This window comes from Sparus aurata, chromosome 1 (genome assembly GCF_900880675.1).
Source record: "Sparus aurata chromosome 1, fSpaAur1.1, whole genome shotgun sequence".
Taxonomy (NCBI): domain Eukaryota; kingdom Metazoa; phylum Chordata; class Actinopteri; order Spariformes; family Sparidae; genus Sparus; species Sparus aurata.
The window spans coordinates 28,124,429-28,235,983 of record NC_044187.1 but is presented as its reverse complement, the minus strand read 5'-3'; the positions used below and the strand labels follow the sequence as shown (position 1 = coordinate 28,235,983).

The following is a 111,555-nucleotide window of genomic DNA, read 5'->3' as shown; positions in this document are numbered from 1 at the left end:
TGTGAGTGTGTGTGTATCAGTGTGTGTGCTGGCTTTGCAAACAGATGGATCATATTAAAGCAGTGCAAATGAGAGCAGCATGCAGGTTTGGAGGAGCAGCATCCAAAGACTTCTGCCGCTCCCTCAGACCTTCACTAAAAAACCTCTGCAGTCTGTAAAGATATTTTGGATTGTTCATCTGGGATTTTCTCTTTAAAAAAAAAAACAAAAACAAAAACCCACTCTTTCTGTGTCACTCCTGTAATTCAATAGTCGACCTGCCTCTTGGGAAAAGAGAAAAGGGCCTTGACAGAACAAATAGTCACACGTGTGCTCCAAACGCCTGTTTGGTTCTCGGGCGGTTTTCCCGTGAGAAAACAGTCGGAACAGCAAGCATGTTACTGACTCGTCACATTCCCCCACACAGCCAGAGCTATGTAACGCATTTCGAGAAATACCGAAACACAGACTCCCCTACGCACACACGCACGCGCGCGCGCACACACACACACACACACACACACACACACAATGCTATAGTAGGCCTCTGTGTTTGGATGGCCAGTTAAAGCATCAAAACTCATTCAGACAGATTTTTATATGAAGATTTTATAATATTAATAAAATATCATTCATTTCCCTTTTTGTGTTGGCTCCTGACCTCACTGTGCTACAAGCCAAAGGAAACCTTCGTTTAACTGCAAAACACTCAAAGTGAACTGAGTGAATAGAGTCTGGAAACCCTTTCTGACAAGGCACCCTCCATACAGGGATGTAGCCATGACATGTTTTTGTGGGCTAACCAGGAAGTTAGCATTGCCCTGGTTCCCTGACAAAGCCTATGGGATTTTTAAATTAGATTTTGGAATATCGCCAAAAATGAGCTCTATGGCAAACACAAGGTTATGATACTAACATGTTTTGTTTAGCAAAGTTAATCTTCACAGATGAACACGATATATCGCTAGAGGTAAAAAGCTAACGTTATGCTACAAACAGACTACATTGCAGTCGCATGACTTAAATGCTACCACCATTAAGCGTCTTACGACTCAATTACTAGACAGGATTTTTTCTTTCAACTCATCAACCTACAGGTTTAAAAGTTAGAGTTAGAATAGCTTTGAACTAAAGTCCACCTGTTAAGACGGACTGGTGAGTAGACCAGTCTCCATGTTTGGGATGACGACGTGTCATGTCCCTGACCTTTGTAGTGTCATTTAGCCACCTGTTAGCAACCGCTGTTTTTAAGATACATGAGCGGTTTATAATTAAATTAACGTCAATACGTCAATAACTGACGTGGAACAAAACGTGTAAACATCTCATGCCTAACTGTAACTGTAACCACAGGCCTTCTCTCAGGCATTTAATCGAAAACCCATTCAAAAACCCCCACTGACTTTGAGACGAGGGAATGGGATGTGCAACAATACTACCCGATTTCCATGTTTTGAACTCATTACTGCATCAATCTATAAACGGGTTATAAGTCGTAACTTGACATCAATCAGTGTTTGTTAATGCTTTATAGATCAGTTCAGCCAGTAATGAGTACAACACTTATGGGAAAAATCCTTTTGATTTATTTGACCATATTTTTCCACTTTACTCCTGTAAAAGCTGCAGAGGATGCTGACCAAAAACATCATTCATTAAAGGTGCAATATGTAAGAATTGCTCCTGCACTAGCAGTGTAAACACCAACACTTCCCCGGTGCGCCATGCTCTTAGTCCAAGGTGCAATATGTAAGAACTGTTCACCTTGAATTAATACTCCAAACAAATAGGGGCTGCACTGTAACTGCTAACTGCTGCTAACTGTATTCCCTTAATCCATCCATCAGTTAGCCATGCAGCTAGCCAGACTACCAGGGTGTTTAAACCACTAGCACAGGAGCTTTTTTAGGCCGATTTTTTAAAGAACAAAAACACAAACATTCTTATGTGTTGCACCTTTAAGCTTAGGCGCATTGACATATCCCTCTATCAAGTGACCTGACAGGCAAGGTGATTTTCTACACTTCCCTTCTAATGCACAAAACATGTTCCCCAAGTTCCTGGATTTGAAAACGATGCAGATTGAAGCCCAGAGATCTGGAGTCTGACCTGAGTCTAATCTTGTCACCACAGCCGAGGAAGTCTGAGCCGCTGATGTGCCGTTTGACCTCATGTGCTCCTTCACCATGTGAAGTATTTACAGAGCAGCAGAGCCTCTGACCCGCTCCCCTTCTCCCCCCCGCCGTCACCTGGCTCTTCTCAAGAGGCCTGACAGGAGGAACGCTCCGTCTGTCCACACACTGCTTCCTCACGGAGCCATACACACACACATTCCTCTATCTCTGATTTCAGTCTTCATGACCTTTATTTCCTCACAACTCGCGCACAGCACACTCCTCTCTCTTTTTAAAAACCTTTATTTACCCACGGGGGCCAGCGGAGCAGCTCCCAACTGGATTTGTTTGGGAGGTTAAGAGCCTTGCTCAAGGGCAGCTTGGCAGCCGTCGCTAAAGGAGGAGGAAACATCACTCAGCAGCACCAACAACTTCATGCTGAAGAATGCAGAACAAAAGCAGTGAAAATGAAAATGAATGAAATGCTTATTCAGGCAGACCAGCTTACTGCACAGACCTACAGCAGACACATACCTTTATTTCCTGTTTAGGCAGAGGAAGTAATGCAGTTGCAGTTTTGGGACTGTCTCTTGAGAGGGAAACACAGCAGCATCTATCCTACAAGTCATATGAACTGTGTGCTAGTATCTGCCTGTTTACATGGAGGATAAAAAGTGCACCATTTCTGCATTGAAATGAAGGAGAACTACTGGAACTTTGTTGCATACTTTGTCATGTAATTGCATTATAACATTTTTTTCCCCCCAACAAAGTTAAAACCCAGAGAAATCCATCATGTTATTCAAGGTAACAGTTTGTTTCATTTGGTTGCCCGTCGCTCCAGCTTCTAATATCCTCCCTAACCTCATGGAGAGAGTTGGAGCGTAAGGAGTGGAACTGAGCACATGTGAATAAAATGTCAACACATTAGGTTTTGTTAGTCTGTGAACATTTCTGCGTCGGAGTCTAGATGATAGATTTTCATTGACAACACACCACACAGCAGCCTCCCACATCACGCTCAGGGTGGGGAACTTTGGGTATTGCTGCTGTGTTACGGGTTGCAATTGTATAAACGTAGGTAGTCTGACAAATTATTGTCATTATGGAGTTTCCCAATTGACCAGCATTTAAATACATGACGGAGAGTGAAAAATCTGGAGGCACACTCAGCGGTATGTCGTGAGAAAAACAACATATTTCATAAGTCCTTAGCCAATGTTAGCATTCAACAACTTCCCTGCTAACATTACCATTTGATTACTTCTTTCTGTCTTTCAGTTCTGGTTTAGACAAAAATGTCTCCAAGATGTGTGTTGAAACTTATGAATTAATTTACAACTTTCCTGATCGTATCAAATTATAAGATGGAACGTGGTCGAATGCTAATGTTAGCTGTTGTCTTTACGGTTGCTGATCAATCAGGAAACAGTTAAATGATAACAATTTGTCAGATTGCCGATGTTTATCTGACTTCTGGCATCCCAGAACACAGCAGTACGGCATTTAAAGCTTCCCAGCACTGAGTGATGATTGTGGTGTCAGAGGAAAATAGCCCCAATGGGCGAATGGTCTCTGGTGGTTGTTGATGGCAATAAGTCCCATGATCCCACACTACTTCAAACACGTCATCAAACGACATTTTTCCATTTCCGTTTGTTTTTACTCAGAGATTCCTAGAGGCAGAAATGACATACTGTGCTTCGAATATTTACAATATCTTCAATTTAAATAATCTGAAAAGTAGTTTAACTACATCAAGTCATGTGAATTTCATGAAGCTAATTAGCTTTAACAGGAGCATCACCATGTGAGAGAGATGTTGAAACACAGGAATGTGGTAAAGTTTCAGGTGAATGAAAAAGCCTTCAGTGTGTGACCTCTGTCAGCTCTCTTCACCCAAACACACCCAACTTTTATCTCTTCTTCTTATCAGCTGCACTGCCAGAGAGCACACGGCTGTGTCAGTGCATATGTGTGTGTGTGTGTATTTTGGTTGCACGTTTATTTGACCAGTGAGGGCAAGCAGGCTCCGGGGTCAGGGTCATTCATTGTGTGTGTGTGTGTGTGTGTGTGTTATCAGGTCTGATGTCTGCAGAGAGACGGAGTGTAAACACTGAGTAAAGCTCTGTTTACGCTCTTTCTGACTCTCTTTCATAGATTCTCCATTAGAGCTCGCTCTGATCATCTACCAAGTGCTTCATCACGAGGGCAGAGTGGGTAAAGCAGACAGGATGTATGTAGACAGAGTGCGGTCTTAACTTAAACAAATCACTTTAGTTTGTTACATTCTTAAATATATGGTCTCCGTTCGGTGGACATTCATCCAAAGCACCTTATAGCTCCGTGACTGTGTATATGAGAGTGACCACAAATAACTGTCAGGCCTGCTGCTCACTCAAATATTTAGCAGCAGTCATGGTGAGCGCAGGTGATGAATGTGTTCAGCGTGTGTCCCATAAAAAGTTATGAGGGATTAAAAAAAAGCCTCAAAAATGTACTTAGGCACAGCAGTGATTTGATCTCCATGTAAATGTATATATATGCTAACATGCTGACAGTGAAATGTGAACTGTTTTTAAGCAAATTCAATGTTTATCATGTTCCCCATCTCAGTTTATCAAGTTAGCCTGCTAACGTTTGATGATTAGCTGTAAACATTAAGCACAACTGAGGGAAATGTAAATGGGAATGTAATTAGTGTAGCATGAATTGATTCATAAATGAAGGTATTTTTAACACTCACCAACTTTTGGCCTGATAGTGGAGCTTGAGGAAAATTCTGTGAATCACCAACGTTATCATAATTTATCCACTGTGATGTCGAGGTACTCCACAGAATAATGGTTGATCTGAAGGTGGAGGATCGCCGATTTCATCAGGATACATCCTCCGGGGACCATGAATGTGCTTAATTTCATGGCAATGCTTCCGATGGTTGTTGAGATCTGTCAGTTGGGACAGACTAACTGGCGATAGCCAGCCTAGTTGCATGAAAAATAAACCCAGTCACCCCAAACTTAACGGGTAACGCCACAAATTTTACACACCACGTACTGTTATATGAGTGAAATGCTCGACCAATGGAGTGCTTTTCAAAACCTGCTGCCTAAATTACCCACAATGCATTTAGTCTCTGAATGACTTCACTGGAAGCAATTTATCAGATTACATGCAGCTTCCTCTGGAGCCACAAAATACTTTATACAACTTTTTTCTTTCTTTTTTTACATATTACATATGCATTTCACACTTTGTGTAAAATTAGTGGAATTACCCTTTAAGTTATAGTTTGATACATACAATTGTCCAAAGAATTAAAATCTTGCAAAGCAGAACCAAATGATCAAAATTATTAATTATTATTAATCAAAAAAAATACCTGCAATTATTGTAATCATTTGAGTTACTTTTTAAGCAAAAATACCAGACAGTGAATTAAATAACTGTAGCTTTTAGACTGAAAACAAGCTATCTGAATACACCACCTTGCGTTTTAGGAAATGTAATGTATCCTTCATATCGACAAAAACAATGACTCAATTAACCAAGAAACTACTCATCAGATCAATCAACAATTATCAGTGGTTGCAGCCCTTCTTCAAACAATGACATGTCTAAGGAAAACACCGTCTGGTTTCAGTGTTTGTGTATAGAATTACAGAAGGGGAAGAGGGTCTAGATGGAGACTAAGTGCTAAGTGGATGTGATATTTTTCTCAGCCCCTACACAGCACTGTACCGTGGGTGGCAGAGGCCTGGGGGTTTTCACCTCAAACCCCAGGCTGAGTCAGGCCCAAACAGTCTTACAATTTATCAAAAACAATGAATTCAAGCCAAACTTCTAATATGGTGCAGTGACTTTGTGCCCTCACACCACTATTCAAATGTACGTTCAGTCTATGATAACAAACATAGGTAGTGAAAATAAAACTTTGGCAGAGTTTAAGACCCCTCTCCAGTTTTTTTTACTGCCACTGCTGTTTCCTTACAAACTGCTGCGGCCAGATTTACAGTAAGGCGGACCACGTCGCCGACCCAGGAAACACCGCGGGAGATTTTGTGGGGAAAGGTCTGTTTACCTTTGGGCAGAAAAACTCCACAGTCTGTGAGGTAAAATAAACTTTTTGTGTGTGTTTATGTATCAGAACTGTTCCCTCTTAAAGAGGTTATTGTTCTTTAGATTTCATAAGAGACCCAGGGAAAGAGAAACAAATACGCAGTATCCATGGTTGTACATTTGTAGCAGATGTGTGTGTGGATTTGATTTTGCACAGTTGCATCAGAGGAGACTGTTAAGAAATCAGTGAACTACCCAGGCTATAAAACATCTCACCCTTAGTAAGCTGAACCTTATGCGATGACACGCTGATCATTTCCTTTAAAGTTCCAGTATAAAGGTAAGCATATACCAGTCTCAGTCCACACAAGATAATAGAAAACACAATAACATTTTATTCCTCCAATGGTTAACACTGGCAATCATCACATCCCCTGGGACGTTAAGAGTGAAATAAAATGTAATTTATGTAATTTATTTACCAAATCATCCCATCTTGTCTTCTTTCTTGTCAAATCTTTCAACTCAGGTTGTGGCAACCTCTATCAGCTTAAACATCCTTGTTCAAGCTTGTAAAAGGAAAAGTTGTCAAAATATTGTCTTTCTTGCCTATTATTTGATAGGAATATCAACACCACTTTAATATCCGCCGGTTGAATATGAAGCTATATCCAGGAGTCTTTGCACAAAGACAAGAAACAAATGGAAACAACAAACCTGGCTCGAATGAAAGGTATCAAAGTCTGACTATAAGCACCTCCAAAGCCCAGTTTAATCTACATACAAACTGAAGTGTAAAAATGAATACTGCACCCATATAGTCATTTTTAATATTAGTACACTAATATTAATATTGACTTACAAGCACTGTGTGGTTTGGGGCCAAAATACATCTCTGATGTCCATGATCAGAACCAAACATTGCAGAGGAGCCTTTAGTTTCTGAAACAAACTCCCAGAACATGTGAGGTCTGCTCCAGCCCTGTGGTCTTTTAAACGCATATTAAGTGTTCTGAAGTAATGAAGACAAAAGACGTAGCATAATGATGACAAGAAGTAGCACTGAATCATGGGAGTTGTCATTGTCGAGCCAACCTCTGCTGAGGAAAATCTATCTGACATCACTCTGGCAGAGATCAGGTTCATAGACAAGGTAAAGTTTTACTTACATTATGTTACGTTAGTTCACTGACTTCCTTCCTCACTCTCTGAGGTATCGTGTGGCGTTTACCTAAAAGCTACTGTATTATGACAAGTGACTGAGATGAAATGGGTCATTTCCTTGAATAACATCACAGATTTCTCTGGGTTTGAACATCGCTGGAAACATATGGGATAATATAAGTACACAACTCAATGGAATATATAACAAAGACTGAGTTGTTTTTCAACATTTTAATGTTGAAATGTTATAAGTATGAATTGAGGCATCAATCATTCCTGTTAACCTCTCATTTTCCAGAGGGCATTTAAAACTATTACATTTCTATATGTTTGCTCTGCTTACATCTTTTAAATCTACTGTATTTCTACAGTTTTATTTAAATCATTGTATATATTTATCTAATCTTTTAAAAATTGTCTTATTTCTTATCTTTTTCTAGTCATGTATTTTTATGCTATTACGTCAAACACTTTGAATTGCCTTTGGGCATAAAATTTGCTATTCATATAAATTTGCTTTGCCTAAACAAACGTGTTATGAAGTGTTTTAGTGATCATTTTGTAACCTTTGGAAAGAACCATGATAGATGTTTCCTTTTGTTTCCGGTCAATGTGCTAAGCGATGCATATCCTGTCTGCTTCATATTTAATGGCCAGATATGAGATGGTGGTTTCAGTTTTCTCCCAGTGCTGTGGATCAGGTGTGAGGCAGAGAACTCAGTGCTGGGATGTGTCGTTCCGTCAACTCTGCCAAGTCAAACTTGCAGAACATTTCCACATTCTTTCCCATGAATGAAAAACATCTTTTCACACTTACAATAAATAATAAGCATCTCTTTCCTTTGTCTTGGTAGTCTCCATTCCAGTGTTCAGTTCACGTTTCCTGTTATCACCCGCCTGCCAATCCCTCAGTCCTCTGCCTTCCTCTCAGCTGCCTGGCAACTCTGCAGGGGTCCTCCTGTCTTCTCCGTCCCCCTGAGCAGTCAGTTGAAGTGGAAGTAATCTATTCCTTCCTTTAGCTGCAAAGAGTTGAGGTTCTCCTCGAGGACGCCTCCTGTCATGTCCTACACATTGAACAACAATACAAGTGAAGCAAGAGGAACAGAAAGCGTGGTGGAAGGTCAACACCGAAACACAAGAAAAACTTAAACTCTTGTATTTGCTTTGTGTTTTAGAGGTGCTATTTGTAAGAGAAGTTGATTTTTGAGTCTCATTCCCAGAGCTTTGGGATCGTAGGACGGGCCGGCCGCCAACCCAAAGCGGCGAGAATAAGGCTCAAATATCAACCTTTCTTACAAATGGCACCTTTAAATGAAGGAATTAAAGTCCTTCATGTCTTCAGTATTCTGTACTGTTTGTTTTACCTACTGAACTACAGTCAAAGGTTATATACAGTACACTCGGTTTAACAAAGTTCACATAAATTTGTTGATTGCATTTATCTGACATCTAGGAATAAAAAACGTGTGATTGAGTCCAGGGGTTTGGTGTGTGTGTGTGTGTTTGTGTGTGTGTGATATAGAACGAGAGAGAGGGAGAGTGATTGAGTCCAGGTCTCCTCGTCCTCTGACTATAATTACTTCTCCCAATTCCCATAATTGAGCAATTAGTAGCCCCCATAGGTGGGGTCACTCTGGATTTGATGTCTGAATCTGGCTAGGTGGTAAATAGGCAATTAGTGATTTGGCTGCCAGAACAGCCGTGTGTGTATGTGTGCGCACACACATGTGGTACTTTAAAGAAATAAAAACTGAACGAATAGAGTGAATCGTAAGAAAAGACTTGCAATACTTATCAGTGTTGCAAGTCTTTTGGAGCACAAAATGTTCAAAACTCGACAGTGGCAAAAACATCAGATGTTTGTACAAGCATCATGTGATCAAAGATCAGGCTGCTGTCTCTACCCATTTCCTGACTGCCTTCTGTGTGTGTGTGTGTGTGTGTGTGTGTGTGTGTGTGTGTGTGTGTGTGTGTGTGTTTGTGTGTATGTGTGTGTGTTATGTCCTGTGCCGGGCACACGCCCTTGATCATTATGTCGTTAACTTAGATTACAGACCTGAGGGACAGGCGGCCAGAAACAGCAAACATACAACACACAAACACGCTTTCTGCTCACCAGTTTAACACAGATAATGAAAGGGGCGGAGGCGTCTTTGTAGTGCAGCACTGGGATTTTTGGCTTCGGTCTTTGCTGGAGGGATATCAGGAGAGAGAGAGAGAGAGAGACCCAAAGCACATATCAATGTTGGTCACAGCTTCATCGAAATCAGAATCACTGGAATAAAGAATAAAGTTGTGACCTTTTCATTTCAATGTCTTCTTATGAAGCTTAACAAGCTCCTCCTTGCTTGAGGACCTTGTTTACACTGAATCACAATCACCCCGTTGTTCTTAGTATCCGCGGTGGTTGACCTTACCTTGGATTCCTCATACGTGTAGAAGCCTTTCTGGATCTTGTTCTCATCGACATCGCAGAAGGCCTTCACCTGATAATTGAATCAGAACGGTGGTGAAAGACAAAGGGAGACATTTTCCACCACTTCTACCCACTGAAAGGCAATAAAACAGTAAGAAATTGAAACAATTTGGCTGGTGTTGAATCTGAATGCATAGCTGGCAGTAATGTACCTTCTCCTGATTGTTCGGGCTGAGGCAGCGGTACAGCTTCCGGCCCTGCTTCCCAGCGTTCCATATGGTGAAGCTCTCCCATTGGCTAAGAACCCTCTCCTGCAGGAAGTCCACTCGCAGCTTCCAAATGGTTTCTCTGGAGACGGGGGAGATGACCCATACAAACGCAGGAAGTGTACATGCTTTAAATGAGAGATGCTGTCAAAACTGATGGATTCATTGAGTGTGAAAAAGACTCTGAACTGAGGGAGAGGAGTGGACAGATATACTTTATGCAGTGATGGAATATAACTAAGTACATTTACTCAAGTACTTGACATACTTGTATTTTACCGTTTTCATACTACAGCTGTTTTTGCGGCAAAATGGGGACTTTAACAATATGAGGCAGGTTGTTATAATGTGTATATTCCACCATCACCTCCTTCTGACACCCCCTGGGGACTGAACTGACTATGGGCGACTTCACTAACCACGACTGAATGATATTTAAATGGAAACGATCGCTCAAACACTTGTGTTTAGATCATTTGGCTAAATTGTCGATGTGTTCACAGCCTGTCTGATCGTCTGACTGCTCGTGTTTTTTCGCCCGCCAGACTGTTTCAGAGAAGCCGCCAAGTCCCTGGATCTCAGTGATTACTTTGTTGAGCGCGACGCTGACAACAACTGAAAACAATTCAAGATACAACCTCAGAATTACGACCTGAACTGTATTGAACTCACATAACCCTCTCTCCTCTTTATACACATTTTCCAAAATAATTCATAAATTGATAAAAACAACAGACAGTTTTTACAAGTGGATGGAAAAATGGCGCCTGTTTTAAATTTGCTTATTTTCCTGTTGCATGCACCTTGACTGATATGCACAGCTGCGCGCGCACACACACACACACACACACACACACACACACAGACACACACCTCTACACTCAGATATGTCTTCACACTTTATTCAGATTCTTAACCCCTTCCTCCTCTCTCTCTCTTACACACACACACACACACACACACACACACACACAGGCATGCACTGATATTGAGTAACTAGATGGACACATGCACGGGAGGTGCTGCGCTCTCATCTCCTGATGTGAGTCTAACATTGGGCCTCACTTGACAAACAAACCCAAACCCACCACCATGGAGGAGCGCGGGTGGTCTCCAGAGTGATCCTCTGTACATTCTCCATACAGGCTTTGATTCTTCTAAGACACGGCAAAACCATGGCAGAGACTTACTATAAACTCTGTCTGTATACACATACTGAAGCCTTCATCCTCCTAATACCCTGCAGATCAAGAGGCAAGCACACTTTCACGCACTCTGGTGTAGATTCGCATATGCACGCTCACATTTCTAAACACAGCCCGTCTGTGTTAAGAAGCCTCTCATCTCAGTTACTCATTGGCACCATCTTAACTTCTTTTAAACACACTTCTCACCTCACCAACATGGCCTCTACTATTACGTGTACGCGCGTGTGATACAGAGAGAAGATGATGGTTTCATTTGACTACAGAGAGGAAGTAGGTAGGCTGTGGCCGGTGACAAGAAGTAGGGGAGAGTGGAAAGCAGGCTTGAAATAGGCATCCAAAAATAGACGATAGATGAAGACGGAGAGGAGGATGATTCGGTGACGGAGTGCGTCAATGCGGGCAGATATACGAGCAGCGGACAGATGCAGCGGAGGGAGGAAGGAAGGAAGGAAGGAAAGACGGTAAAGGAAAGGAGAGAGGGATAACAGGAAAAGGTGAGATGAAAGGGAGGGAGCTGCGGGGGAGGAGGGAAAACAAGACAGACCCTCTCCTTTTGGTGCGTTTCACCTTCTGAGGCACACCTGCAGACTCTGCATGACCTTTGCTGAAGCGCAGGCAGCAGCAGGAGTGACAGGTCCTTCACTGACCCACCCATCCACACACACACGCAACAAGATCAGATTCCCTACCAACAGTGTGTGAGAGATACTAAACATTCCAAGGGGAGAAGAAAACAGGTTGAAATTCCTGATTAATATGCTGGGAAAGTGTCAGGAATTCCAAAAACATTCTAAAACTCTGAAGATTACGAAACATACGTCCATGTGTGTCTGTGTGTGTATATATTAGTGTGTGAGAGTATCAGGCCCTGAGAAAATCTGGGATGCCAGCAGGCAGCTGTGAGTAGGTGGAGGATCAACACTGTGTCCAAGTATGTGTGTGTGTGTGTGTGTTTGTGAGTGGGACTGACTCTTTCACAGAGTGTGTGGCACCCTTCTCATGGTAACGGTACACCAGCAGGCACTGGTCGACTCTGGCCACGCCCCCTCCTTGGCGAAAACTCTGGTAGAAGAAGAGCAAGTCCTCCGGCACTCCCTGGAGAGGTAGAAGTAAAGTGTGACAGGATCAATATCAGTATTGCAGTTATATATTAGAGCCTGATTGATGCATCACATGGCTGTTATTATTGGCCGATACCGGCCTACCACAGATACATTGTATCGGCAAATATTTTGTTTTCAGAGAAAACAAAGCAAAAATTCTTTGCCTTTTTATTAATGATTCAATTTCCAGTAAGGTTTACTGTTTCTGTGCACTGATGTAATTTTAGACAATAGAGTTTATTGTACACTTGTAAAATATCCGGACTCCTCCTGAAATCAGTTTTGGCATCCTGATTATCGAATTGCCATTTTCCTTCATTCACTCTGCCCGACATTGTTCAGTCGAGCTCAGACTTTTGTCAAAAACAGCGCATTCATTCCAGTTGGAACAAAGGAAAGTTTATACCTGTTGCTCTTTGACCTGAGGAGCCTGTATCTCTGACCAGATGCGAGAAGAACAAATTCCTCCAAGACTGGATGGTCAGAGTAAGCCAAGATCAACCTTGCACTCCTCAGAATTTGTCTTTCTCAAATATCTGACATAGAAAGCTGCTGTGTCCTAATCATCATGCCGGCAGTTTTTATATGATATTGGACAGCAGATCCAATAATGTCATAGGAGTGCAATACATAACCAGTTGAGTACTCATCAACTCATCAGACTCACTCTTGTTTTCTGTCTCTATTTTTCACGAATGTCACCATACAGCTGGCTATAAAGTAAGATTCATACGTTCTTACTGAGCTCTGGTTGGTCAGTTGTTTCTCTGATTGAGGGAACAGCTGTCAAAGAACACAACAGCAGGCCTATTTGACTTACCGAACAAATCTAAGTTGTGGCTGATGAATCAGAGGTTTGGAGCGAGGCAAACATTTTAAAATAAAGTGAGCAAAGACAGAAAATGGAGCTTAACTGAGGGTGGATTGACACTTGGACTGTGTTAAATTAGGGTAAGCAAGAAAGAGATAAACAAGAAAGAAACACTAATGCGGAGTGAGAAGTCTTTGGGAGCAGTTATGGGTGTGAACTCTAACCTTGCCTCCCTCGTCAAACAGTCCGACCTTCAGAGACCAGCTCCTCGAGCAGAACCATGTTGGCATGACAACTGTGGGACCATGAGACGTGTATACCTGAGACGCAAGAACAGTTCAGGCTATGTTTATAACATTTGGACATACACACTCACATACTAACTATCATACACTTCTGTATACAGTGTTCATACAGGTCCCTGTAATGGGACCAATGTAATATATTTTGCTGTCAAACCCTTAAAGATCAAAGACCTTCATGAACTAAGGACACAAAATGTCTATTTTTAACTGTCTTGCTCTATTTTAAACATAGTGGAACCAAATAGATAGGAGATCTCACTTGAAAATCCAAAAATGAAAGGAAAGGCCAACATTAAGTGTAAAGTCAAAAGATATTCCCTCATTTGGTGCATTGACGAGGACAGGTTAAACAAGATTAATGAGAGGAAACTACTACAACACAATGAGTACACCTTAATAGTATTAGATGCTGAGAGTATAAATAAAGTTTTATCATTTTCATATAAAAATCGCTTCATGTTAAATGCAAACAAACAACCAAACAAACATGTCTGCACGCGGGCTTTCACAATCAAATCCTGAAAGAGTGACTGATGTATTTAATTACATTCGGCTTCTACACACACCCGGTGCAGGAAACAACATTTTATTTCAGCTTTATAAATAAAAGAACTTCGAGTCGTGGTTAGGAATCTCTCTGGGATTTGGCGGACAGCTCAGGGATTTTTCCCCAGTTGGCTTTCAGGAACAGACAGTTGAATGGAGAGGGACTCATAAGATAACTTTGAATTCTCCAAACAAAACAGGTTAGAGTGCAGCCACATGAGCTCTCTTACAGAAGTGTGCGCTTCCTGGAGTGTGCAGGGGAAGGATACAAAATTCCACCCTTTGGCACGTGATCGTTGACTAATGAGTTTGTTTTGGCCTCTATTTCTCTTTCTAACCACAACCTCTTTAATACATCAGGACCACTTTACGGCCTCTAAAATTCTTCTCCTTATACCCCCACCTCATGCCTACGCATCCCTCCAGACCCCCACCCCTTCTTGTTCCTTATTTTCATCTGTGCGTGAGCGAGTGTTTGCTTTGTACAGCAGCAGCGTTTCTTTTTGAATCGGGGGGTCATTCCAGGTGGATGTTTCTTCGTCCCAGTGTTTCAAATGCTGAGCTTATATATCTGTGTGTACATGTGCATGTGTGTATGATTGTTCTTGGTGGAAGTGGAACACTACTGCCTAACTAAAATGCATCACAGATGAAGAAAATTGTGAAAAACATCTGGATTCAGCCAGACGAACAGCTGGACAGAATCGAGTGAATGAGTGTGTGTGTGTGTGTGTGTGTGTGTGTTTGTGTGTCCACCTACGTACCACTCCTCTCCCTTCTGTTGTAATATTGCAACATTTTGCAGATGTATGCTGTGGCCAAAAGCATGAATAAGGGGAATAAGAATGAGTTCTGGGAAACCAAGGGGACAGAAAGGGGGAGACAGTCAGCGTGGATGGGAGAAGTAAGTGGGGTTGGGCAGGTTTAGGATAACCATATCTAATGTACTACAGATGAACGCTCAGGTTCCAGCTCTGGATCAGGTTAAACGAGCACCACCCTGCGTAAATCTCTGGTTTAACTCCCTTAGATTCAGTTTCTTTTACCCAGAAACTGAAAGTAAGGGCCCATGAAGTGAAGCAGGAGAAGGGGAAGGGAAAGGAGCTGCTTCTAAGCCCGCAGAATCAATGTATGATCTCATTCTCATGCTCCATGAAACTTAATATCATATAAATATCCTGGAATGTCTGCTAAGGAGTTATGCAGACGGTGTGTGCGTGTGTGCGTGTGTGTGTGTGAGTGTGTTTCAGAGAGAGCGGGTCCAGGTTGTCTTGTATCCTTGGTGACAGTGTGTTTTGTTCAGTTGATTTCCATCTCTACATAAATGGAAATGCTGCCAGTGGTTTACTTTTTACATCACTCGCTGCCTTATCATTCGGTGATTAACTGGACTATCTTGTGTGGTCAAAGTTTTAAGTTGTAAAAGTTGAAAGATTTTCACTCAAAAACACCTCGAGGGGCAGTGTCTAAGCTATGGCTATAATTTGAAGGTCACTCCAAACAAATAGGGGGCAGAATTATCTTCTAACTATAAAGCAAAGAGTCGCTGTCCGTCTGCCCGCTGTATGTTATGTCCTTCACACATAGCAGGGTGTTGCTGAGGACCCGAGGAAGCCTGGTGTCGAATTTGGTGCAATTTGGACACATGACATATTCAATATAAAAAACAGCGAGTACCACTCTGTGCAGCGGCGGTGGTGTGGCTTCAGCTCACTGGCTTCATGACTCTGCTCACACGCGATCCCCCTCTCGTGATCTCATGGGGAAGCAGATGTAAACAAAATAGAGATCACTGTGGTGCAACAACTTGCGGAAGTTACAAAAAAGTTGACAAAAGCAAAAGGTTACTTGAGTCTGGAAGCGTTAGGTGGCAAAGTCAACAGGGGTTGTCTATTCTTCCACGAGAACTGGAGGTGAGATTGGAAGTTTCTGTGAAAAGCAAGATGCTAGCTAGCGTTAGCTAAAGTGCTAAACTGTTCATTGCTAGGCAGAACTGTCAGCTGCCCAGGGATGCCTCTCTTATTTGTTGCCGTGGTCTTGCTCGGAAACTAGGGTTGTGATCATGCAGATTTTAAACCATAATATCAAAAACGTTTGCTATTATTGGGGCGGCCTGATGAGGCTTTGAGCAGTTCAGTTAAGGAGTTGAACTGGGCCCTGACCTTGGATCAGAGGAAGATAGTGGTGTTTACATCGCGCGCAATTGAGCCCAGTTCAACCAGGATCAGCAGCTTCCAAGTGAATGCGGCTGGACGCCGAACTGAGACAAAACAGAACAGACCGATCCCAGTTTGAAGACAGGTGATTTAGTACAGCTCCGACAAGGACCCTGACTCCAAGAATGAATAAAACGGCAGGCAGGGACGAAAAAGGAGTTAAGCAGGAGAAGTGTGAGAGGAAGTAAGGTCTTCACATCTGACTCAGTGACCTGGGGATTATTTTGACAGAACCAGAGGTGATTGTTGAAACAAAGAAAGGACAGACAGATTGGGTGAATTGCGTTTTGTTTCTGTCAAGTTGGAATGAAATGCAGTTAATCTTTGGGTGGAATTTGAATTCAGATGGTGTTCAGTTTTCAGTTTTCTGATTGTAAGGAAAACAGAAAATGGTTAATTTACTGACATTTGAAGGTTTGTTTATTTATATGAATAAAAAGCTAAAAGAGCTTGTGAAACATAGGAAACTATCACCTCCTATACATCTCCCAGCTGAAACAACAGGGAGCTGTCAGATAAAAAAAATGGTTTTACAAAACAGGGGTGCTAGCTGGTTAGCAGTATTGTGTTGCAGTAGACATCTCTGCAACACAATACACAGACGTCTCTTCACACTCTGCTGATAATGTCAGTTAATCTTCTGAATATCTTAAATTAAAGTTATGTTTATATTTTACATATCGTCTGATGTTGTCATAAAGTATTTCCTATCCATATATTTTTTTTCTGATATAAACTGTCTAAACATCAACATCAGTTTCGCTAATCGCAGTGTGATGTGAGTTTATTTACAGACATCACTGTGCCAGAGAAGCAACATTTGAAATGGTCTGATCAGGTGATATTAGAGGTGAGACATGTCAGATGACACATGGATCCTGACCATTCAGAACTTGCCATCTTCATTTATTTCACCATCTGCGAAAGCAGGAAGCTCCGACTCCAGCTGCTCTGGCACAACAGCAGCCATTTTTCAGTTCTGGGCCGTAAAACAAGTTGAGGCTGAGCCTTTTTGCTTCCTGATTTGTTTACAGTAACTATACTGTTGTCTTTCACACAGTAGTATACTACAATAAGAACTATATCAGCTGAAACAAAAACACGATAAAATGAAGTTTCCACTGCCAACAGTTTCCACTATGGACTACCCTCAGCAGACAGCTGGCAGTGTGACAGTCTGTTTCCTGTGGTGGGACTGAGATGGACGGAGAGATGCTGCGTCCTCCGTCCAGCCCGCTGCCACATTTCCGTGGAAACTGCAGACGGCAGGTACGTATCCTGTTTCTGTCTGACCTGGTTGCTGCCTGGCACATGACCTCTTCCATCCACACAAACACATACACAGACATAGCATGTGTGCCCACACACACACACACACACACACACACACACTGTGCCAGGCGAGGGTATTTACCTGTGTGATGAGCTGATCCTGACTGATTGTGTTGATCCAGCGAGTGTAACGCTCAGTTGACCCCTCTGGAAGCCTCTGCACTTTACAGCCAATCAGCTATCATGAAAACACACATACATGTACAGTGTATATGAGTATGGCATGTTTTTTCTGTCAGAAACCTCTAGAAACATTTCCAGAAAGTCTGGAAAATTGTGTTATGTTACTAGAATGTTTCTTTGTCATGGGTTAGTGTAAAGCTGTAAATCACTTCTGTTTTTGACAGTATGACCATAAAGGTACAGCTAAACAGTCTAACAATCAAAAAAAACCATCAATGTTTAAAGGTCCGGTACACAACATTCAGCCTCACTAGATGTCGAGAAACAACTGTTTGCTATGAAAAGATGTAGTAGAGTAAAGATGTCCTGAGCTGACCGTGACGTCACACTCCCTCTTTGTGTTTCCTGTTTTTCATTTTAGAAAGCCGGTCCAGCTCCTTCCAGAAGCGTTGGACTGCTCAGTTTATAGTTACAGTGAACAGGGTTGGGTACAAACACCAGAATCAAGACTGCAATTGCATGAAAATAGGTCTACCTACCCTTCGACACTTCAAAAGTAGCCCATTTCCGCAGGAAAACAGCAGACTTCCGCGAGAAGCAAATAATACATCCTCTCGCTTGCCTAATGTACTTACATTGTCACTTGACGTGGTCAACAAAAGGGTAACTATATTCCGTTATCTCATGTGTTGAGGGGATGTTATTACATACAGCGGCCACTATAGTTTCTCCTATACGCTTGGTGAAACAAGATGTATTTAGCTGGTTGCAACTTGCAACCTCGCCACTAAATGCCGCTAAGTCATCCCCACTGGAATAATAATAAAATAATAAATAATAATAATAAATAATAAAACTGTTGATGGAGGGAAAACTAATTACAACAAATTCATCAGTTAACTGTTTAAATCATTTTTCAACCAAAGACCTGTTCGTTCCAGCTTTTCAAATGTAAATATTTGCAGCATTACTTTGCCATTTATGATAGCAATGTGAATATCTTTAGGTTTTGGGCAGTTTTTCACTAAACATGACGTTTTAAAATGTCACAGTTGGCTCTGAAAACTAGTGATGCAAAGTTCCTGACATTTTACAGGTCAAACAATTCATTGATGAAAACAATGGTTAGTTAGATCAACATTATGTAGAAATTGGCATTTTGTGTGATTTGGCGCCCCCCACTGTTACACCACTCTCCCATATACAAATCCCAGGTCTATCGATTTGTCAGATGTACTGTTGGTGCTAACTGCAAACAAAACTCACTGTTACACTGTGATCCTGCTCTCTCACTATAGTTACATAGTGCAGAAACAAGTGATAGAGACATCGTTCATCCTGTTACAAGACACTGTACCATCAACATGTTGTATACAGCGATAGTATAACAATAAAGAGGGCCTTACATGAAGAAGAGAGAGGTAACACAGAAGTGAAAAATAAAACAGGACCACATATTTATCCAGCACCCTAAAATATTACAGTCATAACAGAGGGAGTCAGGTTGTTTGTGCAGGGCAGCAAGCCTGCTGTCTCCATGCTGTCTCCCTCACTTCCCTCACACACATGACCTTTAACCTCTGACCTGGCAGACCACAGAAAGCATCAACACCGGATACTCACACTGTTACGCATGCCAACTGCATAGAAGCGCACACACACACACACACACGCTCACTGCACAACCTTTTTGATTTTCAGGGAGGGATCGGTCAGAGAGAGAAAGGAAAGTGGAGGGAGGGATGCAAGGAGTAAAGAAAGGGAGGAGGGGTGGAGGGTGAGTGAAACAGAGAGGGAAGGAAGTGAGTAAGCAAATACTTGAGGGAGAACTTACAGAGTTTGGGTGGAGGAGACATGCCTCATACTGCAGACGAACTCTTTCAGGCAACATAACATCATCCTGGAGAACCAAAGATTATCAATTTACACACAGACGACATGTTCATTATAGTAAATATAGTTATATATATAGTTACCATTACATAACATGTGAGCTGTCAGCATCTACAGTATCTATACCACAAGTTAGCTAAACATCTATTTCAGAGTGATAGGTAGTTTGCAAGCAAGCCAGATAGCTAGCAAGACAGTTTATTAATCTCGACAGGGAAACTGCAGTTTTACAGCAGCTTCTTCACATAAGATACAATTAAAATGCTGACATAAAATAACTTGTGTAAAATGGAGACACAAAAATATTAATAAAGAAAGAAACATCTCAATTGTAACACCCGTACACTTAAACTTACATAAGCAACACATTTGTTTCCTGGCCTTTGTGTGAAGACAGAAGGCAGATGTTTATAAAGGACTATTTAAATGAAGAGACAAAGATAAGTTTCAGTTGAAGGTTTCAGAGGAAAAGGCGCTCGAGGATATGAAAAGTGTTGATCAGCAGGACAGAAATAAATGTAAGAGAACAAAAAGAAGAAGTGGACTGTTTTCTGAGAAAGCAATCTTATTTTCATTGTGGGGCGACCGTGGCTCTGGTTGTAGAGCGGGGCTGCCTATGTTTGCAGGGTCGGCCGTGCAATCCCTGCCCGGCCAATTTGAGGTGGTGGTCGGAGGGGCCGTAGGCCGTCAGTCTGACACAGGGCAGCTGTGGCTACTATCGTAGTTTACCACCACCAATATGACTGTGTGTGAATGCATGGAACCTGGAACCCTGTGTCTTGAAAAGCGCCATACAAATCCAATCCATATATTGAGTTTTCATTTAATTCTGGCAACAGTCTATTAGCAGAATAATAGAAAAAAACATGTACTGTATGACTCAGAAACAAAATAAATATGAATGTGAGATCACAAATTAAGATGTTGTGGCCTTCGATTAGCATTTTTAACAACTCAGCCTTCAGACAAGTGACCTCAAAGCACCAATGGCAGACATTCACATGAACATGCACACAAAAGACTCACTCACACACACACACACACACACACACACACACACACACACGTATATCAAGTACGACTCTCCGGTCATTAATCATGTGTTCTGACAGGTCTGACAAACAGTCCGTGAGCTGCTTATGTGTCTACATACAGCCTGTATATCTGAACAAACCAACATGATCTAATTAGTTTTGACTCACTACTGTATGTTTTATGGAAAACATCTGGGTGAAATGAAACATGTTCTCTGACACACACACACACACACTTACCGCATCCTGAAAGCACAAGTATTGTCCGCAGCTCTGAGATATTGCCTTATTCTTGGCATATCCCACTGAAAGAAAAAACAACAGTGTATATTTATGTTAGTGTGTGTGGGTGTGTGTGTGCATTTCCAGTATGATATTCAATCATTGCACATGTGGCAACATCAAAAATAACCTAATCACAGTCACACACATGAGGCTGGGGGCCCATCCCAGCGATCATCATGCTGTTTCATTTCTGTCAAACGTTACTGATCCCTATATACAGTCCTAGGATATTCTGGGAAAATGTCACAAGAGTCTGAGCATATTGATCTAACTCTATGACAAGCTGAAGAATCTGAGATATGATTGAAAGCTCCAGAAAGGCTAGTAACTGAGCTTTGACTTACATGTGTTGTGCAATTTAACTGATTGTAGGGCCATCACTCCTTAAAAACTGTCTGATCAATTCCTTTCATTTGTCTATTCTTTAAGTCAACATATCTGGCTTCATATAATGAACTTCTGTTCATAGTTTGAACAGATTATCCAATCAGGACCTGGATTGATTGCCTATCAGCAACCTAATAGTCTACTGACCTCCTCGGGGCTGTGCAGAGTCGTGACCAGAGATCACTACAGAGATGCCCCTCGCCTCCAGCCTCTCCCTCCATCCCTCCACCACTTTCCTGGAGTCATCCTTAAGGACACAAACATACACAGAATTTGAACGTCAACTGAAGTCTCATATTCTGAGAAAAAATTAACCTCTCGGATCACTGAAATGGCAACAAACCGACTCACAGTGCTTGCGTCGTCAAAGACAGACAGCTCCATGGTTCCAGTGAAGTCCTGGTATAACACGGCCTGCAGACATTCGTCCAGCCAGCAGGATGCATTGTACATTGGCATGACAATACTCTGATCTCAGAAAACACAGAGAGGGATTTTTACAGTTGGTGCACACAGCGAAAAAAAAACAAATAAATCCTAGCACAGCATGAAAATAAATAAGAGGAGTTACATTGAAAAATAGAGGAAACTGCTGCTTGTGACACTTCTTAAGATTAATTCTGATTGATTTCTTAATTTAACAGTGTACCAGTGTTAATAAGAAGACCTTAGTTCTTATATTATCTCAGTACATCACTGTTGGCTGTGTACGGGAGAGTGTCAGTCTGTCACCCACCACATCCACTGCCCTCTCCTCCTCCTGCCGCCCCCCCGGCGGTGTTTCCGCTTCATTGTCGTCGTTGCGGAGCCGCTTCGGTGGGTTCATGTCTGAGCCACCCCCGGTCCCTCTGCCCGGAGAGTCCGCTACTTGTCTGGGCAATGAAACAGCCGCAAGCCGACGTCTGAACTCAGTTTAGCAGACTGAATGTGGGATTCAACATAGCTGAAAACAATGAAGTTGAGCCGAGTGGCGTTCAGAAGTAGTCGGAGACGAGCAGTAACTCACGCGCGGTAACATTACACGTGAGAAAAAATATCAGTTACAAGTATTTTTTTGAACTGTTCTGTTACTTTAATGGATCCAAGTCAACAAAAACACATTTTGAAAGGTCTTCTGTGCATTTAAGTGACGGTAAAGGCGACAAATTAAACAAAACGTGTAGTCAACACTCGCTGCTAGTGGAACTGCTTCACAACTTCCGCAAACACTGACTTCCTGACGCTCATTGGCTCGTGCAAAACACGGACAGACACCAGATTCGCTAAAGCTGACTGTCAATCATCTAGAATAGTGACGTCTCAGATATCTTGTGAAAAAGCTGTCTGGCTTCGTGTGTGTGTGTCTGTGTATCGCGGAAAAGGCTGTTTTAAAGGCTGTTACATTTTTTATTTACTTTTCTCTCAAAGAAATACTTATATAATGCAAAATAATAAAACTGAACATTTCAAAATGAAAATATACAATGTGACGGAATTGGCATACATTCATACTCATCGAATAAGCATTTAAAATATTAAATACGCATCATTTAAATATTGCTTGAAATATTTATTCTATATGCCTGGAATTTCATGAATTTATGTTTTGTTTATTCAGAAGGACAACTACAGCGTGATTTAACTTTCTTTTTTTGTTTCATTTTCAAATACATTTCCGATCATTTTTGTTGATCAAGACAAATGCTAACTGAAAAATGTTCCCTTCATATCTCCGTACCTGTTTTGTTAGAAACAGTTGCTGCTCTCTATTCTCTTTAATAGGGAACCACATGTTTTTTTTTTTTTATGTTAACATTGGCAGCGTGGGAGGTTTGTCTTGGTGAGGAGACAGAAAAATAGGATGGGCTGAAATATTGTTTTTGACCGTTTTCATTTTCTCTAGTGTCAGTGTGTGTGTGTGTGTGTGTGTGTGTGTGGTTCATTGCAGTCTGTTTAATTGTATGTTTTGTACTAGTCTGCCACATCCGGTTGTCGTATCAGTATGTGTGAGTTAAAATGGCACAGCACTGAACTTAAAGCAGCGATACTCCAACAGTTCAATTCATGAACTGAGTCAGGGAATCAAACAGCATCACTCCTGGATTATGAAATATCCAAACTCTGGAGTACAGAAATCACTTTAATCCTCCTTTTAATCCTTTAATTGTTCTCTTTGGTTGCTGTGATAAAACAATTCATGAGCACTTAAAAAGACAAAAGCTGCTTAGCTTCTTGCCCACTTCCTCTCTACTGTAGCTAAAGTCCCCATGATATTTTTAATGAAGACCTCAGTTTCACTTCACAGAAACACAATCCCGCTAAATCAGGGCACCACTCACACAGGATGTTGTTCAGAGATTGTGCTGCAGTATAATTGCTCCCACATTGCAGCAGCATCTCCACCAGACTTTGCTTAATTTATCACTTTGAACGCGTCTTTAAATTGGACTGATGCCTCACTGCAGGCCAGGAACAACAGCTCCAAAGGGGGGGGGGGGGCATACCAAGGCCAGGATCAGGGATTATTCTCTCATGCTTGAGTGCATGATAAATAGGATCAAGAGGGAACGTGCCCTGGCTGTACAGACGCAACACCTTGCACACACGCCTGCTTGACAGGATAGTTCGTAAAAAAGACGATGTGTGCTCTCATGAAAACAGCTAACAAAGATACATTTTGTTAAATGTTTGGAATCACTGTGAGAGTCTGCAGACGTCTTCCATTGAGCCCTGCAGGAGTGTTGCACTGGGCCTGTGAGGCAAAGCAGATATTAATTTCTGACTCATAGAGATTAATAGTTTCAGACAGCCATGCATGATTAACTAAGAGTCGAGCATATTACTCAGGTGTTTCACTCCCAGAGGTTTAGGTGGAGGTTATGAGTCCCTCTGAGTCTGTTCAGACTGTGGCTGTGAAGTTTCTTCAGGCCGTTGCACTGCAGGTCCACAGGGTCTCTCATACACTTTTGCAATAAAACAAAATACTCTGCACTCGCTCTCACAACCGGTCTCACAATCTATCACCGCCGCCTGTTTGCCTGCCTCCCTCCACCAAATCAACACCACATGGCGATGTCGCATTTCAAACGTGCACACGAGTTGAGTTACGGTATCTGGAGGTCGAGACTGCAGCTGTTTCGATCTGTGATCTGACTGCATTTGTTTTTGTTGGGCAGAAGTTGCAGACTTTAAAGGGATGGGAAGTGTACGAGTGTGGTGGGCGATGTGGCCATGATTGGATTTCCTTCTTTCATGTTGTTCTGCTTCGGGATTTGTGCCTAGTTGACCTTTAGAACCTGGCAATTTATCGGTTATCCAATATTGTCTGCTGATATTGTCCCATCGCAGATATATTGATATCGGTCGATATGAAACTGTGCTTGTGATGATTTATAAATTAAGTGTAAATTAAATGAGTTTTAACCTGAAGAATATCGGTCAGGCTCTAGTTGTAATGTATCTTGTGCAACGACATGTGCACAGTCACACACACACAAGCCCACACGGATATTCGACACACACCATGTTGACAGCGGCCATTGTCAGTCGTTCTTTCATTTTAAAACTTTGTCAAGAGCAAGAAATTTCCACAACTGGCCGTACTGCCAAGTAGATTTCCCCTTGACTTAAGTGGACAACAATGTAACTGGAAAAATTGAAAAAGCCCAATTTCCATGATCCCAGTGACCAAAACATTAGTTTTATGTACTGATTGTCTTAAGAGCAGGGTAAGTTAAAGGTGCAATATGTAGTTTTGGGGCAGAACATTGATTCAGAGGAGAGTTTTTTTTATTCCTAAACAAACTAAATAGACAGACTCTCTTTGTTTTCATGACTGAATAAACAGAATAAACAAACTGACCTTAAAGGACAACACAGTTTCATACTGTTTTACTTTATATTTGGAGGACCCTGCCAGCTTTCTAGCTTCAAACAGTGTTCCTAATTCTCTCTCTCTCTTTGATGTGTACATGCTAAAAATGCTAGATCTGAAAGTCAGTGGTAGAAGCATTCAGATCCTTTACAGGTCGAAGTTCTGCATTTAAAATCCAGGACGGGTGTGTAAAATTTTAATCTATGAAGTGAAGTGAAGTGAAATGTACAATATTTGCCTGAGATGTATTTGAGTAGAAGTATAAAAGTGGATACACTCAAGTAATGTACCACTCATTTACACTTAGGTACCGCACCTGAGTAAATGTACTTTCTTCAGTGAGAGAAAAGAAGATGTTTACAGCAGAGATCATCAGTTTCCTTTCTTCAGAGAGTGTAGGGCGTTCCCATCATCAGTGAAATCAGCTGCTGCTGTGTTTGGCTGGATTTAAAAAAGCACACACACACACACACACACACACACACACACACACACACAGCTGGATGTGGTGTTACCATGTAACACCTCATCACCACTGTGGTACAGCTGTTGTTTTTCGGTGCTAAGTCTTGGAACATGAAGTGTGCTGGCTGCTGTCTGAGTCGCTCACTGACATGTAGTTGTGTACATTTTGAATCACAGTTGCGAAATAATCACCTCTGACTGAATAGCTCGAAAGCAAAACTGCAGGGTGCAGACTGTGTTGATACTACCATCTAGTGTTGAATGAGCGGAACAGCTCGTATCATCTCCACGCCTCACTTAGCAACAACCTACAGTGCACACACTCTGGTCTTGGTCCCTGTCATGTTAGTGTATGTGTGAGTGGTGGACAAGCAGAACGTTTAATAGCTGTTTAAATGAATGCAACTGTTCTTGGTAGAGTGTGGTCGAAGAAAGAAACGTGCCCTCGGCTGAATCTGCAGCTCCCATCTACTTTACAACAATCTTAGACTTATTACAGAGATGACTGGCGACAACTTTACTCTTTGGTTCAGGCTCATGACTCTCATGATTTTGGTAGAGCAGGCAGCTATTTTCTAAAGAACACACTATACACTACCTGCTCAGCAACAGACATCAGGCAAATGTGGTTAGCGACTAGCTTGTGAAAATGCAACAGTGCAGTATTGAGCAGCTAAACAGCAAGATATTTCATTTGGTAGTTGGTAGAGACCAAAAATGGAGGTAAAAGAGAGCGAATAGTGTCCTTACATTCACATGCTGGGCACAAGTACAACTCAAATTAAAGGACAATGTGGTTCCAATCCTGCTGGATGTGAAACTGTTGGCTAGTAAGCTTAACATCAACATAAATGTGACGATATATCAGCAATGTTAGCAACACAAAACAAACAGAAAAATGTTAGTGTCGGTAGCTGGATAGAATATATCCTGTGACTGACACATATAGGTCACAGCAGAGCTCTTTTCACACGCTGGGATGCTGCGTAGTGCCCTGTAGGACACCCCCAGCTGAAGGGGCGTCAGTGAGGATAAATAACTTTTAAGTCATTTATTTTAAAAAGTTACCAACGCTAATGCTTATGTATGTATTTCATTGTTAAATAAACTCAGTGGTTGTACTGCAGTACCCCCCCTCCCCCCCACGGGAACAGTTCACTGCAGGCTGAAGCTTACTGTCATATTACGAATTAAAAGGCTCTGCAGCGGGTGATTAAAACCGCCCAGAACACAATTGGCACCCATCTACAGGGCATCAGTGATGCTGGTGAAGTGAAGTGCACAGAGCCAAAAGGACTCAGCCCAGCCACAGTCTGTTCACTAAATGTTAATGCACTAATCCTAAATCCCTTTTAGTTCCCTTCATACATATCGTCATCATTACTGACTTATCTGTGACTGATGTTAACTTCTGTCCTATTTTGTTGGGCGGTGGCCAATGTGTCCGACACCTGTGGCAATAATAGGATAACTGTGAATGTTAAAATGTAGCATAGCATTACCATGAGTCATCCTGACCCATGAATAGGAATAAGAGCTGATAAGATGTTATTGATACCAATGTCATTATTGATTCTGCCCATGGGTCAGATTCTCTCCCCTATTGATTCCGGATCACCCTTGGTCAACCTGGCTATAGACTGATAATTGTTAAGCCTCATGTTATAATGCTCATGTTTTAACATATTATATTCACCGTTGGTACCGCAGAGGGAGTTGTTCATAGGCTGTTAAATGCGTGTGTGTCATTACTGGATTTTAAGTCCCTGTTGCATAAAAGCAATTTGTAGACACACGAGTTTGTTGTCATTGTTTCCAAAAAACATGAACAGGATCATTTTGGAACTGGTTTTCAATGAATCATTGACTCAAGACTCAGTTCTCGATGCCCATCCCTCGTTATAAATGTGTAAGAAAAGAATGAAAGAAATTAGTGTTTCACTCATCAATCAAACAATTGAACACTTGAGAAATTATAATGCAAACACCATTCATTTATTGGTATAATATTCTATAATACTTTATAGGTATCATTCTGTTAAATACATATGTACTAAGCCTGTGTGTGTATCTATAGGCAGGCATTTCACATTCAGGTCCAGGTTCAGTGCAGCGATGACCAAAGTCTCGTCTCGTCAGGTCCTTTTGATCCTGACACAGAAGTGAACGAGGAGCCGAGGAGACGAGCCTGACACAGCGGTCAATCATCTGTAATGGTTCCGCCTTCTCATTCCGCCTTCATCTCTTCATCTCTCACTTTTACGCTCAAGTCATTGGTCTTGTCGTTTTTTATTCTCTGTGGACTAAATGCCTTTCCATTCGTTCCTTGGGTTGAATCTCATTGGAGGAGGGACAGAGCGGTCTCCCTGAGGTCCTCCTCAAATGGCGCCAATATCAACCAGCCGGGAATGGATTGTGGGTCAGCTGTAGAGACAGGCACGCGGGTCCGATAGGGTACAATCAGTGATCAGTTTAGGTCCAGGGTGAGACAGTTAGGTCTAGCGTAGGCTGGTTTAGTCCAGTTTTGAATCCACCTGGATCCTCTTGGGGTTACTTGCCTTTAAGGACAAACTAACTTAGGACCAGATGCTTTGGAGCTTGCAGGGTAACAAGGCAATGCAAAATAGATATAATTGTGTTGATGTAAGAAGGGATACCTGAGCCAAGTCAAGTTCTTGAACTGTCTTGAATCTCACAGTAACACACTCCTGGGGCCTTTCTCCAGTGATTCAGTTGTGCCAATAAAGCTCAAGATACTATTCGACTCAGCAGAGAAAGTGGATTTATTTGATGAACTTATCTCAGGTGCTCGGTTAGAATAGCATAGTTTGGAGTCTCAGGGGAGTGGGATGCATTCATGCTTTCGTCGGTGAAGCAGCAGCGGTAAGGGTCCTTGTGAATCTCTGTGGACGATCAGAGCATGTGGCTTCATTCCAATCTTCTAAGGAACAGTTCTGTCTCTGTGGTAGTCGACGATGGGGGGAAAAAAGGCATCGAGGGGACTGTCGATTTACACCCTGTTAGTTTGGTGGCGTGTGCATGTTTGTGTCTGTGCACCCTAAAGTGCGCCTGAGTGGGTGTGTGTGTGTGTGTGAGTGAGAGAGTTAGCTTTTCTTCAAGAGTTCAGGTTATATAGCAGCTGATGTGTCTCTAGACAGACACATACATCCAGTCAAAGGTTGATCCGCTTCGAGTGTGCACAATGACATCAGACCAGGATCTGCAGTCCAGTTCAGGCTCATTTGACATTAGTCTCCTTGTAGTCAGCATAGATGGATCCAAAAGGAGTCCGTTCTCCCTCTGCGGGCCAGAGTGTGACAGATGCAGGCGTCTCAGAGGAAGGGGTTGTGGCTGTGTGTCTGTGTCTGCGACTGAGTGCGGTGCGCCGGTCGGGGAGAAAGGGGGAGCAGCGGCTGCGGGAGGTTGGAGGGAAGGTCCAGGAGTCCGGCAGGGGGTTGTGTAAGAGAGGAGGGGAGGACGGGTGGCTGGTGGTGCAGAGGGAGGGGCAGCGACGGGCTGTAGGAGAGCATGTGCGGGGGCAGCGGGGATGTGGAGGACGGTCGCATTTGGTTGAGGGTGAGGCGAGGTTGGTCGCAGTGGAAGGGGTTGGTGGGAGACGGAGCACTCAGACCTGAGAAGACAGAAATGGCGGGAAACCTTTTTTTAATGACACCACAAAAATGTTCCTCTCTTATTCCTCCAATTTTTTGTGAAAATCCTTAACCAATATCCCAGTCAAGCCTAACGAAAATTCAAAGCTGTATTGGTTTAGGACTCTTCTGACAGGTCGTAAGGTGGATTTGTCAGAACCTGTCTGAAGCTCTGTAAGTGCTGTCAGAGTTTGAAAACATTGAATATTTATTTGTTTTTGTCGCCCACATTTATTAATGCAAAAATAAGACCGCAGATGATCTGTAACTGCCGTTATTAGCTGGAAAACACAATGGGTGCACATGAAATAGTAAAATGAGAAAACAGTATCATTGGAAATGAAATGAACATTCAACACTTGTTTTTTGGAGGAAATATCCAGACGCCGGGCAAATAAATTTAATGATATGATCTCAGTATGCCCCTGCCTAAAAGCATCAGGGGCAAAAGCTCATTGTAGTTCTTTATTTCTTTATTACACTAACTTGGTGTATATAAAATAGTCAAAAACAAGTGCTCTGGTGGAAAAAAAATGGCTTATAAGGAAAGTTCAAATGATATACCACATAAACTGGCATAATTTTCAGGTTTATGGATTTAAAAACTGTAATTAACTATATATTGCTGGATTTGAAATCTGAGTGGCTATATGATGCACCAGTCATCTGGAGACTGGCGTGTAAGTGGCTCAGGAGAGAGGAGGATGCAATGAGACACTTGCTGACTTTTAAACAGGTTATTAACAACAGGATGTGAGTTCTTGAATGGCTGTTTGTTACCTGAGAGGAAGGGGTTGTTGTGCATCTTGCTAGGCGGGTTGGAGGGTATCAGAGCGTCTAAATTCACCAGCGAGGCTCCTGTAGGTCCCAGAAAGGCCTCAGGGGTTCGACACATACGTGTTGGCGGGGCGCTGAGTGGGGGTGCTAGCCGGGACAGGTCAAACATCTCTGGGCTTGATGACTCCCGTCCGTTTACCTGGGGTTTCACTGGAGGGTCACTGCCGAACGGATCAGGATTGGAATCTGCTTCAGCAAACGGGTCAGAGTTCACTTTAAACCCGAACAGCTCCGCATCTGCATTGGAGCACAAAGACAAAGGATTATTAAAATAGTTATTGGAGCATATAATGCAATATAATGATGTCTGAGTGACAAATCAAAGAACAAGCCAACATATTGTGCACAATGTCGCAGTGAGCTCAACAACAGCTTCTGAACTCCTCTGGAGGGATGACCACCATCCTTATTCTTAAGGATATTTGGTGTTTTGACGGTGGTGGTGGAGAGCCCTAACTAACATGTTGCTCCAAAATATCACTTATCTTAATTAGGTCGAAATAAGGTGCCATTGAAGGCTACAGCCTATGATTCACATGGTTTTTCAGTGACCCGAAAAAGGACTTCACATTATAATGTGGTCACTTGCCACAGATGTAAAAACAACCTAACTATGTCTAATATGCAGAGAGGTGCTGCGTTTGTAATTGTTTTTTGTACATTTTATCTATAGACATGCAATCTGGAACACAGTTCTACGACATACGACAGTCCGCAACTTCTGTCTGTCCCGTACCACCCTACCTGTGGGACTAGCTGGTTGAGGGGAGGACACCTGCGGAACCTCTTGTTTGGGCTTCTCCTCTTCCGTTGCAGCGAACGGATCTACTCCATCACCACCTGCACGTTGACCACAGTAAAATCTTGAATTTTGGGACATAGTAATCCTCAACATATAAAATGAGACCTGTGTTTTTGAGGGGTACCTCCGTCTGTTGGGCTGTCCCACGCTTGATCGACAGGACTGGAGGAGACAGGCGCTCCCTCCCAGGGGTCTGTGCTTGAGTCAGGGCACGGAGCCCAAGGATTGGCTGCTTCAGAGGATGAGGGAGGGCCTGCCCCCGCCCCCGCCCAAGGGCTACCAATCACAGGAGTGCTGGAGTGGACCGCTGTGAGGAGTGACACGATTCAGTGTGTAGCATTAAAAACATACAGAGAAGACACAATGACAGTAAGTGGAACATCTTGTGGCCTTTGTGTGCTTGTGATGAACCACTCACCTACAGAGTCCCAGGGGTCAGAGGTGGTGTTACAGGTGGGTTCGGCAGAGTTCCAAGGGTCACTAGGCGGAGGTGGGGCCTCAGATGAGGCGCCAAATATGTCCACCAGGTCCAGCATGGCTGACTACAGAGGAGGCAGAAAACATTTCTGTAAATATGTACCAAATATTCTCGGGTTGGCAACCAACACACGTGAAAGACTGTGTCTGGACCCACTGTTCGGTTTGTCTGTTCTGGGCTACTGTAGAAGCATTGTGGTGTCACATGTTGAACTTCACTGAATCTCCCTCTGTAGATATATAAGACTCATTCTAAGATAACACAAGTTTCAGGTGATTATAAACCAATGGAAACAGAATTAAGAATAATATATTCCATTTCTGCCAGTACATCCTCCTAGAGCCTTCACAATGGACCTTTAATGAGAAGACCTTTGAGGAGGAGAGTATGAGGTCTTCTACAGTCACTGTGACCATGATGCTGGTGCTGAAATGTTCTTCCAGTGAACCCCATGTTCAACCAGATTTCATCATTTTCATTTTTTCAGATACACTGACGGATAGTGTTTCTTTACGGTTTAGAAATTCTGAAAAAAGAAAAGACAACATCATAGTTTATTTGAAGCTGATGTTGGTCTTAATTCACCGACCAGGAAATGGTTAGTTCGTAATACAAAATACAAACTGTGTTATTTCCCCTGAGCCTGTACAAGGACAAGTGTTTACAGTGTGTTTCGCTGCCACTTAACTGAATACACACATTTATAGTGTCAGTCTGAGTTATATAATCATTCACTGGTCTGTTATTGTGGAGTCAGAGTGACATATCAGAGAGCCAGGGTGTTGCAAACTGTACGCAATGAGACTACCTGACATAATGCAGTGAGAAGCGCTTGAAGTATTTCAGAGACAGTTTGTCGGGCTGCGGCTGAACTCCACTGTTTACTCCGCAGCAGTTGGCAGAGCAGACAGCAGAGCAGTCTGATGACAACGTTTTGTATACTGCTCAGCTGCACATATGGGATCACTGTAACAACACTCTGAGGGACGCTCACTCTGTGTACATACAGCAGAGACAGAGTATCTGTCATATCTCCCACAAATTGTTAACATATGTGAGGGTATCGTAAAACCCTTTCAGACTGGCTGTGCAGTATGATGGCATGTTAAGTGTGTATTTGAAAGTATGATACCATAAAAAAACTATTACTATTATTCTATTAATATTATTATCATTTTTTTTTTTTTTCCTTTTTTCAAATTACATTGTAAAAAGTGTCGGCAATGACATCAGTGAGAAGCTCACCTTGACCTTTTTTTCCCCCCTGGTCTTTATTCCCACGCTTTTTTTCTGGGGAGCATCTGAAAGCTCCACGATTTCCACGGTAAACAACGTAATATAATCAATTACATGCCGTGAGGACCTTTAGACAAGACAGCTGGTGACTCTGATAGGCTCTTTGACAGACCAGTGATTAAAGGAGCTACAAGATATCAGAGGAAGCTTTCGGGGAAATGTCATGCTGAGCTCAAGGTTAGATGAGACAAAGTCATTGTCATTCAGCAGGCATCTCTTTGTCCTCTCCCGGCTCTCTAGTGTTTCTCGCTCAAACCTCCCTCATTATGCTGATCTATGTCTTTTCTGTCTCGTTTCCCTCCCTAGCCCAAAGTCCGCACTATAAACTCCACTTCATTCTCCAAATGTCTGCCAGCATCCACCTACAAATGCACCCGCCCACCTCTCCGTGCAAACACACACCCGTGTAGCACGCATACACCCACACAAGTACTGTACAGCACACTCACACACGCACACACACACACACACACACACATTTTTAAACTCACCTCCTGTGTCCCTGACTGGCTCTCTCTCCTGCTCTCATCCAGGGCTTTCTGCAACAGAGACTCGTCTCCTTGACGACAGCACTGCTCCTGCAGGGGCGGCATTGTGACATCATCAACATTATCGCCGCGGCATCAAGCGTAGATGCACGCACACGCACACGCACACACACACACACACACACACACACACACACCATCGTTAGTGAAACAGTCGTTGGTTTTGGCCCAGTAAGACGAAGGCACTGGTGGCTTTATTGGGCTGTTGAAATATTTAGTTGACAGAGAGCAGAGCAGAGAGAAAGAATGTTTCAAATGCACATGTTTAAACATTCAGGCAAAATCTGAAGAGCCTGAGAGCCACTGGGAGACACGGCTGAGGTCCTGGGTGGGAGCAAGCTGGCTACAGAAGGAAAAAGGTTGGATGGCCACAGAGATGCACATCAGTTGAGATGTAATTAACAACAGAGGAATAATAAACATGGATACTGAATGTTCAGGAGCGAGGCGTGTTTCTGTGTGTATGTACCTGCTCATGCTCCTTTTGGCTAAGGCTTTAGGCAATCTGTGGCTGTGTATGTCTCCATCCATCTCTATGGTAACAGGGGAAGGAACAGCTAGCTAGATGAATGTGGGCGAATGTTCAGATTTTTGTGTAACAGAATTGGATTCAGCAAGACGTATGAGACATGAGACATATGGTTAGAGTACAAAGAAGGAGTGTGTGTGTGTGTGTGTGTGTGTCGTTTCACCTTCTGACTCTCCTCCCTGCTCATGGCTAAGGCCAGCTGGAGCTGCAGCTCCTCCTCGCCGCTGGTCTGCGGTCGGGCCTGCTCGAGATCTGAGGCGGCGCGAGGGGACGAGGACGAGGCTGCAGATGGGAACAAGTGATGGAGTTTCAGAGAAGATGCAACAATGGCGCACGTGGAGGAATGGTCGGACTGACGTGAGGGTGCATGAGACACAGGAAGTGTGGGGCCGATTTGAATAATTTCAGGCGGACACTGCAGTATTGATAATCTATGTGCTGGATTGTCCAAAGTGCTGGGCTACTGCACAAATTGCATTTCACTTAGGGATCAGCCTGAGTACAAGTGTGTATTTTTAACACCAGATCCAATTATTCACACATTGCCAATACATAAAATAAGCTGTGCTTCGTACAAGATTAAACCACATACAGTCCATGGTTTTATAAAAACAATGACAGCGTGAAAGGAGCCGCTCATAATGATGAACCTACAGAGAATTATCACCTGATTCTGCAGTTTCCTTCCGCTTTATGAAGCTTAACATTGAGTTCCAGCTCATTGTTTTGCTGCCCAGTCTGCAACTTAATTGTTTTGGCTCGCTGTCACTCGTAGGTATCATTTACACTCGGGACATGTCCCCACCACTTTTTAAAAATTGCTAATTTTGTCTCCATCACTTTTTAAAAAGCCAGTGGGTAAAATGAGCCAGCCCGGTTTCAAGGTAACCATCAACAAAAGGAGTCATGTTACCACAAATGGACAGACTGGTAAGTAAACCAGATTAAAAAAAAAACGTATTTTCATGCCAAGTTATCAATCCTGTATCTTAAAATTGTAATGTGTTAATATAAGACTTTGTAAGCTACAAAACAAGGCCATAAACTTAGCATTGCATTAGTTAACTTAGTATTATTGTTCATTACATAATAGATGTCAGCATCTAGCCACCGTAGCTTAAGGTCTGGAAAATGATGGCACATAATCAGAGGGTAAACGGACATGCAGCTGGGAATCAAACCAGTAACCTCCTGAGCTACAGATGCCTGTAATGGTGACTTACAGTACACCGCTTCTTCCAAAAGTAAATGAATGTCTCCCCTCTTTTCTCCTTGACATTGTTCACTTTAGTTTTCTTAGACTTAAATTAACTTAAATAAGTGTAGCTAACTACTGTTCTTTTCTAAGGTCATGATTGGTTGAACTTGACTCTTGAATTCTTGGGCCCTCCTTGTTTCTCTAACGTTAAAAAAGTGTGCATGACGATTATTATGATGAGTGATGATGAGTATGTTCGTGATTCATGAGGAAAACTAAGGAGAAACCTCACTAAACCGATGAAATAATGGATACTACAGTTACAGGCCACAGGGGCTCACCTTTCTTTTTTCCATTTCTCTTCTCTGAACTAATCCGCTTACCTGAACAGCCAATCAGAATGAACTGACGCTCACTGACTGCACTGACAATGCCCGCCAAATGACTGTCGGCCTGGTGAGCAGGGGCTTTGAAAGAAAATGTTGTCATTGAAGTTCTTATATTCCCTCCACTTTTCAACACAAAGTAACGTTCTACGTTCACCGCAGCTCTTCAATGGAGGTTGGGCGGCTGGCCACTTGTACAACCAACCAGTTAGTCCTAATCCCTGAAGCCTTTTCTTTCCTCAAACTGAAAAACACTCTTTAGAGCAATTCGAAGCCAATATCTGTGCTTATTGTTGCCCCTTACGTGAGGGGAAAATCACCATCATGACTGCAATTCTCACCAAGCTTTAGAAACAAGTAGTTGTGAGTGTCTCTCTGGCCTCCGGGGGCACTAAAGGGCCCATTATGGCTTCTTTGCGTCGTTGTGGTACGGCACCACATCTGAGGCGAAGAAGATGCCGCCCTTGGAAACTTACGTGGACAAGCAACACAAAGGTGAGATTTAAGCTTGTTTAGAAGTGTTTTCAAACAGTGTTTTTTATTTTTGCGGTTTTGTGGTTTTCAAATATCTCCCACGCAGCAGATGGGAAAGACTGAGGCTATTAAAAAACCCTGCTCAGCACCAAATAGCTCAACAGGGTTTTTTTTTAAACAGCCCCTTACATTGTATTCACGCCACAGCACCTATGTTGTTCGGATTATCTGCCCGCTGAAGTGGCTGCCAGTTTGTTACACTACTTAGGGTTGCTAACACTAGCTAATGTTAGCGTTGATAACACTAGTGAGCTCACATTAACGTTGCTAACTCTGCCTATATGACAATGCTAACACAAGTTAATGTTAATCTTGCTAACGCTAACATCAGGGCAGTACAGTATGCTGGGCTCATAATGACGAAATCTGACATTTTTGTGTTTCTTTTTCAACAAACTGGAAACTACCAAGACTCTAGATGTTGACAAAACACTGATACCACGTGATACCAACAGCATTAGACTGTTGGCTCGCAAACCTTGTTAGAGGCTGGAAATGATTTGTCCACATAAAAACACGACATTTAAAAGTAATGAAATGTGCAGAAAGCTTGTTTGTGCTGCAATCTATTGATCACAAAAATCTCTAAATACCCACAATACTCACAGTTGAAGGAGGATGGAGAGCCTCTGGAGCGGCTGAACTCCTCCCCGTACAGCACAGCCATGCTGGGCTGGCTCGTTCTCCTGCCTGGGTGGTAAGATGGTGGTATACCTCCATACACACCCCCGCCGCCTCCACTGCCTCCCCCAGCCATTCGCTCTTTGGTCTTGAGGGCTTGACTCCTCTCTTGGCGGAGCCGCTCCTCGTCCCGGAGGAGACACACCAGTTGGCGTGCTTTTTCTCTCACATTGGCCCCCTGGTCCCTGCCGTCACGGTCGACGTATTGGAAGTCACGTAGCGTCTGAACCACACATGGACAAGAGACATTTCCATGACCTTTCAGAGATGGACATGAGCCGAGCCTCAGAAAAGTAATGACATTACGGTTTGATCAGAATTCACCTAAATGATCATTTACTCTCAACTTTATTACCTCATTCCAAGGTTCTAGTAAAAATGGAAGTAGGTCATGCAATAAACAGGTAACAAGATTATTTTCTCAACTGGTTTATTTTTTTTTCAATGTTTGAATGTATTTTTACTGTTATTAATACTGAATGCAGTGTAACCTTCACTGATTGTACTGTTTTTTCCTTATGTTTTTTCCAAGGTAACAACTGGCAATGGTCAAATGAACAATAAACAGTAAACCAGCTCTGCGCCTGAGCTGATCAGACCGCTGAGGTCCTCCTCTTGTTGTGATCCAGTACCTGAATAGTGAACGCGTTCTCTCGGCACTGCTGGGCCACTCTTTCTGATCCTGTCTTCAGCAGGTAATCCAACAGAGTCAGGGCCTGCAGGCAAATGCAGATTACCACACTGAATTGTACTCGCTCATAGATTCACAATATATTTAACAAAATAATGCCCTATCTCACAATTGTAAGTGAGAACTAGTTCCTGGATCCACACCAGATGTTAATGGGCGTCTATTCTGGGCTGAGATCCATCCTCCATACAAGTTTCACCAAAATCCCTTCGGTAGCTTTTGTGTAATCCTGCTGACAAAACCAACCAGCCAACAAACAAACAAATATGATTTAAAACATAACCTACTTCACGGAGGTTTACAGTCAACCTCATGGTGACACAAAAAGAAAAATAAGATTATCAGCACGGCCATTAACCTTGAATATCTGCTCTAAATTTCACGAGCAGTTCGTTTGAGAGAAGACATTTCCCTCTGAACCGCAAATGTCAACCTGGTGTTGGAACTGGGGGAAAATTCAGGAGAGCATGGCTGAAAACTGAAAGCAGCTGAATTTTTCAGAGGCGGACAGAGGTGTGAAGGTGAAGTGTGTTTGCGGAGGGAAAGAAGAGTAGATTTTTAAGGGGAAAAGGTGAGGGGAGGGAAGTGGTAGTGAGGAGCAAGCGGTCAGAAGGAGGCTTAATAAATCCAAACCAGAGGAAGAGAAACACATATACACAGGATTCATGTCTTATTAAACTCATTACATCCGACAGATGACAGTGTCTTTTATTAGGTTACCTTGTAGACATGTCTCCAGTTCTTGCCGCTGTCGTTGAGGCGTTTCCACACCATGCCCATGACCTCGGCAAACGCCACCACATTGAAGGTCAAGTCAGCGATCTCTGACATGAGCGACGACGACGGGCCCCATGGATCGTTGGAGGTGGCCTCGCGGACCTACACATCACCAGAGGAGGGGCAAAGAGGCCTATTCGTTGACATAAGTGTGTTCATTTCCTCCACGTATAGATGTTTTTCACCCAGTACCAATCTAAACATCAATGTTAGCCCAAACTCTTCCCAACACATAAAAGCCCCTACACATCAGCAACACTTTATGGAGAGTGAAGATCATTTAAAATACCTTGATCTCCGCTTCCGAATAGTTGTGCACAATATTCTTCACCTGCCGGCGTAGGGCTGAGGTTGTCATGGTGACAGGTGATAGAGGATGTGGAGGGAAAGACAGTGACAAACAAACACTCGATAGATGAAGAGAGGTGGTGAAAGGGGGATTGTGGACTGGAGGAGGAGGAGGAGGAGGAGAGGAGCAGTAGCTATGGCGATGAAGGCTCCTCTTCTCTGTCAGGAGTTACAGGACGCCCCTGTACGTGAGAGATGGAGATGATATATTAAACATTTTCTCATGGTTTTAAGGTAGTCTGTCACTCCCCAGTCAAACCAACCCCATACGGATTCAGTGAATAATGTTGACAACAACTTCAGCTACATTGTACTCTCTTCATTTACATTTTGGTAAACTAGCCCCATTGAAACTACGCCGAATTATCTGTTAGCGGGTGCTGTTCGCGTTGTATCCCTGGATTTGTAGAAAAGTATCACAGGATAACTTTGACGTGGAAGAAAACTTAAAAGCATGAAGATTCTCAGGAAAGTTCTGGAGTCACAAGGAGGCTCCTTTTTCGACGATTTCTAGCTCACAATACCAACTAACGTGCCGATGTTGCCGCAAGAGTTACGTTTACCACGCTCCCCGTCTTAGTTTAACATGCTAATGTTTGCCAATTGGCACTAAACAGAAACTACAGATGTCATCGGTTTTGCAGATATATGCATGTGAACCAGTGTGCCGAACAGGTTGAAATTTTGACCTGATGACGGAGCTAGATGAACAGTTAAGGGATCAGCAACGTTAATGCGAACCACCCTGAGAGAGAGGGCCACATCGCCATCCAAACTGTAGGGCTACATCGCTTGCATGGTTAGAAACAACAAGTCGAGTTAAAAGCTGCCCTCGTTGATTTATTGCTTGGCTATTTACGTCAATATGAAAACACCTAGCAGTATAAACAATGACTGATGATAGTGACTGGATGAGTGGCTCATAATTGCGGCCCACTCAGGAAGTAGGACATACACAAGCTCTGGCACTCAGGTGTCTGATGAAGCTTCTCTGTAGCTTATTCTATTCAGGCCAACAGACACACACACACACACACACGCACAACCCATTTTTCTCTTCCAAATCTATATTTCACAGAGGACACAGGGGAATTGATCATTAAAGATTCCTGTGATACTTCTTCCCTCTGCGTGCGACTCAGCCAGCACTGGAGCAGAGCTGAACTAGGGTGACCTCACTAAACTAAACCTCCTCTCGTCAGTGATCGTCTCACTATGAACTGTCGCATCGTTGTCAATTGGGGAAGTGACATTTTGAAGGATCAGGTAAGCTTCTGGGTGTCCCAACGCATCATCTGCAAATAACAAAATCACCGGTGAACTATATAGCATTTATTTAATTAGTGATTACTGTGCAAATACAAATGTTCATTTGCTTTAGAGTCTTTTTTTTATTCGAGACTAAACCACTGTCTATTAGTGGTGAGTCTAGCAAGAGATTGTATATCGTAGATACCTTAGATTTGGGATATTGTTATAGTCTAATATGACATAAGTGTTAAAAAGTAAAGTGATGTCATTTTACTCTCACAATAGTGAGAATGTGAATTAAATTCCATTTTGAAGTAATAGTTCTGCATGATTTAATAATGTGATGTTTTTTTTTTTTTTATCCATTTCATGCCACACTGAGATTATGAGAAAAAGGTTTGAGTTCAGCGTTCCATCCTTTGGCTGTGGATATAAGAACATTATTACCAGACGGCTCGCTGTAATCACTACTTACATTAATGATTCCGTGTAATAATTACTGACTTGTTCTTCCTTCCTTTTATGTTTGATTTATTTTTCATGCCACTGTCCACTGCTGCCCAAAAGCAGCTCACAAAGACTGCCACAGTGAAACAAGTCACAGGACGCCTCATCCTGCCGAAAAGCAAACATCAGCAGAAGCAGAGGACCTGAGATGCACACAGCAGGGACCCAGACAGAAAACTCTGAGAGGAGGACGAGCCTAACAGAATGTGTGCATGTGAGCAACAGAGACAGTGAAGGGCAGGAAGAAGAAAGCTCAGCAACTTCAACCGGTATCACCTTTCTGCATAATCATCTTCAGCTTTGTGTTTGGACACACACACTCTCACACAAGCACGTGCACGCACACACACACACACACACACACACACACACACACACACACACACACACACACACACAGGTTATTAAAGGCTGGCGTTGTTAACTGAATGAGGTGTTTGAGACTATTGGTCTTCACTCCTCTTCATCCCTTTATCTGACCCTGACACCACAACAGATAATTCACTTTGTGGGAGTAATGTGATCTTTTTCTGTACTCTATAAAAAATCTGAGAGGACACAGGGAACGAGTCATCAGCTGAAAGAGTGTGCGAGTATGTTGCTGTTCAAACTATAAACACATCCACCATTGTGACAGAGGATGTTTCCCCTTTCTGCATAATTGTGAGCTGAGCTGTGAGCTGTGTGCTGCTTCCATTCCCCCAACTGTGTATACTGTCCATATATTATTTAGTTTTTTATTTCATTACATTCTAAGTTGAAATATTTTATATATGTTGTGTTGTGTGTGTTTAGCCTGGAGGGGCGACAGGTTTTGTGCAGCCCTGTGTTGTAAAATGACACGCAATTAGCCTTAATTATGTAATACTATAGAAGCATTAGACCAGCGTGTAGGATTTAATGGCCGCTATAAATGCAAAGGAGCCAGTGTTTGGTTTGTCTTTTCTGGGTTACTGTAGAAACATGGTGCAACATGGTGGACCCTTTGCAAGGGGACCTGCGCTGACTGAAAACATCAATTTGTGGAAGATTGACAGAATTTGAAGGTAGCTCCAAAAACATAGGGGGCAGCATATAACCTGAGTAATGAACAAGTGGTGCTCTTTGCTAGCTGTCCTTGGCTGTAGTCGGCTAATCAGCTCTTTGCTCATTGTCAGCTGTGGAGCCAGTGGTGACAGAGCTTGTCTGGATTGGGACCTTGGTTCACAGGGGAGTCACCATGGGCAACAGCACCCAGCTCAACTGGATTTGGGGATAAAGTACAGAGGTGATTTACAGCATTTCCAGCCAAGGCCACGATGAGGACGACATGACACAGCAGGCAGGAACAGGAGAGGCGTGCAGCATGGGCGAAGCAGCAGAGAGTTGGACATCGGCAGCGGGTAAAAACTTGAATATTTTCACATTTTACCTAGTGCTCAGTTAACAAGGCAATTGAGAAACTTGAATTCAGCATGTGTACAGTTGTCTTTTTCTGTTTAGTAAAGAAAATAGAAGTAAGAGTATTTCTTCCCCTCTTGATATTTTGTTATTTTGTTTATTTTGTTCATTTACTACGCTAACAGCTGGCAGAAACTCGCCTCTTGCCAGTCCAAAGTAGCGCTACAGTATGAGACAGGATGGATGGGGGCTACCTGGTTAGCATGCAAACTTCTGTAGACTATTCTGCAACACAGCACAAAGACTTCTTTCAAACAGCGTCCCCACTGTTGTTTCTCAACACTCTGTTGATTATGTTTGTTCATTTATTAAAAATATGTTATCGTAAAATTCTGGCCATTACTTACATACTACATGACCTTTAGCGACCCTGTCAGTTGAGGTGTAAGCAGCACTGAAATGTTGGAGTTGGTTTAGGTGGAGCTCATTTTAGCTACTACAGCTTTTAATGTGTACATTCGAGGAAGACTCATGCAGCACACACACACTCTCTCTCTCTTTCTCTCTCTCTCACACACACACACACACACACACACACACACAGTGATGTTGTCACCCAGGGACAAACTGTGGAGCTGCTGTGTGAATAATCCAACAACTCCATGCACACAGTGACAGCCCCCCTGTTGGTTTTACTGGGATATGGGTACACGCTGTGATTCACGGCCACAAGCTCTACATTCAAATGACTCATCTGAGTGTAACAACATGAATTCTCTCGGGGCCACAGTCCCTCGGTCACCTGGTGCAACCATCAGATCAGGTCGTGACGCTCAGCCCTGGAGGTACATCCGCTCTCCACATGAAACACGACATCTCCATCACACCGGCTCATCCGTCCACGTTAGTGACCGGGTGCTTGTAGAGTTCGTGCGCTCGTGAGTTCCCGTATGATGCGTCAAAATGCCCAAACACGGACATCTTACGTCACCCCGTCGTCCACGTTTATGCATGCGCATGCGTGCTGGGGCAGCAGGTGTACCGTGTTTTTCAGGTGGCTATGGAGAGGGGGTGGGGGGCGCCCATGGTGGGTATGCATAATGCATTTCTAATTCCCCTTCCCTCCACTACACACACACACACACACACACACACTCTTGCGGCGGATTCCCTGTGCGGGTTGCCATGTGTAGCACAGAATCCAGCGCGAGGCCAACTACCACTGGAGTGACATGTAGTTCGGCGGCGCAGCTCCGCGCACTGCAGACCGCGTGTTCCCGTTACAATTGTGTTATCATGTTGTTACTGTCATCTACGCGACATGCAGCAACCTACCTTGCCCATCGCTCATCTCCCGCCGTGTCCACAGAGCATCCTCGCCTCTCTGCCACCACCTCTCCAAGTCCCCGATAATGCTGTGTGCCCTCCGCTGGGATCGGGTAAGCAGGGCAACCACAGCGATCCCCCGCCCTGCACCTAGATCCGCTAACCGTGAGAGAAGAGGAGCCGAGCGGCGCGCGTTTTGAGGGGGAACCGCTGAATGGGAATGTCAGCGGCTGAATCCCGGCCTACCCTGGGTGACGCGAGCCGCTCGGGCAGGCAGTCAGCGGCGAAATCCGCATAGGACAAGGATAAGCCACACACAGTACACGGCAGCTCGCTCACTCCCTCTCTCACTCAGGCAGCGGCAGCAGCAGCAGCCCTCATCCACACACGCACACGGCACCGGCAGTATGGCAGGTCACGCACAGACACCGCACCGCAGCGCACCGCACCGCACAGCGCACGGCAGGCACAACGGGGAGCGTAAAAGGAGAGGCGGGCACGGGGGCGAGTCTTTGCAGAGTCAGCGGTACCGGTAACCCCAGTGGTGGAATGTTACTAAGTACATGTACTCGAGTACAAAGGACACATTCGAGGCACTTCATACTTCTACTCCACTACGAGTCATTTAGTTTCACAGTTATTTTTCACAAAGTAACGTGTAAAAGAAGGTCTCCAAATGTTGTGAGTTTGAATTTCTTCTTCCCAACTACAAAGTGTCCCTTTAAGCTAAATGAACTCTTTAAAAAAAAAAACCTTCCTGTATTGACTGGAAAATACACTGTCACAACACTACAAAAACTGCTACTCTGACATCGTGAATAGTTGACTTTTTAGAGATACAGTACGTGTTTCTCAACGGACAGCGAAGCTACAGGAGGGATTTTGATAGAATATTATGTTGTTCTCAACCTGGGGGTCAGGACCCTCAGCGGGGTCAGGAGTTAACCTTTGAAATGAGCTCAACCTCAAATAACTCCAGCAGTCAAATGAAACACACATCCAAAAACATCAGATATAATAGTGAAACAGTATCAATGAGCATTTTACGGCACAATGAGTACGGTGTGCTGATGTATGGTTTGGATACGCAGGACTTTAACTTGTAGTGGAGTATTCCACAGTCTTATTAGTACTTCGACTTCAAAAGCTGAATAATTTTTCTGCACTGATGAGTGTGAAAGAGTTAAATAACACTGATGAACAAACGTTACTCCAGATCCATTGTGCCAGAGCAACAAAGAGTTTTATTGAACAATATTAGTAAAAACAGAGATATCTATGTGACACATTTTAGTACATTTTGTGTATATATATATAAATATATATATATATATATAAATTGTTCAGCTCCTGTGCCTGCCTCCTAAAAGTGTGTGTCCTGTTCATCTCCCTCATTAGGCTCATCAAGCAGGTCACACATGTTGTCCACCAGGTCCTCCATCAGAGCATAAACCTGCCAGATAGATAGAAATATATGTGCATTAATATAATATATATATATATATATATATATATATGTATTCAAGGGATGTAGGACTCTGGGAGAATCTAAACGAGTACTCAGGGGACACAAGAGAGATATTATAAAAATCAAAGAAAGGTAAAAATTAGTAACACTGGCTGAGACGATCTGACTTGTAATCACTAGTATAATACTACTAGTTTAATCACTAATATAGATCAAAGCTGAAAAGAAACTGGTTCCTACAGTTGCAGGAGGATAGCGTCTAAATGGCCACTTCTTTTTAACATCCACCTCCTCCTGTAATGCAAGTCACAAACCTAACCTGAGATGATCTTGATGACATCTTAACAACAACACACTGTCGAAAACTCCTCCAGACATTTGAATCCGCTAAGTAGGTTATGTTTTCACCCCTGTCTGTGTTGGTTTGTGAACAGGATTTCACAAAAACTACTGAACGGATTTCCACAAAACTTGTATGGACAATGGATCATGGCCCAGAATGGACCCAATAAATGTTTTGTGCGCATCCGGGTTAAAGGGAAATATCCAGGACAAGTGCAATATGTAAGAATTTTAGTTTAAAGTATTCAAAAATTATTCATCAACAGAATGTAAAGAAATAAAAGTTCAGAGAAAGTTTCAGTTTCTGACAAATGTGCAGTCTTTTCACAGGTTGAGTGGTGCTCGAAATTGGTGTCCTGAAAAATTGGAGGGAAAAAAAAAATACTGCATGAAAAGACAAATAAAAAGACTTGCCTTTCTGTGCAGGAGCCTTGTGTAAACGACCATCAGCTCCGGCTCAACGTTTGGGTCATCAGGAGTTTGTGGACACACAGCGAGAGTGTCGGTCAGCAAGGCCGATTCCTGCACTTGCTTCTTCGTAGTGTGTTTCCCCGCTTCATCCCTTCTTTTGCCCTTCTTTCTGCCATCCTGGACAGATAGAAGACGGACAGAGTTAGAAAGAGAGAAAGATGTTGGTGTGAACTGCAGATGAATGGCGGTGGAGTATTCGCTGTGGAGTTGACACTGGGTTGGCTGATAAGTGGATGCGTGCGTCATATGTAATTGAAATGACCTCCCACATGCTTCAGGCCGTTTGTTATGTACTGTGCTGCTTGACTTAACATATAGCTGTGTGTGTGTGTGTGTGTGTGTGTGTGTGTGCGTGTGTAAGTGTTTGTCTGAGCGCGTGCACCACAGATGGCTTGGACAAGTCCGAGTGCTATTAATTCACACCCTAGGCGCACAATTGGAGAGCAGGTGCACGTTTTCACGCAGTGCTCAGTTACCATGGTACCCTGTGAGTAATAAGGCTGTACCTACCATGACTCAACAATCACACAGAGGAGAAAATCACTCAGCAAAATATGGACAAAACTGCATCTCCAGCCTATTTCTAAATTTAATATCAAATCCCTTTTTTTCTGCCTTTGATGGCTGACAATAGAACCATCAGAAGTGAGATCTTACACGTCCAAGAAAGACCAAAAGGGGTTGTTTCTGCTACCAGGATGCAACATCTTGTGTCTATTTGAATGTCACAGTCAGCCTCCTCATTAATATTCTCAGTCTTTGTGCTGACTATGAAAAGTTGCTGAAATTCAGATTTGTGAATAGGACGATGCAAAGTGGCTGTCTGTAATGAGGATAGGTGCAGGAAAACAATCATCCGCATTGAAATGAACGGCTGCTGTAAGTGACATTTTTTTACACATTATCTCACCCGCCCAGTCACACTGCAAAGACATGATTGGCCACACTAGAATACTACTAGGGTTTCTCTGGGGGAAAAAGCACCGCAACACACATACACACACACACAAACACACACACACACACACACACCACTGAACACACACTTGCTCCCAGGAATTTCTTGCAAAACAACATGAAATCAGAGACTATTGTGCCCACAGAGAATGTCCCAACCACAACATCGCGGATCAAACTTTTGCGGCCTGCGGGTGGACCGTGTACTAAGCCGAAAGAGCGCAGGACTACACCTGCTGGACGAGGACAGGTGGACTCTGTGTTTGTAACATCGATGCTTGGTGCTCACACACAGTCACAGCTTGTGGACAGTGTTTCCCAGATGTCAATCTTTTAATATGAAGATGCCGACCACATTATCATCACCATCATGTTGCTGCTGCTGACATACACCCTGTCACAGATTCAAAAGATGCACTGCATGTTGACGTATATTTGTACATACATAACTGTATGTATTAGTTCTGTAACTTGAGTAGCATGAGGGAGTTTAAAAATTTTCCTTTCATTCTGCAACCTTGTGTTGTATCATGACCAATAAATTACCATTTACCCTGTATCCTGAATGTGCATCAATTAGTCTAGAACACTAAAAATACTGGTTTCACAGTTGCATTTTGTGGCAAAAAGTGCCCCTCCATTACTTTGTTTCAGAAAACTGGCCTATATGACATAACATTGTAGGTGTGTGCATTAATGAGAACCAGGCAGTAGGTGGCTTGTTTGAAGTGGTGATTCTTGACACCCAGCTGAAGTGATGTGTTGTGTCTTACAATACATGATATTTCATTCATGCTCATAATCTAAATACTTTAGCATCGGCTTCCACTGAGTGGCAAAATATTTGTCCCATCTCTGTATTGTATGATTGGGCTACAGGAACACATTTACATTCCCTTTACCTCCAGTGATTTTTCACTTGTCGCTGACTTGGACTCTCCTTTGTTGACATCTTTAAATCTCGACCTCGACCCCCTCCGTTCCTCTTTAGCAGCTGCTCCCCCCCTTTTCTCACTCTTCTTATCGTCATCGTCTTTGCTGTCGGCCATATCTGTGATGTAATAACACAGAAGTGAGCAGCATGAATCCGAAAATCCTCCCATGTCTTAAAAGAAAGTCTGAGCCTCACCAGCATCAGAGATTTGGAATTCCTCCTCCTCATCGATCCATGTGTCTTTTTCTGGAAGGCCCAGCAGGTTTCTGAGCCACATTGCCTGAGTAACCATCATGTCTAGCAGTTTCCTCCACAGCTGCTGCCTGCAGGGGGCACCACACACCACCATAACCTGTAGGTTTACTACACTGTGTGTGCAACTGAGGAGCTTGGGTGTGTGTATAAAGCAGTCAAGATGTTACAACGGAGATGCTACATGACTTATGTGTGTTGGTGCCTCACCCCACAGCGGCTGTTGTTAGATGATGTGTCGATTCAGTAGGATCACAAAGCTGCAGAAGCAGAGAGTTGAGCTGGGCAAGGCCCTTTTCCTGAGCTGACTCTGGTTCGGGCAGGGACAACACAACCTTACGTAGAGAGGAACAGAAGAATGGACAAATATGTTACATCTCTGATGCCTCATCATGAAATAAAAATGTACATATGGGTACACAGTGCATTCAATGACTATGACCTGCTTAACGGATAAATCAGCTTTATTTACTGCTACACATACTGTCTATTGAAACATTTACATATCATCTGTACCTGTTGCAGTGTATTAACAGAGAGGTCCCAGATGTGTCCTGGCTTCACCTCCCGCCACAACCTCTTCAGGTCCTCCACTGGCTGATCACGGTACTGCAACTAAAATAATTTATGAAGCAGTAACAAAAGCATGAACATGTGACCACATGACTCCAATAAACTGAACTCGCTGTCACGCTCCAGAATGATAATTGCCATTGTTAGTTATGCTCCTCTTGCAACTATAATGCATGTCATTATTTTTTATTCTCCCCACAAGGGAAGAGAAGAAATATGTGTGCCGCCTTTTGTGGTGTAATATGACCAACAGCTAAGAGAGCTGTAATCGTCCTAATATTTGATGAGGACAGACGTGATTTTGAAAAGAAGGGTCACCCAATATTCCAATTACAGGTGAGATGGGCTATAATAAGAGATAATATTTTACCTTTGATGTTGGCTTACACTTTCCAATGTTGTTTCCAATCATTCCCTCCATGTCTACTGCTTTCTGCCATATTTACCTACCCCCGGTAAATATTTTCCCCTCTTAACGTTCAACAGAGGTACTGCCCAATGTCGGTCCTTGCATCTTCTCATGTATTAATAAACTGGTATTTTTTCTTGTCGTAGTAAACATGTGTGTGTTCAACCCAAGGTTTTACCAACCTCTTAGCCTGCTCACTCGCAGCATCTACCACCCTATAACTAAAATATCTGTTGGTCAAAGTATAAGAAGAGATTTGGTCTGGATTTAAACCTCTACACAGTGCTGGGACAACCTTAATAAAGGTGACAAATGATTTACTTCCTTCTTGCAGATAATTGTGAAAGCTCCATAATTATATGGAGAATTATATATTGATCCAGCTACAGTAGACTTGAACTCACATTGCATACCACAGTTAATATTAAGGTCAATAACTCTAGCTGATGTCAACATCACTAATGCAAGCTATCTAACTACTGTTAGACAGGACAGTATGCTGGGCCCATCCTGTAAAAATTTGCTAAACAGAGAATTTTTTTTTCTTCTTGTCTAATGTAGCTGGCAAGACTTATTCACTAGCTCTATATTCACTAGATCAAACTAATCAGCCTCCCACTTAAAACCAAGTTCATATTGTACTGCCATGGCAACATAAACTCTTTATGTTTCCCTCCATACAGTGCAGAGCCACTAGTGGCTGATTTAAGAAATGAGCAGTTATGATCTATTATAGTTTAATGAGCTGTCATGAATTACGATGCCAGTAATATGACTGTGGCAAACAAAATGAACGGAAAAGAACAGAACAGAAATCCTTAACAGCAGGTTGCGAAGGGGCAGCCATAATGGGCATTAAACAATGAGAGATGTCTGACACATCGGCGACACATGAAACCAGGCCACCCAGATGCGCGATTAGCAAAGTGTCTCAAATTACACGTGAAACAAAAATGACAAATTGTGTGGTGTCATGCTCTGTAGACAACACTGGTCATATTTATATTTTATACAAACTCCAAGGAGGGTCTGCACAAAATAAGACCACGATGTCACTGATCACTGAAAGAGGGGTTGAATTACCTTGGGGTTTTTGCTTAAAAACTCTTGCTCTTCAGTGATGTAGAGTTCTGCAGGAGAACTGGGTCTCTCTGGGCTGTGGACCCCCTGTAGCATCTCATACACAATCGACCGACACTGTTTCACTGCCACTATCTTTTCCAGTTTCGTCTGCACACACAAGAAACACAGACAAAAACACAAATGGGTGTTTGTTTGTGCAAAAACCGTAAACAGCAGACACACAGTTTAGTTGTACAGCACCTCCAGGAAGAGTCTCTGGTCTGCAGTTTTGTCCTGGTACAGCGACACTCCCCTTAATGTGACCTGTATGGAGGCTGCTTGCAGCAACACAGGGTGGGTATTGAGCTGCCACAGTTCAGTTTTGATGCCCGGCGTCTCTGATTTAAATATGAACACCATCCGCTTGGTATCACCTGGAAGGATCACATCTTGGATGGGGGGGGGGAGCAAAATGAAAAACAGAGAGGCTGGTTGAGTACCGGTTGAAAGACGCAGGGTGACGGGCTGACACAGGGACAAACAACGCCTGACGTAAGAGTGGTGCCAGCAGGTGTCAGATTGTGTGTGTTTGTTACCAGAGGAGGAGTTGAAATGGAAGCACAGAGTCTTTCTTTGTGACCGCAGGTTAGGAAAGTGGCATGGCAGGAGAAGCTGCTGCCAGCTGTAGTAGATAGCTGTGCTGCCCTCATTGTGGAGCTCCAGGTGGGTTGTGGCAATTTCTCCAGTCAGGGTCTCAAAGATTACTGTGGCACTGATTCCCACTTCTCCCTGATCCACGGGCGTAAGAGAAAGAGAGTTTCTTGTTTTGATGAAAATTATGTTTTCATACTCTGATTCGAAAACATAATTATACAAACATTTTATATACATTACTGTGTATACTGTTTTTACATGTTGTGGGGTGAGAATGATCTTTCAATATGTAGAATCCCCAGTTACTACTTGTTTTTCATCAGAGCATGACAGGCATGACAGGCATGACAGGCATGACGCTTTGGGCAGGAAAATGACACTTTGGGTGTTTCTTCTTTGACTGGGGCCCACCAGTAAGTTTCACTTTTAACCCACCAAAGGAAAAAAAGGCTTCAATCAATTCCAGTCATTTCTTCTTTAATCCTGAGTGATGTTAAGATGCACTCAACAAATCCACCTCGGCGCTTCTGGATACTCGGAATACCCTGGACAAGCTGAATGAAGCCATTGTAATTGTTTTCTTATACTATAAAACGAGACTATGAAACCTCACCCAACTTTCCAATGAAGTAGGGGTGAGTAGATAATGACTGATTTTTGTATTTTTTTGGATGTGCTGTTCCTTTAATATCAAGCAGTGAAACAAGTACTGAAGGAACAAATGCTGCGGAAAAGCAGATTATACTGAATTTATTAAGACAACAGGTAAACATGGAGAAAGTGTTGTCTTTGACTGAACTGGGAATAGGAAAATTAAGTAAGTAATCTGAGAATGTGCCGCACAGACGTCAGGGTTTGAGATGTTTAAAGGACGTTCTGTACCTGGTTAGTGGTAGAGTTTCCAGTCCAGGGAGCAAGCAGACCACAGAACCTCAAGGCAGGAAAGGGTAGAGCATCTGACCAAACATCATCATACTGTGCAAGTGGATCACTGAGGACAACAGGGAGATAGAGGTGCCACAAGTTAGACAATACGAATATGTATGTTATTATTATCAGTGTCCCAATTCAGCTGCTGCAATTAATGCTTATTTTCGTCATCGATTAACTGTTGAGTCAATAATTGGTTTAAAAAAAGGATGAAAAAATGCTAATCCCAGTTTTCCAGATTGTCTGAATTGCTCCTTTTGTCCAACAGTTCCAAACCCAATCACATATTGACATAAATGTGTGTATAAAAAGCAGCATTATTGGCCCAGTTTTCACTTATCACAATTAGAAAAATGTAATTCTTGTTAGAAAGTATGGCAAACATATTTTTTTCCTCACAGGTTCTCCTTCTTCGTCTCCTTGTACTCCCTCTCCTCTTCTTCCTTCTCCAGTGAGGGACTACGACACAGTGTGACAAAAGTACATGGCTTGCCGGAGCCAATCGCCTCCAGTGCATTGATAGCCTGTAATCAAAGTGACACAGACAGGTCAGCTGATTCCTGTAGTTGAACAGCAATAGCCACAGTCATTTTTAGTCCAACTTCCATAGATATGTATGTATGTCCTGGTCTCTCATATCCAGGCAGTACAGCCGGAGAGAAAATTAGGAAATATTCAGCATTTTTCGGATTATTGGAATCAGAGTTTATTCAGATTGCTGCTAAAATAAATACACTATAAAATGTGCTAATTGACTCAGATGCAGACTGAAATATGTTAAGTAAATAATAACTAAAGTTATCAAGTAAATGCAGAGGAGTTAAAGTGCAACATGTTCCTCCAAAATACTTAGAAACAAGTATAAAGTTGCAGAAAAATGGAAATACTCAAGTACATGAACCTCAAAATTGTACTTAAGTATAGTACTTGAGTCAATGTACTCAGTAAAACTCAATCAGACAGTTAGATGAAGGGTATTGCTCCAAAAGGTCACCAGGACAAAGTCAAGCTGCAGGTGTAAAACAACAATTACATATCGCACCTTAAAACAATAATTTTAAATGTAAATGACAGGGTTTAAGGTCATAAAACCAGTGATCTGTTGATCTTTACAAATTCAAATCCGATAGTCTAACAGTATCATAGCCATCAGTGTTGAAAAAAAATAATTAAAAAAATCGGATCGACTCTTAGATTTGGAGAATCACGACACCGCTAATTTCTCCTGTATTTCAAACTTCTCCACAGTTTTGAGAAGCACTCGTGACTTGATTTCCTTTCTCTCCTCCCTTCCACTGGGCTTTTTGTCTCACTTTTTGTCTGCAACAAAGCAACAGACAAGTCGGCTGCTGACAGGACAATCCGTCTCTGTCTGTGTGTTAGTCAGAAGGCACTTCAGAACTCACATCACCTCAGCATCACGAGCCCCCAGCATGACAGAACACATGGCTACCAATTCCTCTTATGTCAAATATGTGTGTGTTCGGGGGGGTGTGTGTGTAAAGAGAAAGAGAAATAGTGAGAGGAAGTCATTTGAATAAGCCTTCCCATCATCAGCACCTGTTCCTTGGAGTGTTAATAAGATTTATTGGGAACTGGCTGTGCAAAGAAGCGCAGATTTGTGTTTACGCCAGTAAACACAATGATGGAGTCATTGTGATGCAGACAGAGCAGTAAGGCACGTTTGGTCCGTTCTCTTGGGCTCTGTAGTCCACAGACCTTAGCAGTGCTACTCTATGAGTGGTCACGCTCCAGATTTCATAACTGTACCGTTGCTGTGTTAGGATAAATTTAAACACAGTGTTTATACCATGGTGCTTCATTTACTATCTCATTACGCATGTGCGTGTTTTACAGGTAATCAAATTACATCATCACATATTCGCCACAGTATTGTGACCAGCCTTCTGTGTGTGTTTTCGCCCTGATGCCTGAAAGTGTGTATACGCGTGGGCGTGCTTGTACATTTGCTTGTCTGCCTTGCCCGTGTGATGCAGTTTGTTCCATGTACAGAAAACCAAGAACAGTGTGGCCGATGATGGGTGTTCACAAGCTGTTGTGAAGAAACTGATCATGAGCAGCTCCAGCATCTAGAGACAGAGTGTCCTGAGGGTGTGACCAGCTTCAGCGTGATGTGTGGTTGGACAATTGGTCCGATGACTCAGCTGTTGTGTCGATGTGCAATCTAGATCTGAAATTACGAACATGCATTTACAAGTATGTATAAACTGTATACTAAGTGATGGTTTGGCGGTGGTATTATTGACCTTGCAAATTATCAGATCTGATATGAGGCATTTTTCTGATAATCAGAATCTTTTTTCTATCCAATTGCAGATGAAAAAATATTTTATGTAGTCAGTGTTTCCCCTAGATTATTTTGTAGCAGCTTTCCTCTGAGTCGGTAAGCTAGCAACACAAGAGGGGTTCGGGGGGCGTGCCGAAAAATGTTGAAGAATAACCCTTTAAAATGGTGACAACTGGTGAGATTTTTGAAAAAAAACAAAACAACATGACAGATTGAGACTTACAAAATGAGTCTCATTCTTACAAATGACATAACAATCAACAGATTCAAGGCATCTGCTGAGACCAGATCATTGTACAAATGTGCCTTGAACTGGGCAGAAACAAAGTAAATAATTTTGTTAATTTTCGGCTTAATCTTCTTTCATATTTATCATAAGCCTTAAAAAAACAAAAAATGAAGTGGCACAATGCTGAAACTTATTTGTTGAATCTAAATGATCTTAAATACCACTGCTAAAAATCCAGAGCAAAATGCATATAGGGGGAAACTGATGTAGTGGAGTAAAACATTTGCCTCAAAATGTAGTAGAGACAACTATAATTTTGCGTACCCAGTTGTTAATTTTATTGATTTAAATGGCTGAACTTTTACACTAAAATGATTACATACTGCACCTTTAAAAGAAATGAAAAAAACGTATAAATCTGAATAATTTTAATTTGGATTGTGGCATAATAACTTTCAGGTGAGATGAGAGGTTTTCAAACTGTGAGGTAAGAGATGCAGGGAGCTGCATAACACTGCTCTGAAAACAAGGAGAGCTGCAGCTGCAGCAGTGGCTTTGACGCACAACCCATGGGGGCAGTTAAGGTAGTTGAAAACCTCTCACCAACCAATTACATAAAAGTCTCACAAAGATGGCATGGGAGTTGTAAAATCCAATCTGAACACAGATTGATGTTTCTAAGTTTTTTTTAAGGAACTGCTAATAGCTGATTTGGCACACTTTTGATAGTGTCAATTTGTCAAAATATGATCATATAATAATAATACTACTAATACTACTACTACTACTACTACTACTAATAATAATAATAAATTTAATACAACCTAAAAAGGTGGGGTGAAGATGGCTCTCTTTGATAATTCCCCATGCCTTTTGAAAATGTCATCAAGCTACAACTTTCTATCACAACAACCTGTTTTGTACTGGAGAGTAAATAATACATTGCATGTATTAATTATCACTGATTATGCTGAGAAATCCTGGTGGTAATACCTCAAAACATACTGTTGAGTTTAATACAGGGGCCGATTAATAAGGTATAATAGGACCAGTTGTATGAACTTGAAGTGCTACTGAGCCAAAGCAGCATTCACAGTTAAAGTATCAATGCTTGTGTTACCTTTTTGCTGTCTACGTCCTGAAGGACCTCTCCAAGCTCCTGGCACTGGTACTGCATGTGCTCACTCTGGTCCAAAGTCCGAGAGTCCAGGCGCAGAGTCTCAGCACAAATTCCTCCTGCAGGATGAAACATTTCCGACACTGTGAACACAGTAGCTCTCAGTGTCTTTTCTTGTTTGGATGCAAACATTCACATCCAGTTCAGGTTGCATTACCTTCTCCTGATTTTAACAATCCTCTTGGTAGATATTTTGGGATCGCCCTTATCGTGTGAAGTTGCTGGATTTTAAAGATCATGTTATCAGGTGGTCTCTTAATCCATCTTTACAGGCTTGTGACCAAACCACAACGGTCACATATGGTCAATATTTATTCAGTGCTATTTTATATCATCTAGATGTGAGGCCCCCCATAACCATTTAAGTGGTTATGTGGGCACGTGATAAAGTGATGAGATAAGATGTGCTGTGTGCTGATGTGTTCTGCCTGCTGTGAAGCAATCTCATCTGCCAAAAATGAGAAAATGCAATTTATTGATTCATTTTCTCTGCCTGTTAATACAATTTTCAAAATGGAACCACATCATGACCTGAAATCAATATTTGCATTTCTGGTTCAGTGGATTGTTGCTTCGTTAATTTTTCTTTAACAATTGTTTGAACAACATGTTAGTTTCAAGCCTCTCTGACCATCAAGGCGATCTGCAATCCTTAAATCTTTTAAGACTTATAAAAAAAAAAAAGTCACACGACCACTTACCAGTTCTGATTTGCAACTGCCAATGTTTCTTTCCCTTCTTAAAGCAATGTCACCTCATGCTAAACCCACGTGAATACTTTAATTCCAACCAGAAGGAAAGCATCAGATAAACTATTACATGGTTACTAGGCAGTAATATTTTCCTAATGAATGGATTATGACAGTGGTTAGATGAGGCAATATTTCATTCAGGCTGAGCTATTATTCGGTATAATAGGGTCCATGTAAAAACAGCAACAGTTGTTCAGACCAATCTGCATCCTATGAGGAACTTCTGGCATCTATGGTCATGGTCTAGGCGTGATGAGTTGGCCAGTGAGAGAAGCAACTGCTCTCTTCAAGAGGTTAGCAGAGAGGTGAGTGCTTTCCCACTGTTGATCTGACTGGTTGAAATTAGACTGATAACTTGTGATAGACAGATGGTTCATCCAATCACCTGCCAAGGATTTTTACAAGGACGGTTTCCCAGATGGTGTAACAAACCATCTGGCACGTCAGGTTACTTGATGCCAAGCGTGATTATTAAAAATGTGTCATCAGAGGGAGAAGTGGACTGCTTAACTGTCACTTCACACAGTGTTTTTCTTTTTTTTTTTGGACACCGCTAGTTTTCAAAAGGCACGCGTTCAAGAACAAGGCGGAAGAACAAAGATGCAACACGGTGTACTGTAGGCGTCCGCGTGTACCTGATTCCTGGTGTATGCTGCTTGGATCTGCCATGTGTGTGACAGGTTCCCATCTGCTCTTCTCTGTCTGCGGCAGAGTGGCTGTGATGGCTCCCATATCATCTCCAGAACACTGGGGGAGATTCCCAAAGTCACTGCTCACAGGGTGACCCTAAGACAGAAAAGAAAAGGCACGAGTGACTGAAAACGCTTCAGAGAAAATGAGAACAGAGCTTTAGAGCTTTTAGCGATTGGAGAACAGTAGCAAGTATGAGAAATGAGTCCGACAGATGACTAAAGACAAAGTGGACCAGAGAAAGCAAATGTTTGTTACACATATCCAGAGTGGATGAGTGGCATTACTTGGATTAGAAATTCCCTCTGCTCCTGAGTTTCTCTGAAACGGTTGGCATGGTTCATCAGTAAGTTTTCGACTGGCCTGTCGAGCAAGCCTTCAACGATGACAATGAAAAGAGCAGCAGAAAGAACAGAGACAGTGGTAAGACATTAATGCACACTGAGTGAATTAAATATGTATCTAACATGAGCAAAAAGCGTGCTCTTTAAAGCAACATTATGCAACTTTTATACCTTCAGCTTCAAAATCATTTTTATGGCACAGCGTTGCAACAGCCACTCCGCCCCCCCATCAGGCATTACATACGTGTTTACTTCAACGTACATGTTTTCACCACATTACATTGTTATGATTTAATGAGTTGTGTTTGTAGTTAGCACCTACATAACGTCTCACAAGTGGTTATAAACCTGATTTGTATTTACGACAGTGGTGTAGCACTCAGAAACTGTGGGGCGCGCCAAATCGCGTAAAATTTAAAAGGCCAATTTCTACATAATTTTGCTTTAATTGCCTGAAATGAGACACCTATTTTGAGATTATGCATGCATGAGGTTTGTAAATAAACACCTGATTCAGGTACAAGTATGTTTTCTGTTATATAATGCTCGTGGTTCGGATCAGTTCACTAGTTCAGCTAATGTTAATACAAATTCAGGTAAGAGAGTTTATTGTGGCTGCTCTCATGTTTCCTGCTGTTGTGTTCAGGTTAAGGCTGTTATAACGATACTAAATTGATCTCTCTCTGGTGCAGATCGCTGTGCTCTCTAATCATCTCACCAGATAAGAGGCCCTGCTGACGTCTGCGCTGCATCATATGTGTGTCCCAACGCTGCAGGGCATTACTCTGGATGTTTCTGTGGCCAGAGGTGAGCCCACGCTCATTTTCCACAGCCTCAGAGGGAGGCCACCCTGGGGTCTCTGATGGTAGATCTCTCTGGGACTTTGGTATTCGCGTTAACAACTGGACAGTGGAAGGGAGGATGTAAGGAACCAGAGGTGATTAATTCATTTATTATTTGAATTAATCTTCAAGTGCAGTTGTTAGTGGGGCTGCCAAGATTCACTGATTAGTTGTTTGAAATAAAATGATATCTGTAACTATCTAGTTTCAATCAATTTTCAAGCAATAATGTCTAATATTAAGTAGTTGCAGCTTGTGTAACTTGAGAATTTGCTGCCTTTCTCTGTCATTTATGACAGACTAGACTTTGTGTTTTGGGCTGTTGGATGGACAGAAGAAGAAATATGGGCACAGATAAATTGTGATCTCTTATAATTTCAGAGATTAATCAATTAATTGTTGACAACGATTGGCCAAATCGTCAATAATGAAAACAATCATCAATTGCAATGCTATTTGTTAGTTTTGCAGAGCCTCAACTGCCATTGTTTGATTTTTTTTTTAATTTAAATACTATATTTTCAAAATGAATTGTCTTTTTAAATGTTCACCCATTACAGTGTATGTGTTCTGAAAGCACCTCTGTCATCTCCTTGGCCTCCAGATAGCATCGGAAATCCTCTAAACTACCCAGGATGCAATGTGGAAGAATCATGCCTTGGTCATCAAACCGAAGCCATTCTGACCCTGAAAAGAGAAGAGCGTGGAAGAAACAATACAAGAAACAGAAGTACAAGCAATTTTAGCCTTATAGGAACATTTCACCCAAACATGAAACTTCAGTCATTATCTACTCACCCCCATGCTGATGCAAACGTCTGCCATTTTGCTGTCCACTAAACATTTTGTGGAGCTGCAAACACTGTTTTGCGGTGAAGCTCCAGAAATGTTTTGTGGACTACAAAACTTCACCCGAATTCCATCGGCATGAGGGTGAGAAGATAAAGACTGAATTAACATTTTTGGGTGAATTAATTTCTATAAGAATGCATATTATGACTGAGATTACTTTTCTTATCTCATATGCGACTGTACAGTATGTTATTATCCATGAGGACGAAGGAAAACAATTAACCTGTGCAGTCTGGAGGTAGAGAGTCATGGTCCAGGTTCAATGGATGAGTTGGTTGTGCCTTATGCGTACGAGCCATGAGCGCTGGTCTTTGACGGCTCTTGGGTGGCCTTGGTATATGAAGCTGCGGTCATAATCATATACTAAGTTACATATACTACTGCTTTAAAAGAGAGTACCTTGATGTCACACACACAAGATTTATAATGCATTTAGGCAGCAAAATAATCGTCTTATAAATAAATTAGTGCATGTGAGTGAAGTAGGTTTACTTTCTTAAGGTCGGGGGCTTGAACAGCCAGAGCCTGGGAATCCTCGCCTTTAAGAGTGGAATTCTTGGACTGGTCATCACCCAGAATGTACACCTCCTCTGATGGTTCTGATTTCTTGTCTTTTGGAGGAAAGAATATGACAACAGAGTGTGTGTGTGACTAACAGGTTATGACAAACTGGGTGCTAGAATACTGAAAAGTATTGTCTCTCTCTCTCTGTATCTCGAAAAACAAACTATTATGATTCATGTTGTTCATTAGTAATGTCCTGATTTTAACCTGCCGAAAGTGAAAAGAGGTTCAACTTTCATTGTGCACAAGCACACACACACACACACACACACTGAGCCAAAGTGAAAACCCTGGAACACTGACATGGTTATGCAATTCTGTTAATTTCTCTTTTTCACGCCAGGCCTGATTATGGTTTCCATGGCCACAGCAACAACCATCATGAGTCCTTGGCTTTTTGTAAGTGTTTCACTTTGTTTCCTGCATGTTTTCAATTGCAGACTCATTTCAGTTTGTTAGATGAGTGCTTTGCTTCACTGGAGGCAAGAGATGCCCTTGGCCTTTGAGGAAAGAAATTGCTACAGCGTTTTAATACATCTTTGCAAACAGTCTATGCCCATGATACTGACGTATTTTCTGATTTAAAGTTTGGTTATCCTTCCTCTGGTTCCAGGCATCCACAGAAGCAGGGATGTGTTGCCTCCTGAGCTGACTATATGAAAACAGTTGTGGAAGACATCTTAGTAGGCGAGCTGCATTTACAAAGATACTGCTCTTAAATACTGTATTGAGCTACATTTTAACATGTATTAGATAAGTTGATGAAGGTTCTCAGTCATGCAGTTGTCTCTCTGTCTGCTCTGGATATTTTAGAGGTTTTGACAAGGTCCAGTTTGTTTCATTAAATAACTTTACCAGTAACTTTACCTGCATAATCTCATCACAGATTATAATCAATAAATATACTTCGATGTACCGGTATGTATGATTAAGATGTTCTAGTAGCTAGAAGTAGTAGCCTAGTTAAAAGTGAATATATCGCTTTATATATTAATCTCCCATGCATGACAAATGGCCTACGTGGATATTTAGGCCTATTTTGATGATAAAGCCGTTGGGATTTTACTTGACTGCATTATTGATAACGGAATACCACTTTAAAGAGGAGGAGCAGGTTGGTTAATGGCAGTGAGGCTAACACTTAATGCAACGTTAGCCTCCAAACAGAAAGACAGACAGAGTTGAAGTACAGAGACTCGTGGTTGTAGCTGACCTGGCTGACCTGCAAGTCCTAACTCCTTCCTTGGTGATTCACCGCGGCTCATTTCGTCTAAAAGTCGTTAAAAACAGTAGTTAGCAGCTAAAGTTGTGTAGCCTAGCGAAAGTTATCAGTGCTAAACGAGCAAGCTAACTGCTAGTGTAGTGTAGTGTACCGTAACCATGGCAACGGACGCTCCACAACGGCGGAGCAAAGGATGCCCTCTCTCTTTTATTCCCTCTCTCTCTCTCTCTCTCTCTCTCTCTCTCTCTCTCTCTCTCTCTCTCTCTCTCTGTCATGCCAACGTGCATGCATGAAAACACGTAAACACCAAAATACTGTATCATCAGTTAACTGCATGTTAAAAAATGAAAAGAGAAACAGCATGTATGAAATCGTGACTTTCCAAATGCATTGATGGAAAAACAAATAGTTTATCTTAATAAAGAGCTTTTCACTCTCATCGACCGTGCTTTCTCCGGGTAACTGCAGTCTAAATGTTGCAATCTTAATCTTCAAATGTGATTTTTTAAAAATATCTATTCATAATTATCTCCGTGTACAACCACATTCTCATGTTCTACATCAGCCAAACAGCAAACTAGAACAAGTCTTCCAAACTGACATAATTTTCATAACAACAACAACAACAACAACATTATTATTATTACTATTATTATTATTATTATTATTATTATTATTATTATTGTTGTTGTTGTTGTTGTTATTGTCATTGTTATGATTATTGGTTTTTTGTTGTTGTTGTTGTTGTTGTTGTTGTTGTTGTTGTTGTTTTTATTATTATTGTTGTCGTTATTATCTTCAATAACATTATCGCCAGACACACATCATGGGTAAATAGACAGAAATCTGGTCTTTGCTCTGTGGAGCCGACATTAAGTTTCCTGAAAACACGGCGCACTCCTAAAGAACACAGTCCCTTCTGTCAATCAGCATGACGCGGGTCAGGAGAGCCTATTGAGACAGCTGACATCAGCTAAAGACCAGCTCGAGCGGGCCTATAAAACGTCGGATCATAGACTCTGCTCACTTTGTTGTGGGTAACCACGGGCCAAAGCAACGATGGAAGTGGGCAGCATCTCCACCGGCGCACAGATTACCTCCATCCCTGCTCCGCACCGGCTCAGCTGCTCCTCCATAGACGGTCCACAATGTCACGGTAACATGGACGGGCAGTGCGCAGGGTCCTCCAAAGTCTTAATGGCCTACAAAAACGCGTCGCAGCACCTGAGTTCTTCGGGACTCAAAGCGGGCTTGGGGTTTCTTAAAGTGGCCACGTCTCAGTGGAAACAGGAGAAGAAGACGCGCGCAGAGGCAGCCGTGAGACAGCTGTCCACTGTCAACAGCAGCCATCCCTGCAAAAGATCCCCACTGGATCAGCTGGCAGCTCTGGTTCTCCGCGGTCAAACCCGGCAGCGCCACATCGGCCAAGAGCACCGACAGGACCCCCTTCACTCCACCAAGCCGCAGAACTGTAAGCGCATCGTGGTTCTTGGTGCGCCACGGGTTGGCAAGACCTCCATCCTGAGAAGATACCTCCGGGACGGATTTGTGGAGGAGTACAGTCCCACCTCAGAGGATTTTCTCAGAAAACTGTTTCGTATCCGCGGAGAGACTTACCAAATTGACATCCTGGACGCGTCCAGGGAAAGAGACTTCCCAGCCAAGCGGCGGCTGTCTATCCTCACCGGTGAGTACTGGCTCAGTCGTCTCTGTCCTGCAGGCTGTTTTCTTTATCTGTTCCTAACAGAAGAATCAGTGCAGGTGGTAGATGCATGCGTAAAAGGTGCCTGGATATGTCGAGAAAAACAAACTCTTGGAGTAAAATAATCAGGACATGCTTTTAATTGATTTCTTTTCCATGATAATTTCTTTTGCAGGAGACATTTTTCTGCTGGTCTTCAGTCTGGATGACCGCAGCTCTTTCGAAGAGGTCTGCGCCCTGCGAGCGGAGATTCTGGCTGCCAAATCCAAGCTCACCAAATCCTCTGTGCCAGAGCTGTGCGCACAGCCGCCGGTTCCCCTGGTGGTCTGCGCCAACAAAGTGGACCTCCTGGAGTCTGAGAGAGGAATATCAAAGGCAGAGGTGCTCCGCGTCCTCGGAGACGACTGTGCCTATTTTGAAACATCTGCGAAGGACAGCACGAATCTCGAGAAAGTCTTCGAGACTTTGGCAAAGCGAGGCGGGCTTCCGGCCGAAACCGGCCCGTCTCAGCACCGCAAGGTCTCTCTCCGCTCGTACCAGGAACTCCGCTCGGGCCGTGTGCCGGGCAGGGGGAGTCAGGCCCCGGGGCGCGATGATCCCTGCGGCGCCCTGCACCCGCTGGCTCGCCGGCCCAGTTTTCGCACGGATCTCCGACAAGTCATTGAGCCACATAGGGCAAGAAAGGCCGGCAGAGCGCTGGAGAAATGTCAGATTCAGTGAGAGACTAAAAGAGTTTGAGTGTTGTGGAGCGAATAAAACAAAAAGCATCGATACTCATTGAAATGTATAATGCATTATCGCTGTCAAGTTACATGGACTTGAGTGTATGTTTTCAAAATAAAATATATTTTAATATCACGACGGCTTGCTTCTTAATATCTATCTATCTATCTATCTATCTATCTTTGTGTGTGTGTGTGTGCGTGTGTGCGTGCGTGCGTTTGTTATCCAATCACTCAACTGTGAAGGAGAAAGTGGGAGTATGTTGAGTCAGGAACCTTGAGCATTTGATTACTGTATGACTCTTGCATAATCTGTATTCAGAAATCTATTAGGTGGCAACTCTCTCTCTCACCCACTCTTTTTTTTCCTTTTCCTGTGTGTGTGTGTGTGTGTGTGTGTGTGTGTGTGTGTGTGTGTGTGTGTGTGTGTCTGTGTGTGTGTGTGAGTGAGTGTGTGTTATGCATGGGTTCGTGATTGCCAGAGGTCCACAGCCTGAATCCCACACATCCTGAGCAACCGCATCAAAGTCCAGGTTTCCAGTTGGCATATACCTTCCCGTCCCACACTTCTCTATAAATGACTCCTCATCCTGTGCGCCCCTCATGCACGTCAACCGGGAGTCCACGCAAGTTATGCAGCTTTCACCTCCACGCTCGGTGCTGTGTGAAGGGGCCTCTCTGTAACAGGCCGATGAGATGTAAGGCGGGCGTGTTGGTCTGCTTACATCTCCAAGTGTAGCAGGCGGGTAGCGCCAAGACATGACATGTCAGGCTGAATGTCCTGTCACCAGACTGCATGAAATATAATGTGGGAAAGAAGCAGTTGGACCGCAGTGACTGCTTTGACACAGTTTGAGACACCTCACACACATCCATGGGTCATTGGAAGCATATAAAGAGTGTAGGGCTACTCTGATGGATGGTTTCTGTGAAAGAGTAGCTGTCATTCCATGTATTCTTGTGCCTTTATTAGTGGGAGGCTTACATTTTGCAATGCAATCCAGAGAAAGTTCCCCGATCACACATTTGAAGATAACAAAAAGTAAACTAATATAGCACATTTGCCAACATCTTAGAATAGAAAACAACTTAAAATTCAACACGTAGGACCAAAAACTCAAATGAAATATCCAGATTATTGTGATACAATGATTCTATTCTATACGTTAGGTTGATAATTACGCTAAATTGTCTGTAGGTGTGAATATGAGTGTGAGTGGTTGTGTGTCCCTATGTCTCAGCTCTGTGATGAACTGGTTGTCAGCTGGGATTGGCTCCAGGCCCCCGTGACCCCGAAAAGAACAAGCAGTTTCGGATAATGGATGGGCGGATCGTTACACCCCCTGTCCCTGCTACCTAGTTTACTCTCTCTGTTCGAGGCTTTTTGTGGTGACAGTGTCCGACCCACCTTAACTCAGCTGCCTGATCTGCACATGTAGTCTGTCAGTCAGCCTCGGTGCAAGGTAGCGGTGAAAAGGAGTGTCATTAATTTGGAGCATTCTCTCAATAGACTGAGGTTGGTTTTAATAGCTAATGGAGCACAGATGGTATGCATTTTCAACATGGTAAAAGTGAGTGTCTGAATGTGTGTGTGTGTGTGTGTGTTTGTGTGACTGTCAGTGTGCCAATTTGTAACAAGCTAAATAACAGGACACTGCCTCTCGTGCACTGATGAATGGACTAATAACACCCATCCCACGCTGTCACCCAAAAGTAGTCATAAAAGTGCTGCCTCTCACCCCTCGTCTTTACGTCTGTAATGTGATAATCACAGCATTGTCACTGACCGGCCCCCATGTGTATTCTTTTTTCTCAGAAAAGCAAACGTGAGAGTGGTTTCTTTAATGTGGGAGCCCTAATTGGGTGCCATTGTAAAAGGTGTGCGGTCAGGCTGTGTGAGTCACGGTGCCTGAGAGCCTCAGAACTCAAATCTATTTTTGAGTATAAAGTGCCCCTCCTGACAGTGCATGCAGGGAAGCTCATATCGATTTAAACGTATTGTTGCTTGGATTCATAATATGCATAGCCTGATGGCCTGGGATCATGACACAGGCTAAGCAGTATACAAAGGTAGCGAGGTCAGGTTTACCATTCCAGTGCAGTGCTGCAAACTGAGCCACATCACTGGAGGGCGTTTAGCAGGTTACACACAGCTTCCTCTACAGCCACTAAATGTTTTTTTTTTTCGCATATGCAGTAGTACACACACCTGCTGTATGGAGAGTATCCTTAATAGAGCTGCATACACACCACTTAAAGCTCTGTTAATACCCTGACTGGACACTCGCTAATTGTTTGTCCGTAAAGCTCATGTTGTGTTTTGGCTACTCAAATGTAACACCATCGAAGGACTGACTGTGCCAGAGACATATTTTGCAGATGCTGAATGGCTGTGTGTTCATGTTTTCTCTCTCTGTAAGTGTGTCAGTCTGAAGTCGACCTTGCTGCTGTCGTGTGCTGGGAAGTTCACATTGCAGGAAACTGCGGCCATTTTCTGTCCTGTGTGGCCCCGAAGACTTCTGCTGCACGTGTAGTCGTACTTGTCATCCAGCTCTTTGTTACAGCGGTCACTGCGCACACAAGGACACAAACACACACACACACACACACACACACACACACACACACACACACACACACACACACACTAACGCTCCTGCCTCTGTCTGTTTGCACGTGTGGAGGACTCACATATGTTCCTGTTGTTCTGTCTGTTGGTCTGTCACTGTGACACCGAACACACACACACACACACACTACTGAAACCTGATGCTGTTTTTCCACTCAGCCCTGTCCTTCGCCAGAACAAATGTTCTGATCATAAGCTGTTAGTTCTACAAGCCCAATTTCTTTGCATTTCCTTCTTGACGCACAGTGTGGATGCTTGGTGTCGCACATGCAAAACGCTGTACAGGCCATTGAAGTTGGCCGACGAGCAGAGTTCGGAGGGTCTGCATCATATGCTCAGAAGGAGGCTAAACTGACATTGTATTCCACCTGCAATTTTCTGTACAGTGTTTGTGAGAGTTTTTCTTTTTCCGAATCTTGTCCTTTCACTGATGTTAAAATGTTTTTTGAGGAGTCTTCCTCGCCTGTAAAACCTGCTGAGACACAGACAGGGATACAAATAAACCCGACCTGTCCGGCGAGCATGTAAATGTCTCATCTGGGACAAGACATGTCAAAGTCTTGTCAACACCTCCTCTACTACGATTTCAGACCTCCTTAAGTATGAATGCATGCAACCAGTAGGATCAGAGTGTCCCCTACTGCTGTCGTCACATCATTTCCTGACTTTCTGTGGGTGCAAACACGAGGTGGAGACATGATGGTGTCCACACCTGCTGTATGGAAAGTTGTTTTTGTCAACAGTCCAATCAGTCGCTAGTTCACTGCGGCAGGGCCAAGATCATCCCAAAGAGATAAGGATGTGGGGAGGCAGGCAGCTTGTCACGCAACGAGATGACAGAAACATGAAAAGACAGCGATGGAACAAGCTGAAATGATGTTGAAATCTGTATGGGGTTAAAAACGATAATACATCCTTGAAGATTGAGTAAAACCCTACAAAAGTTAAAAACAGTCAAATCTGACATTTTAAATTTGCTAAAAAAGTTGCTTAGTTTATCTTTTTTTTTTTTTTTTGTTAAATGGATGTCAAATGCATGATAGTTAATGATGTCGATGTTGCGCCCCGCCACAATTTGTGAACTTCCTTCTGAAGGACTGTCTGTCCACCCTGGTTGAATCGAGCACACTCTGTGGCGGACCCTGCCACCTTTCTAGCGTCCAACAGTGTTCTGGGGACCTTATTTTCCCCAGAGGACAGCCTGTTTATTCAGTTACTGAAACAATACATGTTCATGAGTTTGTATTATTAAGCAGTTCATTAATATTGTAAACATTAAAATCATTCTCCAAAACTACATAGTGCAAATGTCAGTACGTTTCCAAGACAATCATGTGATTATCATTTAAAGAGCTTGAAGGCAGCTTATTGTGTTACACTTCCTAGAGCGTACAGAGACCTGTTCACAGACCCAGGGAGCTGTGGACCTCACCATACAAGGAAATAGGACGCCCCCTGCAGGCAGGAAGAGCTCTACAGGGAGAAAGTGAAAGTGAACAAAGTAAGAAGCTATGAATGGTTTTACAAAAGTTTGTGTGAATTAAGGGGTTTTTGTCAAGGGCATGAGGGCAAGTATGTGTGTGTGTGTGTGTGTGTGTGTGTGTGTGTGTGTGTGTGTGTGTGTGTGTGCCTTGTGCTAGAGAACTCCTGACTGCCGAGTCTAGCCACGATTTTCTTGTGTGAACCCTGAATTTAATTTATATTAAAAGTTAAACATCTCTCTCTCTCTCTCTGTTTGTCCTTCTCTCTGGCTCTCTCTCCCTTTAAAGGAGTTGAACTTACAGAGATGATGAGAGGATGGATCCCAGGTTTCATTCTGCTCGTGCTGCTCATGTTATGTGATCAAATCCACTGCCGTTATCAGCAGGAACTGCACGTTACACGTACATCATGAAGACTGCTTTCACAGGGATGCATCAGCTTTTAATAGACACACAAACACAGTGACACAGATGCACAAACAAGGGTGCAGCACAGCAGGTATGACAGTGGGGAATGCTGCTATGCTTCATAGTGTCCACTAGAGGGCAGACAGAGCCCTATGTATGTATATTTGTGACATTTTCAGAAGACCTTTCATAAATTCATCATTGAACCTAACTCTATGAATGTTTTTTTGAGACAACGTAGTTTGTGTTCCTCTCATTCCGTCACAGAAAAATGAGAGCTGTAGAAATCATTGGAAGTGAAACCTGCCATGATAAACATGTTCTTAACAAGGGGATGTAAACTTTTGAGCACCTTTAAAGCTGCTGTATGTGTCAGTGCTCGCAGTGAATGAGAATTCATCAAATCAAAGCAGTCAAGTGTGATTTCATCGATAATTCTCTGCAAATGATTGGAAATGTGTAAACAAACACACCTCCTGAAACAGACTATTTTATTTATTTATTTAACACCTTTTTTTGTTTATTCATGTCACATCCTAAAGACCTGACAACCATCCTGATTGGAAAAACTGGAGCAGGAAAGAGTGCTTCTGGAATCACCATCCTGGGTACAAACGTCTCTAAAGAGGAAATGTCGCGGGCTGTCACAGAGAAGAGGGAACGACGGTGGCAGGAACGTTGTCATCATCGACAGCCCGGGGCTGTTCGACACACAGAAAACACAAGCAGAGGTGAAAGCAAAAATGAAGGACTGTGTTTACCTGTCGGTGCCTGGACCACATGCCTTTCTGTTAGTGATCAGTCTGAAGTCAAGATTCACAGAGGAGGAGAAGGCAGCTGTGAAGTGGATCCAGGATAACTTCGGCTCAGATTCCTCCATGTATACCATAGTCCTGTTCACACATGCTGACTTGTTAGAGGGTAAATCTGTGGAAGAATACGTGAGAGAGAGCAAAGATCTACAAAGACTGATAAACGAGTGCGGAGGAAGACACCATTTACTCATCAGTGATACAGGACGAAGCAGAACCCAGGTCAGAGAACTCCTGGAGAAGATAGACAACATTGTGAAGTCCAGCGGTGGAAAACATTACGCCAATGAGATGTACCAAGAAGCCCAGAGGGAACTTGAGGAGGAGAGGAAAATGAGGGAAGAGGAGGAAGAACGAAAGTAGAAGCAAGAGGAAGAGAGGATACGGTGGAAGGAGAGGAAAAAGTGGGAAGAGGACAAGAAACAGTGGGAGGAAGAGCTTAGGAAAGAGAGAGAGATTCAGACAGGAGGAGGGCAAGTTTGATTGGCGTGACATGGTAGCATTTGTTGAACTACTGAGGGTCGGTGTAGATTATTATAACAGTAACCCTGAAGTCGCCAAGGAAATAAACCAAGCAATTGTTGAAGGTTCTAAATACATTAAAGACGGTGCTAAGCAGTTGTTCAAGCAACTCGTGGAGGGACTAAATTATGCCTATAACTGAACCAAGCACTTGTGAGATGGCTCAGCATGAAGTGAAGAAGTATCAGTGTGCTGTCTTTACTGCACAGGAACTTAACAGCCCAGCATCTAACTGTCATACAGTCACAACTTTGCACAGATAAAAGTTACTTTTTATCGCCTCATCGTCGCCACTTAAAGCTCACAGACAGTAACTATTAACTGCTTTCGCTATTTTTATTATTTCCTGCTGTGAATAGACCGACAGCTGTGATAACAGTTTATTGAGATACATCTGTTCAGTTGATCTGTCCGTACTGTCTGAAAAATGATCTTTCAAATTATAAAGCTCTTTGTTAACATCTGCACAACTCGATTAATGTATCTTTGATTTCCCTTTAGAGTGGTGATTAATTGTCAAATTAAGCATAACTTTTCTCTCACTTATTCTGTGAATGAGTGTGTGTAATAATGTTGCATATGTGCACACTGAGCATTTTCTTTCTGTTCGAGAATTTTTAAGATTCATGTTGCGTGAAAAAAACACGTCTCAGTCAAAGCCCCAGTAGTTTTTTTTTTCTACTACTGAAATGAGACGTGTGCTACATACAGATGTTTTTCTATGTGTTTTTTATTGTGTCAGCAAAAAAAACGGTGACTAAAGTTTGAGGGTCAGTTTGTTTCTCCTGGCATTCGTTTATAATTTCATTTATTTATTCTTAAGGCTGTGATTTCACTGAAGAAATTAGCAAAGCCACAGTTGTAATATTAATCATACAAAGTCACGTTTAAAGCAAAATTATGTAGGAATTTGCATTATGTGCGATTTGGTGCCCCCCAGAGTTTCTGAGTCCAACACTGCTGTCGTATATACAAATCCCAGGTCTGTAACAATTTGTCAGACGTAATGTAGATCTTAATTAAGACCAAACTCGTCGTGGCCTCTAGGTTGCCCGTCCAGTGGTCAAAATCCCTGCCATCTATTCACTATAAATATATCACACCTCAACGCGCTGGTGCCCCCCTGCATGCAGCTGGTGCCCCTTTTTTATTTTTTCCGCCCCTGCCCCTCAAACATCCTGATTCCGCCACTGGGTCTAAGATATTTAAAGGACGTCAACAATTGAAGGATGTTGTGTCATTCAAAGGGTTTTCTTGTTCCCTCCCTTTTTAAACAATGTGGCCTTATATGGTTATAATAAGATGACCTAATATTTATCAGCTAAACAGCTTGAATGCAGTTTCCATGTTGCGGTCACACTTTTCTAAAACATACCAGCCATAGCCAGACACAAACCTGTTCTACACATTCAGAGAGTGGTGGACAGCCTCTGTGGGGGATGCACATCTTTTAGATGTAAACCAAAGACAATACAAGGAAATAGGAAGCCCCCTCGTGCATAGCTTAGGCCAGGCTTCCAGAAGTTTCCCAGAAACCTAATGTGCGAGTCAAGCCACAGAGCTTCTATGTTCACTACTCCGGCCTGGAACGACGCATTTGGCCACCTGGGAGCTGGAAAAGGTCAATCCGCAGTAATGGCTGAAGGTAGGACAATCTAAGTGACTTGATGATAAAACACAAAGAATGATCCTTTGATAACTATCAGATGTGTGACACTGACTGGGATACTGTGACGCTGGGACGAGCACAAGAAGGAGATAGGACATAGGAAAGCAGACCTTGATGAACATCTCAGTGACTGTTGTCTGATATTTTCTTTTGTGTCTCAATGGTATAATTTCATATCACAGCAATACCACTGCGAGAGAAGAAGCAGAGAACTCTACCTCGGACTGATGGGTGTGGTCTGAACAACTTTGACGGTATGCTCATTCATTGCCTCGCTCACTAAACCTCTCAGTGTAATTTGACATAAACATTCATGCCAGTTTCTAACAATGACCGCTTTAGTGACATTAGAGACTTTATTCATGTTTAATATATGCGGTTTCTTGTTTTTTGAAATCAAGTAACACACTTTGGGTTGCCAGGTTGTGAAAAGTCCCCCAGTTTCTGAAGTTTATCCTTCTCGAGTGTCGCTGGCTCGATCTTTGTAGCTGCTCGGCTTATCAAAAAAGAAAACCGTGGGACTCTTCTTTAAAGATTTCTTGACCTTTGATTTCTTGCAAATTATGATCATGGGACTGGAACTGTGTCTGTCACAAAGTCATGAATGAAAGAGTTCATCCACTACAATTAGACAAAAGAGCATAGTAATAAATGTAATGAATGGGTCATAAACAAGTTCAGGTTCGAGCTGCCCTGTAACTGTTTTGCAAACAGGACGGTAAGCGATTGAATTTGCTTCCTGAGAGATGAAAGCTGCTCTAAGTTCAAAACACATTATGTATGTACAATGTCGACTTTTATAATATTTCAAATAATTCGATGCTGTGTTTTATAACAAATGGATACGAGACTGCCAAGTCATTTGAATGAAAATCATTCACAGTTTTGGTGTTTCTAGCTTTGCTTCCGCATTGTGCGACCCGCTGCCCACAAGCTTTAGTGTCTGTCCTGCTGGCCCCGCCCGCATGGTGCAGCTAACAAATACCTCTTCTCAGCTCTTGCAAAAATGCAACTCCATGATTTAAAAAGACGTAACAAACTAATAATCACCTTATTTGATGTTCGAGGTGTCTTAGAAACATTTTACACTCGTCTTTTTCATTATATTTTTTGGGCAACATGGTGTTTTTGCAGTTGCAGCTAACAGTGCCTCACTCTCACCAACTTTTTTTAATGAAGTCATTATGGAATAAAGTGGATTCAACTTATCTTTTCGAATTGACTTGATGTAAACATACAAATTTTGCTTAATTCAAGTTGATTAAACTTATAAGTTTTTATTTTCAGGCCACTTCCAGAACCTTTATAGACAAATTCCTCTAACCTTGACTTTAGGGTTTTGACTTTAATGAGTCGGATGAATGTAATAGTCAGAGTTCAATGAACTAATTAAAATACGTTTCTAACGAGACAGTGTCTGAGCAGACTTACCAGCATGCTTTGTAAAAAAAAGTTAAAACACTCCGCCTTTTTCATAGTTTGAAGAAAACACATACAATGTGTTTTAAATGCCTTTTAAGATAAGCTATGGTTGTTTTTTTTACAATAATGAAAGAAACATTGCTAGCCATGTAAAGGTTTGTATTGAATTCAGTCTTTACCACTTCACACTTGTGCACTTTCATTATATGCACTGTTAGCAATTTCATGTAATACCAGAACAAAAAAGTGTCAGTAAGAGCAGCTGCTGCTGGTCCTTGTGTAAAAAATGCTAAGTGTTTCTTCAAACTGGGAAAATACAAAGAAAAATTACATTTGTTTAAGTTATTTGTTACTTAACAACTTATGTTTATTGGACATGTACTATAAAGCTCAATTAACTTAAAATTATGCTTCACCAAATGAGAAAACTTAAGACGACTAACTTACTAAACTATCCAACTGAAGTTAACTCAAATATTGAATGCAGCAATTGAACTTACATTTTGAAGTTGAAACAGCCCAAAATATGTACAGTCTACACATATATATATATAGCTATAAGATGAATCAAGTTGTACCAGGGGGAGACACACAACGCCCATAGAGGTCCTTCACAGGCCAGGCAACCCAGGTAATGCCTCCAAATCATGACCGCAAATACTAATTTGTCTTCTGCTCTTACAGCTCTAGATTTGTCTGGAGGGCTGAGGATTGTCCTGGTGGGCAAGACGGGATCAGGGAAGAGTGCATCAGGAAACACCATCCTCGGGAGGGCCGCCTTCAAAGAGGACCCGAGCCCTGTGTCTGTGACCAAGCACTGTGAGACCCAGAGCGGGGAAGTGGACGGGACTCTGGTCCAGGTCATTGACACTCCAGGTCTGTTTGATACAGGCATCACAGAGGAAGAATTAAAAACCAGAATAGAGGAGTGCGTCAAGATGTCGGTGCCCGGCCCGCACGCCTTCCTGCTGGTGATCCGACTCGGTGTAAGGTTCACCGAGGAGGAGAGGAACGCTGTGAAGTGGATCCAAGATAACTTTGGGGACGATGCCTCCATGTACACTATCATGCTGTTTACATGTAAAGACCAGGCCAAAGCTGACAATGCTCTGAAGGAGTGCAAGGAGCTGCGGAGACTCTCGATTACGTTCGGACGCAGATACCACGCCTTCAACAACAACGACGCGGACGACCGGGTGCAGGTCACAGAGCTGATCACCATGATCAAGGAGATGATACAGGACAACGGCGGGAAACACTACACGAATGAGATGTACGAGAAAGCCCAGAGGAAGCTGAGGGAGGAGGAGGAGCAAAAGAGGATGGAGGAGGAGGAGAAGAAGGAGGAGGAGAGGAAAATGTGGGACGCAGAGAGGGAGAAGGAAGAGAAAGAGAGAGAAAAGAAGAAAAGGGTTAAGAGAAAGAATATACGCGTGGCATCAGTTGCTGCTGTTTTGCTCGTGGCAGCTGGGGTGGTTATAGCGGTGGGGGCCGACATGACGGTGGCTTTGGCTCTTGGAGCCCCGGTGCTCATCATGGGAGTGTTGTGTGGCATACTTTCCATTTGCATATGGAAGGGGAAGAACATAAGATGCAGAGCCAAAGCAAGCGATCCAGTATAACCAGTGACAAGGACAATGTCGACCCACTGCAGTATTAGTATTGCACAGATTACTACTGACTGCTTTGAACCAATCAGTGATGATGTTTTTTTTTAGCCTTTTCTGCATTCTGCTTCCGAGATGATTAGACACAACACTGCAGTAACAGAAGTATGTGAATTTAATGTGAAGTAAACGGTATGAAATGCAGTGTTTGTTTTTTGTTTGTTTTCTTTTGGCTCATTCAGTGTTTGGAGCGTATACATGAAGCCCACGTCATGTCCTCGGGCTGGGTCCAGGCATTAGGCATTCGTGGCACATGCAGAGAGCCGTACTGCAGCTAGGGGGCTGCAATGCATTTTAAAATGTTTTAAGGTATACAAGTCAAGGGATCTCAAGTCTTGATCTTTATTTGAATCTTTATATATTTTTTCATTAGTTTTTAAACACACACAGTAGTTGTTCTTTTCTTATACGTGCATGCCTAACCTATTGTGGATGAACAAATAAGCTAAAATATATACCTGACTAAACTGATAGTTAGTAGAGTATAATAAGTTAAGTAATACATTTGTTTGTTTGTTCACCAAATACCAAAATGTGTGAAGGGGGCCCCGAGAAAATAGTCTGCCGTGAGTAATCTGTCTATTAAATCTGGCCCCGGTCAGGATTTATACTTGAAAAGGTGTGTTTCTGGCTTATGAGAAACCATTTGAATTAACATATTGTGCTGATACATTTTATAAAGTTGGTAAATACAGTTTCATCTCTTCTAGATTTATTCCTGTTCCTTATTTATTAAAATATTTATTATTTATATTATTTAAATAATTTCCCAGTCTGGGATCATTAAAGTAATTCTATCTATCTATCTATCTATCTATCTATCTATCTATCTATCTATCTCTCTATCTAAACTATGATGCACTCTTGCCCTGTCTTTATTATTAGCAGCATAACGAGCTCACTTCCCCGAGAGGAAATGAGAGACAATGGAGAATGTCCGCTGGCTGATCGCAGTTAAGTGAGGGGGCATTCTTAAGAGAGCAACCGCTCACTATACTGCCACTACTTCACTGTCGGTACACACCATCTACAACAGAAATGAACCGTAGGTGGATCTGTGTCAGCCGCATTCTAATTAAAGCCATTTGCTTTATTATCTGGTGATGAAGCTGAATCCCATTCCTTCACAAACTGTTTTGTCCAAGTGAAATTCTGTATTTCTTATCATTAGTATCCATCGCATCAAGATTCGAACCCGTGGGAGGCGAAGTCCTCTCTTGTGACAGTAAAGAACCCCCTACAGGCTTGTTTCTTTGTCCAGTAGGAGAGAAGTTTTGCTCCTCTGTTCTTTATTAGCAAGTTTCGAATTCAGATGTAGACTCAAAATTAAGAGAGGGTAATGAGGTGTTATATAGTGTTATAATTGTAACATTTTAATTGTCACATGCAGTATTTCCCATTTGTGATGACTTATGTATTTACTTGTTATATGGATTATCTTTAAATCTAAGCCTGTTGGAGCTTGAACGAATAGTATAATTTACAGGTCAGGACAGTCAGACTGCCTTCAGTCTTAAAGATGCAATATGGAAGAATTTTGGTTTAAGACATTTAAAAAGGAGCTAAAATTATCAACAGAATGTGGAGAAATAACATTTTTTTGACATCATGTGGAAGATGTCTTTTATTGCAATAGAGAGATATATCTGTTGACATTAGCATGCTAACCAGTTAGCCCCTTGCCGGTTTGTAACAAGAGGTTATAGTCTGATGGTGAACAACACCAGGATCAGCTTATGCGACTGCTAGCTGCATAACTGAGCCTACTAGCTAATAGCAGCTATAGTTAGCAGCCGTTAGGAGTTATTCTAGTGATTTGCTGCCGCATATTTGTTTGGAGTAAGAATTTGACAGGTGGCCAATTCTTACATACTGCACCTTTAAAGTGGTTATTACATTTTGCAGGATTCTTTAAGCACTCGAGCTCTCACATGTCTCTCAAGGTTCGGAGATTAGGTTCAGTTTTGTTGTCTTTGTATATCATAGGGTTAGAATGAAATGTACTGGAATTGTAGTCTCCCCCACACAAACAAAAAAAACATGTTAATATAGGTCAGATATTTTGAATTAGAACAGAGCAAAACAATAAAAATCAAATAAATAAAGTAGATTACAATAGGTAGCACTGAAGGACAAAAAAAATAAAATACAAATAAAAGTATTATATTTACATTAACAGATACTCAGTTGTGTCTATACCATATATGGTATATTGTAAAGGTAGAAGCTTATTTTCAGAAGCTTATTTTCAACCATCACAGTTGCAATTGACCAAAAAAAAATATACTTTATTGTTAGGTTTTTGTTGTTGGTTACACATTTCTGCTACTACTCCAATAGTTTGTGAAGGAACAAGAGTTCTGTTTGTGGTGCCACTGCATTGAGAAAATGACATTTAAATAAGTTCAGCATCAGAGATAATCATAGAATGACTTATGGAGAGAGGCAGACAGGAAATAATGGCAAAGCTTCTGATTGTGCAGTCTAACAAACAAAGCTGGATGTTCGGAATAATATGGGATGAGTCCTACACAGCATTTTATAATTCACCTGTGATTTATTTCTAATGATCATATATTGTTTTACTAGACTGGAGGAATACAGATCATAACGGTCCCTAAATAATGTTACATTTGTGTTTTTACTTGAGAGGTCAAGGAAAAAGAGTATTTTCAGGAACATGCTGAAGGCCTTATGAGCTGTCGACTCATCCAGGGTGTACCCTGGCCTTCGTCCATCGGGTAACTGGATCTGGCCCCAGTAACCCCGCAACCACCTTCAAAAAGGGGCGATAAAGCGGTAACATCCCCGCGACCCTGACGGAAAAGCGGAAAGAAAGCGGAAAGCGGAGCGGAACAATTATTCATGTTCTGGCAGAGAGACAGCGGAGAAGACCAATACCACTTGCTGTGTGTACAGAAGGCCTATTTATGAGCCACAGCCAGCAGATGGTTTAGCATTAGCAAGGACTAGAAACAGCTGGACTGGGCTGGCTCTGTCCAAACTGATAAAATCCACATGCCAAAACTGAAGTATCTGAAAGTGGTATTGATCTTAGTTAAATCAAAAACCTTTTAAAAAAGCAGTTAACATGCCTATAATCAGTTTAAAACGGCCTTTTTCAAAATTGCAGTCATATAGATATATATATATATGCGTACATGATACTATATTTGTAATGTATATAATGAAAAATTCAGGACTTAGATCAATAAATAAACCGGCGCTTGTGCATTTTTTAGAAAATACCAAAGCAGTGTTGCTTTCATGGATGAAGCACTCATCGTGTCTGCTAACTCCTGATTAAAATATATGTATGTCTAGTGTTTTCAGATAAGACCTATGATGTTTCTGTCAGTGCCAGCTTATACCAGAGGTCACCCTGACTGGGTTTATCTCAAACAAGCACCAGTGTGGAGCCTGGAAACTTCCATTCCCGCTCTCATAACTGGGTCATTAGAACATCAACCAAAACACTTTTGGAAGTTGTCGTCACGTTGTTTTATTCTTGCAAGTCAAACATTAAACATAATATAGCGTTCTCAACACACAATGGTATTCTGGATAAGAGTGCACATTTAGAGATATCTTAGCTGTTTCAAAGCAGACAGGTTCTTACTAAACTGTATTAATATACATAAATGTAGTGATGAAAAGCCATGAAATCTTTGCAACAAATTACGCAAGTTTGCATTTGATCATGAAAAAGCAAATAAATCTGACTACAGAACTTTGCCAACGTTTCATGGCTTGATACAACTTAGTTGTCTTTTGTTTTAGGTTTCATCCACCACCCGATGGCTTTAGAGATCCCTGCGCCTGCAAATATTAAAACCGACCCCAAAGCAACACCAGGCGAACGGATGCCAACTGCAGCTGTGACTACTCCTGCCTTGAACATCTGATCAGCTGCCGAGTTCATATTGTCTCCCCACTCTCTCCTCTGTTTATCTGATATAATTTTTCTCTGGGCCTCTTGGTAAATGCTGCTGGTATAATGGTTACCATTTACCTGCACTATGTTGTCTATCTTTTCAAAGAGATCAGCCACTTGAGTGCGATTTCCACTGTATTTGTTCTCAAACACACAGTACCCAGCTGTATACCTCCTGATGAACTCTGTGAGCTCAGAACTCTGGTTTAAATAAGCCTCAATAGACTTTCCCTCGAGCTCATCTCCCCGAGTGAAAAGCACCAGTGTGTAGTTCGAGGCTTCCTCACCAAAGTTGTCAGTGATCCACTTGACTGCCTTTTTCTCCTCCTCTGTGAACCGTGCATTCAGTCTGACCACCAGCAGGAAAACATGCGGTCCTGGCACAGACATCATGATACATTTCTCTATTTCACTTTTCAGCTCAACGTCTGTAATGGATGTGTCGAAGATGCCAGGGGTGTCGATGACACTCACAGTTCTCTCATCAAGTTGAGAGGTTGCCTTTTTAGAATTTGTTGTCACAGAGGAGGGAGAGACGTTGGTTTCAAAAGCTTTTCGGCCCAGGATGGTGTTCCCTGTTGCACTCTTTCCTGACCCAGTCTTCCCCAGCAGGACAATCCTCAGGTTGCTGATAACTGGAGAGCTGGAGTCTGCGGACAAAGAGACAGTTAAACAGCTTGTATGAATTCTTTCGTCCTGAGTCAGCTAAGAAGAAGTGCGTATATCTGAGTCACGTCTGTAAAAATACCTTCAGTTAAGCTTAAACCCATGTTGTTGTAGAGAAAGAATTATCCGGAAACAGGTCAGACCGAACTTTGAACAACAGAACCTGTACTGGTCTTTCAACTCACAAAACGTCTGCAGCTTGTGTGTGATACTTATACCTCCCTCTCTCCCCTTTTTCTCTCTCTCCCCCTCTCCGTTTCCTGAGAAATGAAACTTTCTGTGCCCATCCCTCTCCCTCACAGTGGTTCCCATGAAAATGAAACCTAACTTTCAGAGAGCAATTGGAATGGCTTCAAATATAGCTTAATATGTTCCGACGGAAACTCTGCCATGCTGAATCTAACCTCAGGTTTTTGACTCTTAATTTGGACTTGGCATTTTAACTCATTTGTGTCGCCTTTCGTAGACAGAAACCAGAGATCTAGTCAACATGAGCTGACACTTTTTTTTCATTGACGTGTCTCATTCACTGATAATCAACGTTCAAGGTTTATTTAAATTGGCACTTTATAATGCAGCATTTCACAATAAAATGCAGCTGCCAGCCCTCCATGTTGAACACTCCAAAGGATGTCAAGCACACAGAACACAACTAAAGAAGCCAAACAATCGGGGCAGAGTAGGGCCTATCACTGAGCTGGGGGGGCTTCCACCCTTGTTCTACCTGAAATGGATACTTGTTATCATGTATAAATATTGTTAAGACTTCACCATCACTCATTCATTATACATGCATTATAAAGCATTGTATATGTAGGCTGCCAATGTTTCTGTCCTGACTGCTTTGAAAGATTGACATTTTGGAAAATACAGATTCACTTTCTTTGCAGAGTTAGATAAGAAGCTGAATAACACAGTGAACATGTCTTTATTTTTGTTTCTTACCAGATAATGTATTTCTCCCATCTGTTAACTGATAAAAGCATGAAATATCGTCACTGTCAATGTGCCTGCAGTTTAATCATGTGGTCAAAGGTCAGCACTCAAACGTATACAAATATTTCTTTGTGTTGTGTTTCTCTACATCATCTCTAGACCCTTCACTTTACTCTGATGGGTGAAAACTGTGGTGTCATACTAAAATAACTTTTAAAGGTGATCTTTTCTTTTGAGATAAGACCTACAGTGGTTCTACAAGTGCCATGGCCCTCTAATAAATTCACCCTTACTTCATCAAACATCAAACATCACATCTTCAGGTTGTCATGGTATTATTTTTATTGAATTCTTACAAATCAGACAGATAAATTACAATAGTGTTGTCCACATAAATTTACAATAGTGTACAGCATCGACATTCAAAATGTTTGTCATAAAAGGTTGATTTATTATTCAAAGCACTGAGGCAGTGCAAATGAAATCACAACAACATTCTGACAAGAAAGTTAAAAGGAAGCTGCACTCATCTATGAAATAAAAATAATTAGTATGAGTTCAGTTGTTTGCTTCACTTTCATCACATAAATCATATTTAATATAAAATGACTATTTACTGAGCACCCCAAGAATAAATCCATGCTACAACAATAATAGCTTATTTTAACTTATTACTTCTCAAAACATGTTGAGTTATGTTATTAATGTCATCTGAAAAAAAAAAAAGACAGTTATTATTTTAGAAAAGTTAGAGTTCATTTGCATATTATTTTTTTCTTGAAACAGCAGCTTTTTATCTTAGGTGCATTATATAATCAATTCATTTATCTTAGACAAACATTAGATGTTGCATTTTTAGGTTGCGAAAGCGACCAGAGTAATTGTAACCCCCAAAATTATGTTTTAATCTGTGTCCTCTGAATGTGTGTCCGTCTCCTTCACAATTACTTTAAAAAACACTGGTTTATAGAGACAAAGAAAACAATAATATGAAGTCATTAGGAATGACAGAGGAAGAATGATAGAATAATGAGATATGATCAAGTACACCTCTGAGGTTTTTTGGTCCCCCTGCCAGGAGGATTACGGTTTAAGGATCATAGCTTTACACATCTTCGCTGTCTGTTGTTTTAGGTGTCATCCATGTCCCAATTGCTTTCGAAATGCCTCCAGCTCCAGCCACTATGGAGGTCCCCATGGATATAGTTAATGCTTCCTCTGCTATTATAGCAGGACCAACTGCAGGGGCAGCCATGGCTGCTGCTGCCACAAACAAATTATTACCTACAGTGTTCATCACGTTTCCAAACTTTCTCCACTGTTCATCTGATATAATTTTTCTCTGGGCCTCTTCGTAAATGCTGCTGGTATAATGGTTACCATTTAACTGCACCATCTTGTCAATCTTTTCAAAGAGATCAGCCACCTGAGTGCGATTTCCTCTGCATGTGTTGTCAAACACAAAGTACCCAGCTGTAGACCTCCTTATTAACTCTGTGAGCTCAGGACTTTGGTTTAAATAAGCCTCAACAGACTTTCCCTGGAGCTCATCTCCCCGAGTGAAAAGCACCAGCGTGTACTTCGAGGCTTCCTCCCCAAAGTTGTCATTAATCCACTTGACTGCATTTTTCTCCTCCTTTGTGAACCGTACATTCAGTCTGACCACCAGCAGGAAAACATGTGGTCCTGGCACAGACATCATGATACATTTCTTTATTTCACTTTTCAGCTCGACGTCTGTAATGGATGTGTCGAAGATGCCAGGGGTGTCGACGACACTCACAGTTCTTTCATCAAGTTGAGAGGTTACTTTTTTAGAAGTTGTTGTCACAGAGGAGGGAGAGACGTCTGTGACAAAAGCAGTTCGTCCCAGGATGGTGTTCCCCGTTGCACTTTTTCCTGACCCAGTCTTCCCCAGCAGGACAATCCTCAGGTCGCTGATAACTGGAGAGCTGGAGTCTGTGGACAAAGAGACAGTTAAACAGCTTGTATTAATTCTTCATTTGGGACAGCTTACATAAGGAGTGTAAAAAGCCTGAATAATTGTCTACACATGAGTAAAGATACTGACCTTTGGTTGAGTTTAAAGGCATGTTGCTGTCGAGATATACCACAAAACACAAGTCAAACCTGAATTTCAACTACAGAGACTGTCTATGTGTCTCAGCTTTATCCTGCAGCTTGTCAGTACTTATGTTTGTTAGTTACACCTCCACTTCTCCGTGACTCCACCTCAGTGGTTTCCCAAGAAATGAAACTCTCCCGCTGTCTCTCTCCTTCACAGCAGTTTCCTGGAAACTGTTGACATGGCTTCAAAACATTATTAAAACTGTTTCCACATGCTGAATCTACATCCAATCTCAGCTGTTTCACACAATTTTGAAGGAAACTAGCTCATTTGCATTTCCTGTTGTGGATGAATAGCAGTGATCAACAACATGATTTGACTAGATGTCCTACTTTATGTCCCATTCACGGATAATGATCAGTGTTCAAAGTTCATTTATATGGCCGTTACACTGTGCTACAGCAGTGCGCAATAAATGCAGAAAATAAGGAATAACCCAGTGCCCGTGGGTTATTCACACACACACACACACACACACACACACACACACACACACACACACACACACACACGTAACTTAGGAAAAGAAATTACATACAGTAGTAGTGGCAATACGGTTGCAGACTATTGCAAAGGTAAGTAATAGAGCGATGTGTCAGGAAAGAAACAGAAAATAACAAACCTCCAGCACGGTACAAATTCACAGATGCACTGTATTTTTATGTTTTTTTTTTTAATGTATTACATGTCCGGAGGGGCAACTGAGGGACAAAGACACAAGTCAAGATGCCTGAAGACAATATCCCTGCAAGCCTGGACCCTCACCAGTTTGAATTCAGAACTAGTTGTTTACAGAGGGCCATATCCACTGCCCTCCACTCAGTCTTCACACACCTTGAAAATAACAACAGCCACATCAGGGTGTTGTTCATTGACTTCAGCTCAGAATTCAACACAATCTCACCAAGAAGCTGATTTGAAAACAATCTGAGCTTGGGTACAACACTCTGCAACTGGATGTCAGACGTTCCTAAAAAGCAGACCCCAGACAGAATGGATTGGAAGTCACACCTCCTCTACGTTAGTGCTCAACCAACCTACCAACAAACAGACACAAGTGAAAACCTCACCTCCTTGGTGAAGGTAATAATGAAGTAATGAAGTGAAATGATATTGAAGCCAGTGTGGGTGTGGTCTCTTGTGCCATCTAGTGGCTCTACAGGGCAACTTTTTATTTACCTTACTGGATGCTGTCAGTGTCTACATAGCTCAATTAATTTTTTCACTACAGTAAGTAACTATCTGTAAAGGCCGTTTCCACTCCTTTTGGTGGTTTTGCACTGTAATATGTGCCATGTTGTGCAAGTTAGGCTCCAATCGGCTCTCACGTACTCGTCTTTGGCTCCATCCATCGCCTCCATCGCCTCAATGACTCCGACTCCAACACATGACAGCATGGTAGCAATTAAGCAGTATCTGTAACAAAGTGTCCTTGTGCTGTCATTTTTTCCATAACTATCCGTGTTTGTGTGAGTGTGTGTGTGTGTGTGTGTGTGTGTGTGTGTTTAGTATGCAGTATTACACAGTGCTGCCCTCCTACATCCCTGTGTATGACATCCAGAGGGACAAGCTGGCCACTCATAACAGAAGAAAGACACCAGCTACTCACATCACACGGCTACACCACCAAGAAACACACAAAGGATCATCATCACGCTGTCTGTGGACATCTGACTGCTTGATTACTGATTGAAAAGTGAGTTTTATTTTAGACCCTTTTTGAGATTTCTGCCTGAAATGTGAACTGGTGTTGAACTGCTTTAACTTAAGTTGAACTTTAAGTTCAACATTATTTTTGTTTGCTTTACATTGCACAATTATATGTTTGTACTGCTCTTTAATCAGATCTATAGTTACTTAACAACTTCATTTACAATGTGCTGTTTAAACGTACATTGTCTGAAAACTGTCATTTTAACAGTACATACCCCGGGTGTTACTGAGAAGACGGGCCCTCATCTCAACAACTCTCAATCACTGGATATCTTACTGAATATCTCTGTCAAGACTTTCACTTACTGAGTGAGAGCTCAACCCTCAAGCAACCTCCACGTCCAGATAGACAAGAAAAACTTAGGACTGAGGTCTGTCAAACAAACCTTTGTCAGCGGCCATGGCATCAACAGGTCTTCAGCTGCTGGGCTTGGTGTTGGCCGTGCTGGGTTGGGTGTTTGGGGCGTTGGTGTGTGCCGCTCCCCTGTGGCGCGTGTCTGCTTTCGTGGGTGGAGAGCTGGTGATCGCCCAGGTGTTGTGGGAGGGACTGTGGATGAACTGCCTGTCTCAGACCACAGGCCAGATCCAGTGCAAGACCTATGACTCCACCCTGGCCCTGCCCACGTCTGCCCAAGCTGCCCGGGGCCTCACGGTTCTCTCCCTGCTCCTCTGCCTTCTGGCCCTCATTCTCGGGGTGGCTGGGGCCAAGTGCACTCACTGCATGGGTGATGCTAACCAGGCCTCCAAGGCTCGTCTGGCCAGGATCGCAGGGGTGCTCTACCTTGTAGCTGGCCTGGCCTACTTGATACCCATCTGCTGGACTGCCTACACCATCATCCGGGACTTCTACGATCCAAACATTGCGGCGCCTTTGAAGAGAGAGCTGGGCCCGGCTCTATACCTGGGCTGGGGGGCCTGCGTGCTGCTCCTGGTGGGGGGCGCTCTTCTGCATGTCGGCTCCTCTCCACCAGGAGGAAGAACTCTGCCTGTTTTCGGAGGAGCAGCAAAAGACAATCCACATACAGGGGCAGCAGGAGAGGGGAAGCAACAGGAAAAATCTTTTGTATGAGATCATTTTAATGGACATGTAAGGTACAAAAAGAACAAAGAGGTCACAACCTCAACAGACTGACAACTGCAAGGTAACAATCTATTGAATATATATATATACATACATACAAACACACACACACATATATACATACATATATATATATATATATATATATATATATAGTCAGCCTATACCGTGCTCTAAATCTTATAAAGCAGAAATGGTATATCTTTCTTTAAAGGAGCTGGTCAACCAAAATGAAAATTCTGTCTTTATCTACCCACTCTTATAATGATGTAAAGTCAGGTGCAGTTGATGAAACATTTCTGGAGCTTCACAGAAAAACAGCGTAACAGCATTCTCCTAAACAACTCTAGTAGATGGGAACTTGTTTTAACGTAAAAATATGCAGCTGATCTGGTGTATTCTAAGTCTTTGTTAGCCCCGAGATGCAAAACTGATCTGAAAAGACTTTTTTTAGCCAAATCAATTTGGGATCTCAGGGCCTAAAGACTTAAAAACACTTAAAAACACTTAAAAATCAATAAATCACAATAAATCCCCATCTACTTCAGTTGTTTGGAAGAATGCTGCAATGCTGTTTTGTTCTGAATCTCCATAAATGTTTTGTGGGCTGTGGATAGCATGTAGGTCGATAGTGACTGAATTCTTCTTTTTGGGTGAACTGTCCCTTTAAGTTTCAATGAGAATTCCCATAATGTAGTAGCTTTGTATCTGAGTGGGAGGTGACATGAGCTGTGGGAGGATTTAAGATGTTTGGAGGTTTGCTAATGTGTGTGACTTACATTTCTCAAATTCCAATCTGCCTCTGCTTGTGTATGTATTTGTGTGTGTGTCTGTGTGTGTATGTGTTTGTGTGTGTGTCTGCGTGGGCAGTCTGTGTACAGTAGGCCAGTGTACATAGTATATCTGTGTACGCTGATGTGTTCACTGACAATATGTGTGGGCAGTCAGAACCGATGCTTGTTTATTTAATTTTCATGAATGCTTCTGAGTAACTGGTCTTTTCCGACCAGAATTACTCTTTACATTTTATTTTTCCTTTTTTTTTTTTTTTTTAATGTATTTTTCTATTCTTGTTTACATTTGTTTGACAGTGGCTCTGCAATATGTATTTCTACTTTACCTTTATAAACACCCTATTCTGTGCTTGTTCCTATTGCCTACACATAAGAAATGTTAGTTTACTTTGATGTAATATTATCATCTCCAGTGGTCGTAGTTTTGTTTAAGGCAGCTACTGGAACATTAGTTTTGTGTTGATTCTGGCGGCCCCTGTGGACAAACGTGGAATGAGCAGCACTGTCTCCAGTCATAGTTTGGATTTGTTTTGAAAGCAACTGAAAGAACAATACAACATGTTTTTAATACTACTTTTCTTTATAAAGCATAGCTGTATTGAGGGTGTATTGCAATGAGGTATTGTGTCTATTTGTGAATATGTAAGATTAAAAGCTGTAATATGACTTTAATTAAAAAAGCACTACAGAGCAGCCTTTTCCCGTGGGCTGTCAGAGCCCTCAACTCATCCTCAGCACTCTGCCATGAGTAATCATTTACATTTTATGACTTATCTGACCAAGATAAGTCGGGACAGATAAGTAATAATTTGTTCCATAAACAGTTAAGTTGCTGATCTGATCTGAACTACATTTTTTACCTTGTGTTCTCTTAAATTAGCTCTCATCGTTGTATAGACTTCTTCTTTGGGCTCTGGCCAAGTGAGGATATTTACAGTAGGTTAAGGTTATGATGACGTAGTCTAGATCTGAATTTTGACACACCTCTCAATTGACTTAATAACATTACACCTTATAAATTATTCAGTACATAAGTGTGACATTGTATTTTGCACCTTTGTTTTATTGACTGTCTTTTGTATAATTTATACAAATTATAACCACTTGTGCTGACTAAATATATGTGTTTGCATTCCACTACAACTTTTTTTTATCTATTTTTTTTTACGTAGGATGTAAACCCTATGTGATGTAATACACTGTGTGTTTATGTGCCAAATAAATACCTACTCTGTCACACTTTCTCTCTATCGTGTTTCCAAGGACAACGAAACATACAGTTGACATCGACCAGAGCTGTGTATGCTACCTGACTTGTGTTTCACTTTGCTGAAATGATTAAACAATGAATAGGCAATGTTATCCTGTATGTTCAAGGCTGGTGGAAATAAGCAACACTTGCATACTCAATCCAATCTACACATTAACATAAATGGACAAGAATTCAATCCCAGTCGGCTTCCAAACCATCATTTGTGTTGGTGACAGCAGACATAAAACACTTGGGGGCAGTAATCACTAAGCAACAGATGTGCTCTCTAACATGAACTGCAGACAATTTGTCATACCCTTGCGCTTAAAGGGTAACTCCACCAATTGTATACATACACTGTGTTTAAAATGCGCTTACAGGTCTTTGGGAGTATTACTGCATGTGTAAAAGTAGTTGCATCTAAATCCCACTGTGGTTCCAGAGGAAGCTGCATGTAATCTGATAAAGAGAAAAGCAGTCCACTGGTAGCTGTACTCCTGTAACACTGCTGGACTCATTATGGACAGTTTGAGAAAATAAACTAGAAAAATGTGCATTTCCTGCAAAAATACAGTGTGAATGCCGACAGCTGAAGTGATTTCATAAAAACTGCTGAATATACTGGAAAATACTTGCCTGAAATGCATAAAACTATAATGCATTGCACTACACTGCTGAAGCAGTAGCAGAACCAAAGTTGATCATTTCCCCGTGAGAATGAATGGGCAAGATTTTGCAGAAACAGATTAATTATTATTATTATTATTATTTTTAACTAAATTTTTCAAAGGCTGAATAGGCTTAAAAAGCTGTTTTGCTGTTTTGATAGCTGAACGGTTTCTTTAGCTGAACGTTAGCGGAAAAAGTAGCAGAACAAATGTTGATAATTTCCCCATAAGAATGAATAGAAATAATTGTAATTACATAGCAAAACGCCTCCTTGAAAAAAGCATTTACACTAATGATCAAAACCAGTAAGTAGAACCAAATATCACTTCTTTTATTCTACACATTGTTCTTCTTTTTCAAAACCAGGCACTTACATTACCCACAATGCAACTTAGCTACTGAGCGACATCACTGGAGGCAATTTTTCAGAGTATAGGCAGCTTCCTCTGGTGCCACAAAATATTACAAATACACTACTTCTGTCACATATTCGAGTAATACTCCCAAGACCTGTAATCACACTTTGATGTACAAAATGTGTGTAGTTTTCCTTTAGTGTGGGCCTTATAAAGGCGTTATACTGTAGGTAGTTGACCCTGGGATAACTTAACTTCTTTGCACACCTGCATTGTTAACCCGGGCTTTAATAAAACCATGTGCAATGTTTCACACTGCACTTCTACTAGGCTTAGGTTAAATGTCTGTTGAATGAGGTGTGACTGCTCTGTTTACCTTAGAGCTGTTTCACAATGACACCTTTTAGTCCTGTGTAAAATGTTCTAGGGATAACCCCATAAATCTGCCTGAGAGCAGAGTCAGTAAGCCCTAGGCCAAAACCCGGGTTAGCCCACTTTGAAATGTGCTAGTATCGTGGTAGAGTGAAGGCTTTCTTACCTTGGGGCTAGTAAGGGTCAAAAAAAGGTTTAGCCCCATGCAAGGTGAACCCTTGACTCTGTGACTGCTGCACTCTCTGCTAAAATACATTGCTGTTTGCTTTTCATGTACATTTTGTGCATGGCTGATCTGGACTCTTAAGGGCACCGCCACAAGCCTCCTGACACTTTAAAAACGCCTCCTAAATTATGACCCAGCAATGTTGTATGTTTGCAAGTGTGACTACAATAAGGCTTCAACTGCTTCTTAGCTGAAGTTAGTGCTACTGAATAATTATGTTGTATAACCTGGAGAAGTTTCAAATGTGCCAATGCATGTCCATGTCTCGAGCTAAACTACTATAATCCCTTCAGAGTGATCCAGAGGTTGAAGGTGTGTGAGTTATGTGTGTTAGAAAAGGGCTTCAAGGACACAGCTTTTATTGGACACATGAAAGATACTGACCACAGCATGGTGCTGACAGTCAGCCAAGAAAAGGAACATGTGTCCAACAGTGTCTGTAGTCTTGCCTGCGTGTTGCTCTTCTTGACTTTTGTTTAAAGAGGTCGACTGTACCAAGAGTTCCTCTTAGAACAGAATGACAGGCTTTAGGCAAAAGGCTTTATGTCGAGGGAACCATGCTGATGCTAACTTACAAGCTAGACCTCAAAAACATGTTATCCCTTCAGCACTGTAAGGGAAAATGAAATCTCCCTTCAGATACAATAAGGAAACAGCCAATAAAATACTTTAAATAAATCAATAAAATATGCTAAAGAAAAACAAACAAATGTATGGCTCCAAAAATTTGTTAATTTCTTTCTTTACTTTATTGTTGTCTCATATGTGCAATATTTGCTGCAGACAAAGTCTACTTGACATTTTTTCTTGAGAATTTAACTCTGTAATAACCCCTGAGTGTGTGTGTTTGTGAGCCTTGCAATGCTATATAGACATGTTATCATAATCGTACCAAAACTACTTTTTTCATAGTAATCTTCGTTGATTGATATATATATATATATAGAGAGAGAGATATTTTTTTATGCCTCAACAAATTAAATAACAAACTCTTCCTTTAGTGACTGAACAAACTAAATAAACAAGCTGACCTTTAAGGACAACACAGATTCCTACTGTTATACTTTCTAGCTTCAAACAGTGTTCCCTAGTTTCTTCTGAGAACAGCTGGTTTATTCAGTTTCAATTTATTCACTGGAAAAAAATTATTATATCCTCTCCAAAACTAAATAGTGCCTCTTTAAGGGACTCAAGTCTCTGTTTGGTGGAGAAAGTCGACTATTGTCCTCTTAAAGAGACAGCGTGCGTCCGCGCGCTCTCGCAGCTGTAAGAAGGGTGCGTATGACTTTAAAAAGCCACATGACAGTCTGTGGTGGGGAAAGTGGGCTGTGCGTGTTAGTGTGTGTATGTGTGTGTGTGTTGCTTTTCGGGGCTACAGCATTCTCACTCAAACCCCGCTGTCGACCTTTGAATCTCGGAGGCGCGGGGCGGGTAGGCAGCTCCTCCGTGCACGCTGGCAATTGGCTGCGCTCCTCTCTTCTGTCTTCAGCCGCTTCCTCCCTGCACATCGTGGCTCAAACTCAGAGGAACACACACACATACACACACACACACACGTTCTCGCACGCGCGCGCTATGTGGCGTGAGTGCGCGCGATGCCGCTGGAGCCCAAAGTCCCTCCGGTCCGTGACGCCGTCTCTTATCGAAATGTTTGAAGATTAACGAGGTTAACCGTGTCCTGTAGAGCACAGGCTACTGCCAGCGGTACCCTGCAGGCCAGGAGGGCGACAGAGCGGGCGGACGGCGTGTCTAGATCGGACTGGGAGGACAGAAGTCACCGCTGTAACTGCTGCATCGGACTGCTGCACAGCCCGGAACCATGACCGAGAAGCGGATGTCGCGTTGGTATTTCGGAGGGCTGGCGTCGTGTGGAGCCGCCTGCTGCACGCATCCTCTGGATCTCATCAAGGTGAGGGGCCGAGGTCGGTGTGTTGCCCTCAGTCCGGCGGTGGGTGAAGGAGTGCGGGCCTGAACACCGGGCCACAGCCGTTTCCAGTAGGAGTCACACATGACGGGCTGTGCTAGCACCTGACCTGTTATCATATTACTATATATGTCTGTTAGATATCTGCAGCTCAGGGAGCGCATCGTGGCCTGACGTGCTCGTACTGAGGCATCACGTTTTTCTGTGGAATCACTTAAATTCAAGGCTGTTAAAGGTGCAGTATGAAGCTTTGAGGAAGACACTTAAATCAGAAGAGAAAGGTCTTCGTTGACTGTTTTTTTTTTTTTAATTTTATGCCAAAACCAACCAAGTAAACAACGCTTGTTAATTCAGTTATGGAGTCATAGTATTTCTGAGTTTGTATTAGTACCTGATTAATATTGTACACATTTATTCATAGTGCCATTTTAAAGGTGCACTTTGTAGTTTTGGAAATAAATTCAGAATATCAGAAAAGTAATGTTCACAATGAGGATAAGACCTTGATGATTTCCATAGCTGAATAAACAAGCTGTTCCTAGAGGAAGATAAGGTCGCAGAACACAGTTTGAAGCTAGACAGGTGGCAGGGTCCGCCACATATCAACAAAGTAAAACAGCATGAAACTGTGTTATCCTTTTAAGATGAGTTTGTTTGTCATGAAAACTAAGTTGTTTATACTTAGTTTGTCTGAGCATGAATATCAACATTTCTTGTTAAAAACTACGTAGTGCACCATTTGAAATATAGGACACATACTCACTGATATCAATAAAGTATCAAATACAAAATATGGTAGTTGTTAGATGGCAGAGAATGTTCCAGTATAGTTGTAGCTTCACATTTAGTTATTCATTTAGAACTTGGTAACTAAAACCTCCAGCAGCGTGTGTTAGTGCTTGACAGCGGGTGTGTATCTCAGCGGGGTCATGCGTGTTCATTCTTGTTAATCTTTGCCTCACTGCGCTGCACACAGCAGTCAGTCACAAACATCTCAACCCAATGCCAAAATCCGTACTCGGTTCACTTCCACCTCTCACTTAGTTGCATTGAATGCAACAGCACATGACCCCAGCACACTAATTGGTGGTCATGCAGTCATGTGGTGCTTAATTATATAGATGTGGTTGGTAATCGCCACGTCGCAGCTAAAGTCAGGGCTTCATTTCTCTTCTAACCTGCTTGTTAGCCGGTGATGCCATATCCAGTTATAGTAGTGTAAGACTGAGGCTTCTTGTGGCTCTACTGCAGCTTCAGCTTCCCAAAAAGGTTTTTAAGCCCCTTTTTAAAAGTGTGCTGAATTAGTGTTTAGATGTGCCTGTTTGTAATGTAGCCCTGCCCTCACAGACTACAATCCCGCGATTATTTTAATACTGACGAAAACTGAAAAAACACAAGTCTCCTTTCCATGTTTTCTAAATGGAATTATGGGTGTTTTATCTGCAGTCAGGGATGATGATAACATTGGAAAGTGTCACACTGATTCTTTCTAGCGTATCCATGTTATGACTCTGAGAAGGGGTGCCATTTCTGACCGTGTGCCGTTTGGGAAAGAGCAGCACCTTTCGAATAACACTTGACAGGCGTCTTTCAAAGTCTTGGTCCAACTTCGACCAATCAGATCCACTGTTGGGGAGCGCCACCGGCAGAGCCTGCTGATAAGTCTAAGTTTTCAAACGCACAGTTTGGTTCTCTCACTGTTGTTATACCTAAACCACGTCTGTAGCTGCCGGTGGTCCCTCACAGGATGCTGATGGGTCCGAGCCACTGTCAGGATGGATTCATCACGAGTCTTTCTTCACAAGGTCATCTCCGTCTGCTGACGATGTTGCCAGACGTCAAGACAAATCTGACTCACTTCCCTTTGTTTTTATAAGACCAGCACGCGCTTGGCTGTTTCACCTCATGCAGTATCTTTGCTTTACGTCTCTCCCTCCGCAGCCCCACCGCCCATACAGCTCCCCCATGCAACCCAGTTTGAGAACCTCCGCCCAGTCGTTCTTGATAGTGGTCGTGTTTGGACCAGAGAACACGGTCATGTTTCTCCAACCATCTCTTCCACTCTTTCTTCAAGTGCTTGACGTCACACTAATATTCAGTCAGTATCAGTTGCCTGCATTGAGTTGTGCGCAGCAGTTCAACTCTGTTCCTCGGTGCCTCGGTGTGTAGTTGGAGCCTTTGCACATTCAGCTGTTTTTAGTGCACAAGAGCAGTTATTGAGGACACTGTTTCATCTTGTGATAAAAGCAGCTTGGTATTTATTATAAGAAGCCAACAGCACTTATTTCACCAGGGAAAAATTCCGTCTTAAAAGCAGTGATTTATAAAGTTCTACTTGTACAGTGGTTAAAGGTGGCTGAGGATGAGCTGTTTATACTTTGGGTTAGCCTTACCCTATATGGATGTGAACAGCTTTAAAATTAAGGCTGAGACTCTTGACTGGTTGAACCGCAAAGTCATTGTTTGATCTCCAGATCATTGTGCTGGATTACAGAGCTGGCAGAACAATAGAATGTGTCACTGTCCAAATACCTAGAAAAGACATGTTATCTTAAAGCAGTCCAAGCTCTAGTTACAGTGGCGTTTTGTTGCTGGTGTCAGATGTAGCTGACACCGTAGTTGGTCCCCTATCAGCACCGGTGCTTTCATGAGAAGGTGCTTGAGCCGGAGAGGTTGAGTGTTGCTGATTACAAAATGATATAAAACATTAAAAACATGCTCTCAAAAACACTGAGAACTTGAGGATCTGAACAAATGCTTTAAAAATGAGTGTTCTTCAGTGGACTAACTACAGCGCAGTGGATGGTCAAACTGTTGCCATATAATTACCATGTTGGTAATAAACAACTCCATGAATTTTAAGGAAAGCTATCATTCATTTGTAGACATGAGAACGTGTGATGAAAGCTGGAGACAGCACTGTGTTAATCATTGCCATCTCCTGTGACAGAGTAGATCAGTGCTCACATGGTGAACACTGTTCATATTTGTACAACGTTAAGTGAATTTCAACAGCACCCGTTTCTCTGTGTCGCAAGCTTTACAAGGCAACGCCAACATCACAGCTTTTCACATCACTGCTTGAGAAACAACGGCTTGAATCTAAGGAGGTTGCCATCCTGAACGAGACAGTGTTGATGTCTGTTCAGAATAGGCACTTTTTTCTTTGAAGCAATAAATACCATAAGGCAGATGTGAGTAAAATCACATAGACGATGATCAAACTGATGTGTGAAGCAAAGTGGCTGTTAGCATTTGGTTCGCTCCAAGTGATCCGATCACAAGCAGGCAGCTTTCAGCATGTCAGTTCAAACCTAGCATTAAATATGTCTCGACATGACCTCTTGTGATCAGGTCTCACTTCCCTGATCTGCATGAAATATATACCTACATCTCTGGGAACAAACCAATATAATGTTTTTCACACAAAGGGAAAACCATCTTTATGTATAATGATGCGAAATTAACGAAAAGCCCCAAATAGTTCAGAATGTGTGAACGACAGTAGACAGTTTCTCCTAATGCAACAACTCTCAAAATGTGAAAGTCTGGGGACTTTCTCCATGTGCTTCAAAGAAGACACCTATGTTTGTTAGTGTTTGCTGTATTTGTAAAATTTTACATTGACTGTCAGTATATTGACAATGTATTTGTTGTTTGGCGGTATGATGCACTACAGACACAGAAATGGACAGAAAGAAAGAAAAATCTTAATGTCTATTTAATGCTGGATTTGCAAGAGGGCACCGATGATTCAGGATTTACTGTTGGGGTTTCACAAAGTTTGTCAGGTCACGCGATTTGTAAGGGAGTTTGCAAGATCGGATCTCAAATGTGTCCTCAGTATGTCTCGAAGGTGTTCACACCTGGACTTTGAGCTGTCCACTTGTGATTGGATCACTCAGGGACAGTGACCTGTGCTCCAGTGTTAAGTATTGTATGAAATCAAGCTTGTGGAACAAACTGTTAATCATTCTGTTAAATTTTAATCAGACAATGATGGCAATCAAACAATAAAAACAATCACTTTGTCCACTATTGTGCAGCCTGATCAGTCCATTTGTTTTATGCTCTTGTGTAAGAGGCTGTAACCTTGGTCCAAAATGCATCAGTGGAATTGAACATTATTGCATCTATTTTGCTCCAGTGAGCACACACTGTTCACCTTCCAAGCCGAGCTTCTAGTGATGATTTAAAAAAAGGATTTACCCGCAAAGCATATAAAAGACACGAGAACTCAGTTCGCTCTGTTTTCTGTCACAGCAGACTGAGGCAGGTGGTGACTTTGCAAAGACCGCCTACAAAAGCTGGAAAATGCTGTACACTTATCACATCCCTGCAAAAGTAAACAACAGAGAATTTAGGACAGAGGTGTAATTTGGACGAGACAGTATGCTAATGTGGTGTTTAGCAGACAAGAAGAGCTTTGCCAAACACGCATATCACAGGGCAAAGATTGCCTCCTTGTGTTTTATTGATTTCATCCTTTGTGTTAACCCAGGCATTGATTACACCATCAAATAATCAGCTGTGTTGCCGCTCGCATCTGATGCAGCGGAGTTGCCAAACCAGATCTGTCTGCATCACCTGAAAAGACTGAAAAGCCATTCACTTATCAACTCATCTGGGTGTAATATTACACTAAGGTGTGAGAGAGCGAATGTTGCTGTGCCTGTGCACCTCAGCTTCCTGATGGCTCAATAGGACATTGTCTTAACACATTTCTGCACTGTGTGGTTTCCTTAATCAGAGCATCAAGAAAAATAGCAGTTTTACGTTGAGGTTAAATTCCCTGAAGTAGTTTATTCTGTGTGAAATCTGGCTCAGGAATAGACTGTTTTCTCGCATGTTGTAGATTATGAGCCATGTTTGCTGTCTCTGGAAGGTCTTTTTCTTAATTTGTTCTGACACTTTGTACCACAGACTGAAATATCTCAACAACTTGACTTAAACGAGGGGACACCTTTAGCAACCTTTTCTCAGTACAACATAAGGCTGGGCCTTCTATACGATATACTGTGTGTATACAATATATATTGTTATCGTGATATGAGACTATATCATCTTAGATTTTGGATATCATTATATTGTGATATGGTGTAAGTACTGTCTTTTCCTGGCTTTGAAGGCAACATCACAATAAAGTGATGTCATTTTCTGAACTTACTAGAACTTACCTTGTTCTAATTCTTGTACTTATATTCCCATTGATGAGGATTATTTATCAAAATATCAATATGGAGGCCCATAAATATAGTAATTCTTATGAAGTGCTTTTGAGGACATTTCAAAACACAGATATATATTGTGTATTGCAATATAGCCTAAAAATATAGCAGGATTATTTCAGGACCGTATCCCCAGCCCTACTCTCTCCCTCTATATGCAGAGCTGTGGCAGTTCGACAGCTCCTTCAGCCATGTGATCATCTCACCCAGGTGCGAGATGAAGTGCTTCAGGTGTCCTCACTCGGCCAGCTTTACCTTGTAATCTTGTCTTAAATTACTCTTGTATTATTTAGTTACTTATTCTGTCCTCCTGCCACTGCTACAGCCAAAATCCCTCTCCTGGAAATCAATAAATGAAAAGATTATGTTATCTTACATTAATAAAGGTTGTGCCTTGAAGTGGCCCTCAAACTCAAATACTGATTGGAACAAAGGACAAAGGCCACATTGTAGTGCTGCTGACCTGCTCTGAGAGGGACAGCACACACGCACGCACGCACACACACACACACACACACACACACACACACACACACACGCACACGCACACACACGCACTGGTTAATGCAATAATAAAATGGGTTCAATGTAACTCAACTGCCAGACGTTACTCTCTTTCTCTACCAATACACACATATACACATGAAGCTCAGTCTAGTCATTGTGGTGAGTAGCGCTCAGCCTGTAAAAACATTTGCATGACGTCCTCTGTGACGCGTGGAGCCACAGTATCTTGACCTCTGCGGATTAGAGTTTGGACTTTTGTTGTTTTGTTTTTTTCCCCATCTTTATGTAAATGCAGTTCTAAATCACTTGAGTGCCTCTTTAAAGCGCGACACATTGGACTCCTTTGACACATACAGTTGCCCAAATGAGAGCTGGTGTCCGAGTTACCCCGAAAGAAGGAACAAAAATGTAAAGTTGCTGTGTCAGCGCCAACAGGACTAAGGATTCTCTCTGTCTGGTATTGAAAATGACACCAATGCTAATGCATGACTGTGTGTAATGTCATTCCAGGTGCACCTGCAGACCCAGCAGGAGGTGAAGAAGAGGATGATGGGGATGGCCCTTCATGTGGTGAAGACCGACGGGGTGCTGGCTCTTTACAATGGCCTCTCTGCCTCGCTTTGTAGACAGGTGTGTGTCTGTGAGATGTCCCAGTCTGTTCTTGAGCCTGTGTGTGTTGTAATGTTGGTTAGATTGTCATTTGTATAAAAAAAATAGATAACCTACATTTAACCAGGTGGGTCCCAATGAAGGAAACCTTTGTAACAAGGAAGACCTAGCAAAAAAAAGAATTTCAGGCAAATGATACAAAGTCAGATGAAAGATACTGTACTGAAGCAGGTAATGATACCAAAGTAAAGCTAAAGGAGGGGAGAGAACATGCACGATTAAGAATAGGGTCAGCTGCTGTAAACACTACAATAGTCTCGGATTGTACCAGAGATATCAGACTTGCTGTGGTTTGGAGGATTTCATCAGCACTATGAAACAGCTACTCACTCTTCTCCTACTGAGTTTGACCATTTTTATTGTTAATCTCATCTGCAGTCAGCAGTCTGTGTCTAGATCATCTACTCCAATAGATGATTTTAGTATCCTTTTTATAACACACAGGGAGATTTCGTAGCGTATACTGATGTAGACACTGACTGGTATGACAGAATGTAGAAAGTCTGCATTAGAATAAAAAAAAAATAACCAGGTTTATGTTATACATATTGTTTGTTCCCAAATGTCTCCAACAGTGTTCAAATGCAGAGAAATCAACAAGTTTACTCTCCTTTAGTTCTTTCAGGATAGGGAAGTCAGCAAACAAGACTAAAGTTAACATGAATAAAACTCTCCTCTCCTCTCTTCTCTTCTCTTCTCAGATGTCTTATTCACTCACCAGATTTGCCATCTATGAGACAGTGAGGGATATGATGGGCAGCACAGGCCAGGGCCCCATGCCCTTTTACCAGAAGGTCCTGCTGGGAGCCTTTGGAGGTGGGAACACACACACAAACACACACGCGCGCACACGCGTTGTGTTTACACCCCCCCCCCCCCCAATAACATGTAAACATGCAGTATCACAGCCTGGGATTTGTAGCCAACAACAGTTTTCTGCCAACAGGTTTCACTGGTGGGTTTGTCGGCACGCCAGCAGACATGGTGAATGTCAGGTAACACCCCATGAGAATGTCCAAATTCTCATTAACATTTTCAGAGTTTAAATAACACTTGACAAGCTGTGGTTAGGGTCTTGGCCCGGGCCTGAGCATCATGTACTGGGATCAAAAGTTCTGAAATGTTTCTGCTTCTAGGATGCAGAATGACATGAAACTACCACCAGAACTGAGGAGAAAGTGAGTATTGTGACTTACTCAGTTTAAAATGTTTGGTTTAAATGTTCGAATTATCCTAACTTGAACTTGAATGTGCTTTTTTTTGTCTTTAAGCTACAAACATGCCATCGACGGGCTCTACAGAGTCTTCAGAGAAGGTAAATCTCAAGCAATGTAGTGTATGTAACGTCATGTAAGTCACACGGTGTCATCATGTCTGACCTCTGACCCCTGTGTACTGTCCCACAGAGGGTATGAGGAGACTGTTCTCAGGAGCCACCATGGCCTCCAGCAGAGGAGCGTTGGTCACTGTGGGACAGGCAAGTCACAGTACTACGTGATGGGCTGATGTTTATGATCAGGAGCTTTTGTTTTAGATATCACGGGTATAACATTTGTAACTGAGGTGTTATTGACAAAATTCAGCTGCTAAATGTGGCTTTCCATCTCCTGCGTTCCACTGCATTCACGTTCCAACACTGCAAGTATGATCATCTGCCTCCAGACGTGGTTGCCAGTAATGGAGTAGGTAATGATAGCTAGCTAACATTAGCTGTTTTTTGCTTCAAGTACCATTGAGCAGCGCTATCATTAGCAAGTACACAAACTGGCACAAGTTGGCAACAAACTGGCAACCAGTTGACAGGGCTCCGACACTCAAAAAAATACATTCAGTTTTATAGCCGCTTCTTTCACAATGTAAGTCTCTCTGGGCAACTGTGCATGACAAGACGTTGTTATTACACAGTTTGGCCACTAAGAAAACTGGCTTAAAGCCTGGCACTTTGACCTTGTCTTTTTTCCACTAACTGGCACCTACCAAGACTATTGATCACTGATGAAACACAGATACCACCTGATACCAGTGTTATACTATTGTCTGACAAACTTTGTAAGAAGCTGGAACCAACCGTCAGAATTCTGAATATGAGATAAACAAAACGATAATTTTGGACCTAGCAAAATAATTTACATTTTTTTATTTAAAATTGCTAATTCACAATCATAATGTTTTTAGGAAAAGGGATACTTGTATTCTTCACTTTTCTTCAAGCGCTATAGATGTATAAATATTTTGATGTAAAATATATTATGATTTGTCTACATTAAAATGCTATCAATTTGCCCTTTAAATACCTGCTCGTTTTAAAGAGACCCAAGGGATTCTCTGGCCAGTGAAGAGCAATTATTCAACCCTGAGCTAACACAATTACACTTTGGATTGATTCTTCCTCTTCAGTCATGTAAAATTCAGAATCCCTCTAAAAGTCCTGTAATAAGATCATGGAATCGAGTAAAATTAAAAGTTAATTCATTCATCAATATCAAATCAATCTCCAAGATGAATAGGCTACTTTTCTAAATGGTTCCACTGAAACAATGCATTATGTATTATGCATTAATCTACATAAACTCAACATTACTTCACTTTTTATGGAGCCTGTGTAGGCAAGCGTATCCAATGGGTTCAGACTGTAGCACTGATACAACTGTTCACATCCAATTAGTCAAAAAATGGATCCATATAACCTAAGTATTCATACTGAATGACTGTAGGCCACACACACACAAGGACAGAAGAGAGTACGCTGTGTGTGCATACAGCCTTGGTCTGGAGGTGTTCATTGAGAAGCTGCTGGTTATCAGTACGTTTGGGAGCAGTTACCTTAGCAACAAGTGAAGCTGTTCAGAGTGGTCACCACTGAAAATCCATGGCTGCGTCATAAAGAAAACATTTGTTAGATGAAAAATTAATACATGCCCCCGAGTTCAGGATTAGTCATCAATTTTTTAAAAAGATTTTTCAGACAGTTACAAACTCTGAAATACCATTTAAAAAAATTACTTCAATCTACTTTCATGCCGCTGTTGGCCCTGATACTGGTGTGTAGGTGAGATATGGACCGAGACATTTGTGAAAAAACACTAATACATCAGTTTTTACTATAGGGGAACTTTGAAGCTTGAGGCTAAATTTGCAGGTGGCTTCCGCTGGCAAAGATAAAACACAGAACATATTCATGTAGTCGGGGAGTAATAATCAGCCCAGATTGTTAGTGTCACCATCAAAATGTCACAGATCTTCCCCCTCCATTTCCTCCGCTCCTTTAGTTGGCGTGTTACGACCAGGCCAAGCAGCTCGTCCTGGGAACAGGCATGATGGGAGATAACATGCTCACACACTTTCTGTCCAGCTTCATTGCTGTAAGTATCCGCTTGTATTTGTGTGTCCTGGGAGTCAGTGGTAGGTTTACGGGGCTCTTCTGTGCAGTGATGAACTGTTCCTCTGCAGGGAGGCTGCGCTACAGTCTTGTGTCAACCTCTGGACGTGCTGAAGACGAGGCTGATGAGCTCAAAGGGAGAGTACACGGTGAGTGGATCCGTCTCTTTTTTCGTTGCTCCCCGGAGCCTTTCATTCCTCTGTTTCTGCCCATCCATCTTCTTTACTTACCCTCTGTCTCTCTCTTCTCAGGGGGTGTCGCACTGCTTGCGAGAAACTGCCAAGCTGGGTCCGCTGGCGTTTTACAAGGTAAAAACAATTTTATAGGCAATATTTAAACACCAGTGTGGTTACTTAGTGCCACTTTTTTAAGTGGATGTTCTTTATTACAGGTTTTCATTATTATCTCACCTTTTTGAATCAAATCCAGGATCGTCTTCTGATGCGTTGTTTCACACCGACCAGTCAGAGTAGAGCTCATGATTTCTGAAAAGAGACTGTTGTCGCTGTTGAGTTTTTCAGATGAAATTTTGGTGCCATTATATTTCAGAGAACTCTGTAACTCAAACCAAATGAAACTAGGTGGATAAACAGCATGACAGATAAGAGGAAAACCACATCCACTAATCCAGTGCCATTTTGTTGTTGTTGTTGTTGTTGTTGTTGTGGTTGTCGTCGCAGGGTCTCGTCCCCGCAGGGATCCGCTTGGTCCCTCACACAGTTCTCACCTTCATCTTCCTCGAGCAGCTCAAGAAGTACTTCGGCATTCGCATCATCTCCTGAGCGCGCCCTTTGACCGGCCACTCTTCAACCACCCACCGACACTGCCGCTCACAGCGCCCCATCATCGCTCTGCTCTTGGCATTTAAAAGAACATAAGGGAACAAAGGGAGTCGCGCACAGCTTATCACAGGCTTGTGCATGTTTCCTTCTCCTTTTGCGCTACCTCTTATCTCACTACCAGGAGCGAAATGATTCCGACTATTATGAGAACTTCTGGAAGGGATGAATACTGGAATTAACAGACCATCTCCTTCTGTCACTACAGATGATCAGTAGGATGCTAGGAAAAGAAGATGCCATGTAAAGGTGCTGCTCTGGGGTTCTTAGAAGAGAGGAGATTAGAAGTAGCTCTTGCAGATGTTTGATAGAGTTGTCCAGTTTAATTTCAGGTACGGTTAGCAAACGTACGTGTAAGAAGTTTTTAAGATTAAGTGTTAATTTTGATTTAAGGAACAATTCATCTGTCACGTTGACGGCAGACTAAACGATGACTTCAACCAATTCCAGAGCAGATTTTGTGATTTATGCAGTGCAATGACTGAGGCCTATAAAGTTTGCGCCAGGAATGTGTTTCCTTATTCGTCATTTACAAAACTTTTATTATTGTCATACAACCTCGATTCCAAGTTGGGATGCTGAATAAAACATAAATAAAAACAGTTTAACTGTTTAACAAAGTGTTCCGGAGCCCATGCGGAGCCCAAAGTGGGGCATGAGGGCCTCTCTGCGGTTCAGATAGGCCCACCAGATGTTTCTAGAGAAAAGTCATAAATTCCATAGGTTGCAAAATTCTTACACCTTACATATTGCAACTTTAAATAATTAGGATATAAATGTCTGTTTATGCTGTTTTATTTCGTAAGGAAAACTTCTTGCTGGAGTGACACTTTTTTAGTCAGTTGGGATCCTAGTGCCATGCTGCATCTTAAAAAGAGTTCAGAACAGGTGGCCCAGACCTGCTGTTAAGTTTCAGTTCTGGCCCTCAAGGGGAGAAAGTTCGGGCTCCCCTGTTTTATACACTCATGTGTATTGTACACTGTGAACCTGAGCTCATCCCTGCTTGTGAACGACCGAGCCTTTCGAGGGTGCCCCTTTCACACCCAACCGCGATACTACCACATGTCACCAATGAACCCGTTTACCCGTTGAATGTTACAAACAGGTGTTTTTGGAGGATTTCACAACTTTCTCAGTTTTTTCGTTGCCTCTGTCCCAACTTGTTTTAAATGTGTCGCTTGCATCAAAGTCAGGAAAAATGACAATGCCAATCAAGTTGATGAGGTAGAGCATTGAAATATATTGTCGTGTTCTCTACTGTTTTCAGGTGAGTTTGTATCAGAAGGATTAGCAAATGATCTGTTTTCTTCATGTTTTACACAGCGTCCCAGCTTCAGAGGTAGAGAATGCAAACGAACACAGTGGAGCCTTGTCAGCAGTGCCATTCTTTTCCTAAAGCGGTTTCCTTATCTTGACTGAACAAACTGTTACTCAGTCGGACAGTAACCATTCCCAACAAATGTGGTGACCAAATGTGATGCACCCTGAATTTAGCAGAGATGATTCATTGTTTTGCTTTTTCTTCGCTAATTTAATATATTAGAGCTGGAAATAAAATACTAGCATGTCAAAACGTCGTTAACCTTTACCGGATTCTCCTTGATGTCATTCCGATCCTCTTTCATCATTTCGATCTCAAAGCTTTTGGAGAGGAGGACCAAGCTCGTTTGTTTCGTGTGTTTTTTAAATAAGGCGGGAGTTCAGCTTAAGCAGTGAAGCAGAGAGAGTTGATGGTTTAAGTTCTCATGGAGGTACATTTTGGCAGTGGCTCCTCTCGTTTTTCCAGTCCCAGTGAAATTCTGTGTGACCACTTGATCTCTTAAAAGTTTTTATTGTTTTGAATAGAGATGCCTGTAGAGAACTGCTGCACCTTTAAGGTGTATATGTAGCATTTCCATCCTTAATGTCACTGTGTTTACCTGAATGCTATGACTCAGGATGCCACTCTGATTCATGAGGCACTTTACTGACTCACCTGCTGCGTAGAAACATACATGCTGCATACTAATCCATGTTCTGAGAGTAGAAACGGAGATGTTTTCACATGTTTAGAATAATGTTAGTGGTTCAAATTTATTCAAATGTTTTGTGACTGTTTTTCAGTCCAATGATGAGTTTCATGGTTCACCAAATACACTATTCTGATCTGTGCCTGCTCTGTTGACAGTCTTAGTCAAGTCATGTTGCCTTACAGTAGACGTCCTCCAGGGGGCAGTGTAGTTACGTGCGTACCATGCCAACGACCTCAATGATCCTCTTTTGAGCATCCCGTCAAGCCCTCCACCTTCATCCCACACATTGATAAAAGATAGCCACATACTGAGAGATAATGACTGTGTATAACTGCATGTTCGTATGTCCATAAGTGTTCCTCAGTAATGTGAGGTACTGTAGAGCAGCCATAGACAGTAATGTTAACCCCAAACTTTACTCACACGCACAGAAATGAAACTGGAGGCACCCGCATTTGTGGGTGCTGTATTTTGTAGATCACTGACTAATGATTTTTTAATTAAAATACTAATGTGAAAACATGAGTTTTTGTGTTCTTTGACAGTCTGCTTTGTTAAACGGTAACTCCACCAACTTTACACATTACGTGTGTTTACAAGGTCTCTGGGAGTACTGCTGCCCTTGTGGAAAAAGAAGTAAAAAGCCTTTTGTCGCCGCAGAGGAAGATGCATGTAATGTGATAAACCTTACTCTAGTGATGTCACTAAGATGGCTAAGTTGCATATTAGGCAATACGCATGAATTTGAGTCGAAAACACTCAAAAGTCAACTGAAATTATCAACAAAATGTGAATAAATAGACAAAATAATGTTGCAGAGATAACCTCTGAAGTTAGCAGCTCCCCCCAGTCCAAAGCTTCTGTGCTAGAGGTATAAACAAAGACCCTCCCCTGGTCCTGAGCTCCCAGCCACATCACAACTGCCAATCAGGCAGCTGTTCTCTTCACCAGCAGTGACACAGACACATTAATTAATTAAGTAACTATTAATTTCAGACCCTCAGGAACAGGATCCATCCTGCTGTTGTGGCGATGAATCTTTTGATGAAAGCTTTTTCAGGGCAGGGCCGAAGAAGCATAACACAATCGCTTCCTTTTAGATTAACTTTACATGTGGACTACCGATGGAAACCTGGTGATGACACTCTTCATTACTGTGAAAGTATGGCTGAAAACTATGCAGGAGTTTTAGATACCTTTGTTGGCACTACACTTCTCAGTATGTCTTAGTACTTTTCCACCGTGACTGTGAATCAAGCTTCACCCTCCTTCATCAGAGCAAGGACGTATCTTAATGTTCGGCCCACCAGCCTCTCACAGGCTGAAGATTCTCAGAATTACAGCCTCCCAGCCGGCTCCATCAAGCAGCACCGTCCATAGTTAAATGGTAGCAATCAGCCGTAATGATGAATGTGCGACTCTGCCCCTCTGCCTCGATGAACTTTGCTGTCCGTTCCTTTATTAACACTATCCATCACATGCACAGCATTAATGGCTGTGACCACCTACCTCTACCATCACATGCATGTGTGGGAATTCATGAGCCGTATGTCTCTGCATGCATGTGTGTCCGGTGATGAGGAGGATCAGGCCGTAGGACGACTTGCGACACTCCCGACTTGAGAAATGTGCGCTCCTTTCAGGAGGAAACTAACTCATTAACCACGAGGCACTGCAGGTTCTGTGTCTGTAAGTATGTCGTCCTTTCACAGACTATACACTGAAATTAAGGTTGTTACAAACACATGCGTGCAAGGACAACTGAGACTAACCTCTTGAGTTTTTGAGAGTACTCTGGAAAAGAAAGCGCGTTGTCAAGGACAGTCGACAGTGTCAGTGCACTGAAAAATGATTCCCAGGCAGAGAGCAGGACGTATTTCTACGGCTTCTTTTTGACTAACTACTTTGAATAATTCTCTATGTTCAAAGCACCGACTTTGTATTCTGTGTATTCTTCCTTGACATTTGTGAACGATATTCTGTACCGCAGCCTTTTCATTCATTCATGCAGGCAGTTGACGGGAACATCGCCCTGGGGGATAATGAAATACCAAATCAGATCATACAACAGCAAAGCGATGGGGCAGGAGCGAGAGAAATCCAATTGCAGATAAAATAAATGTAATTCAAAATGTAATAACATTTCTCTGATGCAGCATGCGATCTGCGAAGTAACTGCTAACCAAAGTTCTCGAATAAGTGTAGTGCGATATTTGCCTCCAAAATATGGCAAAAATAAAAATACTCAAGAAAAGTACAAGTACCTCAAAGTTGTACGTTAAATACACTTGAAGCTCACACTCAGCTACATGTCATCATGTAAAAAGACATCACATTTCCAAATCTTTTCAATTCCTGTTCTTTAACGTCATCCTTTTCTCATTTGCCTGCAAGACAATGAGAAAAAAGAAAGAATTAGAAAAAAGAATTGGAGCGATTAAACCTTCCCTTTTCAAACATGTGTTGGAGCTCCAAACCTCACAAAAGAAGACCTTGTTAGTGGAACAAACATTTGCTCCGTGCCATAACACAACAAAGGTAAGAAGCGACATTAATTGAATGGAGACGCAGGTTTTCTTTCTCCTCAAGGCTTTGACTTCATCGTGTTCGTGTGAGAGGCTGTAAACATGCGACGCGGTGACGTGGTGAGAGTGGTTGATAAAAAGTTCTTCTGCAGAGGCAACTGTGCCCCTTACCTTCAGCACAAAATAACACAAACTCTCACAGCCGTGACTCTCCTGACATCATACTCATGCAGGTGCACAGCGTTGACAGTATAACTAAGCCTAACAAAAGGCTTTATACTACTTTCACTGCTTCTTTCACATATGCAGAAGTACACCCCGAGACCTGTATACACACTTTCTTGCGTAGAATTTGTGGAGTTACCCTTTAAGAGCTGTGGTAATGACACAAAAATGACAACTTTCATCTACAGAATGTTTAATCTGATATCTCTCCTCTAACACTGAGGCCCGTTACCACGGCTACCTTGTAATGACTTTAATTAGCATCACAACAAAGACACATCTATTCTGCACGTTCTAATGATCTCATTAAAAACAAATTAATTAATTGTCTGTTATCTATGGAGTATGATGAACCGGATGTTTTCAGTCATCAGTCACAGCCAGCGGTTGAAACGATCAGGTTAGCATTAGCAAAGCACTTCTCCTGTCTGATCGGCGGGAGATGAGGCAGATTATCGTGACTTCCCCACCGCAACGAGCGTGCAGGGGGCCGCGATCAATAGACTGCCCGACAGAGATGTTATAAATCTTAAGCCAGGTTTCCTTTAACATCATTAAGATGGTTAATGAGGATGCTTTGCACGGCCAGGCGAACACGCTCTGAAAGCATCTCATACAGCTGGTGCCCTTTTTGTTATTTCTGCACCAAACGCTTAAACAGTCCACCACTGCACTGGACCACTAAACAAAACAGGAAGTGAAAAATCTTATTCTATTTCAGTTCATCCTTACTTTCTAAGATGTGTTCTTTCTTTCACATCACGTCATAGCAGTTTTTATTGTGGAATGTCGTTTATTGTTTTTCTTCAATCGATCTAATGTGACCATTAATGAGTGTGCTGGACTCCAAATAAACACATGTATCCATGTGGCTGGAGTGAACCTGACACATGTCTGCCGCTGTTGACAATGCAACAAATTGTAGCCCCCTGTATAAAACACAGAGGGATGAAATGTGCCACTCACAGGATGTGAAGTAGTTCAGGAAGTTATAGCTGCAGAGGTAGAAAACAAAATAACAGACACAAACACAACTGGAATAGTGCGTGTCAGTTATTGTGAGACTGGAGTATGAGAAATGCCAGGGAGCCGTGTAACTGAGTTATTTCCCCCTGTTTCACACACACACACACACACACACACACACACACACACACACACACACACACACACACACACACACACACACAAACCGGAAGACATGCTTCGCCTCACACCTGCCTCTGCCAACAACAGTGTTATGAATTGGGTGTGAAACAGGAAGAAAATTCTCAGTCTGACACAGGCACATTACATTTATGCTGGGAGGAATTTATGAAAGATCATAACTCAGCCTCTGACTGTGGGGCAAACATGGGCTGAGCTGCATAATGCAGATGTTTGCCGGCATCGAGTGTGTGTGTGTGTGTGTGCATGCATGCATACAGGCAGGCAGTGTGGATGTCAGTGTGAGTCAGAAAGAGTTCTCCTCTGATCAGTGGGGTTAAGATAAATATCGGGCTTTGTGGTTTACGACCCGGGAGATAATCCCTCTTGACCCGGCTCCACAAACTGATTGCCCTCATGTCACCAAATCAAAAACAACTGTCAAGGGCTCGAAGACAAATGGTGTCGGTGCGGTGTAATTACCTGTCTTCTCTTGTGTGACACATTCAACCCTGAGTGTCTGTGTGAGTGTGTGTGTGTGTGTATGCGTGTGTGTGTGTGTGTGTGTGTGTGTGTGTGAAGGTTGGTGGTGAATTAGTGTGTTGTAGGTGTGGGTGAGAGCATCACAATGGATTAAGGAGATTGGGAGAAAAGAGGAGGGTTGTTGGGTGTTTTATATATATATATATATATATATATGTGTGCCTGCATGTCTGTCTCTTGTGTGGAAGGATATCGAGGCCTGATCTATGAATATCATCTGTGTTCTGTTAGGTTTCTGTCTTCAGCGTGACTGAAATGATGTGCGTCTGGGAAACTTTCATCAATAACTTCAAGACGTTGTTTCCCTGCTCTCCCTCCCTCTGTTTCACTCACATGTCCTTCAGTGCTCATGATTACTTTCGATTCTCATTCTCATGTGTGGAAGAGATACAGCAATTCAAGAAGGCCCTATTAAAGCCGTGTTTCATAGAAATGTGAAGCGACGGGCAGACATGTGCCAACTGGGACAAAGACAAACAGCAGATCATTTGCATACATGCATATGATGACTCTCATTTTCTGTCTGTTTGGTTTTCGGATTCACGTTTACATCAAAGGCACCCGGAATTAACTGGAACCGGCAAGAGCTTGAAACAATGATTTAAAAAAAACACCATTTAATTTCCCAGGAGGATAATTCCACGTATAAGGGTTGAAGCCTTGCTCGGGAATATTTATTTATTTATCCGGTATAGGGCTCTGCAGATCTCAGATGGTTTTCGGGGTGCCTGCCTGCTTACTCATTCTGAATCCTCATCCAGTGGCCTCCTGTACCATATAGGTATTACCACAGGGAAATGCTATAGGGGGGACAGATGAAAAGCTGTTTCTCTCCACTTTAAGAAGAAATACTGGAAATCAAGACATGCAGCCATGCATTTACACTGAGGCACATATTCATAGGTTCACAGTATCTACAGAGAGACAAACTTGATGTTGTGTTTAAACTTCCTGCAAATTTGATTGCAACTTTTCAGGGAAATTGCAGATAAATTAATCAAATGGAGCAGATGGTTACAAAGAGTCTTATTATTTGGAAGACGCGCAGCTGCCATCTGCAGATCAATTGCCCATACATCTTCATCAACTGAAATCGTCACAACCAGCTTCTGTAACGTGTGATCACAGCTGTCCGTCTGTTCACAGCAGGATTCATTACAGACTGTGAGTTGTGAAGTGACCAGTTTAATGAAAAACTCACAATTGGTGGGCGTAAAAGTGTTACTTTTATCCATAGGAAGTTGTCAAAAGTGTGGTTAAAATGAGATGCTGTGCAATATAAATACACTTGTTCTACTAAGACGGTAGCTCTGATGTCACTGGGCTTTTCTTTCACTCATGAAGTTTGAATTTATATAAACATGCCAGGTTCAGATTCCACCACAAGAAGTTATGAGTGAAAAAAAAATGTATGCACATATCTCATGTATTATTTTCTTTATGCTGTTTTTATTTCTTATGAGTTAAAGGGATATTCCGGTGTAAATTTAATCCATGGTCTAAATCACTGTGAAACTGTGTTAGACTCCCTCTCGAGAGATCAAGTTAGCAGACCGCTAATTTACGGAGTTTTATCAACCTCAGAAACGACCGCACGACAACAATACACTGCAGTAAATGGATCCAAATATAATCTGCCACCAAAAAGCCACAAATAATGCTCAGAACAGCACCAAACTTCAGCAACAGTACAAATAGGGTCTCAGCACATAGTCTGGGGCATCTAACCTCCGCTAGCTTAGCTGGATTTCTACTGAAAGCTGGCAAAATTTACCACTCTTCTGCAGCAGCTTCCTGTTGACGGGAAGTCCCGACGACTCGATTACCGAGTGCAGTAGAGTTCCGCGGCTCATGGATGAAAATGTATGATTATGACTCCATGGAAAAGCAATCAAAGTTCATAAGTTTCTTACCTGCCAGTTTATAACAGTTATTATTGAGAGCGGACAGGGAAAAGAACAGAATTGAGCATTTCTAATCGCACTCGGTAATCGTCGTGTCGGGACTTCCCCGACCCGGAAGCTGATGGAGGAGAGTTGAAGTCTGTTTTTAGCTTCCCAATAGCTTCCCTAGCTAAGCTAGCGGAGGTTAGATGCCCCAGACTATGTGCTGAGACCCTATTTGTACTGTTGCTGAAGTTTGGTGCTGTTCTGAGCATTATTTGTGGCTTTTTGGTGGCGGTTTATATTTGGATCCATTTACTGCAGTGTATTGTTGTTGTGCGGTTGTTTCTGAGGTTGATAAAACTCCGTAAATTAGCGGTCTGCTAACTTGATCTCTCGAGAGGGAGTCTAACACAGTTTCACGGTGATTTAGACCATGGATTAAATTTACACCGGAATATCCCTTTAAAATGCTCGTTAAATATTAAGGATCCCCAACGATTAATTATTTCTACGTAATCAAGTCAGTCAGGATCCTAGTACCGTGTTACGTCTTGATATTACAGTAAGTGTTTGTGTGGAAGCCCATTCCAGCCTGTTAAAGAGGAAAAAATAAATTGAAACTTGATGAAAAAAAAAATCTGTAAATGTAAAACAGTTCCATGATAATTCATGATTATGAGTTTGAAAAGTCATTATCATCAGATTTAAAAAGTCAACATTTATCTCATGACTATGACTTACCATGGGAACTTCCTTTTTTCATCCATTTCTTTTCTTTGACTGGCAGAAATGGGCTTCCACATGTTTGCTTTTAGCCCGTGGCTCACGATTAACTTTCATTTTTGGCCCTCTGGTGAAAAAGGTTGGGGCACTCCTGCCTTCAAGGCACTGGACTGCTTTAAGCACAGACGAGGCTGTTACAGCTCAAGTTCAGAGGCTATTCTCATATTGAATTTCATTTTTCATGAGAACCACCTGAAGTACGACAGAGACTGAGGCAGCAATAGAAACACAATAATACCTCACACTGAAAGCCGCGTCTGACCTGTGATCCAATTTCATCTGAGAATGCTGAACCAGAGCTCAGATTAATGGATTCTCATTTACATCTCCGGGACCGGGCAAAAATAAGATCCACAGCTATCAGATTCCTTAAGCTTTTTGAGATTCAAAGCCTGTGGCGGTCATGATGGCCTCGTCAGAGAAAGGTCCTGCTAAATGCAAAGAAGCCTCGCACGCCTCACACCCTTTTCTGAATGATGATTATGGTGCAAAGTTTAAAAAAATAAATACAAGTGTTTTTGTCGAAAGTTCTGTGTTTTCCTAACTGCTGCCTTCCCATGTTGAACAGGATTATCTAAATTACATATTTGGAGGTCAAAACAAAGGCGAACACGACCCAAATGTCCGTCACGTGTCTGAAATCCTGTGTGATTTCACAACTCGGCTACATGTATTTGGACCAGGGAGGTAAATCTACTAAAGTTAATTGATGACTTATACACGGTTTGCGCAAAACCTTCCACACGCAGCGGCAATTTGTCTCCCTGCTCGTTTCCAGGAGATAATAAAAACCGAGGAAACAGTCAGGATGTACTTTTGCAAATGTTCACTCAGGAACGCTGCTTCATTCAAACACCTCTGTTGCTTCCTGAATGGCTCGTATCCATTCATGTTCCCCTGCATCCTTCTATTATCTTATCTCATCCACAAATCCCCCTTCTGCTCTGCATCACTGGTGCCTACATACAACCCCCCCGAAGACTTTAACTAGACTCTGGTTATTGATTATCAATACTGCAGGGTTATGCTGCTAATCATGAGGCGCTGACCCTGAATTGAATGTCTGTGCATTGATGCTTCACAGGGTGTTTGTAAAAAATGCAGCGTGGCATGAAAGGACACTTCAAGTGTTATCCTCTGAGATGGCACGCTAGAGGGCACTTTATCATGTTTTATCTACCACTGAGGCACCCAAGAGGGTCTGAGTCTGAGTTCACCAGAGAAAATAGGGTCTCCAGTATCATTTCCCTCACAAGTCTCACTGCTTTATCAGCATGCAGCCCACACTTCAGCACAATCATTAGCCTACAGGCCGATATTTGAATTGATACTGTGGTACTACATGGGGAAATTGCTTTGGAAATAAAATCTTGACATGTAAAAAAAAAAAAACACACAAAACTAAAGATAGGAAGACATTAAATGCACAGATCTAATGACATGTGCAGATGAAAATAGGTCACTCAGAGCTTAGATTTACCGGCAAAAATGTTGTTTCAAACACAGAGTGGGAGGAATACAGATATGACCTCAGATCATGTTCAAAATATATAAGAAAACTGAGTCATTGGTTTAAAATGTGTGTTCAGTTTCTTTTTAGTGAGTTTCTTTACATTTGAAAGTGAAAATAGCTTCAGATGAAGTAAACAAACAACACATGCCCTGTATAATTTACTGGTTGTACAAAGAGACATTTCTCTTACCCTGATTACCAAAGTTGAGCTGCTTCATCATTTTGACTTGACAAAGCACGAAAAGTACTGATAGTATCATTAAAAAATGTTTATTTCAGCCATAATGAGTGTTATTGATTACACATGTGCTTGACAAGCACAATCTCTGCATCTACAGTTTTTTTTAGTTTTGTTTTGTCATTTGCAATCAGAGTCGTTCACATCTGTCATGTCAGGTGAAGATCAGACGTAAACGCTCACATTTCAACCTTGGTGAGACACACAGTCAGGGGGATCTTCTCCTCTGATCAGCAGTCAAATGAAAACGCACTTTGCGGGGGACAACTTACAAGCGGGACAAACAACTGCAGCCGTGATGCCACCGTGACTCTTCACACAACATTATGTCACTCATCAGATATTTTAAGTTTCAGTCTTGGAGCCATTTGTTCTGCCCCTGTCAGCAGTTTTACTGACTCTGTCCACTTGCTGCTGACTGCTGACTGCAGCCTGCGCCTACACCTGTACCTGTACCTGCACCTGCACCTGTACCTGCACCTGCACCTGAACCTGTACCTGCACCTGCACCTGTGCCTATACCTGCACATGTGCCTGTGCCTGTACCTGCACCTGCACCTGCACCTGCAACTGTACCTACCTGTACCTGTGCCTACCTGTACCTGCACCTGCACCTGCACCTGTACCTGTACCTGTGCCTACCTGTACATGCACCTGCACCTGCACCTGTACCTACCTGCACCTGCACCTGTACCTGCACCTGCACCTGTACCTGGGAGCAACCTTTCAGTGACCCCTGATCCTCCTCCTAGTCCCACCTCTGCAACCTAAAGCATAATGTCTTTACTAGTTGTAAAGCAGTCTATTCATTTTTCAATATGTCTATAAATATACACAATAAAAGCCTATCACTTCTTTTGAAAATTCCTGTGAACTGTGACGAGTCCAGAACCACCATCCATGAGCCAGAAAGAAAACATTAATTGACTGATTCACATTCAGTTCGCAGCAGCAGCCGGGCTCGGACCTACGTAAAGCTGAACATATTCAGAAAAAATGTTACCAGAAGTTGAGAGGATTGCATTTCAAAATAAAGGCACGAAAAACATGACGGCAGCCTACAGAAGACAGATCAACAAGATCATGACAAACTCTTCAGACAACAATCCCTCAAAGATCAATCTCACAGATAAGCAGCAGTTTTTACTGTCGGGTCCTCTGGCTTTA

At 42.2% G+C, this 111,555-nt stretch overlaps 8 protein-coding genes, 1 long non-coding RNA gene and 1 pseudogene across 11 annotated transcripts; 6 read left to right on the top strand and 4 right to left on the bottom strand.

Moving 5' to 3' along the window:
* Nucleotides 1–6,524: 6,524 nt before the first annotated feature.
* Nucleotides 6,525–22,436, bottom strand: qtgal (queuosine-tRNA galactosyltransferase). Of its 2 annotated transcripts, XM_030414099.1 has the most exons (12): nt 21,978–22,436; nt 21,593–21,709; nt 21,389–21,488; nt 20,810–20,874; nt 19,477–19,542; nt 17,602–17,697; nt 13,345–13,440; nt 12,177–12,301; nt 9,945–10,080; nt 9,734–9,802; nt 9,433–9,507; nt 6,525–8,380 (listed from the first exon to the last, which is right to left on the bottom strand). In XM_030414099.1, the coding sequence occupies exons 1-12, from the start codon at nt 22,065–22,067 to the stop codon at nt 8,300–8,302; spliced, it is 1,116 nt and encodes a 371-aa protein (XP_030269959.1). In that variant the 5' UTR covers nt 22,068–22,436; the 3' UTR covers nt 6,525–8,299. The 2 variants fall into 2 exon arrangements, with proteins under 2 accessions (XP_030269959.1, XP_030270048.1); XM_030414188.1 differs by lacking the exons at nt 17,602–17,697; nt 19,477–19,542; nt 20,810–20,874; ... (1 more) ...; nt 21,593–21,709; nt 21,978–22,436 and adding an exon at nt 15,649–16,581.
* A 5,096-nt stretch (nt 22,437–27,532) lies between these two features.
* Nucleotides 27,533–43,238, bottom strand: epn3b (epsin 3b). The gene is made up of 12 exons (XM_030434301.1): nt 42,788–43,238; nt 38,256–38,496; nt 37,910–38,068; nt 37,131–37,214; nt 36,424–36,721; nt 33,863–33,981; nt 33,114–33,200; nt 31,267–31,390; nt 30,973–31,155; nt 30,791–30,886; nt 29,990–30,283; nt 27,533–29,190 (listed from the first exon to the last, which is right to left on the bottom strand). The coding sequence occupies exons 2-12, from the start codon at nt 38,322–38,324 to the stop codon at nt 28,892–28,894; spliced, it is 1,812 nt and encodes a 603-aa protein (XP_030290161.1). The 5' UTR covers nt 38,325–38,496; nt 42,788–43,238; the 3' UTR covers nt 27,533–28,891.
* Nucleotides 43,239–44,060: 822 nt separating this feature from the next.
* Nucleotides 44,061–59,994, bottom strand: mycbpap (mycbp associated protein). Of its 2 annotated transcripts, none has more exons than XM_030416653.1 (19): nt 59,811–59,994; nt 58,517–58,635; nt 58,248–58,368; nt 57,753–57,859; nt 57,049–57,232; nt 56,274–56,362; nt 55,932–56,082; nt 54,488–54,603; nt 51,230–51,354; nt 50,783–50,891; nt 49,843–50,035; nt 49,508–49,695; nt 49,268–49,414; nt 47,719–47,817; nt 47,413–47,537; nt 47,146–47,273; nt 46,919–47,067; nt 45,003–45,176; nt 44,061–44,231 (listed from the first exon to the last, which is right to left on the bottom strand). In XM_030416653.1, exons 1-19 carry the CDS (start codon nt 59,851–59,853, stop codon nt 44,142–44,144), a joined length of 2,457 nt encoding a protein of 818 aa, XP_030272513.1. In that variant the 5' UTR covers nt 59,854–59,994; the 3' UTR covers nt 44,061–44,141. The 2 variants fall into 2 exon arrangements, with proteins under 2 accessions (XP_030272513.1, XP_030272427.1); XM_030416567.1 differs by having other exon boundaries at nt 59,802–59,993.
* On the top strand, nt 58,845–59,503 carry LOC115581616 (uncharacterized). Its single transcript, XR_003984052.1, has 2 exons — nt 58,845–58,987; nt 59,202–59,503. It is a non-coding gene; the product is annotated as an uncharacterized LOC115581616 (long non-coding RNA).
* Nucleotides 59,995–60,772: 778 nt separating the features above from the next.
* On the top strand, nt 60,773–62,370 carry rasd2b (RASD family member 2b). The gene is made up of 2 exons (XM_030416779.1): nt 60,773–61,497; nt 61,688–62,370. The coding sequence occupies exons 1-2, from the start codon at nt 60,870–60,872 to the stop codon at nt 62,230–62,232; spliced, it is 1,173 nt and encodes a 390-aa protein (XP_030272639.1). The 5' UTR covers nt 60,773–60,869; the 3' UTR covers nt 62,233–62,370.
* A 4,908-nt stretch (nt 62,371–67,278) lies between these two features.
* LOC115591254 (GTPase IMAP family member 7-like) lies at nt 67,279–67,993 on the top strand (annotated as a pseudogene).
* A 1,420-nt stretch (nt 67,994–69,413) lies between these two features.
* LOC115597615 (GTPase IMAP family member 7-like) lies at nt 69,414–73,538 on the top strand. Its single transcript, XM_030443758.1, has 3 exons — nt 69,414–69,731; nt 69,938–70,009; nt 71,862–73,538. The coding sequence occupies exons 1-3, from the start codon at nt 69,626–69,628 to the stop codon at nt 72,797–72,799; spliced, it is 1,116 nt and encodes a 371-aa protein (XP_030299618.1). The 5' UTR covers nt 69,414–69,625; the 3' UTR covers nt 72,800–73,538.
* Nucleotides 73,539–76,321: 2,783 nt separating this feature from the next.
* Nucleotides 76,322–80,629, bottom strand: LOC115591239 (uncharacterized). Its single transcript, XM_030433053.1, has 4 exons — nt 80,452–80,629; nt 79,490–80,339; nt 77,527–77,537; nt 76,322–77,428 (listed from the first exon to the last, which is right to left on the bottom strand). Exons 1-4 carry the CDS (start codon nt 80,471–80,473, stop codon nt 76,605–76,607), a joined length of 1,707 nt encoding a protein of 568 aa, XP_030288913.1. The 5' UTR covers nt 80,474–80,629; the 3' UTR covers nt 76,322–76,604.
* Nucleotides 80,630–82,054: 1,425 nt separating this feature from the next.
* On the top strand, nt 82,055–83,398 carry LOC115592755 (claudin-9-like). The gene is made up of 2 exons (XM_030435852.1): nt 82,055–82,204; nt 82,430–83,398. Exon 2 carries the CDS (start codon nt 82,622–82,624, stop codon nt 83,288–83,290), a length of 669 nt encoding a protein of 222 aa, XP_030291712.1. The 5' UTR covers nt 82,055–82,204; nt 82,430–82,621; the 3' UTR covers nt 83,291–83,398.
* Nucleotides 83,399–88,293: 4,895 nt separating this feature from the next.
* On the top strand, nt 88,294–102,054 carry slc25a10b (solute carrier family 25 member 10b). Its single transcript, XM_030425624.1, has 11 exons — nt 88,294–88,880; nt 95,141–95,260; nt 96,001–96,115; nt 96,246–96,294; nt 96,436–96,477; nt 96,571–96,614; nt 96,706–96,776; nt 98,569–98,661; nt 98,750–98,827; nt 98,930–98,986; nt 99,359–102,054. The coding sequence occupies exons 1-11, from the start codon at nt 88,791–88,793 to the stop codon at nt 99,458–99,460; spliced, it is 861 nt and encodes a 286-aa protein (XP_030281484.1). The 5' UTR covers nt 88,294–88,790; the 3' UTR covers nt 99,461–102,054.
* Nucleotides 102,055–111,555: the final 9,501 nt, after the last annotated feature.

What these genes read in the sequence shown, in the direction of transcription:
- LOC115592755 (XM_030435852.1), top strand. Translation starts at nt 82,622, where the DNA reads ATGGCATCAACAGGTCTTCAGCTGCTGGGCTTGGTGTTGGCCGTGCTG.
- LOC115597615 (XM_030443758.1), top strand. Translation starts at nt 69,626, where the DNA reads ATGTGCGAGTCAAGCCACAGAGCTTCTATGTTCACTACTCCGGCCTGG. An exon ending in ATCCGCAGTAATGGCTGAAG is followed by an intron (nt 69,732 to 69,937) that starts GTAGGACAATCT and finishes TTCATATCACAG; the next exon opens with CAATACCACTGCGAGAGAAG. An exon ending in TGGTCTGAACAACTTTGACG is followed by an intron (nt 70,010 to 71,861) that starts GTATGCTCATTC and finishes CTGCTCTTACAG; the next exon opens with CTCTAGATTTGTCTGGAGGG.
- epn3b (XM_030434301.1), bottom strand. Translation starts at nt 38,324, where the DNA reads ATGACAACCTCAGCCCTACGCCGGCAGGTGAAGAATATTGTGCACAAC. An exon ending in GCAGGGAGGAGAGTCAGAAG is followed by an intron (nt 33,201 to 33,862) that starts GTGAAACGACAC and finishes CCGCCCCTGCAG; the next exon opens with GAGCAGTGCTGTCGTCAAGG. An exon ending in CAACAACCCCTTCCTCTCAG is followed by an intron (nt 29,191 to 29,989) that starts GTAACAAACAGC and finishes CTGTCTTCTCAG; the next exon opens with GTCTGAGTGCTCCGTCTCCC.
- qtgal (XM_030414099.1), bottom strand. Translation starts at nt 22,067, where the DNA reads ATGAACCCACCGAAGCGGCTCCGCAACGACGACAATGAAGCGGAAACA. An exon ending in AGGAGAGGGCAGTGGATGTG is followed by an intron (nt 21,710 to 21,977) that starts GTGGGTGACAGA and finishes TTCTGAGATCAG; the next exon opens with AGTATTGTCATGCCAATGTA. An exon ending in AGGATCAGCTCATCACACAG is followed by an intron (nt 13,441 to 17,601) that starts GTAAATACCCTC and finishes CTTGCGTCTCAG; the next exon opens with GTATACACGTCTCATGGTCC.
- slc25a10b (XM_030425624.1), top strand. Translation starts at nt 88,791, where the DNA reads ATGACCGAGAAGCGGATGTCGCGTTGGTATTTCGGAGGGCTGGCGTCG. An exon ending in GCAGACATGGTGAATGTCAG is followed by an intron (nt 96,295 to 96,435) that starts GTAACACCCCAT and finishes TTCTGCTTCTAG; the next exon opens with GATGCAGAATGACATGAAAC. An exon ending in CTACAGAGTCTTCAGAGAAG is followed by an intron (nt 96,615 to 96,705) that starts GTAAATCTCAAG and finishes ACTGTCCCACAG; the next exon opens with AGGGTATGAGGAGACTGTTC.
- mycbpap (XM_030416567.1), bottom strand. Translation starts at nt 59,853, where the DNA reads ATGAGCCGCGGTGAATCACCAAGGAAGGAGTTAGGACTTGCAGGTCAG. An exon ending in AGAGGGAATTTCTAATCCAA is followed by an intron (nt 56,083 to 56,273) that starts GTAATGCCACTC and finishes TTTCTGTCTTAG; the next exon opens with GGTCACCCTGTGAGCAGTGA. An exon ending in CCATTTCAACTCCTCCTCTG is followed by an intron (nt 49,696 to 49,842) that starts GTAACAAACACA and finishes CCCCCATCCAAG; the next exon opens with ATGTGATCCTTCCAGGTGAT.
- LOC115591239 (XM_030433053.1), bottom strand. Translation starts at nt 80,473, where the DNA reads ATGCCTTTAAACTCAACCAAAG. An exon ending in GCCTTTAAACTCAACCAAAG is followed by an intron (nt 80,340 to 80,451) that starts GTCAGTATCTTT and finishes CTTTGTCCACAG; the next exon opens with ACTCCAGCTCTCCAGTTATC.
- rasd2b (XM_030416779.1), top strand. Translation starts at nt 60,870, where the DNA reads ATGGAAGTGGGCAGCATCTCCACCGGCGCACAGATTACCTCCATCCCT. An exon ending in GCGGCTGTCTATCCTCACCG is followed by an intron (nt 61,498 to 61,687) that starts GTGAGTACTGGC and finishes TTTCTTTTGCAG; the next exon opens with GAGACATTTTTCTGCTGGTC.